The 121,896-nt window shown below is 39.9% G+C and overlaps 4 protein-coding genes and 1 pseudogene across 6 annotated transcripts; 2 read left to right on the plus strand and 3 right to left on the minus strand.

Annotated features, from left to right (window-relative positions):
• The first annotated feature begins 7,298 nt into the window (after nt 1-7,298).
• LOC117420931 (uncharacterized) lies at nt 7,299-14,967 on the plus strand. 2 transcript variants are annotated; one of them, XM_034034702.3, is made up of 7 exons: nt 7,299-7,429; nt 9,501-9,726; nt 11,421-11,480; nt 12,093-12,233; nt 12,724-12,870; nt 13,305-13,365; nt 13,778-14,967. In XM_034034702.3, exons 2-7 carry the CDS (start codon nt 9,562-9,564, stop codon nt 13,873-13,875), a joined length of 672 nt encoding a protein of 223 aa, XP_033890593.1. In that variant the 5' UTR covers nt 7,299-7,429; nt 9,501-9,561; the 3' UTR covers nt 13,876-14,967. The 2 variants fall into 2 exon arrangements, with proteins under 2 accessions (XP_033890593.1, XP_033890594.1); XM_034034703.3 differs by having other exon boundaries at nt 13,781-14,967.
• Nucleotides 14,968-16,785: 1,818 nt separating this feature from the next.
• On the minus strand, nt 16,786-21,712 carry LOC131737007 (uncharacterized; annotated as a pseudogene).
• A 1,934-nt stretch (nt 21,713-23,646) lies between these two features.
• LOC117421223 (ras-related protein Rab-33B-like) lies at nt 23,647-31,563 on the minus strand. 2 transcript variants are annotated; one of them, XR_009330559.1, is made up of 3 exons: nt 31,151-31,563; nt 28,542-29,126; nt 23,647-23,970 (listed from the first exon to the last, which is right to left on the minus strand). XR_009330559.1 is itself a non-coding variant. In XM_059033616.1 (2 exons), exons 1-2 carry the CDS (start codon nt 31,178-31,180, stop codon nt 28,680-28,682), a joined length of 477 nt encoding a protein of 158 aa, XP_058889599.1. In that variant the 5' UTR covers nt 31,181-31,563; the 3' UTR covers nt 23,647-28,679. The 2 variants fall into 2 exon arrangements, 1 of the variants encoding a protein (XP_058889599.1); XM_059033616.1 differs by having other exon boundaries at nt 23,647-29,126.
• Nucleotides 31,564-39,709: 8,146 nt separating this feature from the next.
• Nucleotides 39,710-65,668, plus strand: ugl (ureidoglycolate lyase). The gene is made up of 15 exons (XM_034034691.3): nt 39,710-39,765; nt 53,110-53,238; nt 53,652-53,870; nt 54,378-54,468; nt 55,080-55,156; nt 55,251-55,361; nt 55,457-55,516; nt 55,805-55,961; nt 56,756-56,954; nt 57,662-57,740; nt 58,583-58,675; nt 62,376-62,448; nt 63,736-63,803; nt 64,320-64,450; nt 65,474-65,668. The coding sequence occupies exons 1-15, from the start codon at nt 39,760-39,762 to the stop codon at nt 65,595-65,597; spliced, it is 1,617 nt and encodes a 538-aa protein (XP_033890582.1). The 5' UTR covers nt 39,710-39,759; the 3' UTR covers nt 65,598-65,668.
• A 1,518-nt stretch (nt 65,669-67,186) lies between these two features.
• On the minus strand, nt 67,187-118,471 carry LOC117420926 (N-alpha-acetyltransferase 15, NatA auxiliary subunit-like). The gene is made up of 20 exons (XM_034034688.3): nt 118,171-118,471; nt 108,129-108,213; nt 100,875-100,979; nt 97,970-98,127; nt 97,340-97,474; nt 92,154-92,307; nt 89,961-90,080; nt 86,008-86,103; nt 85,262-85,368; nt 83,524-83,596; nt 83,149-83,315; nt 81,864-82,016; nt 81,608-81,736; nt 80,508-80,721; nt 77,727-77,920; nt 77,054-77,162; nt 76,287-76,385; nt 76,051-76,194; nt 75,474-75,571; nt 67,187-67,527 (listed from the first exon to the last, which is right to left on the minus strand). Exons 1-20 carry the CDS (start codon nt 118,222-118,224, stop codon nt 67,327-67,329), a joined length of 2,595 nt encoding a protein of 864 aa, XP_033890579.1. The 5' UTR covers nt 118,225-118,471; the 3' UTR covers nt 67,187-67,326.
• Between the last annotated feature and the right edge of the window lie 3,425 nt (nt 118,472-121,896).

Raw genomic sequence — 121,896 nt, forward strand, 5'->3', positions numbered from 1 at the left:
GTAACCCCATTGCTGGATCACTACAGTAGTCATGTATCTCAAATTAAAGAAACCCACAAAAACAAAAAAATAAATAAAAGAACAAAAATAAAGTTAAAAAAAGAGCAAGGGGTCTGAGTGCATTGTGTGACACCCAAGATCAGTAACTTACAGTGCCTTGCGAAAGTATTCGGCCCCCTTGAACTTTGCGACCTTTTGCCACATTTCAGGCTTCAAACATAAAGATATGAAACTGTAATTTTTTGTGAAGAATCAACAACAAGTGGGACACAATCATGAAGTGGAACGAAATTTATTGGATATTTCAAACTTTTTTAACAAATAAAAAACTGAAAAATTGGGCGTGCAAAATTATTCAGCCCCCTTAAGTTAATACTTTGTAGCGCCACCTTTTGCTGCGATTACAGCTGTAAGTCGCTTGGGGTATGTCTCTATCAGTTTTGCACATCGAGAGACTGAAATTTTTGCCCATTCCTCCTTGCAAAACAACTCGAGCTCAGTGAGGTTGGATGGAGAGCATTTGTGAACAGCAGTTTTCAGTTCTTTCCACAGATTCTCGATTGGATTCAGGTCTGGACTTTGACTTGACCATTCTAACACCTGGATATGTTTATTTGTGAACCATTCCATTGTAGATATTGCTTTATGTTTTGGATCATTGTCTTGTTGGAAGACAAATCTCCGTCCCAGTCTCAGGTCTTTAGCAGACTCCATCAGGATTTCTTCCAGAATGGTCCTGTATTTGGCTCCATCCATTTTCCCATCAATTTTAACCATCTTCCCTGTCCCTGCTGAAGAAAAGCAGGCCCAAACCATGATGCTGCCACCACCATGTTTGACAGTGGGGATGGTGTGTTCAGGGTGATGAGCTGTGTTGCTTTTACGCCAAACATAACGTTTTGCATTGTTGCCAAAAAGTTCGATTTTGGTTTCATCTGACCAGAGCACCTTCTTCCACATGTTTGGTGTGTGTCCCAGGTGGCTTGTGGCAAACTGTAAACGACACTTTTTATGGATATCTTTAAGAAATGGCTTTCTTCTTGCCACTCTTCCATAAAGGCCAGATTTGTGCAGTATACGACTGATTGTTGTCCTATGGACAGAGTCTCCCACCTCAGCTGTAGATCTCTGCAGTTCATCCAGAGTGATCATGGGCCTCTTGGCTGCATCTCTGATCAGTCTTCTCCTTGTATGAGCTGAAAGTTTAGAGGGACGGCCAGGTCTTGGTAGATTTGCAGTGGTCTGATACTCCTTCCATTTCAATATTATCGCTTGCACAGTGCTCCTTGGGATGTTTAAAGCTTGGGAAATCTTTTTGTATCCAAATCCGGCTTTAAACTTCTCCACAACAGTATTTCGGACCTGCCTGGTGTGTTCCTTGTTCTTCATGATGCTCTCTGCGCTTTAAACGGACCTCTGAGACTATCACAGTGCAGGTGCATTTATACGGAGACTTGATTACACACAGGTGGATTCTATTTATCATCATTAGTCATTTAGGTCAACATTGGATCATTCAGAGATCCTCACTGAACTTCTGGAGAGAGTTTGCTGCACTGAAAGTAAAGGGGCTGAATAATTTTGCACGCCCAATTTTTCAGTTTTTTATTTGTTAAAAAAGTTTGAAATATCCAATAAATTTCGTTCCACTTCATGATTGTGTCCCACTTGTTGTTGATTCTTCACAAAAAATTACAGTTTCATATCTTTATGTTTGAAGCCTGAAATGTGGCAAAAGGTCGCAAAGTTCAAGGGGGCCGAATACTTTCGCAAGGCACTGTATAGGAAACCATAAGGCTACCGGTCCCCAATTTGTCATGTATGAAATACTGAAATATTGAATTTCCCCGGGCAATGCCGGGTACTTCAGGTTCGAGAGATACTCTGGACCTGTGTGAGGAAGGGCCTTGTAGGCAAGCAGGAGAATTTCTAAAGTAATCCTGAACTTTACAGGTATGTGATCATGTTTTTTACATCTGGTAAGGATCCTAGCAGCGGCATTTTGAACCAGCTGCAATCGGTTTAAGCCCATCTATTATATATACTGTATATATATATATATATATATATATATATATATATATATATATATATATATATACAGCTCTGGAAAAAATTAAGAGACCACTGCAACATTATCAGTTTCTCTAGTTTTACTATTTATAGGTATGTGTTTGGGTAAAATGAACATTTTTGTTTTATTCTATAAACTACTGACAACATTTCTCCCAAATTCCAAATAAAAATATTGTCATTTAGAGCATTTATTTGCAGAAAATGACAACTGGTCAAAATAACAAAAAAGATGCAGTGTTGTCAGACCTCGAATAATGCAAAGAAAATAAGTTCATATTCATTTTTAAACAACACAATACTAATGTTTTAACTTAGGAAGAGTTCAGAAATCAATATTTGGTGGAATAACCCTGATTTTCAAACACAGCTTTCATGCGTCTTGGTATGCTCTCCACCAGTCTTTCACATTGATGTTGGGTGACTTTATGCCACTCCTGGTGCAAAAATTCAAGCAGCTCGGCTTTGTTTGATGGCTTGTGACCATCCATCTTCCTCTTGATCACATTCCAGAGGTTTTCAATGGGGTTCAGGTCTGGAGATTGGGCTGGCCATGACAGGGTCTTGATCTGGTGGTCCTCAATCCACACCTTGATTGACCTGGCTGTGTGGCATGGAGCATTGTCCTGCTGGAAAAAACAATCCTCAGAGTTGGGGAACATTGTCAGAGCAGAAGGAAGCAAGTTTTCTTCCAGGACAACTTTGTACTTGGCTATTAATGACTATTAAACGTGGAGTTTGTACAAAAAAATTCACCACTCATGAAGCCGGTATTTGTTTGACCCAATTGCCGTAGTAACCAAATGCACGGCATTGATGCCGGACGGTGAACAGCTACTGTAGCGCTGCTGAAGTGAACAGGGGAGGTGAAGAGTAATGTAAAATACTGTAAGGAAAATAAAATGCATACGTTTCATGGTAGGCAGTCAAATATACGATTTTTGTGAAATTCATAATATTGTGAATTTTCCGGGGCTACATATATACTCTCTTCCTGATTCCTCTTCTCGCTGTCCTGTGCAGGTGCTGGTTTTGTGACGCCGCCTAGTTTCAGTAAGCGGTACATTTAACACACACTGAGGCACCTAAGTTAGCGCCCTTAAGTGAATATTTGCATATCAAATACTGTACCTCCATTGTGGTATTTTGTGACGTAATTTGCATATGTAGCCAGGCAACCAGAGGAAAATGCATCACCTCCTGTCTGGCCCTATAAAACTGCGGTGACCTCTCCCATTCGCGTCACAGTACAGAGACGTGAAGCACAGCTGTAATATACAGAGATCACCGCATACCTGTGTGTTATTTATGTTTTTGTTGTTCAATAACAGGAGGAGTGAAATAAAAGAGTTGGCTCATTGAGAAATGGAAAGAAACCTGGTCTAGGTTAATTATTAGGCTATAATACAAATCACACAACACAAAATACACAATGTAAATACTGTATATACATAATTCATATAATTATTACTACTTATATTACCTGATTTTAATTGCATTAATTCACCGGAGTGCTACAGTTGTGTCAGTAGAGGGCACAGCGAGTCCGTCCATTGTTAAAAAGTACTGGTTATATTTTTTTTACTGTAGCCCTGAGAAACGGTAAGCTTTCGGGTTGTGAGGGAGGATCGTTGATTTCAGGTGGTCTCCAGCGCGTGAGTTTACAGTTACTTTAATTCCAAGAGCAGAGTAGGGGGGGTTACACATGTCCACACATTAACATTATTCATTATATTTAAATGACTCGAATGCGGTACTTTTTTCCCCCCACGAGCTAGGTTGCCTGCCACTGGTTAGTGAATACAGCAGGTGTACAAAGCATGCAGTAAAAAGGGGCTTACTGCGTGCAAAACACATTACCGCTGTTTAGTGAATGAGGCCTTAGGTTGTTAGAGTTCCACTATATAAATATGAGCAAAAACTCAAACATAAAAACATAAAAAGGGGAATTATTGAAACACAGTGGTTCTTGCTCTTTAAAAAAAAAAAAAAAAAAAAAAAAAAAAAAAGGTGCTCCGGAACAAAGTTATTGCACTTGCACTTTGATCTCTCTTAGTTATCTTTTAGCAAAGCTGGGTGTTAATGTTAAAACTGCAAGTCTGAATGCATAGTTTTTACATACTGCAAGTCATTATAGGATACAAGGAAGTGATTTTCAGCTAGCTTAGCCCTTATAAAAGTTTACCACAATAAAAGCATACCCAAGTGTAATTTGTTTTATTTATGAACACATTCAATAAAACACATTTTTTAAGTCAGTTAGGATTTATAGTGTAGACGTGTTTCTAGTATTATTTAAATCAGGGGTGCCCAATCCTGGTCCTGGAGGACCAGTGTCCCTCCTGGCTTTTATTCCAACTGTCCCCTAAATTACTTTAATTGGATCAATCAAGCACTTATTAGAAGCTTAATTGGTCAAATTAAGCAATTTAGTGTACAGTTGGAACAACAACCAGGAGGGACACTGGCCCTCCAGGACCAGGATTGGGCAACCCTGATTTAAATGAATATAACCTGCATTTAAAGTCAGTATTTATTTATTTTTATAATTTTACTCCTGCATCAGGTTTTGTCTGAATGAAACATATTTACTATGACTGGATTTTGCAGTGGTGTTTTAGCCTATTAAAAACTGTCATTAAATTAAAGTTGCCTGTTGCTATACAGACATTGCAGTATTAGGAAGGCTTCTTCAATTAGAATGACATATCAAGCACAATATTCAATTGAAGAACGTAACCTTGGATACATATGACACAATTAGAACACCATGTGCTGTGTACACTGAATGTGTGTGCTTTAAAAACCTGTTAGGATCTTTGAAAGGATAACAAAGCAATTAGAGCCCGAAGCTTCAAGTCTTTACCCCTAGCTTGTGATGTTGTTGCACTTTGTTGGGTTTTTTAGATCACCTAACCTATTTTTAATACCTGTAATTTAACGTAACACATTTGTACAGTATATAAGACACACAGGCTGTAAAATACTCAAAATTATCACATGATTTATCAAGTAACAGTAGCTAGAAGGGTGCCACAATACAGATCTCTTTATTCTACAGACCTGTGGTTTATTACCAGTCATACATTTTGTAGCCATGGACTTTGTATTTCTATTGTTAAGAAGGCAAGCTAATATTACTCACTTTTTGAAAAATATATAGTGTATGCACAGAACTGAGCTTTGAAAATCAAAGCAGTTTCTTGTCTGAGTCTTTATTATTACCCAGTACTGAGAGCTGGTTATTGTGTGTGTGATAGTGAAGATGCATTTTTGTGCATTTAAACCATAGCAGTAATGTGGATCACAAACCTAATTGAAGCTACTTTCCAGATATGCTAAGACTACTTGGAGCAAGTGAGAGTCTCGAGAAGGATGACACAACTAGCTGAAGGTACATGCGTACAGCTGTCTAACTGAACAGTCATTTTCTAAAAGCCATAATATTTCATACAGGGATTCATAGTCTGGTTGTCCCAGAGGGCCACATTGTCTCTTATCATTATACATAAAAATAAACCTTGAAATTACCAGTAATGTAATCAGGTATAGTAATGGATTCAACTTCAATACAAAAGTGTAGTATTCATCGACTTAGTGAGAAATCAGTTGATGAATGCCTGTCATCATAGCAGCCATATTCATCAGAAAACTTATTCAAAGTTGATTGCAGCCATTGTTTTAGGTATTAAAGTGCCCTGAAATGGTTGCCGTAGATACAGTATGTGACATAATGTTGGCATCAGATGAGCCTCTTTGGAGAATGCTTACAAAAAGCTGTTTGCAGAGTATGTTGCTTATAGCAGGGGAAGGCAACCCCAGTCCGGGTGGGTCACGGCACTCCTTGGTTTGTTAGATATAATACAATTACTATGTACCATACTTTAGGATCAGAAGGTTTTGTTACAGGGTTGAAGCAAAAACCTGGACTGGAGGGGCTGGTTGCCTGCGGATGTGTTTTTTTGTGTGTGTGCTGTTGTGCATCTGAAACAATTGTTGAAAATATGAAAATGTCAACAGCAAGCCTTTAAAAATCAGTGAATACCAAGAGGCTTCTCTTGTACTGAACACAGAGTAATAATGAATATATGCAACTTTGACATACCGTTGTTGTTTTCTGTGTGCATAAAGAAACGGAAATCTGATTAAATTCACAAAACATAAAGTGCTAAATATGTGTATCATTTTGCAGTCTGATGAATTATTAATACTTCCCTCTTTTTTTTTTTTTTTTTTTTAAAAAAAAGGTATTTCAGAAGGTACTAAATCTGGACCTCATCTTCAAATGACAAATTGGATGCAATACCATTATGTTTACCTGGTCAGAAGACTGGCCCAAACCTGTAAAGATTTAAAAATAAAACCATAAAATAAAAATAAGAACCTAATTAACGGTTACTGCTGTTTCCTGATACCCAATCACTTCCTGTGTTCTTGAGTCAGTATCTCATTTTAACGTGATACACATTCATTAACATATTTCTTTATTTACCGGTAGTTACAAAAATGTTTAAAATCAAACAGCAAAATACCGTAACAATTACTTAATACTAATGCTACTAATATTTTGTTACTTGTTAATAACAGTATTGTATTTGGGAAAAGCAACTAAACATGGAGTGCAGTCACCAGCAGATCATAAGGAGGCAGTGTGGTCCAGTGGTTAAAGTCCAGGGCTTGGTCACTGGTTCAAATCCAACCTCTACCACTGACTAACGCACTGTGTGACCCTAAGCAAGTCACCCAACTTCCTTGTGGTCCATCCTGTGGATGAGATGTTAAATCAATGTTCTATTATAAGTGACTGTGCGTATAATGCACAGTTCATAACCTCTAATCTCTGCAAAGCACTTTGTGATGGCGGTCCACTATTAAAGGCGCTATATATACCTTTTTTTTTTAGCGTACAGGTGCACACTGTTGGTCGCAGAGTATAGTACCACGCAAATACGTACATAAAACCAAGTTAATAGTTTTTTTCGGAAACTGATACGTGCCGCTGTGTTATCAGAGACGGCGCTACCTGGACCAGTGAAATCTGTCTCTGCTATTTTGAATGCTATGTATAATTATATTTCCCCGTGTTTGACACCTTCAACGTGGTCCCAATGGCTCCAACGTGGTGATTAATACGCCTCCTTGTATTTCCCCGATCTCTTAAAAAAAAAAAAAGTTTGTGTACACTAAACGTTGTTGAGGACCTCTCTGGCACATGAAGAGTTAAAATCAGTTTGGCCCCCGTGCGTTTCACCTGCAGGCACTGATTAATAGACGCAGAGATCACTCGAGCTTAACTATCGCCGGGAGGAAGTGAGGTGACGTCCACCACAGAAAACACTTGCTAAGAATAACAAAGGTACGTTTTCAATGTATTGCGCTTAAAAATAATTATTCAAACGGCAATGTATTTCTAGATTGAGCTGGCAGGTTTCCTTAGTCGAAGTTAAATTGTTAATGTTTGAAAATGTCATTCGTCTTCCTTTTCAAACAAAGCGTTGTATTCCAGTTTAAAACAATGCTTCAGGTCGTAACACAATTTAAAAGATCATTAGAAAAACTATAAATCCATATTGTAAATTTATTTAAATGTGGCTATTAAAGATATTTACAAGATACATCAGTTGATGGGGAATCTCTGTTGTTTTTCAGTTTACGGGGAAGTTGAGAACTTATTTAGATAGTTTCGATATTGGAATTGTTGGCTTGTGTGTGAATTTAGCTGATATACATCAAGGATAACAACAGACTCACATGATTTGGTGCCCAAAAATACAGACATGTACAAAGTATTCTAAACTTCCGTGTATTGACGCGCAAATATGTCGCAGATGTTTCTGTTAACATCTACGTTACAAACAAAGAATCTCAGGTGAAATGCTAAACTCGTCCTTTTTCTGTTCGTGAAATTGCATGGTCATAGCGAGAGTCTTTAATGGCTATAAGTGAACAAATTAATGAACGTTCATCACGTTTTAAAAGAAAAAAATGATCACTTTTTATCGATTGTTTTAATTTTATATTTTAAAAGCGACACCTGTATTTAGGCTATATATTAATTTTTGTGGCTTTCTTTAATACTGTACTCGCTATACTGGATTTTAGGAAGCATTTGATGCACGCAGAATTGCTTATTAAATTATAGTTCGGTAAGGAAGTTTAAAGTCTAATTATTTTGAGATGGTCACATATATCCTCGAGGGATGATGTATTGCGCTGTAATTAAGCTGCATGGTCTCAATAAACATGCCCTTTCTTTAAGTATAGTTACCACCTCAAAGGAACATGACGCTTTGAGGTATTTGCATTGGTATTACAAAGTTCAAGTTTAAGACCTTCTAAAACGTTGCAAGCCTGTGCTTGAGGAAATAAAAGCAAACCCCAGCCATTAGAACAAAAACAAAGCACAGTGCCTGGTATGGTGATTAAAAGAGTAGAAAACGACGCCTTGCACTTTTCTGGTCCTCAACACAGCAGAATAAAATCATAATTTACATAGAATATATAAATGTATTAGTGTTCAGAATATACTGTATTGGTAACTTTAATGCTGCACATGTAGATACAGGTTAATTGTGGAGGATTTGTCTAAATTTGCATTTGTACCTAACAATGTGATGAAGGGAGAGAGACTTATTTGACCGCAATTACTTTGCCTATTTAAATGAACACAACTTTAAAATCTAGAATGACTCTAGATGCTTTTTACGGGCACTTTTCCCATCAATCAGGTTCTTGTGTGTGCAAATTTCAATTAAAGCCAAGCTGTTGGAACGCTCTTCAACCTCAGCCTTTGTCTATGTGTAAATAAGAGATGCATCCAGCCTCAACGGCCACACTGCCTGTCGGTAGAGCCAAGTAAGAGTACAATGTGGAGCCACATTGGTTTCCCAGGACAGGAGCGCCACACTGAACACTGATTTCAGTCTTTAAAAAATGGAAACAATCTCTTCACTATCTGATCATCACAGATCTTTTCATACAGTACATACAAAAAAAGCCTTTTATTTTAGCCAGATTTAACATTATCTTTAGAAGCTCCTCCTTTTGAACAAATTGAGTATGTAATGAGAAAACAGTTCAAATGAGCAATTCATGAATTGCTGATAAAACATGGCTAATCTTAAGGATAAAAAAATTCTGCTGTTTGCATAAATTGCAATAGACTAGACAAACATATGGGGAGAGGGGTGTTCATGTCGTAAAACATTAAGTTAAACGTGATATTTCAATAAACCCACTGTAAACCCCCCTGTCAAACTGTGTAATGCTCTACCCTCCCTAAAAATGGCAAGGCATCTGAATGATTTATCAGCCTGTGATTATGTAAGTGCTAATCCCTAACACTCCCCCAACAGATACTTGTGTGATGAATATGTATTTAAACAAGATTACATGCTATACTGTTTGTTCTCTTGGGCTTCTTGTAGGGTGCTGATCTCTCCTGTTCATACCACCACAAGCTGGTCTTTGCTGTCTAACAGAGGAGCCATGGACCGCTACAGATATTTCATATTTAACCAGAGGAGTATGGTGGTGGTGGGGATCCTGCAGATCGCCTGTGCTGGGCTGTGTGTAGTCTGTGGCTTCATTGATGCTGCCTTCAGGAAGGACACTACTCTGAGCAACACCAGGGTTCCACTCTGGGCTGGAGTGGTAAAAACACATTCATTTATTCAGCATTTGGTTTTGTTACTTTTGAAATACAGCAGCAATACGTCCAGCTGTGTCAATCGTGAGGGTTAGCGGACGTTTAGTTATAGTCCCAGCTTTTAACAGTACTTAAATCCCAGAACGAAATTTGCAGAAAATGGAACGTAATTTGAATGTGCAGCAACAGTTGTGGACTCCCATTTGGTGACAGGTTCATTTTTATGTTTCATTTTATTAACGCTAATGGTGCTTGGTGGGATTTGGAAAACAAAATCTTAAGTATGAAAGAAAAGAGGAACTTGATAAACCAACATTCATTTTGTATTGCATGCCACACATGAAAATTGTTTGAAAACTGTTACCACAAAACCATTTTCAATCTACCCTTGTAATCCTTTGAAACTCTGGGTTTGTACAGTGTTCCATGTTACAAACACAGTACAATACAGAGACGTATGCAGTGGCGGCTGGTAGCATAAAAAACTAGAGGGGGCTGGGCTATTAAAACCAATATTTACTAATATTGTACTCAGTTAAAAGGTGTGTTGTACATAACATCATAAGCATTTTAAATAAAAGCCTACCTTTTATTTGTAGAGGAACTGGCCTCATTTTTTTTGAGAAGCAAACACTTCTATGACTTGATGGTTAAAGTCAGGAACACTGCGGATAAGCCCCTTTTTGATCAACAGTACACCAAGTGTTTTAAGTCTGTCTTGGGTCATTGTATTGCGCAGGAAAGTCTTTATATGTTTCAGTGTGCTTTAAATATTTCTGTTTTTTTCTGCTGTTGTTACTGGGGAGCAATAGTAACGTTTCCAGTCATTTTCAGTTTAACACGGTTCCTGATATGAGAAGCACTGCACTTATGTTTTTTTTTTTTCTTTTCTTTTCTTTTTTTTTTTAAACTGACAGGTGTTTTTAAATCATTGATTCTGGTTTTGGTGCAAGCTATATCCACTCCAAACAAGATACATGGAAAACAAAACAACGTTTTTTTTTTTTTTCACTCACCGTCTGCCAGTCCTTCCAGTCAAACCATGACACACAAAAGCTTCGGTTTTTGTTTCTTGTAATTGTGTAACTTTAATATCAATAGGCTGGTGTACACCCAGCCTTTTAACCTTTTAAACTTTTCTTCTATTGACATAGCAAAGAAGCAAATTGTCGACTTAATTCGTTGTACTCTACTAGCTGTTTACCCTCATCACTCACCGAATAACTGGGAAACTGGCGGGTTTAAAGGTTACATTGGTAGTTTCCGTAAATACTTGAATCAATCTTGGGCTGTCGGAGATTAGACACATTTTATTCCCGGCGTGAACTGTAGGGAATCGACTGATGAAGTGATGAACACCTAGCAACTCGAACAAAGCCGAGGGCTAACGAAATTTATCCCTGTCCGGACTGATAACAACAGAAAAATATGCAAATTAGCAGGGACAGTACCTGTCTTTCTGCTGGACTGGGGTAAATATGAGGCACTTAAATTACTGCAGTATGAAAATGGTACTGTTTTGGGATCCATTGAGAAGTGTTGCTCCTAAGTAACTCGCTAGGGTCTAGTTTTAAAGATCTAAATGCTGACATCCTAAAACTTTTAGGCCTACTATATCGCAGACTGTTTGAGAATTCAAGGCAGTGATCGTGTTCACAATGTAGTAATCTCTAGTATCTTTGTGTGCTTAATTATGCAGATAATGGGCATTCCAGGAGTCCTAGCTTTGTTTTCATCGCAGAAGAAGAACCCATTGCTGGTGAGCCCTCATTTATAATACTGCTATCCTTCTGAAACTAATGGCCATATGCTTAGTGTGTGTTAATGCTACTACAGGGATGGAAATAAGCAGTTTCACTTATTGGAGGTTTTATGAGTTTAATTTGTAACAATCTTAAATTGGTAACAAACTGTTGTGTCTTAATAAACTCGTAAGACCAGGAATGGATCAAATTGTCATGCAGTGGGAATCTTATTTTCATCCCTGTACTGGTTTTCAGAACTTAATTTTCTTTATGCATATTGTTGAAACCCATAACCCGTGTGTTTGAACAATTAGACCCCTGATCAATCTTCTCGGAACTGATCACACTTACCACGGCATAAAAGAATTGCACCCGAGTCTACAGGATTACTAATAATTGTTTATGTAGCTCCTGGCTCCCGATTTTATTAAATATACTTCAGTGAAGTTCTGAAACCCAGGACTGGATGCTGGGCTGTGATAACCCCCCCCCCCCCCCCCCCCCCCCCTCCCCCATCCATTCTGTAGTATCTCAAGTGAAGGGTTAATTGTGAAGTCCTTTTTCTACAGTGTTAAGCAGGTTGTGGATGCGCACAGTAAGTCTTTCTATGTGTCTTCTCCCTGCAGGTGAACATCATGATTGCTGCCTCTCTGTTCTCTTGTTTCACTACCGTGATTATAATTGTCTATTCCTCCCTGACGTTAAGCTACGGAGAGGAGGATGATGAGCTCTTTCACCCTTATTCACATATTCAGACACAGCATGCAGTAAGAAGTTTTGTTTTTAGTTTTTTTGTATTTATTTACTGCTGCCTCAGTGTCCCTTCTCCTTCAAGCAGCAAGCAAATGCATGCTTTAGATTTTTCCAAGGATCCTAGGTATGAATGATGTCATTGCCTTGTGTGCTTGCAGTTATCTGCTTGCTGTAAGACAGGAAGAAGCGGGTACTAAAGACATCATCATTTACTACACCTGAATAACCCACGGCAATGTCATTACTTAAAATTGAGTTTATATCAGCTGATCCAAGCCCAGCTCAGGAATGCTGTAACTGGAGATCTTTTACTGTCTTGTGTAGTAAATTATTGTGTAGCATCATCAGGCCAGAGACCCCTTTAAAGGTCTAATAACTAAGATTTTTAAGACTGCACAAAATGCTGATTTCACATGGAACAGTCTCAAAAGGGATGACTGAGACTGTTCACAAATTGCATTGTAACTTATTTTCCTTTTTTTTTTTTTTTGTTGCTTCATGAAGAAGTTCGTTCTCACTAAGCTTATTAAAGGAGCCAATTTGACCATGCTGGTTGCCTGTACCTTTGGCATACTACTAGCTCTGGTCATTGCCTTCACTGGCTACAGGAGCGTCCCGCACTGTGCCTGTTACGACAGCGTCACTGGACTGGTGAGACATCTTTTTACTATGAATAAACACATGTTGTAACTGGGAACTGATATGTTGTGATGCTCTTAGGGAGAGAAAGTATTAGTGTTAAGCTCCAGCAAAAGATAACTATGATCTAGGAGACATTTATAATGTCCATAGGGGTACCAAGGTGCAAGTTTTGGTTAAAATATCTGACTTGGGAGATAGGAACAGTAGGTATGGTCAGCTGAATGTAGATTCATTAATATATTTTTTTTTTAAAGTGTAAAATCGATTGGTCATTTGATGCTAATTGCTCTTTAAAATTAGAGTAATGTTTGGACTCAGGCTTCTCCTTGTATCATTACAAACTTTTTTTGGTGTATCTTATCGATGTGTGTTTGGATGAAGAAAACCCATTTGAAAGATAGTAAGTCTAATAAGTGGTGTTTTTTGTGTGTGTGTGGTGTCAGGAATCCCTGGATCCAGATGATGACCAGAATCTACAGACCGAGTTGGTTTGTACCCGGCAGGGTAAGAAAGCTGTACTCCTTGACCTCTGGGAAATGAATACAGACTATGCTTAATTGTCAAAGTTCATCAGTGTTTTTACTTCAGGCCTATACAGGTGTTGTACTTAATTCCCTAAATATGTTAGAACTATTTGGCTAATATAGGAATTTATACATTTGTTACAATTTACAAATATATGCACCATCATACATGACAATCTGGATTGTTTAAAAAATATATGTGTGTGTATATATATATAATATATATATATATATATATATATATATAAACAAACTCAACACAGGCAAGGAGAGATCTTTGCATTCCATTCAAAACTAGACTGCTTTTGTTGTGTAGGAAAGATTACTCTACTCAAAACAGCCTATCGGTGAACTAATGATACTTATTTCCTGACTATACTCTTGATCCCCAGCAGGTGGCGACAGCAGGCTGTTCAATGCTCCTGTGCAGCTCAATGAACAAGAGGAGGAGGTGTCCTCTAAACCTCCTCCCTATATCAGACTGGTCTGAAATGCAACCAGGCACACACACTTTGAATATGCTATGTGCACAAATGTAACATTTTTTTAAGTGTATTTTAGCCTTTTTTGTTTTATTTTAAATCAATCATGTCTACACCATGCACTCCATAAAGAAATCTAATTTCTGATGTCATTTGAACCAGAATTTACCTGAAAGAAGCATGAATATTTTTAATCAAAATAAAGCCAGAATATATTTTACCAACCCCAACAAAAGTACAAAACCACTTCTGTAGCATTACCTATTAAAAGCAAAACATAGGCCAATGCTGCTTTGTTTAAGGAGAACAACAATAATGGTAATGTAGTCCAACTCCTACCTATTTTGTAATTCATTTATTGTGATATGAAGTCCTTTTAAATAGTATTACATAGTATGGATATTCAGTTGAGAAATTAATTTATTTGGACACTTCACCATTTATTTATTTTTTCTATCAATAATCTATTTGTACTACAGGCTACTAGGGTTGTCAAAGTAGTGGAATGAAATGGTGATTGGTACTTCATGTGGTGTGGCACACGTTCTACATATAAAGGTGTTTTGGGAGGTAAATATTTGATTAGTGTTTACACATCAGTCTTAAATATTAGTGTCAGCGTAGGTCACTGTATACAAAAACAGAAATACACAATAGAACACTGATGGGAATAATGTCATTTGTATTTGGAATTTTCTACCTTCTTGCTGAAGGACAAGTATACTGTCTGATGGATTTTAGGACTGCGTGAACCAATGGGAAGATTTATTTTATTTAACTTATTTTGTATGATATTCTGTATAAAATTCTTCTGGCAAGAAATTACTTGCAATTTGGAGTAAAGTGTTTGGAGCCAATTGTTATAGACAGAGTGCCAACACCCATAAGGCTACTGATTGGCCCTTGATGTGAAAGAGGTACAGCTACATAGCAATGCAATACAACACAGTGCTTCACTACAGTGAGCTTATACTTAAAGTGAATCTGGCTTTGTAATTCCTCTGGTATCCAGAGTATGTTATGGTGGTTTGATCAGTTTTGTAATCATGTTTTACTTGTTCAGGAATATATGGCTAATAAAGATTAAAAAAAAACACAAACAGCTTGTCTTATTTTTATATATATATATATATATATATTATATATTGTGATGTATTTTGACCTTTTCAGCCGGAGTCTGTGTTCTTCTTTCAAATAGGGATCTGTCACTTTAATCACACACGATACAATGGAAGTGCTCTTTAAACACCATGGCGTACGTTTATTAGCAAACTGATATTTCAAACAAACAAAAACACAAAACAAAACCTAGCCCTTCTTCAGGCGCTAACTAAACTGGTTAACAGTAGTGCTATCTAATGCAGGGCAGGGTAAGCCTGTTCCCCTGTTTAAACTAATTCCACAAATCACCTAATCCAAATCACCGTCCAGAACTTCGTTGTCAAAAACCCGTACCTTTGTTTCGTTATCAGAAAATATTTCTTTGTCCAACACACTTTACCACTGTTCAGTTTTTTCCCCTCTCACCACTTCAACCCTTCTCCTTGACCACACAAACTGAAACCTTTTTAACCCCAACTTGATCACTTGCATCTGATCAGCATTTGCCCATTAATTATACAATTAAGCAATTGTTACATTTGTTACCATACAATGTGTGTGGCTATCCCCAGGGTCCTAAAGCCTCCAAATTACTGCTTGGTACATACACATCATCACTATATATATAAATATATATATATATATATATATATATAATCTTTTGTTTTGTAAAATATTTACATATAATGTTGACAGTTCTAGATCTAATATAACCTCACAAGTTCTAGAAAGGAAAAGGGTAAAAAGATGGGAAGATTGCCAACAATGGAAGTTTGTTCACATTTGATGTAAATACTATAGGGTAGAATTAATTCTCTCTGCAGATTTCTCCCCATTATTATTTATTTCTTAGCAGATCGATGCAAGTTCTAATAAAGGTGACATAACCTCTATGGTAAATTCATTTTTTGGCTGTCACTGATAATTGGCATAAATTGAGGTGATCAGATTCTGAAAACCGACGAATGTGTCTGTGTATCATACTTACACTTTTGCATATCTGGAAACTTGCTTATCAAATGTTGAACATTTAATCGCCAATTCTTCTATACTGTTCTGTACATATCATATGTCGTGGTCATCAACTCTCATCATCGTGATGGCTCTAATTTTGAATTTACAGCTCGATCTATGCTGCTGACATGTATCAGAAAGCACTGCATGCAGAAAAGTCAGTAAAGGATATTGCAATGTATATCACTTATATTGACTGACATGGCTATATTCATCATATAACAATACTATTATGAAATGCTGACCGATGTATTGCACGTTAAAACCTGAGCATGTGTTGTGATTTGTAAGCTCACTACGTTAAAAAAATGGAAAACAAAAAAGTAAAAGGACTGTAAAATGATAAGCAATAGTCCATTTAGGCATTAATATTCCTGCTTAAAAATATGCACCACAATCTCAATAGGTTTTGACACTTTCAATAGCCCTTGCTGTGTTAAAAATCAAACATTTCAGAAAAAAGCAAATACTTCCAGCAACTGAGTTCCTTTTTGAATGCCTTTATTTAATTATACTTTTCTTGACAGGGGGTCCACCAGTACATTAAGCTGATACTTCTTTGTAATTGTTTATTAAAAGTAAAATTGTCTGAATAGTCAATACTGAGAAAAACAAACAAACAGAAGAAACACTTGGATAAACTGACTTTGGTGCATACTCAGACTAACTGGTAAATAGCATGTCCTTATTTTTTTAAAAAACATTTAAAAACACGGTAAAGAAACATGAGAAAGTGTTGAAGATTACTACTTTAATGTTTAAGGAAGCACCTCTGAAGATTTTATCTTCATCTACTGTTCAGAGTGTTTGATTGATTTGTAACACTTCAAGCATCTCGGTCATAAAAAAAAAACAAAAAAAAAACACACAGCTGCTTGTAATCCATTCTTAATTAGAAAAAAAAAACAACATTACCCCACAAATATTACAATGTACTTTCCCTTTCCATGTGCCTCCCAGCATGACTTCATTATCTACTGATCAGCAGTGCGGAGATGACTGACAAAGTTAGCCCTCACATGCCAAGGGGTTCACATCCTTTACATCCCTTGTATCCCTAGCCTGGTTTCCATGATTCACAGATTGGTCCATACACTCGTCATAAATATTCAGGTGATTCAGAGTACAAAAAAAAAAACTCTAAAATTTCGGTGCAAGCCCAGAATTCCCGCAGACGTGTTGTCGAGAGTGACAACTGTTTGAGACATCACAGTGAAAAGCTCTCGGCTATTTACAGAACAGAAACAGAAATTTGAAGTCACGACAAAGGACACTCATTGCCTGTGTAGAAACACTAGCTTACTACCTTTCCCACGGTTTAACACACATGTTCCCTACCTGGGTTCAGGCCATTCCTCTCACATGTGATTACAGTGCTCCCTCGCAACGCGGGTCTCGGGGGACACACAATATGAGCGTTATAAACGTGGGATGAGAAATGTGCGGGACACATAACACACATCTGACTAAAATACAAAATAAAATAACTTGCTTTCTATAATGCACATATAGTGAAGCAAAACGTTAGGTTACCTACCGTAACCCTGGTTCCCTGAAAGAGAAGATGACCACCAACATTAAGTATGGGATATTCCCTGCCCTTGAGGTAGGTAATGTGGAGCAGTGTGGAGCAGTGTGGTTAGGGCTCTGGACTCTTGACCGGAGGGTTGTGGGTTCAATCCCCAGTGGAGGACACTGCTGTTGTACCCTTGAGCAAGGTACTTTACCTAGACTGCTCCAGTAAAAACCCAACTGTATAAATGGGTAATTGTATGTAAAAATAATGTGATATCTGAATAATGTATAATGTGATATCTTGTAACAATTGTAAGACGCCCTGAATAAGGGCGTCTGCTAAGAAATAAATAATAATAATAATAATACTGAGCTCTCTATATCAGAGCTGCCGAAGGCCCCTTCCTGTGATGACGCACTCGGTCCCGCCTACCGAGGGTATAAAACCGTCACTCACCGGAAGATCGCCCTCTTTTTCCGCCAAACCCGTGAGGGCGACCGGAGCGACCTCATGGTTGGTGGTCGTCTTCTCTTCTCTTTCAGGGAACCAGGGTTACGGTAGGTAACCTAACGTTCCCTTTCAAGTCGAAGATGACCACCAACATTAAGTATGGGATAATGTATACCAGAGCGGTCTCGAGGGAGAAGGAACGGCAGCATATGAGGGACGCACAAGCGCTGTCTAACCTAGAGGTTAGCGGTGTGAACTTACACCCTCAAGGACCCTTGTGCCCACAGATGGCACAGCAGGATCTACCACATTAATGCGGTAGAATCTGGTGAAAGTATGCGGCGTAGCCCAGCTAAAAAGGGCTCACGATGTAGCTAACCCTCTTGTCGAATGCGCAGCTACTCTACCAGGTGGGGGTAACCCAGCACCACCATATGCAGTCGACACCGTGTCCGCAATCCAGTGTGACAGACGCTGCTTAGAGAGGGGCTGTCCCAAGGTCCGTGTACCATAACAAACAAAAAGTTGATTCGATTTACGCAAAGCTTTCGTCTTAAGTACATAAAACCTCAATGCCCGCACTGGGCAGAGGAAATTTAGTTTCTCATCCTCCTGCGAAGTAAACGGAGGCGGGTGAAAAGACTCTAGTTCCACAGTTTGGTTTATGTGAAAAGCTGTAATCACTTTGGGGAGGAAAGCAGGATTGGTGCGCAGCGAAACTCTGCTTCCATCCTCCCACACACGCATGCAGGAGCTATACACAGACAGCGCCTGCAGCTCACTGACCCATTTAGCAGAGGTGATAGCTAAAAGGAAGGCTGTCTTCATAGACAGATACTTCAGTTCTATGGAGTCTAAAGGCTCAAATGGGGCCTTTGTAAGAGCCTCCAGTACAATGTTAAGGCTCCACTCAGGAAGAACAGTCCTTCTCGGAGGATGTAATCTCCATGCGCCTTTAAGAAAGCGCGTAGCCAAAAAATGCGCACCCGGAGACTTAGAATCTACAGGGGTATGACAAGCAGATATAGCTGCCAGATACACTTTCAGCGTGGAAGGGGACCTTCCAGCATCAAACAGTTCCTACAGAAACTGCAATATAACTGGCATTGGGCAAGCAACGGGGTCATGGCTCCTAGCCAGACACCAGGCTTGAAAACGCTTCCACTTGCGAGTATAAACTGACCTAGTGGAGTCTGCCCTAGCATTCTGCATAGTGCTCACAACCGCGTCCGACAGCCCCAGGGCTAGCCAGCGATCCCTTTCAGGGGCCAGGCCCACAACTGGAACCTGCCAGGATCCGGGTGCCAAAGGGAGCCCTGTGCCTGAGTGAGGAGATCCAGGCGAAGCGGGATCTCCCAAGGCTGGCTGTCCAGCATCTGGCACAGGGTCGCAAACCATATCCTCCTGGGCCACCTGGGGGCCACTAGAAGAACTGACGCTTTCTCCGACCTGACTTTCTCCAGGAAAGCCAGGAGCAATGGTATAGGAGGAAAAGCGTACAAAAATGCTTTGGGCCAAACGTGTGCTAGGGCGTCTACGCCTAGTGGACCGCCTGAGCGATGGAGGGTGTACCACAGGGGGCAATGTGTCGTCTCTGCTGAAGCAAACAGATCGACCTGCGCCTTCCCGAACCGTTCCCAAATACGCTCCACCGTCTGGGGGTGGAGACGCCACTCTGACGGATGCGGACCTCCCCTGGAGAGGAGATCCTCTTCACCACTCTCGGAATGTACGTCGCCCGCAGGGACAGCAGGTTGGCTTGGGCCCATATCAATAGCCTGAAGGCTATGCGATGTAACCCCGGAGACCGAAGGCCCTGGTGGTTGATATATGCCACTACTGTTGTGCTGTCTGTTCGGATCAGCACATGCGCACCGCTCAGCACTGGATGGAAGTGCTGGAGAGCCAGGAACACCGCCCGCAATTCCAGCATGTTCAGGGATGCCCAGCGGTCCGGCCAAGATCCGCTGACTCCCCTGCCCTGCCAGACTGCTCCCCAGCCCTGGCTGGAGGCATCTGTTGTCACCACTTGGCGATTCAATATTACTCCCATTTTCACACCCTTGCGCAGGTGAGAGGGAACCCTCCACCAGCGTAGGGCCGCCGAGCATGTGCGAGACACAGTCAACCTGCGGTGTTTGTCGCGTCTGGCATTGAGGTGAAACACATTGAGCCACGCTTGCAGTGGGCGCATGAGAAGCAGACCCAGCTGGATCGCTACCGTAGCTGCGGCCATCAGACCCAGCAGTTTCTGGCACAACCTGAGGGTTACCTTCGATCCCTGTCAAAACAGGGAGAGGCAATCCTGAATAGCTGCTATCCTGTCGTCCGACAGGTATACGCGCATTGCATTGGAGTCCAGCCGGAGCCCCAAATATGTGGTGCATTGCACTGGTGCAAGCCGACTCTTTGCATCGTTCAAGGCTAAACCCAGCCTGACTAGATGCTCCGTCACAATTGCCGTGTGGGCTAGAGCTCCCTCTCGAGACTGGGAACAAATCAACCAGTCGTCGAGATAGTTTAAAACCCTGATCCCTTGCAGCCGCAGGGGAGCCAGTACAGCGTCTACGCACTTTGAAAACGTACGCGGAGCTAGGGAGAGCCCGAACGGCACCACAGCAAACTCGTACGCGCTTCCTTGAAAGGAAAACTGCAGGTATCTCCTGTGCTCTGGACCAATGGGAATATGAAAGTATGCGTCCTGCAAGTTCACAGTTGTGAACCAGTCGTCCGGCCGGACTGACTGGAGGATGTGACGGTGTGTCAGCATTTGGAACCTCCTTTCTTTCAGAAACCCATTCAAGAGCCTCAGATCTAAGATGGGGCGAACCCCGCCATCTCTTTTGGGTACCAGAAAGTATCTCGAGTAGTACCCCTCCTCCTGGGAGACGGGGTCTACTCGACAAATGGCCTGCTTGCGCAGCAAGGCGGCCACTTCTTCTTGAAGTACCGAGGCTTGCAAGGGGTCTGTCACGGAGGTGTTTATAACTCCCCGAAAGGGAGGAGGTCCCGAGTGAAACTGAAGCGCATAGCCGGTTTGCACGGTGTCGAGCACCCAGGTATCCGTGGTGCAAGCGCACCAGTATTGCAGCTGTTGTGCCGAAAAGGGGGTCTGAGGCCGCCAGCCTTCAGGGGCCTTGCTGGGGCTCAGTTGTTTGGGGTGAGCGCGTAACGCGCTGGCCCTGAGGGCGACCCCTGAGACACTGGTATGTGGATCGACCACGGCCTGCGTTTCCTTTACCTGCTGGCTGGGCCCTGTTACCCTGAAGGCGATGCCTTAGGTCACCCCTTGGGGCTGTGGGAACTGGAACCGTTCTGGTGACAGTTTGTGTCCTGGGAACTCGCCAATGGCTCAACCTATTCCACGCCGGAGCGCGGGGAGGGAGCAGCGCAGCCACCTGACGGGAAGCCTCCCGGTCTCGAAGAGATTTCTGCAGAATCTCTTCCACAGCTGGCCCAAACGTATGCCCCAGGGATATGGGCGCATCCAGCAGCGCAGCTTTATCTGCGTCAGGGACCCTGGCCTGTGACAGCCACAGCTGTCTACGCGCCACAACTAAGCCCGCCAGGTTTTGGCCCAGGGCTTGTCCCTGCAGGCCGGAGATCTGCAGCAGTGTATCTGCCAGGAGACGCAGCTCCGAAGCCACCGGCTCCGGGAGCGGGGCCTCGCGCAATACTCCATCCAGATACGCAGTCAGCACACTCGCTGTGTTAGCCAAGCGGGTTGCCTGTGCCCCTGCTGCGTACGCTCGCTTTAAATGCATCTCAGTCACCCTGCACTGAGGGTTAGGACACATTGGGTCTCTAGCGAGCCCCCCCCACAGGCGGGGCCCTAACCAGGGCTGCGATAGTGGAGTCCACTGGCGGAAACCCTGCCAGGCCAAGCTTATCCGTGCTCTCCAAGAAGGAGAGCGGTGTAGCCTGCTTGGAGACACTAGGGGCTGAAGCTGGTCTATCCCAGGAGGAGCGCACTTCCTCCAAAAAGTCTGGGAAGGCTGGGAAACACTGCGGGCGGGGAGCCAGCACAACGGGGAGGAATTGGTTTCCTACACACACTCAGAGCCGGGCTCTTCCTCTGTAAGGGTGTCCCCCACCTGCATATCAGGAGAACGAAGCTACATCACCGGAGGCGGCAATGGACAGCGCGTCCTCCTGTGCCAGTTGGGGCGAGCCTTCCCACCCTCTATGGTGCTTGGGGCTGCAACGGAGCCTGAGCAGGGGCCGATGCTGAGGTCTGCTTAGACAATAGCTCCAGTACCTGGGCCATCTGGGCCTTCAGGTCCATTATATCCCTTGCCTGCTTGGAGCGTTTTACGCGCTTTGCGGCTGGAGACGGGAAGCGGTTACGCTGCGCACTCGGGATGTCAGGCAGGGAGTCCAGGGGCGCGTCGTCGGGGGACCCAAAGGCTGCCAACGACCTCGCCGCGTAGGACGCGGAGCTCTCCTTTCTGGCTCTCTCCAGACGAGCCTCTTTCACTTTAGGCTGAAAAGCCTCGCAGACACTGCAAGCCACGTCCCTCTCGAGGGCCATGGTGGCATGCGGGACACCCAAGCACCGCACACAGAGGGTATGGTTATCCTCTTGTGGGATACTGGCGTTACAAGCCGTACAGGCATGGAACCCCGGCATGGGTCTGTTCATATTCAGCATCGTTTTTTTTTTTTTTTTTTTAAACGATGCACAACAGACTAGGCCTGCACTATACCGTGCGGCACCACGAGGTATGCGTCAGCAGCTCAGTGCCTACTCAATGTGAGCAACGTGCACAGCACTGCTCGTCCTCGAATGTTCCAGATGCCTTGCGCAGCAGGAGCGTAATTGCGTACACTGCGCTCTGTGCGCTGTGAATACTATTATGCGTACACTGCGTACTGTAACCAAGTACCGTGTGCGTAAAGCTCCTACGCTGGCGTCGGATAATACGCAGCCTGTGCCAAGAGAATCAGGCTATGCGTGCGCCGCAGTGCCGCAGCACCGGAGAGGACGCTATGCAAAGTGCGTACCCAGACCGTGTGGTCAACACACACACCTGGTCAGCACAAAGCGTGTACCAGGGGGGGAGAGGCTGAAGCCGCGGTGGGTAAAGTTTTTGTAAGCAAAAATTACAGTTTACAAGAAGGAAGAAAAGGAGAGAGAGCGCACACTGAACGCACATGAACCAAAACACCGCAGCGGTCAGGTTCGGCCGGCGACTCCGCTCGTACGGGGATACGGTAGTACCCAGCCCCGAGGGAGGGAGAGCGGCTAGGTCACTCGACAGCGGGGATACGGCAGGCCTAGCCCCGAGGAGGATACTTGTGTAGCTCTCTATAGGAAAAGACAACTCACTCGCGGGTGGCTGCACAGACAGCCGCTCACATACAACAGACAGCAAAGAGAGAGAGCGGCCCGCCCAGGGGGGGCCGCTGAAAGACAGAAAGACAGATTCCGGGAAAGCGGCAAGCCAGCTTTCAGCACGAATGCTAGGAACTACAACAGACCCGAATCGACTTGAGGGCTCTTCTTATCAACACGCTCAGTTCTAGACACAGAGATCCTACCTTACCGTCTTAAGGAAAAAGAGGGAGATCTTCCGGTGAGTGACGGTTTTATACCCTCTGTAGGCGGGACCGAGTGCGTCATCACAGGAAGGGGCCTTCGGCAGCTCTGATATAGAGAGCTCAGTATTACCTACCTCAAGGGCAGGGAATATCCCATACTTAATGTTGGTGGTCGTCTTCGACTTGAAAGGGAAATGTAACTTTCCGTGTATTAACCATGCATAAAGCACCATGTAATCAACGCTAAAAAAAAAAAAATCCCCACTTGTGGATAATTTTAATTAGTGGTTTTTAAACTATAAATAGCCTGGCTAAACGGCAGTCAGGAGTTCAGTTCAAAGTGACAGATAAGCAAACCAAATGCGAGAAGGAGAGCGGGTCGGGAGAGGGGGAGAGGGGAAGAGGGAATGGGCTCGCCCCAGGTTCGGCTGCCGGAGCAGGGCTGTAGCGTCTCGGCTCCCGGAGAAAGCAGCTCCTGTCGCTGCAAGAAAAGGAAACACATTAGGAAAAATGTCTGTGTTATAAAGTGCCAGCGCAGCTTTTCTTCAGTTCAGATGCTGTATCAAAAGGGAGAGACAAACATCAGTTAGACTGAGAAGTTGTTTACAGTTTGAACAGCGGTACTGTATTTACTGTAGATATATTGCATGCATCACTAGTAGGGAATTGGGGGACATGCTGTAGGAGCGTTATATCAGAGGCGCGTTGTAACCGAGAGACTTATAGCGAGGGAGCACTGTATACCTCATTAGATATGGCTTAAGATTCCTGGCTTTTCTACATTCCTAATCCTACGTGGCACAAAACCTTGCAAATGCAGCTTCTACTTTAGTTTAGACACCATAGTACTAAGACAGAGGCCAAACAAGGGCAGACAAGTGATGTCCAGCAACTATTGCAGAACAAATCAAAGCATTGCAATTATCTGTAAGAGTTTCAAACATGCATATAAGATGTGTGGCTCATGATATTGGTTATATCCGAGATTCCATGGCTTAAGACCAGGCGTGGGGGGCAGTTACAACTGTAATTGTGCAATTCCTAATTAATTTGAACCTTGGTACACCTGCATAATTGTAATTATACCACATAATTAACCAATTAGTTCAATTACACATTTATTTGTCATCCGATCACTATGTATTCTCAACCACTTTTTTTAGTGACCCTGCTTGTTTGAAAAAATAAGTTACATACTATGTTCCTGTATTTGTACCTGTGATTATTGCTTTGTTACTTTGAATAAATAGAGTAGACATGTTAGTGTGTAGTTTGTTACTTTTTTGTAGAATTGTAATTACTATAGCGTAATTGTAACTGTAACTGGAATTGTAATTGAACAGGGCTTTCCAGCACACACTGCTTAACTGGTACAGTAGGTGGGTTCACTTCAGACAGCATAGGTAGTCACCACCACTGGGCAGGTCAGGGGGTTGCTGACGATTCAAAAGTTATCTGAAACAGCCTAATATGCCTTCGATCAGTGGATCTCAATCCTGGTCCTGGAGACCCCCCTGTGTCTGCTGTTACTTTTTTTCCAACTCAATTTATTTATTGAACACTCAATTAATCTAACAATTGGCCTAATGAAACCTGTTGAATGATTTGAAAGAGATGGAGATTTCAAGATTTGTATAAAATTGAATACAACTTGAAATATGCAACTTCTTATAAGGTGAAGAATAGTTTAAAAATGTTATTAACCAAATTGTCAGTTGAATTGTTCATTTAAGTAACTGAGAGCTCAGTTGAAACAAAAACCAGCAGACACAAGGGGTCCCCATGACCAGGGTTGTGAATCACTGGTTTAGAAGTTAACAAAAATATATAAAATACTTGTGTTTAATATGCCGGAAAATAAATTTGATGTATTATTATTATTATTATTATTATTATTATTATTATTATTATTATTATTATTATTATTATTATTATTATTATTATTTATTTCTTAGCAGACGCCCTTATTCAGGGCGATTTACAATTGTTACGAGAGATCACATTATACATTATTTCACATTATACAGATATCACATTATTTTTTTTACATACAATTACACATTTATACAGTTGGGTTTTTACTGTAGCAATCTAGGTAAAGTAACTTGTTCTACTATGTGTGGCATAGTAATGAGATCATTGAAAGGAGATAAAATAGTGTCAGTCTCATGGGGTTTATTTTGTTGATTTTTAACTGAAAAGATTAATGTTTACAGTAGGGTTTTTTGTTGGTTTAGCAGAATTGGACACACCTTGAACATGTATGTAGGTTGTAACAGAGTGGTCACCTTTGGATTGGAAATTACACATAGTTGTGTAATGTTGTTCATAATGAACAGTACACAGTTTCACTGGAATACTTACAAAAATTAAGAGATTAAACAAATGTCACAGTCAGCAGTCGTTACTACAGTTGTTTTGGTTTTAATCACAAAGGACAGTGGCTCTTCAAAACTTCTAAAGGATATCTACTGTATTGGGCTGTTTCAGAGAACTTTTGAATCCTCAGCAACCCACTGACCTGCCCAGTGGCGAGGACTACCTATGTTGTCTGAAGTGAACCAACCTACTGCACCAGTTAAGCAGTATGTGCTGGAAAGCCTGGTCAGAACATGGGTGAAGTAAGAGCACAGTGGTGGTCTTACTTGACAATTCTTTGACAAATCTTTTTCGGCTTTGTCAGCTCTTACTGTCACTTAAAACGTAGTTTTTTGTATTTAATTTCCATTGTTTTTTCACTGGAAGGCTGATTTAAAAACATATTTGTATATGCAATGGAAAGTATGATTGTAGACCTCTATGTGTATCTTGTATCTTTACTTAACCAGAAATGGACTTTTGTTCTTTTAGTTTACCGCCCTTTGCAACAAATGAGATTTCGACTTTACATCGCCATCTTATCTCCCAGAACAGCAAAACAGGAAATAACTTCCTGTCACAAAACTAAACCATAGAGTATCTTTGACTAAACTCTACTTTACATAGTGAGGCCGACCTGCAAAATCCTAAGGCTTCTACTGTAGTACAGTATTACTAGCATACGATATACGAGTAAAACGAAAAAAAGCGGTTCATCTATTAACATAATAATCACACTGCTCTTGTTCAGCATTAAATTTCTGCTATAGACTTATATTAAACAATTGATAAATCTATTATTATCATTACATGTTTGTTTGTAGTTATTATTTTGTTTGTTTGGAGTATTTATTGATAAATCTATTATTATCATTACATGTTTGTAGTTATTATTTTGTTTGTTTGTTTGGAGTATTTATTGAAGCTTGGTACTGCGTAGCTTTACAGTTGACGGTGTGATCACTTCTCGGCTCGGCTATAGATCAATGGGCTCGGCTCATCCACAACTAGCAACAAGGGCGACTGAACATTCTGACATTTGACCGAAGTGTGCAGGCGTATTTTACAATCGGGTTTAAACACGAAACTGTCAGCCACTCTTACTATAAACCTAATAGCAGGGGCAGTTAACATTAGCTTTGAGTGGTTGTTTGCTCATGCTTAGAATATGTGTGCATAGCGGCAATCGAGATAGTGTTTTAGAATGTATCCTTGATCATCTCTATCAAGTGAAAGGGAAGTATGATTCTGCTGCAGAGGATACTCTATACGTCCCAGAAAAGGGCCTCCAGTTGCTTATTGGTACAGGAACACATACAGACCAATTGGCAGGAAGGATCTAAAGAAACTTGGCTGATTCTAGGTTGTATCAATTTATTTTTTTTTAACCTAACCACCAAACAACTCTTCTTAAAACCTACAAGGTGGCCACATCAGTGAAGTCTGGTTTACTTCCCTACAACTGGGACTGTGCTCTTTAAAACTGTGCAAACATGGCCCTGAAGCAGATGCATGCTGGGTCTTTTAAGGTTAGAGTGTTAACACTAGAAGCCCCGCGGCACTCATTTTGGCAGTTTTTGGTTTTAAAATGTAATTTTCTCCAGTCGTGTAACACATATGGGGCTGTGCGTTCATGTACCTTTCTGTCCATATGTATTAAATATTCTCACAAAGCATGAAACGCGGGAGTGCAGAAATAAAGGAGATATATTACATTATACCTAAAAGCCCCGGGAGCAGTCACATTGACAGCCACACAGAAAACAATTGCATTTTGCTTATACAGAACGGTATTCTACTTTATTATTTTTATTTACCAGTCCGCAATGTGTTTAGCTGTAATTAGATTAGTCTCTACTTTCTGCCTGAGTGAATGACTGTCTATTCTTTTTCAATCAGCCTTTTGAAAGGCTGGCGCCTGCTTGCCAGCTGCGCTGCTTTGGTCAGTCAATTAGCATCAGGACTAGTGAAAATAAATACCACAGGGAAACTGCCAAGCGAGTACCCACAGCTCAAGCTGGCAACCCCGCTGAGAGCCTCAAGAGACGCCAATGCCAGGTTGGCAAGTGCAATACAAATAAAACTTCGTACAGCTGTGCCCTGTGCAGAAAGGTGGCGTGGAGAAGCACATTATCAGTGATGACTGTGAACAGCCTTAGACTCAAGGTAAAGGAATACCTGTTTGTCGAGAAAAATAAATTAGACTTTTTTTATAACTTCTTGTGCAGTACGCTTCTGTAAAATGTTTTCTTCTAAGTTTATTTATCTACGTTCAGTTGCTTTTGCTCATCTGATAATAAACCGATTGCTGTTGAAAAGTTAAAAATGTATTGCTATCGTTTCAGTTTTATAAATATGTATGTTGTAAACCGATGTCTGTTCAGATGTTTATTTACATTTTCTTGTTTTGATTTGTAAAATAAATGTATATATATATATATATATATATATGCATGCTTCAGTTGTTCAGATGTTTATGTGACATACTCAATAAAAAAATAAAAATTTTAAAAAATGTATTACATCCGACTGTTTCTTCTTTCGTTATAGTATTTACAGTGTTTTGAATACAGCCGTCAGAAAGACTGCTGCGGGGCTTGTAGGTGTGAGTATATCTCCGGTTCTTCTAGTGTTAAAACAGTCCAAGCATTTGGGTGGCTTGATTAAGTTAACCGTTAGTCTAGCAACACTTACTGGAGTGCCACTATACAGTACAGGAACCCCTGTACCCCAGTACAAGAACCTCAGGATGCCCCCCTTTGTCATCAGTAAAGACCAAGGAGGCATCCAGCCATGTGCTTCCGCTTAAAGATGGAGCCTCAGTAACCAGGCTCAGCACCAACAAACCCCAGGTAGCTTTTGTTCTGGCTTGAGCTGCACACTGTTCTCCCTGCCTGTAGGCTGGCTCAGCATTAGTGGCTTCTGGCTCTTGAGTTTGTGGGCCAGGGTCATGAAGATAGCTTCTACGTGGTCGTTGTCATCTGGGTTCTTGGCCGAGGTCTCAAAGAGCGGCATGCTTTGAGAGTCAGCGAACTTCTGCACCTGGTCTGTGCTCACCCGGACCGACTCTCGCAGGTCACACTTGTTGCCCACCAGAAGTCGGGGCACCTCGCTGCCCAGGGAGTGCTGCCGGCACTCCTCGATCCAGGATGGCAGGCTCTGGAAGCTGGCAGGGTTGGTGACGTCGTACACGAAGACAACGGCGTGCACGTTGCGGTAATAGTGCTGCACCATGCTCTTCCTGAAGCGCTCCTGCCCAGCCGTGTCCCACAGCTGGACCTGAAACAAAACACCAACAGAGCTGGTTTAATATCAAGCATAAACATATCAAATCATTCCAAGTTTACCTAATCTTTACAGGCTTGCGATTATTCCTCAGAGGAAACATAAGGTTTGGGAAAAACTGAAATGATGCCAATTGCATATTCACATGCCTACCATTAACTGGGACAAGATTCTGAATAAAAACTTACAGATTTTGGATTTGTTCAAAAGCTTTCATATACAGTACATGGTGCCCTTACCAACCTGTTTGTGTTTGAGAAAAAATGAATTTGAAACTCTTTTACAACAAAAAAATAAGGTACAGGCATGATATGATTCTCTCCTTCCCAGCAAACACTGTGTCATGGCTTAAATACCGTTTCTATATTGTACAGTATGTCATACCTTGAGGGCTCAGATTTGAAGACAATAAGGCAGTATCACACAGGTTGTTTTTATTTATTGCATGTATATAGCACTTTTTATAGAGCAGTAAAAAGGAACATACATGTGTACAGCATGCCACAATCAAACCATGTCAATAACAGATTTAAATAACAGTATACACATAATAATACAAAAGCAGCCATTTTAAAGTTACATTAAAACCCACTAAGATAAAATTATTTTATAAAAGTGTGTTTTTAGTCTTGACTTGAAAACTGCAACAGTCCAGCTTCCCTGACAAATGAAGGCAGAGCATTCCAGAATTTCGGAGATCTACAAGACAAAGCCCTGCCTCCCGTGCTGTTTTTGTTGACCCTAGGAATAACCAGCAGCCCTGCATCTTGTGATCTCTGAGTGTGGTTTGGAAGACAGAGGGTCAGTAACTCCTGCAAATAACTTGTAAGTTAACAGCAAAATCTTAAAATTAATTCTATACTGCTCTGGGAGCCAGTGTAAAGAGGCCAAAACAGGGGTAATATGTTCACTTTTCCTGGTTTTAGTCAGAATTCTAGCGGGGGTATTCTGAACAAGCTGCAAGCGGGATACCAGAAAAAGTGCATTACAATAATCAATTCTAGATGAAACAAAGGCATGCATTAGTCTCTCGGCATCAGATACGGAAATAATTGGTGTAAGTTTGGCTATATTTCTCAAATGGTAAAAAGATACTTTAGTAACTTCCCTAATACGAGACTCAAATGAGAGATAAGGACCCCCAAACTCTTAACTTCTAGTTTAAGTTTTGATGAGAGACTGCAAGGGTCGAGCTCATGTAATCCTACATTTCCTTTTAGTTGGTTCTGTGATCCCGCTAGCATAACCTCTGTTTTATCTGAATTCAACATTAGAACATTCTGTGACATCCAATGCTTGATATCTGTAAGGCAAGTTGCTAATAACACCCATGCAGAAGAAATTTTGGCCAGACTTTTTAATAAGAAAAAAGAAAGTGGCAGAACCTGGAGAAAGTTTTATTTGGTCAATACTTTAAGCCTGGCCACAAGTTATACTATACATTACACATTAGGAGGAGGAATTTATTTGTTTAAGTAATTAATTGTGTTCTATTTAAAGGTCTTGGTTGTGAGAAGGCGAACCAGTTTTTATGGAATGTGTTTTTACTGTTTCTAGCGTAAATTAAAATATGATAGGAACAAGGGTTTAAAAAATAAACGCATGTTACGTTTTTGGGCTCTTTTATGTAAATGCATAATAAATAAAACTCTTGATTCATAGATTCCTTATCACTGTGTATGTACAAAAGAATAATAATAATAATAATAATAATAATAATAATAATAATAATAATAATAATAATAATAATATTAAGGGTTATTATGACGCATTGGCAATATGATTTCTCTTGTCTCTGAGGAATGTTTAACACTGCAGCAATATGACCTAATCCAAATTCACCAGTTTGCCTACAGCTAGAAGTTACAGTAGCCTGCCTGAATCCTTGCACATTACATGAAACGTGGACACCTTGTACAGTGCAAAGTAACTACTGTATTTGTTCACCTATTGATATGATATTGTATCTGAAGCGCAAAACTTTTTTTTTTTTATAACCCCCACACTAATGTCCTCACCTTGATTTTCTCTCCGTCGATTTCGATCATTTTTTCCCTAAAGTCCACCCCAATTGTGGCATCGGTCTTGTCCGGGAACCTGCCCGCACAGAACCGATAGGTCAGACACGTCTTGCCTACCGCGGAGTCTCCAATCACGATGATTTTAAAGATACGAGAGCGGGGCGGTGGGAGAGACGAGCCAGCGATTGCTGACACCCTGCAGCCTAGAGGCACAGTCCTCACTGATCTCAGATCTTGTCATCCACAGGTCGTCTAGTAACTTTCCAATTAAATAAAATGTTTTATTTCAAAGTAAATACACCCCCACAAAAGACTCCCACCTCCAACCCGAAACTCGAAATTACGCCCAGCCAGCTGTACAGTAAGCTGTGCTATGTTTGTTTAGTCGCCACTTACTGACACCATGCTGTGGGTACTCGCGAGAGTAAGTTCCAGACTGAAGTGGTTACAAAAGTAAACACTAGAGGGACACACTTACAATACGCACTTTGTTCGTTTTTCTGTGTTTCAATGTGGTTTTGCATATAGTTTTATTTCTTCGTTTTAAGAACGTGGGGAAACACGAACGGAGACCACATATAGACAATGTGGGGAAGCTATAAAAAAGGCCAACAAGATGCTCGGATATATTGTGAGAAGTGTTGAATTTAAATGAAGGGAAGTAATGTTAAAACTTTACAATGCATTAGTAAGACCTCACCTAGAATATTGTGTTCAGTTCTGGTCACCTCGTTACAAAAAGGATATTGCTGCTCTAGAAAGAGTGCAAAGAAGAGCAACCAGAATTATCCTGGGTTTAAAAGGCATGTCGTATGCAGACAGGCTAAAATAATTGAATCTATTCAGTCTTGAACAAAGAAGACTACGCGGTGATCTGATTCATGCATTCAAAATCCTAAAAGGTATATAGACAATGTCGACCCCAAGGGACTTTTTTTACCTGAAAAAAGAAACAAGGACCAGGGGTCACAAATGGAGATTAGATAAAGGGGCATTCAGAACAGAAAATAGGAGGCACTTTTTTACACAGAGAATTGTGAGGGTCTGGAACCAGCTCCCCAGTAATGTTGTGGGGATCCTTCAAGAAGCTGCTTGATGAGATTCTGGGATCAATAAGCTACTAATAACCAAAATATTAAATCACAGAGAAGTAACTATTACAGTACTACTTACAAACTATGCTCTTATAATGCCGATGTAGCATGAGAAACAGCACCCCATAGTCTGGGCCTGTACAGTCACGTGACAAACGCGTCATTGAACAACAGAGCATGATGTACTGCATCCCCTTTATCAACGGAAAGGTATCAACGAAACTTCGTGTTTAAAATCAAAATATCTCAATAACGTATTATGTACTATTAACGTATTAAATAGTAATTCATCCCCTTTATTTTGATGTTATGCATGTCCCGATCTGACACAAGAAAATGAAAAATAGAATATGATACATGAGTACAGCGATGCACATGTTTCCGCTGTTGATGTCTAACGGTTATATTTGTGTGAAATTGATAATGCTTTTTCCATTCTAGCATGCATAAAAAATAAAAACGGGCACCATGTGTACATGTAGAAATTAATATACTTCATAATGTGTAGTCGATTTCAATTTTAGGGACAAGCACACTGTGTCAGTGTAAAGAGTGCGTGTTCAATGAGGCACGGGCCTCGGTAAAAATCATAGTAATAATTAGATTAGGCTCTCTTACACGTTCCTTTGCCACAAAATAAAGTGCATTTCATCCCTCGTTGCGTGCATACATCAATTCCCATGTCCCGCTGATATCGTTAGGCTCTGCTTTTCAACATGTTTACTGTCAATATGTCGAGTAATTGATGTGTGAGTAGGCTACTGTCTGTATTTCAATTGAATATCGCTAAATATATCTAGGTTTTTTTTTCTGACAAATGTACCTGCCTTACATATGTTTTATGACGACTTTGTTTTTATTTAAAATTAAAACGACCTGATTAACTTTTAAGACTTCTTTCTAGACCAGCAAATAACTTAACGTGCAGAATAAAGACGGCGGAATCAAATGAATTGCTCTGCATTTTAAGTTGTGCTCTTATAATGCAAGCACATAATTAATCATGGCAGTCATTATTTATTTTATTTGACGAGTTTAACGAGGGTGAAATCTTTGTTTTATGAAACAGTTATTGTTGTAGCTACAACCTCCAAGCAGCGAGGGTAAAGCGAGCATCACTGTCGTTTTAGGAATGTATAAGTAAAAAGATAGTTGAGCTTAATTTGTCATTATCATGTTTCCATGATTAACGTAAGAAACTGAGATGATTTAATGACGTTAATTACAACATTAAAGACAAGCGGACCGCTCAGAAAGAAAACCCAACAACCAGAAACCATATCTGTTCTGGTGTATTTTGAAGAATTTGACATTTGCATTTGAAGTAACTGGGATACTTCAGGCTTATTTAGACAGTGCATGCTCTAATAATATCTTATTCAGAAAAAAAAACTGTACTATGGACATATATAGGAGGCAGTGTGGTCCAGTGGTTAAAGTTCAGGGCTTGTAACCAGAAGGTCACCTGTTCAAATCCCACCTCTGCCACTGACTGACTCACTGTGTGACCCTGAGCAAGACATTTAACCTCCTTGTGCTCCATCCTGCAGATGAGATATTAAATCAATGTCCTATTGTAAGTGACTCTGCATATAATGAACAGTTCACAGCCTACCTCTGTAAAGTGCTTTGTCATTGTGGTCTGCTATATAAAGATATTATTATTATATTATTGTTTCCTTTATAAAAACTTGGGGGGGAGGGGGATGGTCACGTGTCTCTGTGGTTTTTCATGGCTGGCCACTGCCCTGGTGTTCTTATGAGTGTGAACGTTGTTTTATGTAGTTATACTTCGGAAACATGAACATCTTCAGGCTCGGGTGTCATGAAGATGGACATTTATTGGAACACTGAGATCGAGCACAACGCAGTGGATTTTGTTACAAGCGCCCGTATCTGCATCTCTTCATCCCTCCTCTTCTCACGTCAAAACTTCATAGCAACCTAACAACAGTAGCAAACAATGCAAATGTGGAACCATAATGGTAAACAAAACGCTGCATTACATTAGACTGCTAATGCAGTAATGGTGATTGAAAAATGTGTATTTCCCTGTCATTCTACATTTATCACAAAACAACAAGTTTGAGTGCAGTTTACATCATTGTTTGTATTTATTTCATATTTGTTATCATGACTATTCACTGGTTGCCTATGAGGGCTTGAGAGGAGGCGAAATTGGGAGTGAGATATTAAGAATGAGACAAGATGAGAGGATTTCTCCGGTTGCTTAGGAGGCTTGAGAGGGGTGAGACATTTGAGAGTTTAAGAGTGAGACGAGTTTGAGGGATGGCGAGATTGAGGGCTGGAGTTTGGGAATGGTGCTTAGTAACATTGAGGTTAGATACTGATAGCAGGACGAGATAGGGGGTGAAGAGTTTTCCCTTCTCGTCGGGTCAGGCAGCATCCTCTGGCTGCTGGGCGACGTAGAGAGGGAGACACGAGAAGAGCAAAGGATTAGATATAAACACTTTCCGCCGGGTCAGACAGCATCCTCTGACTGCTGGGTGACGTAAAAGTGAGAGAGAGAGCAAAGTTCAGACATATAACATACAACAAACTGACTCTCGCTCCCGACGGGTCAGGCAGCATCCTCTGGCTGCTGGGCGTTTAGTGGAGCAAGAGACAGGAAGGGGATGAACAGGACAAAAGGACAGATCCTTCGCAACTCAGGACAGCATCCTCAGGCAGCTAAGCTGGCAGCTAGGCGGCGTGGAGAGCTTAGGAAAAAGTGTCTCGGGTCCGTTTAGGAGAGACGAAAACAGAGAACCCCCCCCCCCCCCCCCGGTCGGGGCCTGCTCGGCAGGTGGAGGCAAGGCCTACTGCATGAGGGGGCTGAAATGGTCCTGGACCTGAAATAGAAGAGAGGAGATGGGACAGCAAGGTTGAGGCCTGGAAGGCTTCGCGCATAAGCAGCAGAAGAATAGGATGTGGCCGGGGGTCCCCTCAGGCCGGCGAGGAACAGCCGGGCGGCAGTGGTTGAGACGAGAGGCCGACCCGGACAGCCGGGGGAGTGAGACTCACTTCCCCCCCTGAGGGAGCCCTGTGCGGACAGTGCGATATAGAATGGAGCAGAGGTGGGGAGGAGGAGGAACAAAAAACAAACACAGACAAGGAAGTGGAAATAGTGCTGGGTTAAAGTAGAAAAAGAGAGCGAGATAGACAGGAGGGGTAGCCAATAACACATACGTGGAGCAGCGCTGGCTATGCCCTAATAATTGACGAGGCGAGCGCTGCATTGTGTGATTGGCAGGAAATACTAAATGAGGCTGAACTGGGATCAGCTTCCACCCGGAAGAGATCGCGGACGCTACCGGGCAGGATGCCACGGAGGGAAGGTTAGACAGGCTAAAGAAAAGGAAATAGGATAAGAAAAGAAAAGCAGCGCAAAGCAGGAGAGAGCCCTCTACGGCATCCCCCGAATTACGCCTAAAGGCTAACATTTAAAACACCTTTTCTAAGGGGGTGCAGTATCTCATAGCTATTTAAACCAGGGAGGACTCCGGACTGAGGCGGGGGGTGGCTGGCGGGCCCGAGGATCAGCAGGAGCGGGAAGAACCCAGGAGGGGCCCGCTATCGGAGCCAAAGCAAGGCTTGGGACCAGGGAAGCACAGGGGAGACGTGGCCGCAAGACTCCCCATCCGACCGGCTCCCACAGCTGGACAATACAACCCCGGGAGATCCAGGAGGAGCTGTCCCTTGCGGGAACCAAGTGGGGGGGGGGGGGGGGGGGGGGCGCTGTATCAGACCCGTTACCCCACGCACCACAGTGGCGCAGTGGGCAGGCTCCCCAACCCCCCCAGAGACTCACAGACTATGATCAGAACTGAGACAGTGACTAGGATGGTTTACTGCGTTGTGGGGCAATGTGTGGGAGGGTGGGGGTCCCTCAGGGGTTAACTTGTGTGAGTGTGTGAGTGGTTGATAGGTAGGGGAAACACAGTTGGGGTGACGGTGAGTGCATGCTAGTAGCGGGAGGCGGGGTGTAGGGAGGAATGGATGCGGGTGATTGGATGGGAACAGGGCATAAATAGGGGGGATGCATTGCCCTCGACCCCTGTTCTTGGTGTGAATGGTAGAAGTGAAAGGATAGAGTGAGTGTGGAAAAGGAAAGAAAGAACAAAAGGAAAGAAAGTAAATCACCACTTTATTTTGTGTTTGTTCCCAGTACCCTTCCCTTGCTTATATTTAGGGCTTCTGTTTTTCAGGTTTTATTAATTGTATTTTTCGGGTGCTTATTTTTAGCTATTCGTTTTTGATATACTGTATGAAATTAATGTTTTCGGTTACTTTCCAAAATGCTTGAGCGTTTTTTTTCTGTCAAAATATGTATAGTAACTCGAGAGTACTTGCACACTTAAGTTGTACCTTCTTTCCTTTGCTGTCTTCCACAACGAGATCCCTATGGTCACGGGCACATTCTTTTGGGGGGTTTGTGTGTAGGCATTTTTGTACATTTCGCCACAATTCTATTTAAAATCCTCTGTATGTAGGAATGTGCTGTCATTCAGTAGTTGGGGCAGGTTTATTGAGAACGAATCACTGATAGATGCAAGTCAGGAGGACGGGACATTGCCCAGCAGCACTGAGAAATGTATTTATTATTATTTTTGTAGTTATTTTTTAATGGGAAAGGGTAAAGTCAACGTGAATAGATTAACCATTTCCACAGTTTTTCTGGTGTTTTCCGGTGTTTATTGGCTGTCCACCGATTTCATTTTTTTTGTATCGTGTGTTTTATGGAGTTCTATCGATTAAAACTGAAAATCAGAAGCCCTACTTATATTTATTTCGTTGTTTAAATAAATACGGGCTCAAGCCTAAAATACCTACCTTGTTTGACTCCATTCATCCTGGAATCCAGAAACATTACAATATACAGTGGTTTGCAGAAGCATTTACCCCCTACCAGTAATGTCACATTTTGTTGAATTACAAATAATGTATGCACAGTTTTTCAAATTAACTTTTTTTTATTCAAACCTGTAGTGGTTAAACTGAACACTGTTATATGAGGAGAAGGTTAAATGTCAGCAAAACTTGCAAAGAAAATGTACAAAATGAAATTTACTGGTTGCATAAGTGTTCAGCCCCTTAAGTCAGTACTTGGTAGAAGTAACCTTTTGCAGCAATTACTACTATGAGTCTTTTTGGATAGGTCTCTACTAGCTTTGCACAGTAGGATGGTGAAATGTTTGCCCATTCTTCACTGGAAAATTGCTCCAGTTCTGAGAAGTTTGTTGGGGATCGTCGATGGACTGCAATCTTCAAGTCTCGCCATAAATTTTCTGTTGGATTCAAGTCAGGACTTTGACTGGACCACTCAAGAACATTAATTCTCTTCATGTTAAACCACTCCAGTGTAGCTTTGACTTTGTGCTTCGGGTCATTGTCCTGCTGAAATGTGAATTTTCTCCCCAGTTTCAGAGTCTTGGCTGACTCAAACAAGTTTTCCTCAAGGATTTGCCTGTACTTTGCACCATCCATTCTCCCCTCTATCCTGACAAGCTTCCCAGTCCCTGCTGAAGAGAAGCATCCTCATAACATGATGCTACCACCACCATGCTTGACAGTTGGGATGGTGTTGACTAGGTGATGTGCAGTGTTGGGCTTGCGCCAGACGTAATGCTTGGAATTTAGACAGAAAAGTTCAATTTTTGTCTTGTCTGACCACAAAACCTTGTTCCCGGGAAGTGTTACAGAGTTTCTATGGATCAGGCCATAGGAGGATTGGCAAACTCTGTTTAAAGTAAAGCCTTCTAATTGCCAATTATTTTTATTATTTTCTCCCAATTTAGAATGTCCAATTATTTTTTAAGCTCAGCTCACCACTACCACCCCTGCGCTGACTCGGGAGGGGCAAAGACGAACATACGTTGTCCTCAGAAGCGTGTGCCGTTAGCCGCCCACACACACACTGCAGGCTCACCATGCAGCTACCCAGAGCTGCAGTGTCGGAGGACAACGTAGCTCTGGGCAGCTTACAGGCAAGCCCACAGGCGCCCGGACAGACTACAGGGGTCGCTGGTGCGCGGTGAGCCGAGGACACCCTGGCTGACCTAAGCCCTTCCCCTCCCCCGGGCGACGCTCGTCCAATTGTGCGCCGCCCCCCTGGGAGCTCCTGTCCACGGTCGGCAATGGAATAGCCTGGACTCAAACCGACGACATCCAGGCTATAGAGCGCATCCTGCATCCACACGGAGCGCCTTTACTGGATGTGCCACTTGGGAGCCCCCCAAAATACACTTTTATTACAGGAACAACACAAAAACAAATGAATTGCAAGCCCATGAATCAAGCTAAGTATGATAATATAACCAATATATATGTAGTAGTATTTACAATTAAGGAGAATATAACCGATACTCAAGGAATGCTTTGTTTTATTTAGACAATTTTAAGTTTAAGTTAAAAGAGAATATTTTTTTTAAACAGCAATGAAAAACATCAGTAAACGATACCCTTTTAAAGGAAACTGATAAGAAAATACACAGTATCATTTGAAATGTATTAAGGTAAGTAATAAACTGACTGTTGTGATTTAGCAGTTGGTTCAAACAATTTAACAGCAAATGCAGTTTTTCTGTATAATTCTGTGTAAATAAATATAAAACTATAAACTATATTGTCCAGAAATAGGACAACATTTTTTGTTTTTATGCTGTGTTGTTTTTTGGATGATAATAATAATAATAATAGTAATAATAATACAACGACAATACAGTACAAATTTCACTGATATAGCACTCTTTATGCAAGCATTCCAGGGCGGTTTACAAAAAGAAATAATAACTGCACGAAATGCTTTTTACAGGTACAAATCTTTTTTTTTTTTTACAAGAGTACAAATTTATTTTACAGGTAGGTACATTTGTTTTTTATGCACACAAATATTTTTGCTAGTTATTTCACTCCATATATTTGTTTCGCTGCAAGGTTATGGGTTTTGGAAAGCAGATTTTAAAGAGAGTTCAAGTGAACCTTTTCAGTGAATTCAAGTTGAAGGAAACATGTAGAACTATCTCCATTTACTAAAACTGGCTAAAGTGCGCTTTCTCCACAGACAACCCCTAGGTCAATTTCTGTCTGTCATATGTACATGTTGCCAAATTAAAGACAATATGTTATTAAAGTGTTTTATATGGTACAAATTATACAAAACACAAAGTCTAACCACATTTTTATATACATGATTTAAATAAGTGAATGTAAAAAGAAAACAGTAAAATTAGCACCTCACATTTTTTATCTTTTAAAAAACAAATTTTATTTGAATTCCTTTATTTTATATAAAATATATAGTGATCCAACACCCCAAAAATATTCTAAATAGTAGTAAATATTAATAATAGAGTAAAATAAATACAGTAAAGTTTGTGTTATGATTTGCCCCTTTCACATGTTTTAAAGCCTGACCTTGTCCTCTCAGTAAATATACTGTTCAAACACAAAGACGAATGAAAAAGCAGCTTCCAAAGTCCATTAGCAGCCAGACTGAGCAGAACAGCAGACATGACTGTGAGTATATTTTTAACTTTGAATTATAACGTTGACAAAAACATGTATGAATTACATTTCTTTGAACAGTAGTTCCATATTTATTTTATTTTATATTAACTGAAAATTCACACACATGTATGTTACTTGGCAATTACCCGTGTAACTGCTGTAACGTTGTTTTAGGAATTTCGTTCATGGGAGTTGTTCCCCATTGTGGTGCAGATAATTATATTAAAATTGTGGTTTCTGTATATATATCTCTACATTAAGTGGAACAATTTGATCACGGCTTGCATTCAGTGTCTGGTATCTGCCCTGGTTTCTTCAGATAAAGGCAAATGCAAACCTTTTCAGATTCCCACTGATACTCAGGTTTACAATGTGAAGTTATGTTGCTGTCATTTTATTCAGTGATTTTAGAATATAGTTCTTACCAACTTCTTCCATTTCCAGAAGCTTCTCAGATTAGTACAACATTGCCTATTTTGTTTTCCCACATAATACAATATATTAAATTAGGATTGGCTGAGTAAGTATCAAAATGCATAACCCTGAAAGATCTCTTATTTATGTGAGAGGATAGGGTTATCCTGTCAGGAAAAAGCCCAGACTTAAGAAAAAAATCGGGATATTAAATATGTTGCTATACAAGTGTTGTTGTGCTGTTGACTTTCTGTGTATTTTATACCAGTATACGTTTTCAGCTGATTCTATTATTAAAACAAAAAAAAGTTGTCAATGTTTTATGTGTTCCAGCGTGGCGAATACAGTACAATTCAAGAGCCTAAATACAGGGTTGATTTTAGCTACTGGTATGTTATGTGATTATTAATGTCTACCTAATCTAAAGTCCCTCACTATTGCAATGTATATTAGAGGTAGGGCTTCTGATTTTCTTGTTTAACCGATAAAACACCCTGATACAAAAAAAAAAAAAAAAAAAAAAAAAAGAAATCTGTGTATATCTGTATATATCTAATAAAGAGCAGTAAAACACTGGAAATGGTAACCCAATTCACGTTGACTTGACCCCTTTCCCTGTGAAAAATAAAAATAAAAAATACAGTACCTACAACAAAACAAAACAACAAAAAAAAGAATCCCACTGCAGTTGGGCATGTCCCTCCTTCCTCACTTGTAACTTGCATTGATACGTTCTGAATAATTTAAACCCACCCCAACTACTGAGTGGCAGCAAATTCCTACATTTCTATTGGAGGATTGTAACACCTTGCGAGATTTAAACAGGATGTTCTTGCTCACAAGATTTAAAAGCTATATTACAGTAATGTAGGTAGTATTTACACACTCGTGGAATTTAAAACAGAACAGCAAATTGCGGAGAAATGTAAACAAATGCCTAAACACACAAAACCCCAGAAGAATAGTCCCGTGATTTCGTTGTGGAAGACAGCAAAGGAAAGGCGGTACAATTGAAGTGTGCAAGACAGAAAAAATAACGAAAGTAACCGAAAGCAATCAATATATAAAAAGCGAAAGCCGAGAAAAACAAACAAACAAACAAACAAAAAAAACGATTTGCATATAACTCGAACACAGCTAGAAATAAGCACCAAAAAACTGAATTAATAAAAACCGAAAAATAGAAGCCCTAATTATAGGTTACAAAATCTAAGGATGCTGCATTATGGCAGGCATAAATAAAATTAATACATACATAAATAAATGCCCGAGCAAGGTTGCATAAGTACATGTTTTATAAATGTGGAGGCTGTGTGGTCCAGTGGTTAAAGAAAAGGGCTTATAACCAGGAGGTCCCCGGTTCAAATCCCACCTTAACCACTAACTCATTGTGTGACCCTGAGCAAGTCACTTAACCTCCTTGTGCTCCGACTGTGAGATGTAATTGTAAGTGACTCTGCAGCTGATGCATAGTTCACACACTCTAGTCTCTGTAAGTCGCCTTGGATAAAGGCGTCTGCTAAATAAACAAATAATAAATGTATGTACACACTGTATGCAAATACATTTATGCAGGTACTGTATTACGTTCTTGTGCATATTGTGAGATATATTTTATGATTTCATTTTAGTTGTCTAGAGGGGATTTAAGTAACCCTACAGTTATAAGTATTTCAATTAATTATATCTTAATAAAAGCATGATCGAAGGTTCCCAATTCAGTGCAAACAAATCCAATTAAAATACACAGATTAACGTTTCACTCAATTATATATTTAATGTACCTTTTTGGTTCAAAGATGCTAATATCAGAGCTTTAGGTATCAGACAAAAACAAACAGACACCTTTTGAAAAGTAAAAATAAATTACTTTGTTTATTCAGAAGTTTCAAAAATTCAATAATATTAATGAGCATTACCAGAACTGGAATTCAAAGTATAAGCATATTCAAACATGTTTTAATAACACATTTCATTAGAACCATTTAAACAAAATGAATTCCCTATTATACAGACGTGCTCAAATTTGTTGGTACCCCTCCACAAAAAACGAAGAATGCACAATTTTCTCTGAAATAACTTGAAACTGATAAAAGTAATTGGCATCCACCATTGTTTATTCCATATTTAATAGAAATCAGACTTTGCTTTTGATTTTTTATTCAACATAATATTGTAAATAATAAAACAAATGAAAATGGCATGGACAAAAATGATGGGACCGCTAACCTAATATTTTGTTGCACAATCTTTAAAGGCAATCACTGCAATCAAACGTTTTCTGTAGCTCTCAATGAGACTTCTGCACCTGTTAACAGGTAGTTTGGCCCACTCTTCCTGAGCAAACTGCTCCAGCTGTCTCAGGTTTGATGGGTGCCTTCTCCAGACTGCAAGTTTCAGCTCTTTCCATAGATGTTCGATAGGATTCAGATCAGGACTCATAGAAGGCCACTTCAGAATAGTCCAATGTTTTGTTCTTTTCCATTCTTGGGTGCTTTTAGCTGTGTGTTTTGGGTCATTATCCTTTTGGAGAACCCATGACCTGCGACTGAGACAGAGCTTTCTGACACTGGGCAGTACGTTTCGCTCCAGAATGCCTTGATAGTCTTGAGATTTCATTGTGCCCTGCACAGATTCAAGGCACCCTGTGCCAGGCGCAGCAAAGCAACCCCAAAACATAACCGAGCCTCCTCCATGTTTCACTGTAGGTATGGTGTTCTTTTCTTTGAAAGCTTCATTTTTTCATCTGTGAACATAGAGCTGATGTGACTTGCCAAAAAGCTCCAGTTTTGACTCATCTGTCCAAAGGACATTCTCCGAGAAGGATTGTGGCTTGTCAATATGCATTTTAGCAAATTCCAGTCTGGCTTTTTTATGTTTTTCTTTCAAAAGTGGAGTCCTCCTGGGTCTTCTTCCATGGAGCCCACTTTCGCTCAAAAAGCGACGGATGGTGCGATCAGAAACTGACGTACCTTCACCTTGGAGTTCAGCTTGTATCTCTTTGGCAGTTATCCTTGGTTCTTTTTCTACCATTCGCACTATCCTTCTGTTCAATCTGGCGTTGATTTTCCTCTTGCTGCCGCGCCCAGGGAGGTTGGCTACAGTTCCATGGACCTTAAACTTCTTAATAATATTTGCAACTGTTGTCACAGGAACATCAAGCTGCTTGGAGATGGTCTTGTAGCCTTTACCTTTACCATGCTTGTCTATTATTTTCTTTCTGATCTCCTCAGACAACTCTCTCCTTTGCTTTCTCTGGTCCATGTTCAGTGTGGTGCACACAATGATACCAAACAGCACAGTGACTACTTTTCTCCATTTAAATAGGCTGAATGACTGATTACAAGATTGGAGACATGTGTGATACTAATTAAAGAAACTAATTAGTTTGAAATATCACTATAATCCAATTATTTATTATCTTTTCTAAGGGGTACCAACAAATGTGTCCAGGCCATTTTAGAATATCTTTGTAGAATAAGCATTAATTCATCTCTTTTCACAGCTTCTTTGCTTTATTCTATGACATACCAAAGGCATGCAAGTATGCATGATAAAATAGCTTTTAATTTCATCACTTTTCAGGAGGAATGAAGCATTATTTCAATGAGCTGTAAGGGTACCAACAAATTTGAGCACGTCTGTATGAACTGTTAAATTCAATAATATACTAATATTTATAGCAAGGCCTTACAATGACCTTTTTTATTACCTCAGACCTGCTATTAAACATAGTTGAAATTAGCACAAGTTTCAGTAAAACTAGTCCTTGGTTTGTTTGTAGAAAACTTTTTTTTTTCTAGGAATGTTCTTAATGAAGTAGCTTACAATTAGAGATTCAGAGTTTTTCTAATATAGCATTTTAGTAATCTTCAGCGATCTTCACAGGATACAGTGGTGGTTCTTAGGAGTGTCGATTCCAGTATTTGTTTTAGGCTGCAACTAGTTTATAGCCAATGACCAATCACATAAGTAACAATTAATTTCCAATGAACAACCACAGTATTGTTTACATGTCACTATGATAGGTCTATTTTAATACAGGGCTCATGGCTTGCTCATCACCATATTCTCAAATGATTTGGTAGTCCCAAAGGCAGGCGTGGCAACTCAATTGTCCTTTCGGCAGCCCGGTCTGAAAAGACAGAATCACCATTTAGCCCTCATACGGTAAAGTGGGGTCCTTGCGGACCACACGGTGCTTTAGTGTCAGTTATTATGTGGATCTAGTGACTTGATTTTTGTTGCCTTTTAGGTAGTTGTCAAGCACCCATCCTGTTACACTATGTAAAGGATACTCCTAGTCCAGGTAGTCTGGTTGAATTTCCCAAATTGTTTTAGGTTTGGGGTCCGTGTGGATCCCAGGCGTAGTGTATCGGCGAGCCCGATCTTTTCTCATGAATATCTCAGGCACTTCCTGGTTCAAGGCTTGTTTGAAAGTACAGCGTGACAGGATGACAGAGGTTGAGACTCAGAGACAGTGAAAGTTCAAAAATAAAGCTTTTAATATACAAAAATACCAGAACAAACCGGCACGAGGGCCAAACAAAAAGGTTTCAAAACACAGACAATAAACACAAAACAAAACTTACAAAAATAAGCCTTCAAGCCTCGGCGTTGCCTTCACTGGATTCAAAAAATGAACAAAAAAACCAGCACACACAAAAAAAACACTCTTACTTCCTCAGCTACTCTCCTCTTTCTAGAACTCTCCCTACTGGGAGGCTGAGGCCTCCTTTTATGCCAGGTGGCTGGGAGATAATTGGATAATTGATTGCTCCCTCCTGATGCAATCAACCTGGGCAGGGAGGAGAATTTAACCCCATCCCTGCCAGTATTTCCAAAGGCAGAGCCCTGCTCTGCTACACACCTCCCCCCACGTACAAAGTACGCAGGCCGCAATCGGCCAAACTCCCCCCCCCGTTTGAACCAAAGCCCTCCCCCCACGAGTCCCCTTATGTCCCTTGGGTGGGCTATTTCGGTGGGCGGTGGTGGGCGGGGTTGATGTCGGATCCCCCAAGCTTTCTTCAATAGCGGGGGCCCCGAACTTTCCAAGCACACGAACGCTGGCAGGAAACGTGGACCCTCCAGCACGAGCAGCGCTGGTGGCACCTCTGGTGGCAGAGGCGGGAACGGTGGCCCGTTTCCCTCTGGTGGCGGAGGCGGGAACGGCGGCCCGTCTCCCTCTGGTGGCGGAGGCGGGAACGGCGGCCCGTCTCCCTCTGGTGGCGGAGGCGGGAACGGCGGCCCGTCTCCCTCTGGTGGTGGAGGCGGGAACGGCGGCCCGTCTCCCTCTGGTGGCGGAGGCAGGAATGGCAGTCCGTCTCCCTCTGGTGGCGGAGGCGGGAACAGCAGCTCGTCTCTCTCTGGTGGACGAGGCAGGAACGGCGACCCCTCACGAACAGCAGGCGGAGACGGCGGACCCTCAGGAACAGCAGGCGGACCCTCTGGAACAACAGGCGGAGACGGTGGCCACTCCGGCAACGGCAGTTCCAGCTCTTCCAATGGCAACGGTTCCAGACACTCCGGCATTGGCGGTGGTGGCTGTGGCCATTCTAGCGGCCTCTGAAGTCGGGCTGGCACCTCCTGCTGTCGCAGTCGGGTGTGCCTCCCCTGAGCTCCTCTCAGCAGCATGTGCAAAGGCTGCTGAGGGGCTTCAGCCTTCTCCCCTTCTGGCTCTCGGGTCCGTGGCTCCTCCCCTTCTGGCTCTTGTGTCCGTGGCTCCTCCCCTTCTTGCTCTCGGGACGGCAGCTCCACCCCATTTGGCTCTCGGGACGGCAGCTCCACCCCCTCTGACTCTCGGAACGGCAGCTCCACCCCCTCTGACTCTTGGAACGGCAGCTCCACCCCCTCTGGCTCTCGGGACGGCAGCTCCACCCCCTCTGGCTCTCGGGACGGCAGCAGCAGTGGAACCAGCAGGCATGCTTCCTCTGCTGGTGGCGGCGATGGAGGCAAAACCAGTAGGTACTCTCCCTCTGCTGGTGGAGGTGGGAGTGACACACAGTCCTCCCACAGCGGTGGAGGCGGAACCAGCAGGAACTCTCCCTCTGCTGGCGGATACCTGGACTGTGGACGTTCGGCCTTCCCCCTCTTGGGCTCTGGACACACCGACTCCCCCCACTTGGGCTCTGGACGCACCGACTCCCCCCTCTTGGGCTCTGGACGCACCGACTCCCCCCTCTTGGGCTCTGGACGCACCGACTCCCCCCTCTTGGGCTCTGGACGTTCTTGCTCCTCCCACTCAGGCGCAGGACGTTCGGGCTCCTCCCACTCAGGCGCAGGACGTTCAGGCTCCTCCCACTCAGGCGCAGGATGTTCGGGCTCCTCCCACTCCAGGTCTGTGTCCTGTAACACCTCCAGGCAGTGGTGCTCCTCATGCCCGTACTGCATGCATTCCTCCCATGTCTTCCTTCCTCTCGGCCTCCTTCTCCTCCCCTCTGTTTGGGTGGGGCAGATGGCCACTGTGTGCCCATATGCCCCACAGCCGGGGCACAACTCTGCCGCCTCCTGGGCCAGGGCGTAGGAGCATCCTGCCCAGTTGTGGCTGTAGACCTCGCAGCGCCCACACCAGTCCACTGGTGGCACCTCTGGGCAGGATCTCCAGCGGTGGTCCCCCTTCCCACACCAGGAACACCAGGGGAAAAGGCTGGCTGGGTCCTCCAGCTGGGGTGGCAGCAGCTTTTGATGCTGCTGTCACTGCTGCCGCTGCCTGCTTCTTCTGCCCCCTTTTTTTTTCTAAAGTTTTTAATATACAAAAATACCAAAACAAACCGGCACGAGGGCCAAACAAAAAGGTTTCAAAACACAGACAATAAACACAAAACAAAACTTACAAAAATAAGCCTTCAAGCCTCGGCGTTGCCTTCACTGGATTAAAAAATGAACAAAAAAACCAGCACACACAAAAAAAACCACTCTTACTTCCTCAGCTACTCTCCTCTTTCTAGAACTCTCCCTACTGGGAGGCTGAGGCCTCCTTTTATGCCAGGTGGCTGGGTGATAATTGGATAATTGATTGCTCCCACCTGATGCAATCAACCTGGGCAGGGAGGAGAATTTAACCCCATCCCTGCCAGTATTTCCAAAGGCAGAGCCCTGCTCTGCCACATACAGAATTACAGCTTTCCAATGATGTATCGTATGTCCTGAACACACTAAGGCTTGAGTCATGTGACATGAGTCAGCTCCTAAGTTTTGTTTGTTGCCTATTACTCGGTCGCTTCAACAGATAGCATTCTGGTTTCAATGTAATTTAAAAGCACAGGCTTTGCGCTTTTCATTGATGTCAGGCATGCCCGTATGTATACTTTCTACCTCCCTCTCATTCAGTGCTCCACTGCTGCGACGTGCAGCAAATAAAAAAAAATGAAATGGAATATAACTCTCTCCAAATATTTTATTATGTGTTGAGAATGTTAGTTAAGTTTTCCTAAAGAAATGTCCTATCTTTACTGTGGTACGATGGCTGAGTGTGCATGCACAGTAACCAGATCGGAGACTTCTTTTTAGAGTTCCAAAACACAGTTTCGTTTATTTTTATTCTTTTAAACAGAAATGGTCAAACACACAAAAACCTAACTCCTCATGGAGTGCCTCACTAAACAATAATAGTTTTCCCTACCTAAAGTCAGGACAGGTAAGCTGTTTGCCCAACAAACCAAATATAAGCACCTTTGTTAATTCACACAGATAATCTTTGTTTTCTTACCCAAGTTACACAAATAAGACACTCTTGTTTGTTCACCCACTCCTTACTCTCCAACTAGAGTTGTAAACAACAGGCTCTGTATACAGCTGGTTAATTAGTTAACCACCAGGGAACTATCATACAATTGTTATTTTGACATATTTTGCTAAACAGTGACCTCTAGTGTACAGATTTAGTATTTTTACCATCCACTGATAGGAATGATAGGCCTTGATCGTCTTAAACTTATGTACCTGTTCTCTGTGACCGTGCCACATATCCCTCCCCTCAGCTTCAACCTCTGGGTTGGAGCGTCCATGGCCGAGAGGCAGTGTACCCTTGACAAACCTTGACAAGGTTGCAGGGGCACAGTGTAAGCCGAATGGCATGGTACTGGTACAAACCTTCAGGAGTTACAAAGGCTGTTTTCTCCTTAGCTCCCTCAGCCAATGGTATCTGCCAGTATCCCTTAGTCAAATCAACTGTGGACAAATACTTTGCTTTCCCCAGTTTTTCAATGAGCTCGTCCACCCATGGCATGGGATAAGCGTCAAACTTTGACACTTCATTGAGCTTCCTAAAATCATTACCTCAGCCCTTTTTGCTTCAAGTACCCGGTATGGTTGGTTTTTCCCCTCCATTTCTACTTTTGTAACTGGAGCGGCCAATTCCCCCTGCATTTTCACAAGGTTATTAAACCCTGTATAATCCCTCCCCAGAATTACTGTGTGTGGTAATTTTGGTATCACCCCAACCCTTACTTCAGTAACTTCCTCCTCGAAACTACATTTTTACTTTAGTGGTGGGATAATAATTGACATCACCGTGCACACAAGTAACCCTAGTCCCTTCACAGTTGTCAACCACTCTTCGGTGACCCCTTTGTACCTCTTTTCATGCTTACCCGAGTTCTGGTCATTCCGGGCGGTTAGGTAATGGGGTTGCCAGTTGATCCTTCTCGAAACCGGGCCTGGCCAATGAGACATCTCCTCTGCGGCTATTTGCCACTCCACCAATGCCACAAAGTCATCTAGTGTATTAGGGTCCCCCTGTCTGACCCATTTTCTGAGCGGAGCAGGCATGGATTGCAAAAAGAGATCCATTACGAGTATTTCAGCAACTTGTATGGCTGGGTTAACCTCGGGCTGCAGCCACCGTCTGGCCAAGTGAACAAGGTCAAACATGGTGGCTAGGTCTTATGTGGCCAACAGCTGGACAGGCTTTTTTTTTTGGGTGCTGATATGCTGGAGGTTGGGGTTATTTCCTCAACTTCTGCACTGTAATTATAAAATAAAACAAAAATAAATACATAATAGCTTATGCTATACACAATATTATATATGTTACCATCTTGTGTAAAGAAAGGGCATGCCAATAGATAAGACACACCTGCTGTAACCTGAAGCTTTGTAAACAAAATGCTTCTCAGGAGTGTCATCAGTTGCCTGTAACTCTACACCAAGCTCAGCTTACAAGTGCAGCAGAGAAGGGTGTCTGTTCAGTAAACAAGCAAGGCACGAAATAAAAATACTTTTCACACACACACTTATTCATACTCAATATTTATTTTATAACCTGGAAACAAACAAAGCAAAAAATAAATTGTAACACCATGAATTGTAACACAATTGCACCACTCAGGGTTCGTTGCCCCTTTAAAACAGACCCAGGACACAGGAAATTTAGGTGCTTACGACACAGGAAATTTAAGCGCTTACGTGCTATATTTTTTTTTTAGTAATACACAAACACAAAAACAAAACAAACAAAACAAACACCTAGGTCTTTGCTTGAGCACTCAACTAAAACGCCAAACAGGAACCTAAACTATAAACAGGACAACTAAGCTGTTTACCTGTTGCCAAAGACAACAAACACAAAAGGTTTCACACTACCTTTCTCTTTGTACACCTGCACGCACTCACAAGCAGGCTCACACAGCAGCCTTGTGCAGGCTGACTGCACCTCTTAATACCCTCCACCTGGTCCTAATTTATAATTACTACCAGGTGCAGGGGATAATTAACAATAAAACAATTACCAAATCTAATTAAACAATTAAACAAAACAATTAAACTATTAACAAAATGTGCAAACGCACATGTTTTATGCAGGGAGGATTTTAACCCCCTCCCTGCTGTGTTACAATATATATCAATATACAATATATTGAGCGTACGCAGTTCCTCTCCAATTCAAGTCTGTACTGAAACTTCAGCGCAGACTTGTGAACGCCAGAAATGCCGGAAATAAACAAATTATGCATCATTTAAAGAAGCCCCAAGACTCCTCCTTCCAGAAATCTTGCAAGAGTGTCCATAATACTGCCTAATTAAATCGCCTTTAAAGCTATGACCACCGCAGGTCATTTTCCCTTTATATTTATATTATACCCTTTATTAGGCGGACCTTAAAGAGTTAAGATTTAGCAGTTTTATTGTAGGTAAGTTTGTTTTAATTGTTGGTGAATATACAGTGGTTTTAAATTAAGTTCAAAAGAATATTCTTGATTTTAATGCATTTTAAATCACTGCATTCTCGATTCAATATTAACTCTCTGTCATGGATAACTTGTGGTGACATCAGACCAGGAAGGAGACACACAAAGTACTGCAAGGTATGAATTGCTGATGCGCATGTTTATTAAATAAAAGATTTAAACAAAACACAAAACAAAACATTTTCCAAAAGAAACTGCACGATGGCCAAAACAAACAGACAAACACAGTAAATAAGTATCGTGCTGGTGTGAAGCCAGCACGAGAAGCAATTGTTATTTTATTTGTACTGTGATGATGGCTTGCCGTGGGTTCAGTGGAAAGAGAGGAAACACTTCTAAAGATTTCTTTGGCACTGGAAAGGCAGTTTATTGCTGAATTGGATTGGCGCTTATAAGTGCTGTTGTTTTAGCTCACAAATGATCTTTAGCTCTTGCTGCTGTCACTCTCTCAGCATACAGGCTGCAGCTTATATAGTCATCAGGCGGGAAATAGCGGACCTGGTTGGGACCAGGCAGACAGACAGACAGACAGACAGTGAACATCATATACACTATTAACCCGACGCTACACTACTTTTAATTTACGTTCCTCCTCAAAACAAAACCCAACCCCAAGTGAGAGATCCCTGCCTCTTTTATGCAGCTGTGACTGGGCACGATTACTTGTTAATCATTCAATCGGGCCCAAGGACATTCTGTGCGTGAACTGTTTTGGCAGGAAAGGCAATTAATCCTTCCCTGCCGACCTAAAACACCTGTGCACCCATACAATTTAAACAATAATAACCCAACACAAAACACAAAACACGCACAGGGGCGGGGTGTACCCCACCACACACTCTTTCAGTATTTCATCGCTTTTACACTGGCACACCCGACCCGTGAGGGCCTGGGACCCTCACAGGTCGGGTGCTTTTACACTGGCACACGCGACCCGTGAGGGGGGGTTTTTACACTGGCAATATACCCGACCCGAGCGGACCGGTACTGTGGGAATCTGGAACCAACTCCCCAGTAATGTTGTTGAAGCTGACAGCCTGGGATCCTTCAAGAAGCTGCTTGATGAGATTCTGGGCTCACTAAGCTACTAACAACCAAACGAGCAAGATGGGCCGAATGGCCTCCTCTCGTTTGTAAACTTTCTTATGTTCTTATGGCTGAATCTGGCTCAGGCCGGAGCAGGCCGTGGTTATTGACTTTCGTCATGACGTCATGATGCATGTTGACTGTTGCATCTTACTGCTTTTGCCTTTATTTTATATGTTTAAGTTTCTTTTTTCAATGTATACTGTTGTTGAAGTTGTCTTTTCACAGATTAACAACAGTGAAACTAAAGTGTTAGTACGGATTTGTACTGTTTTTTTTTTTTTTGTCGATTTTTTTGTCGATTTCACTAAATGTGAATCTTCATACATAAGTGTGCCCCTCCACCCCTGTGCAATTTATTATTTTGTATTTGTTTTGTTGTATTATTTATTTATTTATTTATTTATTTATGAATGTGACGGCCAAGCCGTATGTTTTTGTTATTATTATTATTATTATTATTATTATTATTATTATTATTATTATTATTATTATTATTATTATTTTTGTTATTGCTTAATTAGACATTTTTACTTGTTTTCAGCTCTTAAATAGTTGCAGTTCAAGTTACTTATCAAATGTTATAGCTAGCTTGAAATATGCAACTGTTCAAGAGCTGAAAACAAGTAAAAAGGTCTAATTAAGCAAATTATCAGTTCAATTAAGGGTCTAGTTAAGTACTTGAGAGCTCGGTTGGAATGAAAACCAGCAGCCACAGGGGGTCCCCTGGACCGAGTTTGAGAAGCCCTGATTTAAATAAGCACCGCAGTATTTGTTTGTTTCCTTCCTGCAATCTGTCCTGACGTCACCATATCGGCTACCGTGTCACAGTTGGGAACTTAAGTATTAAACTGAAATAATGAAACTCCTTTAACTTATGTTAGATAAGACATGGCTTTAATGTCGCTTTATAAATAAGTTAATCGTAAATAAAATAACACCGAACACTGAGGACCATCTATGTATAGAGCTATAATAATCAACATATTCAAGCATGACTTTTATTATCATTATTACTAATTTTAGGCTAGAAAGTTCATACTGCATGCAAATGTTTGAACGACAAAGCATGAGGAACAAAAAAACACATTCCCTTTTTTGCCATACGCCTCCTCTCTGTTCTCTGTGACTCGGCACGTTCATCGCACGTGACGTCATTCGCTCGACTCGGCTCGGCTCGGCTCGGCTCTTCAGTGTAAAAGCAACTCAAGGCACCTGAGCCGTACCATGGCTGGGTTTGGCACCGGCTCAGCTCGGGTATGACAGTGTAAAAGGGCATCGTCTACTATAACACATGTTCCAATTTTTTTGTCTTAGAACAAAGGAATTACAAGGTTTAGCACTTCAGACCTTAATCAATGGTTCTATCACTGGCTACAGTAAGTGTTATCCACAGACAACCATCTGTATTTATGATTAGAAATCCTTAGCACCCCTCTATCCCGAAAGCTGTTGTCTCCAGAATATCTTTTGGAAGTCTGAAGTAGAATCTCTGGACTCACAGACTCCCACAGTCTATAAACAGTTTGTTCTTTGGCCTGTTAGAGAATAGACTTTGCAATAAACCAGTTGGTTTAAAAATAAAATATATTTTAACTTTATATAAGTCCTATTAGGAAGGACTTATATATTTAAACATATTATACATTCTTTTTCTTCTACACAGACGCTGGCTGCAGTGGAGCTTGAAAACGCCCCTCAGGGTCTGCAACATGAACATGAAACTCTGTTTACTGTAGATTCCGTTTGCTTCCTTGCAGAATTAATCTCAACTTTTGACAAACAGGTTGATGAGGTAATTTGTTTTCATCTTTATTGAAGGTCTGTAATTCGATTTCTTAGTGATCAATATACAGCAACCGAAACTAAAAGCTTTATGAAAAATTCCTTAGTTGTGTGTAAATAAATAAGCTATGAAAATAAAGAACAGTTTTATGCCCTTAACGGTTCTTTACATTTTATTATTATTTTTACATTGAGATTTATTTTTCACAGGATCGCTGCCAATTATAAATTAATTTAATAAATACAAAAAAGACCAGTTCCTTCTATCTCTATCTATTTTCCATTAAGAAAAGAATCATGAATGAGCTTACAGTAATGCACAATTGAGCAATTTCAACTAGTTCAACATGGTACTGAACAATATTGTGATCCACCCTCACTCTTGGCATACTGTACAGTACAAGTATTTAACATGTTGTACAGATTTTAAGGCACAGAGTTGCTAGGAAGATGGAGCTGGAGCAGACAGGAGGTCTCCCGGGGTTCTCCAGCCTCACATCTCGCCTCCGGGAGGACCGGACCTGGAGGGTGCTGCCTGTGCCAGAGAGGCTACAGAACAGGCATGTGGACATCGGAGACCTTGCGCCATCTGACACTGAGCGCTTCATTCAAGCTTTGAGGTCAAAGGCTCAGGGGATCCAGGTAAATCAATTCTGTATTAACCTCATCAAGTAATATTTTGGTAAGCACTTTAGTGCTGGGGAAAGCTAAAGGGGAAAGGAGATTGGACTGTCTGGGCTTAAACTCTTATATACAATTATTTTTCGTAAATAAGGTTATGGGGCCACACAGATCTCAACGATAGCCCTGTTTAACCAATCTGCCCTGGTTGGTTATTTTAATGGTTGTGAGACACAAATGTACAATAAATTAGTGCTTTCATGTGCCTTATATCTAATAAATCAAATCAGATTAGCAAAGATTTAAGGTAAGCGGGCAAGCTGCACTTCTAGGAAATGAATTGGCTTTTTGGTTAGAGTCCAAAGCAGTACATTTTGTTAATGCATCCATGATACACAAAGGTCTGGCTTGGTATGCATTTAAAAGAGTGAAACAACCCCCTTTTGTGTGGATTCTTTGAGTCTTGCTTTATTAACTGATCGGTCTGGCTGAACACGCAATTTAAGTTTTTAATCATTGCATCTGCAGGTTGATTTTGATGATGGAAACTGCCCTACTTACTCCAATCAGATCAAAGGCATTTTTAATGTTTGCAAGGCAGTTCGTAATCAGTTCCAAGGTAAGGTTAATTATGCCAAGTTGGTTATCCTGCATTGCTTGTCGTCCCTGTCCTTTATAAAACACAGGGTTTGAACCAAGTTATCAGGCCAATGCCCTGGTCATAAAGTGTCAGGACATTGGTTAAACACTGCTTATGTGGTTAAACTAGTTTAACTATAGTATTGTCTGCAACAAATGTTCCACAATTTAAAGTAAACATATGTACTAAAAGCTTGTACTAGCTATTAGTACAATTTTAGTACACTTTTTGTTATTTTAAAAGGAACAGCTGTACACTGTTCCAGTGGAAAGACCCATTAAATATTGGCCCATTATCAGTGAAGTTGAATTCTCTGAATTCCCATATATTTATACCACCTGTAAAACCTGGAAGTAAAAACAGCTATGTCGAAGGACACTTTCACCAGTCTTTGACTCATGAGTTATTTAAATAATCCCTGTTTTTCGAATAGTAATGTAGTTTGATATTTACTTGTTGGCTCATTTAACAAAAGTCTAGGAAAGTATAATACATTGTAATCAAATTGTATTCATAAAAACAGACTTTGAAGAAACATTCTTTAAACCACTATCGAGACGTGAATTATTTTTAAAAACATTTTTTCTCAGGTGTGCCACCCATTTCGAAAGCTCCTGTCTTAATGCTCAGACCCAGAGCGTGGAACATGGTGGAGCACAATATGATGGTACTGGCTTGTTACCCTTTTGAGTTTATCATTATAACTTTTTTTTTTTCTATGCAGGTCAGTAGTTGTGTATGAAACTTTTTTCTTTTTTTAGGTAAATGGAAAAGAGGTCCCGGGACCCCTGTTTGATTTTGGGTTGTTAATGTACCACAATGGAAAGCTGTTAGTAGAAAACAAAAGCGGGCCCTTTTTCTACCTCTCAAAGGTGGGTGGGATGTATAATGTTGCATAAAAGGGTGTGTAGGTCATTTAACAAGCATCCAATATTGTCTAAATATTGTTTATGTGTATATGTTTTAGGTTGAAAGTTACCTTGAAGCCAGACTCTGGAACAACATATTTATTTGGACAGAACAAAAGGTAAAACAATGTTTTATCTGCTGCAGTATAAGCACACAGAAGTAAAACTGTTATGAAACAGAGAATCTACATCATGAAGATATTTTACTCAAAGGAAGTAAACCACCTGACGTGTTGTATAGCTGACTATGTAGTATTTAAGAGCAGTTAGGCTGCAGCAGTTGAGTTAAAGTGTAAATGGCAGTGGTTTTACAAATGAAGGACCAGGTTGCTATCTTTAAGGAAAAGCAGGAGTCTCTGTTTGATACATTGTTATTAAGGTGTGATGATGTATGTTTCTTCCTGTAGCTGGGTTTGCCAGCCTGCAGTATTAAAGCCACCGTGTTAATTGAGAGCATTCTGGCCACGTTTGAGATGGACGAGATCCTGTTTGAGCTGCGCGACCACACTGCAGGGTTAAACTGCGGGATCTGGGATTACTCAGCATCCTTTGTCAACAAATTAGGTGAGAGAGCTCACAGCAAAATATATGTTTATTATTAACCTAACTGAACGCAAGCTTCTTTCCATTGGTACCAGTGGTTATTAACAACTCGGAAGGCACTGCCTTCTATTAACTAAACACAAGAATAAGGTATACTGAAAAATGGCTTAACACTTCCCTTACAATGAAAAAACAAACACCTTATTACTCAAAGGAGTGCTCACCAAGGTTTTAAAACACTACTTATTAGCATTTCCAGCATTGCTGGTCCCCCTTTCCTTTTGTTTAGGTTTTTAATAACTTCCTGTGTGGAAAGACACTTGGTTTGATTGCAACTTTTCCATTGGTGTGTATGCCAACCATAACATGTATGTACTTGTATAGCGTTGTTCTAAATCCAAAGTGAAGGGTAAAATAGAAGCATACAAACGATTTTCAAACAGAAGAAAATGGGCCTGGTAAGAAAATTGATTTGGAAAGTTCAACTGCACTATATGATAGGAGGCTGTGTGGTCGAGTGGTTAAAGAAACGGGCTTGTAACCAGAAGGTCCCCGGTTCAAATCCCACCTCAACCACTGACTCATTGTGTGACCCTGAGCAAGTCATTTCACCATCTTGTGCTCCTTGTCTTTCAGGTGAGACGTAATTGTAAGTGACTCTGCAGCTGATGCATAGTTTACACACCCTAGTCTCTGTAAGTCGCCTTGGATAAAGGCGTCTGCTAAATAAACAAATAATAATAATAATAATGATTAGGTTGGAGGTGAAAATGGTACTGAGACTAATAAACTAGTGGTGGGTTTGCTGTTCTCAGGCGATCGCTCAGCCTTCCTGCTGCCGGACCGCAGTAAGTATGTGAACATGGAGAAGCTGTTTCTGCAGAGCTACATGGACCTGCTGGTGCAGACCTGTCACAGACGGGGAGCCCTGGCGACAGGGGGCATGGCAGCACTGCTGCTCCCCAATGACACGCAGAGCGCCCACTACCACAGCGTCATGGCAACTGTAACCAGGCAAGGAGGAGGCACCGTTAACCGAAATAAAACAAATATGGGAGGAAAAAATGAACAGTTGTCAAGTGTATCTTGTTGAAGTGCTTGTAGCTAACTTGTTTTTCACTTCCCTTGGCCTACAATGTGCAGTGTTGATAGAAACATATGTTATAGGAAACGTTTTCATTTTAAAACAATCAGACCGTTCTCAGTTTCCATGCCTTATTCTCAGGGATATATGTTAAACTTGCACTTCCTAGGTCATTTCACCTCAGCAGTATCTTCAGGGTCCATTTTTTTGGCTGAAAAGCAACTGGTTGGTTAATGAAAGGAAATTAGCTGTTGAAGGGGTGGAGACCTTCTGGGTGAAAACCAAGGAAGTGTAACACTATCTGAAAGCACTATATGGAAACAGAGATGTCTTTAGTGTAGTACCAGATAACCTGTTTTAAAATAAAAATACATATCGAATGTGTCCGTATGCGCAACAGGTAAGATTTATGAAACGCTTGCTATAAACACTTGCACTCTTTGTCTACCACTGTCCAAGCTAAATCCCAGCGAGTTCAGTAGAATCTCTAAACGCTGTTTACAATAGATCAAGCTCCAGACAATGCATGGCACAAATAGGTACAAGTAGAAATGGCTGTACATAGACAATAGAAAGTGACCAATCTGTTTTCTGTCTCGGCTGAATTAAATTATTTTGTTTTGTCTCTTCCTCTAAGGTTAAAGATGCTAGAAATCAATGCTGGCGTGGATGGATTCATGGTGTACGATCTCAAGTTGATTGAGCCATTGCAAAAGGTAATGTGTTTGTACAAAGCTGCCCCAGTCTCAAGTAGGATTTCAGTGCTCCCAGTTCTTAGCTCTCTCAAACAAACGGACAGCATTGGAATGATTGTGCTTTCATATAGAGCTTCAGGTTTACCAGAAACACAGGTCCGAAACCACTTACAACCCTCTTTAAAACATCCAAAAAACTGTACAATCAAACCTGGGTTTGTTTGACAGCTTGTAATTTAACATTTCAAATGAAACACCTGGATTTTAAAGTCAAACAGGAGATTTTATCATCTGTTTGATCTTCTTTATTTTGTTTTATTTTATTTTAATCCATTGATCATGAGCATGTGAACAATCAATCAATCACATCTTGCCTATTCAGTATAGAAGTTATTTTACATAAAAATATCTAAAATTCTAGAACATTGATAATAATTGATATGTTTAAATAATAATTTAAGTATTGGATCACTATATACTGTACTCGCTTATATGTCATATTTAATGTACTTAATTTAATTAATCTATTAAAGCTCCTATCTGTGATTAATCTTTAAATAAGATTTTTTTTTTTCCTGTACTGCCAATATATCATTTTTAATTATTATTCTTATAACATTAAAGACATGACAGGCTATGGTGGCTTAACAATCACTCAGTATTCAAACTGCACACAGACAAGATGACCTCACTTTAAAAGGCAAAGATCCTTGGCCTCCGAGGCCTCAGAAATATAAAGCATAGTAAGTCATGGTGCTACTGGGGCCAGTTGATGCGTAGTTCATTTATACAGATGACTGTTCTTGGTATGTGATCTCTGTGTGTGGTGTGAAGTTATCAGCACTCATTTGTACTGGTTCCAGCTTTTCCAGAAACACACGCTAGGCCCGAATCAGCTTCATATTCTCCGGGAAGATGTGGTTGTGACTCCTGAGGACTTGCTGGCCATGCCTTCAGTCAGTATACAGTACCTGATATTTTCTTTTTGCAGCGATTATCTGAAATAGTTCAAATATGTATATGACTTGAGTTTGTGGAAGATAATAATTTTAATGCTTGTCATTCAGACTTGGTGTGGGATTCGACTAGCAGTTTTCTTGTTCCAGATTTTAAGGTAATTCACTTCTGTGCATTAAAAAAAAATCTTTGATTAAATGACTAGCCACTGAATGCTAGTGTGTAGTAGTGGTTAGGGCTCTGGACTTGACTGGAGGGTCATGGGTTCAATCCGCAGTGGGGGACACTGCTGTGTGTGGAGTAGTGGTTAGGGCTCTGGACTCTTGACCGGAGGGTCGTGGGTTCAACACCAAGTGAGGGACACTGCTGTGTGTGGAGTAGTGGTTAGGGCTCTGGACTCTTGACCAGAGGTTTGTGGGTTCAATCCCAGGTGGGGGACACAGCTGCTGTACCCTTGAGCAAGGTACTTTACCTAGATTGCTCCAGTAAAAACCCAACTGTATAAATGGGTAATTGTATGTAAAAAATAACATGTAAAAAATAATGTAATTGTATGTAAAAATAATGTGATATCTTATAACAATTGTAAGTCGCCCTGGATAAGGGTGTCTGCTAAGAAATAAATAATAATGAATATGCCCCTAACTCAGTTATGTTTCAAAACTATCGTCAGATACATGGCGACGGCCCATGGCCAAACCAAGTCTAAAGAACAATGCTACAAGAATCACATGATTATGAATGTTCACGCTTGTAAAAAGTGCTGCCTGTATTGATGTCACTGAATGGAAAATGTATCCACAGAATTGGCACAGGTCTGCCTGCACTAGCCTACCAATGTGCCTCGTCCCTGGCCAAGTTTTTTTTACTGTCCATTCTCATTCAATCATAGGCTTCTCTCGCAAGGAACTCTCGCTTAAGGCTTGGGTCAGAGTTAGGGTCAGTGGTGGCTCGTGGCTAAAAAAAAAAAAAAAACTGGAGAGAAGGCGGCAGAGGGTTACATTGTTAGATTAATATTTAAATACAGTATAGTTAACTGTTAAATGTGCAAATAATACTACTAAAATACAATGAGCTAGAATGCAACAAGTTAAGATTACAACAAGTTATATCTACAATGGCATATTAGTGGTGCAGTAGTGCAAGAATAGTGCATCAGCTGAGGATCCAGTAACATGGTGCTTAGGTCAGGTAAGTCCAGTGCATCACGGTAGATAAAGAGATCTACAAGTGTAGTTTAAGTGGAGGCTGTGTGGTCCAGTGCCTAAAGAAAAGGGCTTGTAACCAGGAGGTCCCCGGTTCAAATCCCACCTCAGCCACTGACTCGTTGTGTGACCCTGAGCAAGTCACTTAACCTCCTTGTGCTCCGTCTTTCGGGTGAGACGTAGTTTTAAGTGACTCTGCAGCTGATGCATAGTTCACACACCCTAGTCTCTGTAAGTCGCCTTGGATAAAGGCGACTGCTAAATAAACAAATAATAATAAACAGGTTTTACCCCAATCTGGCTGGTAAACATGTTAGATTTCAAGACCCCCTCACTAACACACTGTAGCATTCTGTGCCTGTGATTCCCGTACTATAATTCCTGCCTGTATTACCCGCTGTAATGGTGTTCCCCCGCTCTGTATTTCCTGCCACTGCATTGTTTACTTCTTGTCTGTCAGCCTGTGTGCGTGTTCTCTGTCTCCACTGTGATTGGTCCTAATGTGCGGCCGAGGGCCAATGGGATGTGCATACAATATTTTATAAACAAAGTTGCTAAAGCAGGAGAAAGGCAGAAAAAAAAAAAAACATACTATTGACTTAATTTGCTAAACCATAATAAAATGACCAACCAAATAATTATATACCGTACAGACAAAAAAAGAGAGAGTGAACAAATACTGCTGGGGAGATTGGCTCCAAGCACAGAGGAGAGCCAGGGCTGGGGCGGAGCTTGAAGACGAGGTCCAGTTGACGGCCCGCTGTGTGGGTGGGGTGGGGTGGGGTGGGACGGGACGAGGAGAGACAGTAGGCAAAGGAGTGAAGAAGGGGAAGAAATCCAGCAGTGGTTAGGGTTGGAGAGGAGGATGTTGAAGTCACCTAATAGAACAACAGGGGTGGAGGGAGGAGAGGAGGAAGTCAAGCTCATCAAGAAAGTGAGTAAGGGGTCCAGGGCCAGGAGGCCAGTAGAGAACAATGAGAAGAAGGCGACAAGGGGAGGTGATTTCAACAGCGTGAAACTCAAAAAGGTGCGAACAGAGAGAGAGGAGACAGGAGGGGGGACAGAAAAGAGCAGGGAGGGAGAGAGCAGAAGTCCTGTTCCCCCACCCCATCCAGAGGGGCAAGGAGACAGGGAGAGGACATAGAGAGAGGAAAGGGTGGCTGAAGTGGTAGTGTTATCAGGGGAGATCCAGGATCCACTGAGAGCTAGGAAGTCAAGAGAGAGGTGAAAGTGAAGGCAGAGATGAAGTCAGCTTTGTTGGAAGCCAATCGACAATTCCAGAGGGCGCCAGAAGAGGGGGGGGGGGGGGGGGGGGGGAAGGAGGGAGGATGAGGCTAGTGGAGTTAGATTTGTAGCGACAAGGCAAAGCCAGAGGATAGGAATGAGAGGAGAGGATAGGATTACAGGGATATTAACACTAGAACCGCCATGGTAGTCATTTTGACGGGTTTGGATTTAAAATGTAAATGAATCTGCGTTTGTTCATGCAATGCGGTTGTCTTTTTCTTTTCTTTTCTTTTTTTTTTTTTTTTACGGACAACCGCATTGCATTGACAGCACGCAGGTTTGTTTACATTTAAATCTCATTAATCCCGCGGCGGTTCTAGTGTTGAATTTAGTCACGGTAGGAAGTCGAGAGGGAGGTGAAAACCGACAGGTACAGGAGGAGAGCATTAATTAATAAAAAGAAAAATGTATGCAAACCTGGTCTGGAGTTGGAGCCTTCAGTTTAATGCTTGGATAAAAGATTTTGCAACCGGTCCTTGTTAGCCTGTCCTCGTTTTAATTACCACAGGCCCTTCGGTGCACTAGGTTGCTGTCAGTGCTTATATAATGCCCTGGAGGTCGAAAGCTGTTTGCTGCAGACAATTGCTTACAAATTACCCTAAATCGAGTCAGCTGCGTCCTGTTGCAAGATGCCAAGTTGTTGATTCAACACAACTTGCTCACGTTACAGCATCAGACTGGCAATAACTCACTTTACAATTACGACAAACCAACAGTTATTTATTTACTTACAAGAGCGATCTTAGAGCTAATGTTGAATCTAGGGTTTTGGTTAAAATGTCATCTTTTCTTGCATTTTAGACTTTTTGTTTTATTGAACATTATTATATTATAATGTTACACAACTATTATATATATATATATATATATATATATATATATATAATAATTTTAAGGACACTGCCTCCTCTAAGGAGCCTCCTCTGGTAAGGGTACATTTCACATGTACCCCAACCCGTTAGCAGCTAGCAGATCACATTCCATTCCTTTGACTGCCAAACATGACTTGAATTGAAATTGTGAGGTTAAAAGGTACATAGCCCACTGATAGACATTTAACCTGGTATACCAAACCTGTCCTTCCCTGAATTCCCTAGATTCACGCAGTTGGATAAGAATCGTTTGTTTTTTGTGATATGAAGTAGATAAATTGTGCTGCAACGTAGAAAGTTTTTCATTTGCCCTATCTTTGTATTCCTTCAACTAGGGTGGCGTCACCCTCCATGGCCTGAGATATAACATAGCGGTGGGAATTCTCTTTATAGAGGCATGGCTTACAGGTGAGAACAAAGCTCCACTCTCTCCCCTTTAAGGAACTGCATGACTGTTGTTAGCAACAAAGATGATTCTTCATTGAAAAAAATGTCTTGGAAGTACAGTACACCCTCGCTATAACAAACCTGTTAGGGTCCAAGCGTTTTGTTTGTTATATCGAGGGGTTTGTTATAGCGAAAAGACAATCAAAAGGCACAATAAACTGTTGAAGTGAATGAGATGAGAATTACATATACCTGCTTGTCTCATGTATGCAATATTCTGCTTTTGATTTATCCTATTCATTAAAGAATTAAAACGCAGTACAGCAAACACAAATCCCGAACTGAAAATGAACATTTATTCAAAATCAATCTGACACAAATCGTTTCAAAATGCACCAAATCTTGATCCAACATGCAAGAATCCCAAACTGAGCTTTTATTCCAAATCAACCAGACATGAAAAGTTCATCAGATCCTCAAGTATTTATTTATTTTTTTTCTTTAATCAATTTTGCTTTGCCGCATGTTGCTGAACAAGCCAAAGTGCCTTTTGACGACCTGTATTCACGACAAAGATATGCAGGCGTTACTCCTTTTTTCAAAAGATCAATATAGTTTCCAGCTTTGTTGCAACATAAAATGATTTTCGTTTTGGATGTATAGTTACACAGCGCACGCTTTTTATTAAGACAAGAGTTGACTTCACTGCGGAGGTGGCATCCCGTGCGTACAGACTGGGATGTTGACAGTGTGAGTTTATATGATCGTTTATTTTATTTTTTATTTGGGGTCCAGGGGCCAGGTTCCTTATAGCCGAAGGTTTGTTATAATGAAGGGCGTTCTAGCAAGGGTGTACTGTACTCTTAATTGCTTTGAAAGCCTGATGTTTAAAGCAGATACATTTTATGTGATTTAGTAACTTTTTTTTTTTTTTTTTACATTTTATTACTGGTGCTTTAAGTTTTTTCACCCTCATATTTCATTTTTAAAAACTAAATTACCACATGCAGGCTTTTTTGTAACTGGTGACTCTACAGTCATTTCAAATTAAATATAGGGTTAAATGTTGAACATTACTTTGAGACAGACAGCAGCTTTAAGGTTTTGTTCCTATCAGGGTACGACTTTATTCAAATGGCATATACAGTACAGTAAACAGATCCTGGTGGTTAAGTTCAGTTTTCATCTAATTGAGCATGTGCTTTTGGAATTTACATTTGGTCCATAGTCATGTCTTGGAACAGACTTGGAAACTACAGTTAGACACTGCAGAGTCCATCTTTATATGTTCTATTTCCCCCCTCCAAGGCAGAGGGCATTTCTTCTATCGTGGGCAGGTGGAAGATTCAGCCACTGCAGAAATCTCCAGGTCCCAGGTCTGTAAATACAATTATTTGATATAATTTGAGGATTACAACTTATAAGTACGGGACATTTAGAAAATGGGGAGTTATAAGGCTTTTAAATCAATTGTTGTGCTTCTTACTAGTGTGAGCAACATCACTGATCTCCTTTTAACAAACTGAGTACTAAGTATAATGCTACAGAAAAAAACAACCTTTCACCTTACCACCTACTGTATGCAATTCACATGTTCTGAAAATAGTTAGACCATTAGAGTAAAATTGACCTACAACACAGGCGGTAAATAGGCATTAGGAAGTTACAGTAACCTTGGGCCTGAAATATCTCCTTATCCCAAACTGAAGTTTAAAATAACTTAACATAAGAAACAGGGAGGGCAGTAATAATTTTGCTATTGCTAATAATTAAGACACTGGTTGTTATCACACCTTTAACAAAATTGCCTAACTACTGAAACTAAACACTAAACTTGAGAGGAAGGCATTAGATGTCTTTGCTGGCAAACTCATCAGCTTCTCATTCCATAGGTTTGGCAGTGGATTCGTCATCAGGTAAAATTAGAAGATGATGACAGGGCAATAAGCAGAAGTCTGGTGAAGAGTCTAGTGGAGGAGATCAGGAGGGAGCTGCAGGACTTTCTGCAGTGCAACACAGAGAAGTAAGAGCGCTGAACCGTTAGGTACAAAACACACTTGCGTGTCTCAAATCAGGTGAATTTAATTATGGTTTAATTTGATAGGATTTATGACTAACCACTTTGAAGCACACTATATAAGCTTCCCAAAAAGCAGCAGTCACTGAGCCTGCTGATTAACCTTCTCTTTCCAGCATGGTGCACACACACACATTTCCATATGATCTTGAAGTGTGTCTCCCAAAACCCTTATGGGAATTTAACTTGTTTAAACTTTGGAATGTTAGGTTCCCATACTGGGAAAGCAATTATGACAGAGGTGTCCAATCACAGTCCTGGAGGTCCACTCCACTCCAAGATTAACAGGTATAATGAACTACTTCAGGGTCTGGATGGCGGTTTAATTGGTTCAATTAAACAGTTTAGAACAGGGTTGGAACAAAAACCACCCCTGCATTATAAGAAGACCTACATCACTATTATTGAATATGACATACATTGGTTTATACTTACAACTATGTAAACACTAGGTTAACACCTTGGCTGACCTGCATATTTTTGAAGGGGCAATATTCTAGCACAAAAGGCAAAGTTCTGAATGTTTAACACTTGGCTGACGTTTCTCATCTCAAACTAAAACTATTCATATCCCCAATTAAGACAAGTATAGTTTCGTTTTTATTATTCAAATGCTGGTGTTTAGAAAATCTCCATTTGTATTTTACTAGTTCTAAACCTCTTGCGAGAACATATTACAAAGTAACTCGGACCGCTCCTGATTTCTGAAGACGCAAGCATGTTTAAAAGTCACTGGGGTTTGCAAGTTATTTTACTTAGGCCCTTGCAATGTTAAGTTTAATGAAGGCTTTGTCAAAACAGTCATCTGGCCCTCTGTAGATCAGACTGCCATCTGTGCAATGGTGTGCTGGTTTTGGCATGTGAAGTGACCAAACTATGTAGGCTTAGCCAAGAACACCCACATGTTATACATCTGATGTGAGCCACAGCCAACTACTGATTTATTGCCACTAACTTTGGTTTCCCCAGAGCCAAACAGAGACTAGCAACCGCCACTGCCATGTTCCTGGAAGTTGTACAGAAGCGTGATTTCCCAGAGTTCTTCACAACGTATCTAAATTTGGACCACACATTTCTCAGCTCCAGCACCTAAGCACAGTGGATGGATGTGAGCAAAGTGGAACTAAGGCTGCTACTCCTTAATAAAAGTCAATGCTGTGTAAACAGGTGGTTTGTTTATGTGACCAAAATGAGACGTCAGGAATCATAGTAAATATCAGACAGTATATTACGCCAAACAGGATGCTCTCAGTGCAATCATGCACCCACACATTAAAATAAAATCAGAATAAATTTGTCTTTGCTTAAAAAGGCATTTCACGTGTAATTCACATTAATGTTTGAGTATTTAAATAAACTGCACAATAGGGACTGGATGAAACCAAACCTTTTTAGCCTATCCTTGTATTGTACAGTATTATACTGATTGCAATGCACCTTGTGGGTGGCCCAGGGTCTAAATTACCAGCCTGTCATTCCTTTCATCACTAAACTGAACTGAAAGCCAGGGTCTGAATCGTGCTCTCCGCAATTCTAGCAGATATAAACTGATCAAGTAAAAATAAATGGCAGGTGGTGGGGGCCGGGAACACACATCCAAGAGATACTTTTTCAAAACAGTTTATTGCATTGTATATTTGGTACCTCCTGTGTTTGACAAGGGTATTAACTTTACAACTGAAAAAAGAAGCTAGTCTGGTTCTGAAAAAAAAAAAAAATTAAAAATTGGCCCCCATTCTGAAAAGGTACAAAGTCTGGGGCGTGCCTGAAACTGCTATAGTACTATTCTCTATAGAAACACAAGGCTTCAAGTATTACAAAAAAATATATTTAAAAAAAAAAAAAAAAAAAAAAAAATCAACCTTACACGGTGGAAAACATCCAGAGGGATCTCGATTGAAATGCAGCTTATTCTGCTGCATACATCTGACTAGCACAGCCTGCAAAGGGACATCACTGCTGATCCTTGTTCAAGAAAAATAAAGTTTTCTAGTCCTGAGCCGTTTAATCTAAAGGGCATTCTCATAGAATTGAGTATGGGGGGCAAATGCTTTTTAACTGAGATTAGGCTGATTATCATATGCAATAAATAATTCCGTTTATTTTATTATTGTTTCTGGAACAAAGGAAAAATTAAATAAACATTAATATACTGAATACTGAAATTATTCCCAAGATGCAGCTGTGTCACACACTGTGGTTTCTTTTCTTTTTTTGTTACCCTAAAAATAATGCAGACCAGTGCATTTGCCATCCTACTCTGGGTAACAACCATTTGTCTTTTTCCTATTGTCTTTTGTGCACACTTCAACTTGGCTGGCAATTAACAAACAAAACCCTGCTGTTTAGTTGTTTGTGCTATTCAGCATAGCCGAATAGCACAAACAATTTAGTTTAGTTGGAAGTACTTTTGGCACACAACTACTGTTATTTGTAACAGCCTCTAATATATATATTTTCTTTTATAAATTAGTTTAAAAACATGGGAAGCTGATATTAGGATAAGGTAGACTTAATATAACTAAATATTACGTCTTAGAATAACCTGTCACACACGTAATCGTTTCCAGAGAATATTTGTGGTGTGTTTTTATTTTTTATTATTATTTATTTTCATTTAGAAGAAAGTTGTCAGCAGGATTAAAAAAATGTAAAATGGAATTTCCTATTTTCTTTTTATACCCCCCCCCCCCCAAACACAATCAATCATACAGTCCTTATTGATATAAACTTCAAAACGCAGTACTGCAGGTGCATGACAAAAAAAAAAAAAAATATCGGTCGTGGTGAGAGAGAAGAGAGAGAACAGGAGACCGTCTCGTTCACATGTCGTTGCCGATCTCCTCGGGCTCGGCAGAGGCGTCTCCGTTCACAGTGATCTTCATGTTCTCCTCGTAGCCAGGGGGCATGAATGCCAGTGTGTGAGGGTACATCTTGTGACAGTCTGCTCTGTACATCTCTGCTGTTTCTTTATTGTCTCCCAGGCTTCCGTTACATAGGCCTTCCAGCACATCTGTGGAGATCTGACAAGAAAAGAACACATTTGATGTAAATTTGTTGACTCCCCAGAATCACTGGGCTTGAAAGTCTCACCTCATCCTACACCCAGTCCTGGGTTTCAGAACTTCCCTTGTTTAGGTAGAATATTGAAATGACAAGCTGCCAAGAGTTTGAACAGTCAGGCAAATCTGCCCTAAACTGATTGCACAAAGTAACATTTTAAAACTGCAAGATCACTGAAAAGAGTTGTCCATACAAACTATAAGGGAGGAAAAGTTAACATTAAACTCCTGGCTTCCGATCATTTAAATATACTTAATTTGACACAGTGGTCGATGCCTGGTAGATTATTGATCACGGTGACAGATCAATTATCTACAGGTGATGCTGACTATAGAGAGTATCAATGCCATTATATACACTGAACAAATGTTAAAAAGTGTGTTATATTTTGGACTGTTTCTTGAAGTGTATGTTGCAGTTTAAAGCGAGTCTCTAAAGTCCTGTTAAGTTTAACCCTTTGCGGTCCATTGTCGGACTGGGTCCGACATTGCAATTATTCCTCACAGGTCCTTTGTCGGACTGGGTCCGACATCATTATAGCAACGCAATAAACAGGTGTTTAGTCGTTTTTTCTCCGGAAAAAGCCGAGAAAACCATTCAATTGCCGAGTGGTAGCGACAGGAGCCGAGACAAGTCGGGGGGGGGAAAAAAAAAAAAAAAAAAAAAAAGGCGTATTTCATGAATAGTCATACATGGTATCAGGTATCAGATAATGGGCGTCCATAATAAACAAGCTGGCTAAGTGCGTCAGCGCACTGAGACTATCATGGACATTTGCAGAGTTTTTTTCAGATGTTATAGTAATAAAATAATGACTTGGATCGCATTATTGAGGAGTTTGGTGATAAAACGAGTGATCGGGAGATGATCGATCGGTATGTACGACTATTATTATTATTATTATTATTATTATTATTATTTATTTCTTACACAGCTGAACGCTATAGCAAACAAAAGGCTGGGGAGGGGCTGGAGATGCCTAGTGTGTGCTTTGTTGATATGCAGGGCCATTTAAACCCGTTTGACTGTGAAAAAAAATACTTTTAAACAGCGCGTATAAAAGTAACTGCGCGTGTGAAAATTAATTAGACCTGGCGTGCCTGACGCGCGATTAATAAATGGACCGCAAAGGGTTAAGAGGGCATCTACCACTCCACAGAATCTGACTGGCTGAGACAATCCAAGAAGTTTATAATAAACCATTAATAACCCTATGAGATTGATATTTGTTAAAAGTAACAAAACTATCACTTCTGTAGTGCTGGGATGAACACAGGATTTTCAAGTTTGGATAGTCGCTCAATTTAAATATTCGTTCGGATATTTGTTCGTTTTTCAAAAAGTAATCAAAGCCATTATATTGCTCTGAACGCAGGCAGAGACAGCATAGCAGCCTTTATTTTACCTTACAATACGTAGCACGTTAAAATAGAAAAATATCCCAGGAGTAAAGAATAAGTTGTGTAGGACTTACTTTACCCCAGTGAATTAACTACAAAACAAAGGATGCCAAATAGCAGTTAAAGTTAAACGTTGTTTTGTTTATTCCTGAAATAAATAGTACAGACACCATTTAATTTTTTTTATTCCTTGCCATTGCCATTTCTTCACAGTAAACACTGGCCATACACGTTTTCATAAACTAATAACACAAGGTTTACGTGTGCCTTTCTGTAGCTGAACAACCAAACTAAAACTGAAATTTAACTTAACACTTCACAGCGCTATTTCCACATTTGTTTTATTTGAAGGTGAAAAAAACTCACTGTTTTGCTTCTCGTTTATTACATTCCACATAACAGAAAGTCGCAACAAATATATAGTATCAGGGCTAGAAGTTAACTTTTTAAGGCAGTAGTGAGGATTTGCTACCTGTCTGGAAAGTAGGTAGCAAAATGGTCTTATTCCATAGCGGTTTATTCGACTAATAATTATATATACAGTGCCTATAGTAAGTATTCACCCCCCTTGAACGTTTTCACAGTTTGTTGTGTTACAACCTGAAATCTTGATGCATTTAAATGGGATTTTTTTTCCTTGGATTTACACAACCTACTCAACACTTTGAAGAGGCAAGAGAATTTTTATTGTGAAACCGTTAATGAAATAAAAAAAAACAGAAATGTCTTGGTTAGATAAGTATTCACCCCCCTGAGTCAATACTTGGTAGAATCACCTTTGGCAGCAATTACAGCTGTGAGTCATTTGGGGTAAATCTCTACCAGGTTTGCACATCTGAATCCTGCAATATTCGGCCATTCTTCTTGGCAAAATTGTTCAAGCTCTGTCAAGTTGGATGGGGATCGTTGGTGGACAGCAATCTTTAAGTCTTGTCACAGATTCTCAAACGGATTGAGGTCTGGGCTTTGACTGGGCCATTCTAAGACATTCACTTTCTTGTTAAGCCACTCCAGTGTCGCTTTGGCTGTGTGCTTGGGGTCACTGTCCTGCTAAAAGGTGAATCTCCGTTCCAGTCTTGGGTCTTTTGCAGACTGAAGCAGATTTTCCTCAAGGATTTGCCTGTATTTAGCTCTATCCATTTTGCCCTCTACCCTGACAAGCTTCCCAGTCCCTGCCGATGAAAAGCATCCCCATAGCATGATGCTGCCACCACCATGCTTCAGGGATGGTGTTACCTGGGTGATGTGCTGTGTTGTGTTGGGTTTGCGCCAGACATAACACATTGCATTTAGGCCAAATAGTTCAATTTTTGTTTCATCGGACCACAGAATCTTTTGCCACATCTTTTCAGAGTCTCCCACATGCCTTTTTGCAAATTCCCAGCGGGATACTACTTGGGCTTTTTTCAGAAATGGCTTCCTTCTTGCCACTCTTCCATACAGGCCAGATGTGTGGAGTACCTGAGCTATTGTTGACACATGGACAGTTTCTTCCATCTCAGCCATGGAACGCTGTAGGTCTTTCAGAGTTGTCATTGGCCTCTTGCTGGCTTCTCTGACCGATGCCCTTCTTACCCAGCTTTCCACAACTTTATCCTGGAGTTGTTTTGAAAGCTCCTTGGTCTTCATGGTAGTATCTTTGCTTTGAATGCACTACCCAACTGTGGGACCTTACAGAGACAGGTGTATTTAATCTGAAATCATGTGAACCACTTTTATTGCACACAGATGGACTCCATTTAACTTAGTGTGAATTCTGAAGGCAATTGGTTGCACCTGAGCTTAATTTAGGAGTGTCATAGCAAAGGGGGAGAATACTTATCTAATGAAGACTTTTCAGGTTTTTATTTTTAATTGATTTGTTTTTTCACCCCCCCATTTTTTTCACACATTGAAAGTGTTGAGTAGGTTGTGTTAAATCAAAAGGAAAAAAAATCCCATTTAAATTCATCAAGATTTCAGGTTGTAACACAAACTGTGAAAATGTCCAAGGGGGTGAATACTTAATATAGGCACTAATATATATATATATATATCTGCACACACTACCGGTCAAAAGTTTTAGAACACCCCCATTTTTCCAGTTTTTATTGAAATTTAAGCAGTTCAAGTCCAGTGAATAACCTGAAATGGTACAAAAGGTAAGCGGTAAACCGCCAGAGGTTAAAAAAAAAAGTTTGTTACCAAAAACTGAAAAATAATGTACATTTCAGAGTTATACAAAAAGGTCTTTCAGGGAACAAGTAATGGGTTAACAACTTACAGCTGTTCTGCAGCAATGGAAGTAAATTAAGCCTTGAAAGTTGATGCTAACAATTCCTACAGGTGTCCCAACTTTTGTTAATTACTTACAAACCCTCTGTCTGTATAAAAGCAGTGTTGGAACAGACTGTGTTACTACACCCTCTTAAGCATTATTTGGACAGTATTGTACTGCAGGAAGTAGTATATTGCTCTCAATGGCGAGAAAAAGGCAATTAACAAAGGAAGACAGACGGACCATTATAACCCTTAAAAGTGTAGGTCTTTCCTTTAGAGAAATTGCAAAGAAAGCCAAGGTGTCAGTGAGTACAGTTTCCTACACCATCAAAAGGCACTTGGAAACTGGAGGAAACTCTGACAGGAAGAGGTCTGGCAGACCCAAAGCCACAACAGAATCAGAAGACAATTTTCTGAGAGTCAACAGCTTGCGTTATAGGCGGCTCACAGGACAACAGCTTCAAGCATAGCTTAACACTGGTCGAAGTAAGCAAGTCTCAGTTTCAACTGTGAAGAGAAGACTTTGAGCTGCAGGTTTGACAGGTCGAGTGGCAGTAAGAAAGCCATTGCTAAGATGGCAAAATAAGAAAAAGAGGCTTGCCTGGGCCATGAAGCACCGCCAGTGGACTACTGAAGACTGGAAGGTCTTATGGACCGATGAATCAAAATTTGAAATCTTCGGTTCATCACGCAGGGTTTTTGTAGGACGTTGAGTAGGCGAAAGGATGGTTCCTTGGTGTGTGACACCAACTGTCAAACATGGAGGAGGAAGCGTGATGGTCTGGGGCTCTTTTGCTGGATCCAGAGTCGACGACTTGCACAGAGTGAGTGGCACCCTGAACCAAAACTGCTACCACAGCATTTTGCAGCGCCATGCAATACCCTCTGGTATACGCCTAGTTGGTCAGGGGTTCATCCTACAGCAAGATAATGACCCAAAACATACCTCCAGGCTATGTCAGAACTACCTTAGAAGAAAAGAACAAGACGGTAGGCTTCAAATCAGGGAATGGCCAGCAGAGTCTCCAGACTTAAACCCCATTGAGCTGGTTTGGGATGAACTGGACAGAAGGGTGAAAGCAAAGCAACCTACAAGTGCAACACATTTGTGGGAACTTCTGCAACAGTGTTCGGAAAGTTCTTCCCAACAATATTTGATTTCCATTGTAGAAAGAATGCCACGAGTGTGTTTGGCTGTTATATCTGCAAAAGGTGGCTACTTTGATGAGTCAAAAATTCAGATTACATTTTGTTAAACAAAACGATTCCATGATTTCTTTTTTATCTCCAATTGTTTATTTGTTCTATGCTTTAATTTCAGAGTACATTGAGACATTAAACTGCGTAAATTGCAATAAAAACTGGAAAAATTGAGGTGTTCTAAAACTTTTGACCGGTAGTGTGTGTGTGTGTGTGTGTATGTGTATATATACATATATATATATATATATATATATATATATATATATATATATATATACATATATATATATATATACATATATATATATATATACATATATATATATATATATATATATATATATATATATATATATATATATATATACATATATATACATATATATACATATATATACACATATATACACATATATATACACATATATACACATATATATATATATATACATATATATATATATACACATATATATACATATATATATATATATATACATATATATATATACACATATATATATATGTATATATATATTATATACACACACACACACACACAGTACCAGTCAAAAGTTTGAGTACACCTGCTTGAAACCAGATTTTTCATGATTATCTATGCTTTTAACTGTATAAACGTGTCTATAAAGACTTAATATTTCATTATATGATATGTGTACTTGTATAAGTTGATAATCATAAGTGAATTGCATTCAAAACATTTTTTAAATGAAAATGTAAATCTTGTCAATTTCAATGAAATGGTCACCCAAAGCAAGGGGATTTCAGTCTGAAGCCCAAGTCAGTTAAAAGTCTGAAATGTGTATAACACGGTGTTGGAACACTGGCCTAAGTATAAAAGTGTCTTTGTTAGATGTTCTCCGAGTTAACTAGCATGTTACCTAACTAACCTTTTATCACCAATTAACAGATGAGGGTCTATGATTACTATAAATATAGGCAGCATAGGCACAAGTTTGTCATTCCTGAATGTAAGGGAGCAGAAAATGGCAAAATACGCTCAGTTAAGCAAAGAAAAAAAGTCTGTAATTACTTTAAGAAATGAAGGTCAATCTTTAAGACAAATCGCAAGAACTTTGCAAGTGTCTGTAACTGCTGTGGTCAAGACCATCAAACAATTTGAAGAAACTGGCACTCATGAGGCCCGAACAAGGTAAGGCAGGCAAGGGTGACCTCAGAAATCAGAGAACAAGTTCATTCGAGTCACAAGTCTGCGAAACCGGCGATTAACTGCCCCTGAAATACAAGCTCAGCTAAATGCTACTAGAAGTACAGATGTTTCAACATCAACTGTTCAGAGGAGATTGCGTGAAGCTGGCCTAACTGGAAGAATTGCTGCAAAGAAACCATTGTTAAGAGTGCAGAATAAGAGGAAGAGACTTGCCTGGGCCAAAAAACACAGAAACTGGACATTTGAGGAGTGGAAATCGGTCTTATGGACCGATGAGTCAAAATTTGAAATATTTGGGTCCAACCGCGAAGTATTTGTAAGACGCAGAGAGGGTGAGCGCATGAGTTCTGCATGTGTGGTTCCCACTGTCAAGCATGGAGGAGGCAGTGTCGTGGTCTGGGGTTGCTTTGCTGGTGACAGAGTTGGTGATCTTTACCAAGTCCATGGCAAGCTCAACCAGCATGGCTATCATAGCATACTTCAGAGGCATGCCATTCCATCAGGATTACGGCTAGTTGGGCAGTCCTTCATTCTTCAGCAAGATAATGACCCGAAACACACCTCAAAGTTGTGCAAGAACTGTCTGGCGAAGAAGGAAAGTGAAGGACAACTCAATCTAATGACCTGGCCTGCCCAGTCTCCAGACCTCTCTGGGAACTGCTGCAGAAGAGCTGGGAAGACATGTCGGGTGATTTCCTGCTGAAACTTGTTAACCGAATGCCTCGTGTTTGTGAGGCTGTTATTAAGGCAAATGGTGGCTATTTTGAGGAATCCAAGATTTAGAGACAATTTTCTTGAACATTGCTTTGATACTCCTTATGTTTTGTTTTGTATATTGTAACATGTTTTCATTTTCAAGTATTTACAGAAACGTATACAACGTAAAACACTGTCAATTATGAAAAAAACCTAGTTTCCAGCAAGTGTACTCAAACTTTTGACTGGTACTGTACGTTCCCAGAAAATAGAACTGGTTACTGTGCCGAATATAAGAATATCTAAAATATTTAAGTAAAGGACTTCCTGACAGCGGAAAAAAAACACGTAACTTACACTATTTGCTTAACACAAGAAAAACTATTTGCACTCCAATAAGGACATGAAATCAAGTTTGCAAAAAAAACCAAAAAAAAAAAACACAGCACTTGCACAGGCATGCATGCGCAATTCAATGCAACAACCACAACAAACAATTCATTCAGAATGAATATTATTAACTGGTGAGAGTACATTTAAAACTTCATCCCCCATAAATTAAATGACCGTAAGATAATATATACAATCTATATAAAAATGACTATACAACATTTTCAGGAAGTTGGGTACTGTTTAAGCGAGGCATTTCAGAATGACATGCTTGCCTTTTTTTCTGTCCCATGAGATTCTGGCTCGCGCAGCACAACGCGTTTGTCCCAGATGGCTTTCCATAGAGATCACTAGGAGTGCGCGCCCATAATCTGGTTTGTTTACTCTTTGCTGTCTAAAACTTTAATAGAGGCAAATATAAACATACATGTACTTTCACATATCACACAGAGTGCTTTCATTTGCCATTTTTTTTGTTGTATTTTTTAATTATTATTATTTTTTTTTAAACTGTCACGCAAATTCTGGTGAAACGGTAAATAAGTGCAAGGTATTTTTGTCATTTGTAGTGAATACGAACATCTGATTTTTGTATCCAAATACATGTAAAAAAAATACTCGTTAGAATATTCTGATATATTTGTCCTAGCACTACAATTCTGTATGCATGTTGATTAATCTAACAGAAAAAGCAGGTCGGTCCATTGATGCAAAAATACATGGCTGTTGGTTGCAGCACTAGGATTCTGGCGATTCATTGCCTTACCACAACACTCCTATTGTTGAGGGACTCGTCAAGTGCAGTAGCTAGCTCTATAGCCTTCTTCTCTGTGGAGCTGTCCAAGTAGTACATCATTTTGGCAGCTGCAGGAACACATTGGTAAAGCATATAGAGACCCTTTGAAATTGATATATTATGACATTAATCTATATCTAGTAGGTATTTTACAAGTAAGGTGGTTATTTCTACAAGAAATGCATATACAATATTGAACATATTGAAGTGTAAAACCAAAGCAAGCTAAATCTGACATTAAAAAACGTTCCCTACAATAGCAAGCAGAATCACATTTTAGAACCATACTGTTTTTCAGTAGTAAAGTTACATATTACTAACATGTCCAGCAGAGGGTGCACATTTTTTCTGACTATTAGGAGAAGAAATACAGGTGCTCAAGCAGGTGTAGCAAAAAGCAGTGGGACAATGCATCATTTCTGGTTTTAGAGTATAGGTGTCTAGTTTAGAGCACACCTTGTATTATAACAGGTAGCCATTTGTAGATACTTCTTAGTTTGTGTTGCATGATTTTAGGTCATGTATAAAAAGCCCTAAAAGAATGTACCTGCTACTCTGTGAGGAATCGAAGTGGAGTGCTTTCTGAGGAAGGCTTCATTAAAGCTCTTTGCACAGGTTTCCCCAAACAGCCGCCTCATTTCCTGCTTCAGGACTGTGAGAACCGACTCCGGCAAGTCTTTGTTCTCCGATACTGTGAACACAAAAGCGCAAGTCAGTGATTCAGGAAAGCATCTTCACATCTGCCACGCATTTAAGATATTAAAATACTAAAGTGGACCGCACCTGCTTTAAAGAAACGAACTAAACACTGATGGAGCCAGGGGTGGTGGGGGTCAATAGCAAAAGCCCTCTTCATTGACTGCAGCATCAGAAGGAACTTCTCTGCGAAGGAAATACACAAACAATGTTCAATGCATCATTCACTCAGGACAGAACGTGTGTGCAACAGTTTTCACCAGGATTCTTACAAGCAATACATTAGCAGGAAACAAAGTTGGTTGACTTTGACACCAAGATGACCAAGGATTGCATCGTTTCATCAAAACCAGACAACAGCTTCCAAAGATGTAGCTCACACCATAATGTGCCAGATAGGAGAGGAAGTAGGTCACAGCCCACATTAACAGCACATATAAAATGTAAAAGATTAATGTCAATAAGGTTGATAATAAAATTCATGCTTGTCAATTTATAGCTGACCATATGCCATTCATAAAAAAATAACTGAATGCGTGTCTACAGCTCTCATGTAGCGCTGTACTTAAACCTTGGTCAGGCAACTTGACTCCGGCTCTAAGGGACACATCAGAACTTTGAGACAAGATTTGGAGTCCGGCATGGAAAAACAAAGTGATTTTTCTTTTTGTCAGCAAAAAATACATAAAATCAAATGGTTTTCTATCAAAGGCATATGGTCAACTTTCAGAAAGGTTAAATATGAACCACCACTCGCAGCCACAAAAAAAGCATAGCTCAGTGCTGCTTAGCTGATCTGTGTTTGCCACAGTACTTCTGCCCTGACAAGCAGGGCGCACAGTGAAACGACTCACCTTTTCTGAAGTAGATCTCAAACGCGAGGAGGTGAGTCTCGATTTTCTTTTTCACTAGGTTTTTCAACGGTGTCAAGAATTTAATGGCTTCTTCAAGTGGATTTTCTACCTACATAGAGAAATTAAAAAAAAGTTAAAATAAAAAATGAAACCAGAGCTGGATATCTCGTATGTATGATGCTATTTTAAGGCACCCATATCCCTGCTTCCAGAGATACTCATCCTCTGTACTTGGGCCTTGGGTTGATGTTATTCTCTGCTATAGGGGTATAAGTTAAAAAAAGGGTCTATTGTATCGTCTATTTAAACATTTGCTTTAGCAAACAGAATTGTCTTTAAATCGAAGCAAGCTAAAATGACATGGAATGTTTAAGAGTGAAAGAAATTCTAAAATATGTATGAGATTAAAATATATGCATTTGTTTTCTTACTGTACAACCAAAATCTTTGTGCCATGACTGTGGACAGACATTTTGTTTTGTACCTCTATAGCACAGAATGACTCATTGCTCAATAAAATCTTTTGCAGGTATTTATTTAAAAAGGAGACCATAATCTACTATGAGGTATATGATATTTAGTAAGCAAGAGTTCTGGCTGAGTATAGCATCCCCAGTTGTTCCGAATCTTCAGTCTCAATAGTTGTTATTTGCAGGTTGAGTCCCTAGTGTACCTTCGCTAGTTTGTCTGGTATGAGCTCTTCCTTGGGTCCTCCAATCTCCTCATCATCGTCCTCCTTCTTCTTCTTCTGGTTCTTCAGCTGCTTTTCCTTCTCCGCGTTCTTCTTCTCCTCCTCCAGCTGAGCCTTCTTCTGTGCTCTCCGCTGCTTGTTTCGCAGCTTCTTCAGCTCCTTGTCAGACAGGTTCGCTTTGAAGACGAGGCATACGTCACAACAGGGATACAGCATGACCCCACAGGGAACAAATTGGGGATGGTAAGCACCCACCAGGAATTCTTATACAAGTGGAAAAACTATCGATTCAGCTAAAAGCGTTGCCTTAAATCTGCATGGGAACAAATAAATGAAATACAAATCCCACTTCACTGTCACTTGCCAGCATTGCATACTTTTGTTTTACCACTACACCATGTCAGCAAATGATGGTCCATTTCAGATATAAGACATTAAGTCAAAAGGAATGCACATACAGTTAACCATAATGTGACAAACAGATTGTACATACATTTAGTAAGTGAATATAAATAATGAAACCAAAAACACTCTATAAAATAAAATAAAAACTGAACCAAGAGAACACAACCATGAATGTTTTGTAAGAACTGCTCTTAGGATCTCCTCAATTTCATTCAATATCTGACCTGAATGCTCTCAGTGTAAGCTTAGAGAGACGCGTCTCCACTGGCGTTTCATTTTTTTGGGAGTGTCTCTTTAAAACGCTGCATTGCAACCTACCATAAAAACACCATCATTTATCTTCTTAACATGCAGAGGTGACAAGTCAACAATGGCAAGAATTAAAATACGACATTAGAAAATTCTACTAGTGAGTGCAATACTACTAGAGTACAAGAATGAATGAAATGTTATGTATAGGCTTGCTACTATTCGATTTTTATTTTTTAGCCTCATCGATTAATATCGACGTTTATTTTTGAAAGAATTTACAGTTTTTTTCGATCTATTTTTCAATTCAAGCAGAGCATGGGTGAAATCGACCTTTATGCTTAAAAAAAAAAAAAGACTATGCCATTGAGAAACGTCTCATTTAGAGAAACCTCTATCATATTCGACATGCAACAAAACCATGGTTACCAACATTCTAATTGAAATAATGTTTGGTCACAGCGAAGTTATACCTAGATATAGATCCTACACAAGTTTTTTAAAAATGTCTCAAATAAACCATAGAAAATGCAGCATATAAAAGTGTATTACACAGACTTTTATAGCATACATTTACAAATAAAAACAATATGCAGACAGAACACCACATTAGAGAGTTGAACAGAACTAACTTGCACTTATTCCGAGCTCCGTCCCCTCCTTAAGCACAACTCGTCTCACTGGAGGCAAGGCAGACTGGCCCGCTTCGTCCTGCCGCGGAGACTTCTGCCGTCGATCAGGGTATTGTGCACAATATTCATTAAGTGTTTTCCTCTTGCGCCCCATTTTCAAATCAAACTAGTAACTGTCACCGTATACACCTATAATAGCAAACGCTTACTTACACCTTAATCTGCTAATTTCAAAGTAGTCGCTTTGAATGACAGGCTACAGCTGGCAAATGAAAGTGCACAGTCGGTCTGATGATTGTCATTTAAACGAATGAGAGCATTAGAGCGCTACTTCAGCCAACGGGATTATTATTATTATTTATTTCTTAGCAGACGCCCTTATCCAGGGCAATTGTTTTAAGACATCACATTATTTTTACATACAGTTACATTATTTTTTTTACCTACAATTACCCATTTATACAGCTGGGTTTTTACTGGAGCAATCTAGGTAAAGTACCTTGCTCAAGGGTACAGCAGCAATGTCCCACACCTGGGATTGAACCCACGACCCTCCGGTCAAGAGTCCAGAGCCCTAACCACTACTCCACACTGCTGCCCTCAGGACAGGATGAAATGGCTGACGGTGAAACTACACTAGCCTATTAAGGAACCACTGATTTGACTGACAGCGACCCCTAGCCATTCAGAGCGGAACGGAGACATGACAGACAACAAGTATAAAAACTACACAGACGAGATGATTTCTTAAATTATTTTTGGTAAAAAAAAAAAATAGTGAGTGGTTTTACCGACGTTTATCCTATATAAATTTATTTCAGTCACTCATTTTTTGGGAATTCAACGTTTAACGAGCTTTACAGATTACAATCGAAAAGTAGCAAGCCTAGTTATGTATTATTTTGTTTCTCTAGTTTAGGTCTAGATTGTATGAAATGGGTGTCTAGTGACATTAGGGGTTAAATATAGTCTTGTCTGAACTAACACCGTCATAACCCCACCGATAGATCTGTAGCCAAAAACGTTTCCTATGTAGCATAGTGATTATTATAGGAGTCAATGAAATGAACGAAATACAGCAAAATCCTACATTCTGTATACTGATACTATGCAATACATGTGCTAATAAAAAAAATAAAAAAATAAACTAATGGCAGGTATAAGAGTAACAACTTTTCTGTTTGGAGTACTTGAGTTGTATGGGACTGCTCGTGCACCCTGACCCAGTTATCCAGTAGGATTCTGGGAAGGAGAAGCCCGAGCCATCTGAGCATGACAGAATACAACACCCTGAAGTGTGCGGAAAGCGCTGACAATTGTGACAACCATAAACGGTATAGGATACCAAAACAATTTTTTATTTTAAGACATGCATACTCAATTAGGGTACATTTCAACGATTCTCATGAGACTTTTGCACAGGCTTGAAACAAAAATTTAGTTCAGAAAAAGGACAGCAGAGGGGGGTGGAGGTTACCTGTGTCCGCCTCCAGCTCCTTATGCTCGTCAGTCAGTGGGTTGTCATGGAGAGTCAGGTAGATCTCGATGGCAGTCCTGGCAGCCTTGAAGTAGAAAGGGTGCCTGCGCAGCACATCCTCCAGCTTCAGCAGGTCCACATACGAGCGCAGAGTCATCTTCCGCATGCAGTACGTGTGGAAGTCAAACTGGTCGTCTGTGATCTCCACAAAATGCTGAAAGGAGAAATAAATAAATAAATAAAAACTAAGTTAGTTCAACTCTTTCAGCACTACCGAGTAACCTCATAGAAAGCAACCTTAAAAGGGGTCCTATGCTGAAAGATAACAATGGTACAATCCATTCTCAAAATAGCACTGAAATGAGTTGAAAAAGCAGCAGGCACTAGGCAATCGTTTCCCACGGCAGTTAATATTTCTAGATCAGACATGTTTAAAAGATGTTATCTTTGCATAATTGGAGAGGGGAGGCGGGGCTATTTTTGGTTCTGGCAGTCCAGATATAACCGTCACAGGGCATAATCTCTTAACTGCCATCTGCTTTTAATGCTTTGTGCATTGATGTTATAAAAGCTCATTCAAAAGGATTTAGATTGTTCTGGGATTATCGGTTCTTTACAAATCAATGATATTTAAAAGAGCAGTGATTTCCCTCCAGCCCAACGGAGAACAAACATGAAAATAATTCATCCAGATGTAGAACACTATGGTATATGTTGTAATACTAAAATAAATGTATAAAATTCAAGACAAACATTTCAAATGAGATATTTAGTAAGCAAGGGTTCTGATTAAACTAAAACGAAACAAAACCCCCATCCCCATTCTTCAATACCTTCAATCGTCCGAGACAGACTTAGTCAAAACATTTGTCATTGAATTTGAAAAGTAGTATTACTACATAACTTAAATAAGCAATATTAAATTTGATAACTTTTATATACTTGTTTTCTTTTTTTTTTGCAATTCTATTGTGTGTGTAAAAAAAAAAAAATTAAAAAAAAAAAGCATTTTTAGATATGGGCCTAAAAAGGTACAGCCATTCTAATTTTCGCCGCAAATTATCCAAAAAAGTGTCAGTTTTAGGAAATGGACAACTTACTCTTTCAATCTCGTGGCACTTCTTCAGTGCGTCCCCGTACTTGTTCATGGACTTGTAGGCCAGCGCACACTCTGTCTGGAACCACATGCACTGCATCTCGTTGAGATTCTCCACTGCTGAGGCACCTTCCTAGAGAGAGGAGACACAAGACCCGTGTGAGAAAACACGCTTTACAAGGGCTTAGGCTCTCTAGTTTAATATTCCTTATGCACATCATGGTCAAACGAACACCAGAATTTCAATGGAAATGACTCACCCTGGTAAACTTGGAGCACATCTCCTCAGCCTCCTTGATCATGTTGGCCTTCAGCATGTACTTGGCGCACTTGGAGTTGATGAACCTGTCGGCTGTGTCCAGGGCCTGGGCCTCGTCCATCCACTTCACTGCCTCCTTGATGTTGCCAGCATGCTGTGGACAGGGAGAGACACACAGGCACAGTGGTACACCAGCAGAAAAACACAGACGAGATTATCAAACAAGCAGTCATGCCTTTAAGCCACTGTACCGTAACTGAATTTTAACTGATACTCTGGGCATGCTACAGAGGGAACAGTTTAACCTATTATGCAGTCTGCTAGTTTTCAGTTTTGTATTACCATGTATCTAGATAGCAATACCAAAAAACAAACAAACAAACAAACAAACAATAAAAAAACATGCTATATGGTGTTGGCTGTCCTAGCTCACTCAGAATATAGAATGACTGGGCAGATATTTGTTCCCCTCTGTCATGGTGGTTGCCAAAACTGGTACAACATTCAATGTGCAACACATGCACATTCCTGGGTTTGAGGGCAGTGTAAGGGTCAATATAGGATATAGGTTGTACAGTACATTCAAGTACATTTTATAAACCAGTTTTTATTGAAGGCCTGAAAATCTGCTTTGCAATCACAGAAGTCCTGTTAATTAACAGGCAATTAAACTGAATTATGAATTTCTGCAGAACTTTTTGTTTTTGTTAAATGAAGTTTTCCATGAGGGACTGTTGGTCACATACTTGCCCCTGGCATCTGATAATGGAGGCCATAAGGAAACAAGCTGGCTGTGACTGCATCAGCGCTCAGAGAATATCACAGACATTTGCAGAGCTTTTTTCAGATGTTATAGTAATAAAATAATGACTTGGATCGCATTATTGAGGCGTTTGGTGATAAAACGAGTGATCAGGAGATGATTGATCGGTATGTATGACTATTATTATTATTATTATTATTATTATTATTATTTATTTCTTAGCATATGTGAAAGCTATAGCGAACGAAAGGGTGAGGCAGGGCTGGAGATGCCTAGTGAGTGCTTTGTTGATATGCAGGGCCTTTTAAACCCGTTTGACTGTGGAAAAAAAACACTTAAACAGCGTGTCTAAAATTAACTGCGCGTGTGAAAATAAATTGGACCTGACGCGCCTGACATGCACTTAATAAATGGACTGCAAAGGGTTAATGCTATATTGAACCTCCCTGCCCTGACAGTACTGGAAGTTTGAACTCAGACACACAGTCAGGGCTATGGTGCAAAACCAAATCTACGCATTTACCTTGTATATTTTGGCTTTGACAAGGAACAGTTCTATGAGAGTGGGTGTACTTTCAATAGCAGCATTGATGTATTCTAGTGCCAAGGACTGCTGGCTGATCTGATCAAAATGTTGGGCCAAGAAGTACTGGACCCAAAGCAGAGTGGTAGGGGGCTCTTTACCGTCATCTGTGAAATGAAGACAACAGAACTGTGACTGGTTTCCTAAACAATGTCAAAACATTACAATAACACCAACACACACTCCAACATAAAAACCATGTAGAACATGGAAGGCATTAGCCAAAACGTATCTACTCAAAATTAATCTTACAGAATTCTGCGATTCAAACTGGAAATATACAAACATTGTACGTTTCTTAAAACTCTCACTTACCATTTGGATTAAACATTCGGCAGTTATTTAAACTAGTTTCGTAACCAACTACCAATTCCTCTATTATCGATACCTGTAAACCAAAAAAAAATAAAATGAATACATTTAGCAAATTTATATAAAATGCATATTACAATCAGGTTAAAATGAACTATCATGTGTATTATTTTAACATTCTAATATTCATCATCTATGAACAAGATATGAACTAAGCAAACTTAAGATGCGCACATAATGTGTGGAATAGTGGTTAGGGCTCTGGACTCTTGACCAGAGGGTTGTTGGTTCAATCCCAGGTGGGGGACACTGCTGCTGTACCCTTGAGCAAGGTACTTTACCTAGATTGCTCCAGTAAAAACCCAACTGTATAAATGCGTAATTGTATGTAAAAATGTGATATCTTGTAACAATTGTAAGTCGCCCTGGATAAGGGAATCTGCTAAGAAATAAATAATAATAATAATAATAATAACAACACATTAGCTATTAGTGCCATCTATTTCCTATAGGTAACACACAGACTTAGGATTTTCTGTAACTCAGTTACACTATTACAGGGCATTACACTTGTGCCTTGCTTTCATAAATTCAGTAAACTTCATAAGCAACCCTTAGTTAAAAATGCATATAGGTAAGGGTCTACTTAAATTGCAGTAAATTGACGTGTTTTTCACAGGTAGGTTATGGAATAAAATTAGGATTTTGCAGACATTTCACGGACCTGTTTAAACATTAAATAAACCCAAGTAGATAATATTTCAGAGCACTATAAAAGCATAAAAATAGTGGTACTTGCTTCCTTACTAAAACAGAGTGCTGTCATTTGTTAAAGGCAAGCATGCAACATCCCCCAGCAGTTGCTGCCGTCTGGTGTGGACAGCAGGTAAGCAGCAGCAGGTTGTTTGAACCGAGGCTGCTGTGCTTGATTGTACCTGTAGTATTTAACTTGGCTACAACCAACAGGAATACTTTTTGTCTGTGCTGACTTTGAAGTTTGTTTTCTGAAAGCTGTTTGTTTTATGTTCTGTTCAGCAGCCACTGTAGTAGCCTTTTGTTTAATGTGTGATTCTGAAGCTAAATAGCAATCGATTGTATTTTCTCCAAAGCCACATTACAAGATGTGCAAAACAACGACCTCCTTCTGCATGTACAGTTTCTTGGGAAATGTCTTGACACGATCCTCAGCCGAAATATACTTTGCTTTTTTTGCTTTGTCATCCATTTTTGGTATTTTTACTTCCAAAGCTGAAAACCAGATTTTTAGCAACCTAAATCAAAACAGTGGAGCACTGACTGTCCCACCCTCAGTACAGGTCACAGAAAAGCCAGTACAGACGCACTAATAGTCTTATTAAAGCATTGTTGTCATTTGAACAGTAAACAAGTAAGTTAACCACTTTGGACTATTTTTTTTTAAATGTTATTTATCTAAGGATGTTTTTTTTTTTTTTTGCCTAAGTGCAATGCACACAGGACGGCGAAGGAATACAAAAAAAAGCCTGTCTACAGAAGTTAGATACGTAGTTTGCATCGCTTGCATTTGCAGTAGTTCATTTAAACAAGGTTTCTTTTTTTTTTTTCCCCTCTCCGTACTAGTCTGGTATGCATTGGCCCCTAAAAGAGGTGAATTTCACGATGACCCCTCAATTTCCGCGAAATCGCGATTTAGGTAGACCCCTACATATAGGACAGACACTGTCTTATCCCTAATGCACAGCTTGTAATTGTACACACTTACCTTCTCTTTGTCATGGTACAAGGACTTCAACGTTGTAAAAACAGGAGGGCAACCTTTGCTGAAGTTCAATCTTAAATATTTATCCAAGCATTCCCTAAATTTTTCACCTAACCAAAAATAAATATAAAAATTACAGTGATCAAGAGCAACAGAAACCACTGAATTTACTTTTGTTCAAGTTTTAGTCAAAATGGACATACTGTAGGTCTTTATGGTGAACTGGCTTTGTGTACAACTCGCTGTGACAAAGTTAAATATCAACCTGATCTTAGTTATGTTATGTCACTAAACTGGTGTTTTCAATGCATATTTGTTCTTTATTCTTCCCAACAAACATCAGTGCTTTATCAACACATTTCTGAAACTAAATAAGCAGAAGGAAGATCCTGAAAGCCTTTTACATCAATTACATTCTATGTTGTTGCAGCATTCAGACTTTCCAAGTCCCTTATTCAATGACAGGATCTGTAGGGAATAGGGGTTATAGGGGCCTGTACTTGGATGCTGTGCTTTGTGCAAACAAAGGACAATGGCCTGTCTATAGTCAGACATGGAGCATTCACTCACAGCCCCCTGAACTCCTATCAAGCAGAGAGGACAAACAGATTCAAACCCAAGCCTCCAGAGTTGTGAGCATGGTAGGCTAGTGAATGAGCTTGCTGTGTCACCGGGCCTTCTGCTTCTCATTCACACTACACTACCTCATACTTGTATGTTGGAAGAGACAAATGTTAATATTAGTTTACCAGATAAAAAGTTTAGTGGCAGTCTCCTAGGCACCAGTCCTTTAGGATATTTAACCCAAGCTTCTTCGTAGATTTTTTGCTTCTCTTCCACATTAGCTAAAAAATAAAAATGAAGTCAAGCACACAAATGTTATGACAGACAGACAGACAGACAGACAGATAGATAAACCTCTGGTTCCTAATACTTAACAAGGACTTTCTGGGGAATGAGTTTTGTCCCTTGGAGAAGAATCTTCAAAACCAAATGCTCTTCTCATGCAACGAGTACTCATTAAGGCCACTAATACTCTGTAAGCAATTATCTTCAGAGCCAGGTGGCTCTTTAATCTCTTAATGCCCTATTAGCTACATCTTTCCCATCTATCTTAAGTTTAGCATGCTTTAAAAACAGAATGAAAACAAAGTTTTACAGTCTAAGGATTCCAAGTTCTACAGTCAAAGGATTCCAAGCCCTCTTTCCTACATTATCCCTACTCAGTACAGAATTAGCACTGGCAGCTGTTTTTCTTCATTGAATATCACCTGGTTCTTCATATGCATTTTATACTTTGATTGGGTACATGATAGGGATGGTTATTTCTGTATATTTTAATGATCGTATACACTTCCTAAACAATTACACTATTATACTTTATATCAACGCACCACTGGCTAAAAATAATGCTTACATAGAGTAATACCAAACTTCAATATGTCAGCAGCAATAGTGGTACCATTTGACACAGCTTCAATAAGTAGCTCTTTAACAGGAGGTAACAGTATAACACAAATGCAAGAAGCCCAACTTTTGCATAATTTCCAAACAGCAATTGAAGGCAACATAAGATAGATTACAGTGGATCAATTTTGTCTTCATTAGACAACTATAAAATATAAATAAATGTTAACATTAAGCAACACATCATTAAATATGGTGCATACCTCCTGGCCTTGGCCTGCTGCATGAAGTATTTTAAATAATGTAGCACAGGGTACAGTAAATCATTGAATGGCATGAACTAAAAGTGATCATTGTAATGGAACACATTAAGTACAAAACTTGCTTTGTTGATTTTATTATTAATTTAACCGTCCTTAAAACAGCATTGATACTCTGTATTTTTAGCAATCATTTCAGTTATTGGGTTGATTACACTATGTAACACAATTTTTGTTCCTGGGTAGTAAGTGCTATTTCCTAATTGCTTATGCCTCAAAAGTATAGAAAATGGCTATTATTCCCCACAAACTTTGCTTTTGTGACCAGGACAGTGATATTTTGAAATTTACCTATTTCCAATGAGAAAACGGGCAAATTTGTGTCTTTTCGTTCACATAAAGTCAGAAAAAAACAACATATGAATCCAAATTAACATGTATTTATACTAAAGTAATACAAAAATGACTACAAAAGATTTAGAAGTGAGTAGTTTTTCGAGATTTACGATTATACTGTAAATCACTTTCACGAATCAGCCCCCAAATGTAGTCTCCCATCATGTTCTTGTTATACTGTCCTTCAATGACAGCTCATCCAGGAGCCTCAAAGCCGTGCTGCTCAATAATGGTAACAAGTACCTGTCTCTTCCCCTGGCTCACTCGGTGCACCTCAAAGAGGATTACAACAGCATCAAGACCTTGCTGGACGCCATGAAGTATGATGAATACGGCTGGGACCCCCGGAAGGTGCTGATGCCACCACTACACATCAAATTGGGCCTTATGAAACAATTTGTCAGAGCTCTAGATAATGAGTCGGCAGCCTTCAAGTACCTTCAAGACTTCTTCCCTAAGCTGTCTGAGGCAAAGGTCAAAGCCGGTGTCTTCGTCGGACCACAGATAAAGAAGATCCTGGAGTGCAATGAATTCCCCAAGAAGCTCACTAGTAAGGAGAAAGCGGCTTGGAACAGCTTTGTTGCAGTGGTTCGGGGCTTCCTGGGCAATCACAAGGCTGAAAACTATGTGGAGCTGGTTGAGACTCTGGTGAAGAACTACGGCACAATGGACAGTAGGATGTCCCTCAAAGTCCATATCCTTGATGCTCATCTTGATAAATTCAAGGAGAACATGGGAGCGTACTCGGAGGAGCAAGGCGAGCGCTTCCACCAGGATATACTGGACTTTGAACGCCGCTACCAAGGACAGTATAATGAGAACATGATGGGAGACTACATTTGGGGGCTGATTCGTGAAAGTGATTTACAGTATAATCGTAAATCTCGAAAAACTACTCACATCTAAATCTTTTGTAGTCATTTTTGTATTACTTTAGTATAAATACATGTTAATTTGGATTCATATGTTGTTTTTTTCTGACTTTATGTGAACGAAAAGACACAAATTTGCCCGTTTTCTCATTGGAAATAGGTCAATTTCAAAATATCACTGTCCTGGTCACAAAAGCAAAGTTTGTGGGGAATAATAGCCATTTTCTATACTTCTGAGGCATAAGCAATTGGGAAATAACACTTACTACACAGTGTTATTCGCTCCTTTGTGGAGTGCAATGGTTCACTGTGATTTACCGTGGCTTGCAGCTGGGCCTCTAGACTGATGGTAGATGGATACATGCATATATATCGTAGGTGGTTTAACATTGTTTCTATGCTGTTCATGTAGCTCAGTCTTGTATTGCAGAGTGTGTCATTTGGTAAAATGTCTCCAACTCCATGTTCCATTTGGTGTCAGCTGGCTTATTAATATTAACCACAGCTTATAAATAATTAAATCTGCATTGCAAGATATATATGTTTTGTTAAATACCTCTTTGTAGTCTTGTATTAAATTGAATACATAAATATGGTTTTAATATGTGCAATGGTGCATTTCAACCACCTACAGCACTGGTTTCACCCTGCACTTTTAAGAACACTAGTTTAAATGTCAGGAGTGGAGTAATTTAGAGCCATAGATAGAAATAATGATTTAACGTCAAAAGGGGAAAGTCGTAAATGAATAGCGTCAGACTTTGAAACCGAGTCACAAGTCGTCCTGTATTTCTACAAACAGTAGATTTTTTTTTTATTTTAGAATATACTGTTCAAATCTTTACTTGACTAAATTGATGCACAGTATGGTGACCTACTACTGCACAGACGCGAGATGGTTAAGCAGGGGGAGAGTACTGCAACGATTCAGAGATCTTCTTAGAATCTAGAAAAGAACACTGACAACAACTTGGTGAAAAAGCTGTGGCTATTAGAGCTAGCTTTTCTGACTGACCTGACGGCAAAACTGAACTAAATAAAACACAGAACTTCAGGGAACTAAATTAAGGTCAGTGAAAATACACCTCTCTCTTGGAAAAAATTCTGGCAGAATTTGAAAGATGTTTCACTGATTTCAAACAGCTGGAGCCAGTCGCCACGTTCATATCCTTTGCATTCATGACAGTTGATGTTGGTGAAATTGAATTGCAGAAAAAAATGGGGTCACTGTTCAATCTTGACAAGGTGGATCTTAAATGAAACAACCATTAAAAATGACATCCTGGGCTCCCGAGTGGCGCATCCAGTAAAAGCACTCACTAGAGTGCAGGATGCGCTCTATAGCCTGGACGTCGCGAGTTCGAGTCCAGGCTATTCCACAGCCGACCGTGGACGGGAGCTCTCTTCTACAGTTACATGAATCATTTTTTGATTGCAGCTTATAGGTAGATCACAAGACTTTGGGTAAATCTAAGGTAGCTCCTCATCAGGAAAAGGTTGGGGACCCTTGGATTATACGATTAGTAATTTTCTAAACTATTAACAATCTTACCTAATAAACATTTACACGTGCCCATCCCTTGTACATGAAGATATTTAAAAGTTGTAGTTGCTCCTTGGTATGAAATAACTTACTGGTTTGTTTTCTTTCATCTACAGGTTAGGTGAATCTGTTCATACTGATTAAAGCAACCTGATCTGTAGCAGCTCGTTCAGACCCCTGTACCCTTGGGTAGAGCTGAAAGTCCTGCGATTTGAAGCTCATACCTGGTTTGAGGGCTTTCTCCAGGCCATGGTAGTAGGACCAGTTCTCGGGGTTTCTCTCCTGTAGTCTCTGGTACACTAAAGTAGCCTCCTCCATTCTGTCCAGCTTAAGCAGCACCTCACCTACAACACACAAGAGAAACAACCGATCTTACAACTCACTATTCATTTCATTTTTCGGTGCTTAATATGAGCTATTTGAGTTTTATGGAAATCTTTTTCGGGGCTTTTGCTTTTTATATACGGTATGAAATTATTGTTTTCAGCTACTTCCCAAAATGCTTGGCGGTTTTTTTCTGTCACAGTAGTAGTAGTAGTAGTAATTCGACAGCAGTTGCACACTTGGTTGTACCTTCTTTCCTTTGCTGTCTTCTGGGGTTTTTGTATGTCTAGGCATTTTTTTTTTAACATTTCACCACAATTTGCAATTCTGTTCTAAATTCTCACTAACTAATATAGCTTTAAATCCTGCAAATAAGCCTTCTGTAATTGTAACCATTTTAAATCTCGCAAACGGAGTCTCCAATAGAAATGTAGAATTTGCTACCGCTCAGTAGTTGGGTGGGTTTAAAGTATTAAAAAAGTATTTCGAATGACAGATACAAGTCAGGAAGCCCAACTGCACAGAACGGTAGTTTGTTTTTGTAGTAGTTTTTGTTTTTAAATAGGAAAGGGATGAAGTCAACGTGAATGGAGTAACCATTTCCTGTGTTTCAGTGTTTATAGGTTATACACGATGACTTCATTTTTTTGTGTATCGAGGGTGTTTTAATCGGTTAAAACCGAAAATCAGAAGCCCCAATTATAAATAGGGCTTCTGTTTTTGGTTTATACGTATAGTTTTTTCGGGGCTTTCGCTTTTTATATTCTGTATGAAAATATTGTTTTCAGTTACTTTAGGTTTTTTTTTCCCCCGTCATATGTATAGTAACGAGACAGTACACTGACACACTGTCAGTACTTGCTGTCTTCCACAATTAAATCCTTATGGTCACGGGTATATTCTGGGATTTTTGTGTGGTTATGCATTTTTTTATATTTCTCCACAATTTGCAATTCTGTTTTAAATTCCACGAGCGTGTAAATACTACATATCGAACTGGAATATAGCTTTAAAATCTCGCGAGCAAGAACAATCCTCTGTTCCTTGTAATCTCGTTTTAAATCTCACAAGCAAGTTACAATCCTCCAACAGAAATGTCGGAATCTTTGCTGCCACTCAGTAGTTGAGATGGGTTAAAGTATTCAGAACGAATCAATGCAAGATACAAAAATCAGGAAGGAGAGACATTGCCCGACTGCACAAAGTTTTTTTGCAGGTTAGTTATTTTTTCACAGGGAAAGGGGTCAAGTCAATGTGAACTGAGGAACCATTTCCAATGTTTTTCCAGTGTTTATTGGATAGAACAGTTCCCATTTCTTTTTTTTTGTATTGGGGATGCGTTATCCGTTAAAACCAAAAATCAGAAGCCTTAGAATGAATAAATACTGTATTCCTTCGAATTTACGACACCCTCTGATTTAAGGACAGCCCAAATTTCCCATGCTCAATTTGAGGAAAAAAAACCCCATCAAAATATGCATATAAGAAAATGATGTTTGGAGGCCATCTGCAGTCACACAGAGCGCTACAGTTACGCACCGCTTCTCCTGTCCAGTCGTGATTACTCGCACCTGTTTTTTTTCCCTTTTTGTGAACTGTGGTATTGCTTGGCATGTAAAAAAATACAGGAGTCTGATCAGCATTTCCAATCTGTCCAAGCTGGTACTGTTTGTTAGAACGGAGCTTAATAACAAAACACTAATTGTAAAAGCTTCTCTTCGAATTCAGGAAGCTAAAGATGCTTCTTTGAACATGGCTGCCTGTATGTTATGGATGATTCGAGATTGGGTAGTGACGTCTTTGTTAGTATTTTCTCAGCCAGTCAGCCACGTTGCTGTGTAGTCGGGCAGTCACATCTTTTGTTGGCGATTTTAATACACGCATCACTATACCTGAATTTAAGAAGCGCCCCATTTGAGAAGAAAATTGGTTTTAAATGTTTCTTAAATTTGAAGGAATACAGCAGGTGAAAACAGAAGAGAGGCCATATATTTAGTATATTTGTTTGAGTGCTGCACTAAACCCTCCCCAGCACTGTTATGTGTTTGATTTTGACCTGCTGCTGTTCATGTCAGTAGAACAGACCCCAATACCTTTAGTTTCCTCCACCGCCAGCTTGTCGCAGATCTGCTTCTCGTAGGTGGTGAGGTGCTCCATTGCTTCTTTGTACAGGCCTGCCTCTCTGAGGACTTGGTTCTGGTACAGCAGCAGCTCACTGTATTCATAATCTACTTTTTCAGGTGAAGTCTGCAACACACAACATTATTCACAACACTTAAAGAGTTGTTGAAACACCAAAGCCACTTCAAAAGTTTGTACTTATTATATTCCCCAAAAAACATTTTTTTAAAAAAAGAACATGTTTTTTATGCTAATGCATGTCTTCAATCTGCAATTTACTACTTTATGCATTTTTGCTTTGCTATTGTTTTAGAGTGTAACTTGGTAATTGAGTTTATTTTGGCTTTTAACTTTGCGAAGCGATACAGGTATGAAAAGCTATCTCAACCTAGATACTGTAGAATGTATATTGTGTCTAGTTAATTAATGTTCAACATAATACTTTATAATATTTGTTTATATATAAACAGAGTAAACTAATTGTAGCAACTCATATAGAAATAATATGTACAAATACAGCAGATTGAAAACAGATTTAGCTTCTGGAAATCTTCCAAATTATTTGCCTTGTTACAATTCAGATGGGACTTCAAGCAAAGAATCTTTGTAGTCCTACCCTGATCAAATTATTCTTTAAAATGTATGCTGAACTTAATTTTAAATTAGACATCTGTTTTGTGGAGTTACTCCATGCAGCATTTTGTCAACTACAAAACTGAGAACAGTTTGTAATTGGCTTTTAAGCATTAATTGCTTTCTGTTCAGACAACTTGGGCGTCATCCAGTCTTTCCTATCACCTCTCTGCTGATAGAATTTAAAGAGGATTTAAAACCCAAATACTGAAGATGAGAAATGCTGAGCTGCAGTGTTTGAAGAACACACAAAAGCATTTGAAACAGTTGATAATTCTCTTACCTCACTGCATCGGCTGGCTGGTTTGAATACCATTTTGCAAAAAATTACTTCCTTCAGTTTAAGTGTCCCGTTCTTATTATTGAAGAAAAAATATATACTGTTTCATTTTGAACACAAAAACAAATTTCACATGCTAATTTGGTATATCTATATGTACATTTACACTGGACGCACACAGAGATCGCTACGCGGTGTATTCAAAAAAAAAAAAAAAAAAGTTACGTTGGTGTGAAATGACCTTTAACACTAGAAATATAATTTTCTCCAGTCGTGTAACACATATGGGGCTGTCTGTTCGTGTACCTTTCTGTCCGTATGTATTAAATATTCTCACAAAGCATGAAACACGGGAGTGCAGAAACAGCTGAAGCTGGCAACCCCGCCGAGAGCCACAAGAGACACCAATGCCAGGTTGGCAAGTGCAATAAAAATAAAACTTCGGACAGCTGTGCCCTGTGCAGAAAGGTGGTGTGGAGAAGCACATTATCTGTGTTGATTGTGAACAGCCTTAGACTCAAGGTAAAGAAATAGCCTTTTGTCGCTTTACAGAAGCTGTGCGCTTCTGTAAAGTGTTTTTTTCTAAGTTTATTTATCTACGTTCAGTTGCTTTTGCTCATCTGATAATAAACTGATTGCTGTTGAAAAGTTAAAAATGTATTGTTATTGTTTCAGTTTTATAAATATGTATGTTGTAAACCAATGTCTGTTCAGATGTTTATTTACATTTTCTTGTTTTGTAAAATAAATATTCATATTATATATATATATATATATATATATATATATATATATATATGACGTGCTCAAATTTGTTGGTACCCCTCCACAAAAAACGAAGAATGCACAATTTTCTCTGAAATAACTTGAAACTGACAAAAGTAATTGGCATCAACCATTGTTTATTCCATATTTAATAGAAATCAGACTTTGCTTTTGATTTTTTATTCAACATAATATTGTAAATAAGAAAACAAATGAAAATGGCATGGACAAAAATGATGGGACCGCTAACCTAATATTTTGTTGTACAACCTTTAGAGGCAATCACTGCAATCAAACGTTTTCTGTAGCTCTCAATGAGACTTCTGCACCTGTTAACAGGTAGTTTGGCCCACTCTTCCTGAGCAAACTGCTCCAGCTGTCTCAGGTTTGATGGGTGCCTTCTCCAGACTGCAAGTTTCAGCTCTTTCCATAGATGTTCGATAGGATTCAGATCAGGACTCTTAGAAGGCCACTTCAGAATAGTCCAATGTTTTGTTCTTATCCATTCTTGGGTGCTTTTAGCTGTGTGTTTTGGGTCATTATCCTGTTGGAGGACCCATGACCTGCGACTGAGACAGAGCTTTCTGACACTGGGCAGTACGTTTCACTCCAGAATGCCTTGATAGTCTTGAGATTTCATTGTGCCCTGCACAGATTCAAGGCACCCTGTGCCAGGCGCAGCAAAGCAGCCCCAAAACATAACCGAGCCTCCTCCATGTTTCACTGTAGGTATGGTGTTCTTTTCATTGAAAGCTTCATTTTTTTGTCTTTGAACATAGAGCTGATGTGACTTGCCAAAAAGCTCTAGTTTTGACTCATCTGTCCAAAGGACATTCTCCCAGAAGGATTGTGGCTTGTCAATATGCATTTTAGCATATTCCAGTCTGGCTTTTTTATGTTTTTCTGTCAAAAGTGGAGACCTCCTGGGTCTTCTTCCATGGAGCCCACTTTCGCTCAAAAAGCGACGGTTGGTGCGATCAGAAACTGACGTACCTTCACCTTGGAGTTCAGCTTGTATCTCTTTGGCAGTTATCCTTGGTTCTTTTTCTACCATTCGCACTATCCTTCTGTTCAATCTGGGGTCGATTTTCCTCTTGCGGCCGCGCCCAGGGAGGTTGGCTACAGTTCCATGGACCTTAAACTTCTTAATAATATTTGAAACTGTTGTCACAGGAACATCAAGCTGCTTGGAGATGGTCTTGTAGCCTTTACCTTTACCATGCTTGTCTATTATTTTCTTTCTGATCTCCTCAGACAACTCTCTCCTTTGCTTTCTCTGGTCCATGTTCAGTGTGGTGCACACGATGATACCAAACAGCACAGTGACTACTTTTCTCCATTTAAATAGGCTAAATGACTGATTACAAGATTGGAGACGTGTGATACTAATTAAAGAAACTAATTAGTTTGAAATATCACTATAATCCAATTATTTATGATCTTTTCTAAGGGGTACCAACAAATGTGTCCAGGCCATTTTAGAATATCTTTGTAGAATAAGCAACAATTCATCTCTTTTCACAGCTTCTTTGCTTTATTCTATGACATACCAAAGGCATGCAAGTATACATGATAAAATAGCTTTTAATTTCATCACTTTTCAGGAGGAATGAAGCATTATTTCAATGAGCTGCAAGGGTACCAAGAAATTTGAGCACGTCTGTATATACACACTACCGGTCAAAAGTTTTAGATCACCCCCATTTTTCCAGTTTTTATTGAAATTTAAGCAGTTCAAGTCCAGTGAATAACCTGAAATGGTACAAAGGCAAGCGGTAAACCGCCAGAGGTTAAAAAAAAAAGTTTATGTTACCAAAAACTGAAAAATAATGTACATTTCAGAGTTATACAAAAAGGCCTTTTTCAGGAAACAAGTAATGGGTTAACAACTTACAGCTGTTCTGCAGCAATACAAGTAAATTAAGCCTTGAAAGTTGATGCTAACAATTCCTACAGGTGTCCCAACTTTTGTTGATTACTTACAAACCCTCTGTCTGTATAAAAGCAGTGTTGGAACAGACTGTGTTACTACACCCTCTTAAGCATTATTTGGACAGTATTGTACTGCAGGAAGTAGTATATTGCTCTCATAGTGGTGAGAAAAAGGCAATTACCAAAGGAAGACAGACAGACCATTGGTGGAATGACCTTCCTACAGATGTCAGGACTGCCCAGTCCCTGACCACATTCCGGCACCTCCTTAAGACTCACCTCTTCAGACAACACCTGTAGAACTCCTCTGTTTTTCCCCTGGGACACTTATCACACTTCCTTAAATGCGCTTTATTTGCTCTTATCTGCCCCCTATTTTACTGCATTTAATCCTGTACTTCAGAGTACTGTAATCTGCCAAGTGTTTAATCTGTAGTATTTTGTATTTAATCATATCCTGATGTAACTATCACTGTTATCTGCTGTAATATTGAATTGTATTTTGTCACACTTGTACTTGCTTGAACCAAAGTCATTGTATTTATCTTGCTCTTAATTGTATTAGTACTTGTACTGTAACACTTGAAATGTATTTGCTTACAATTGTAAGTCGCCCTGGATAAGGACATCTGCTAAGAAATAAATAATAATAATAATAAATAATAATAATAATAATAATAATAATAATAATAATAATAATAATAATAATAATAAATATATGAAGTACTTACAGGAATGACAAACAAGCAAGGGTATTTATGCACTACATTGCTGGAGGTAGAAAGAAGACAGCAAAAATAAAGGGTGCAAAAGTTCCAGTCAGTGATGTCAGATGGTTCAACCAATAGCACCGTCATAGACGAGGAGCTAGTATATGTATGATTCTGCCAGAAAGGGCTGTGCAGTGTGTGTGCATGCATGCAGTCTGTGGAGAGGGCAGATGCCCAACACATCTCAGAAGCTTTAGCTTCACTCATGAGGCAGATTGTTTCAGACTCTGTTGAGACTGCTCATAAATGTTTTTGCATTTTCTTTTGTCGTTGTCGGTGGCTAGTGCATGGAAAGGTTAATTCCAAGCGCTGCTGTCAACAACACTGTGGCACTAATGGAAACTTCCATAAGACATGAGGCATACAGTTAAAATATCCAGTGAAATACCACTGTTCCAAAAAGCTGCTCCATCATACTGCTCTACTAATGGCATTCTGCGTGTTAAACAATGGACTACACAAACTGAAAGACAGAGATGGGTCAATACTGCTAGAGGAATAAATCAGTAAGATGTGGCTCAGCTTTATTATAGAAGTAGGTACTTTCATAAACAGTAATTCATGGTCACGTAGGAGGTCATGTATTTAGTGTACAACTACAAATTGTTATACGGGTTTAAGCACCTCCAAAAATCACCCCATACAATTAAATGTTTTATGTTCAAATGTGCAGTTACAGTAGACCTGTAAATTAGATAACAATTGGTTTACCTAGAAACTACACCACTAGCATTAGGAAATTCAAACCCAAGACATTGTCAGACACAGTACGAGTTACCTGTTGTGTTTTCCTAAATTCTTCTAAAATTTTTGCAGCCATCTCGTAATCTTCCAACAGGTGATATGCAATTGCATAGCCGATCCATGAGGCCCGCTGGGCAGGTCGCAGCTGAAGCAACTGGTACCTGGTTTCCTGAAAAGAACACATTTTAATAAGGAATAGTCTTAGAACTAGTTCATCATTCAATGGAACTGCCAAACCAGGAAGAACACAGGAGAAGGATGTCTCTACTACTGCAAGGTATATCAAATGTAAAGCACCTAGCACCAGTTACAGTGTGGTACTACAAAAAAACAGTGCGTTAATCTGGTAGCAGCAAATAAACATGGGGCCACTTGATTTTGACAAGCAACATTTGTGATTTGGCACAGAATAGGCCAGATCACACAGATTATATATGGCAAACAATGGGTGGTCGCCCAGTTTATAGGAGACATGGAGATCAATGTCTAAGGTATAAATAACAGCAATACATTTAGAATTGTTTTTCTATTGCGGAAAATTAGGAAAAAAATAGAAGAGGAGAAATGAGGGAGCTAACTGATATAAAAGATTTGGGGCGTAAAATAATCCTTTGGGCCTGCAACATGTTTTTTTTTTTTTTTCTTTTCTTATCCGTCCACTTACCCTATAACCTTCAAGGTCCCTCATTTGAATCTGCAGCAGAGAGAGGTCCCTCAGAATCTGGAGATTGTCTTTGTCCCATTTCAGTGCATTTCTGTAACACTTGATGGCTTCGTCATACTTTTTGTCCGACCTCTGCAGCAAGCCATACACATGCCAACCTGGGAATTCACATTAAGGAATCTACACTTCCCTATGCCCCTCCACGCCAGACAGTTTAACACAAACATATATATATATATATATATACACACACACACACACACACACACACACACACACATATATATATATATATATATATATATATATATATATATATATATATATATATATATTTCCTACAAACAGCTCACGTTACTTCTATTTAACTACAATAAAAAACAAGGTGGAAATTAACATGATTAACATGTCACTTCTATAATAGCCAGGTTTTGTTTACAAGCTCCTGCTGTGAATCATGTAATAAAATCACAAACTGTAACTATGATATTGATGAATTATAAGTAGGGACCTACTTAAATCGCGAAATTGAGGGGTCACCGCGAAATTCACCTCTTAGGGGCCAATGCATACAAACAAGTACGGAGAGGAAAAAAAAAGAACTTGTTTAAATGAACTACTGCACAACGCAAGTGACGCAAACTACGTATCTTCCTTCTGCAGATAGCCCTTTTTTATTCCTTCGCCGTCCTGTGTGCATTGCACTTAAGCAAAAAACAAACAAACAAACAAAAAATGTCCACAAGTAACATTTACAAAATAAATTCTCCAAAGCAGTTCACGTTCTTATTTACTATTCAAATGACAACGTTTTCAGCCTATCAGTGCGTCCTTACTGCTTTTATGTGACCTGTACTGTGCAGGAGGGGGCGGGACAAAGTTGGTGCTGCATTGTTTTGATTTAGGTTGCTAAAATCTAGTTTTTAGCATTGGAGGGAAAATAGCAGAAATGGACGACAAAAAAAGCAAAGTATATTAGGGCTGATGACCGTTTTAAGATATTTCACAAAGAAACTACATACAGACTGAGGTAATTGTTTTCCATATCTTAATGTGTATTTGGAGAAAAAATGATCGATCGCTATTTAGCTTCAGAATCACGCATTAAACAAAAGGCTACCACAGGGGCTGCTGAACAGAACGTAAAATAAACAGCTTTCAGAAACCAAATTGGAAAGTCAGCGCAGACAAGAAGTATTCCTGTCTGCAAGTTAAATCAGTACTAAAACGATCCAGCACAGCCACCTCGCTTCAACCTGCTGCTTACAGTTGGAATTTTAGACCCGAATAGCCACGTCTTCTTTGTTTTGACTCGGTACTAATAAAATAAATGATTGGATGAGACAAATAACATGACAACGAACGTGCTGCATACATTGACTTTATTAAAGTATGCCAGATGCCCTTGTGTAACCGAGTTTTTGTTTTTAATCGATTTCCACATCTGTATAACTTGGCAAAGCTTTGCCTTAACTTCCAACCAATTCAGTGGATGTAGACGTGCAGTCTCAATGTACAGGCAAGTCAACTGCAGGGGGATGCTGCATACTCGCCTTTAACAAAGGCCAGCACTCTGTTTTAGTAAGGAAGCAAGTACCACTATTTTTAGGCTTTATAGTGTTCTGAAATACTGTCTACTTAGGTTTATTTAATGTTTAAACATGTCAGCGAAATCCTAATTTTATTCCACAACATACCCGTGAAAAATACGTAAATTTACCGCGATTTAAGTAGACCCCTAATTATAAGTGAATCATTCTAGTCCTTGGTGTGTATTCATAAACTAGTAAATTTTAACATAAATAAATACTTAGTGAATGTTAGGTTTGATATTCCTGAAACAGTTGATGGTTTCATTAACAAACTTTACTTAATTGATAAAAAGACTTTTAAAAACCACTTTAAAAACAACAACTCAAGCTGAAACTTTGTGAGTTGAGCTCATTGTCAGAGTATTAGCATGGATAGAATATAATGTGGACTTTGAGTGATCACTCTGCTAACAATATTTTATTTATTCTCTACTTGTAATAAAACCCTGCAGATTTTTCTTCCCGTCATTGATCAATTTTATGACAGACATCCCATAGCTTGCCTGGATTTCTAATGTAGGAATCAGGTCACAATAGGTGAGCTGCTGAAATCAGCAAATGTCAGAACTGCATGAAATAGCATAAAACTGACATTTCCATTCCGGTTGGACAGGATCGATTCTCTTTTTTCTTTGAAGCCCCCCCAAACTTCAACCGCTTAACACCGCTTAGTTGGAGGCACCACTAGTTTTTAAAGGGACCGGTGTGCTGGAAATAGTAGAAATACAGATCCAGATGTTAGACTAATTTAACTCCGTTTATCTAAAGTATCAGTAGCAGACGGTAATTAATCTCCTTTATAAAGGATTTGCAGTTCAGTGTCTTATTTTTTTTTAATAAAATACATTGAAGATGAGATACTGCTTCAGTTTGCAGCAAACTACTGTAAATATAACCCCCTAATACAGTATCAGTAATGTGAAAATCTAGGTTCTGAATTATGAGCTGCTGCCAGATTAATTTTTAACTAACACTTCATAAGATATACTGTGTATGTATTATACAGGGTATGCATCCTGAATGGTTCAAATGGAACCCTTTACCAAGTCATCCAAGATCACAGCCTAGCCTAGTCTGCAAATCAATAAATAAATCAATAGTGTAAACAAAAGGTCACTTTTTTTCCCCTGACACACTATCTACGTGTGCAGCACATAAAATGCTGTTGTTGCAAATAAACAAGTCATGTGTTATTTATTTTGCTCTTCAATTCATGCAGTGTGTTTTAGTATTTGATCTAGAAATTGAAGCTGTAATCCTGCAACCAGCTGTACACAGTGACTTGAACCAAACGTTTGGAGCTCGAAGGATACAGACGTGACTTTTGAGGTCGTTGCGCAGGCCTCGTCTCACTAAGTCGTAGGCTTCTTCCTTTTTGCCCAGGCAGTTCAGAGTTAGCCCCTTCATTGCAAGCGTCTCTAAAAAAGGAAACACCTTGAAATGTAATTGTCAAGCCATGATCTCCACAATCTGAGATTACACAATACCAGGTAGGGGTCTTGGTTTTAACCCTTAGCGGTCCATTTATTCAGCGTGTGTCAGGCGCGTCAGGTCCAATTTACTTTCACACGCGCAGTTTTTTAGACGCGCTGTTTAAAAGTATTTTTTTTCACAGTAAAACAGGTTTAAAAGGCACTGCATATCAACAGGACACTCAGTACTGCATCTCCAACCCCACCCCACCCCTTGTTCGCTATATTTTTCAAATGCCTCTTAATAGTACATACCGATAAATCATCTCTTGATCAGTCGTTTTATCACCAAACTCCTCAATAATGCGATCCAAGTCGTTATTTTATTACTATAACATCTTAAAAAAGCTCTGCAAATGTCTGTGATGTTCTTTGAGCGCTGGATGTAGAAGTAGCTATCTTGTTTGTTTATGTCTGTGTTAACTATGTGGTGTTGTGTCTATCTGTATTCATGATATGCCCTTTTTTTTTTCCGAAAATTGTGATGTCGGACCAGGTCCGACATAGGACCGCAAAGGGTTAAAATATTAACCTTTTTTTTTTTTTTTAATACAAAACATGTTAAGATTTATATTTTGGGTTCCACCAATCTAAGAAATGAGACCCATGCCAAACCTGACTTGATTAAAAGTAAACTGTTTTCCCTCAACGTCTGTAGCCCTTCCAACAGGCAATCACTTAAAAAGGGGAGACTTATAAATGTTAGGTTATTATCATAACCCTGGTTTCCTGAAACAGAAATGTAACCATTACCATATGGGTATTTACCTCCTAAAGACCCGTAACCTGAAGATATATCAAAGCTGCTCGTAGAGCCTGTGACAGTCATGGTCCGCCCCCGAGGGCACATAAAGCACTGAGATCACAGATCTCAACGTCATTTTTCCTCATGGTATGCCAAGGCATCTACTGCCAGCGGGTCCCCGCCTTCTATTATGGAGAACCAGAGGGGACAGTGGGTTGATTCCTAGGAGGCAAATGGGCGCAGCAACCTTGAAGGTTAATGGATACATTTTGATTTCAGGGAGCCAGGATTATGATAATAAGCGAACGTTCCCTTTCAAGTACGAAATGTAACTATACTATATGGGTGAGTGTACCCAAGCCGTCACAAGTGCAGTATTGCAGAACGAATGGAATGCTACAAGGCTGAGCCAAGAGGCTGCCTTGTGCGTTACCATACGGAACCCCAGTAACAAGTAGCTAGGGCTACAAAACTGAGGGAGAAACTCCCCTCCTATGCCTGTGTTGTAAGGGTCGACCGAGAAGCACGCCTTAACACTCTTGTTCCAAAACCAGGGTTTTGAGGATCCACAACATTAAGTCTGTAGAACCTAGTAAATTGTAAATGTCCTTGACAGATGCCTCCTGGAATAAAGCCCACAAAAGTTGCCATGCCCCTGGTGGAATGAGTAGCAAGCTTTTCTGGAGAAGGGCAAGTTGTAAGGTTGGAAAAATAAAAATCGATAAATCACAATCATTTTTTGCAGCGATAATTTTGTCACATTGAAAAATTGTTGATAATCATAATTTGCATCAAGTGACCCAATGAAGCAGGAAGCTGCTCTGCATTAAGCAGTAAGCGGCACTGAACTGTCTGTGTGAGGCATAAAGCATGATCTGTGTGAGCACTGCGTACATTGAGAAGTATTAATTTTAAACAATATGCTTTAAACTTTACGTCATGGTTTCATTTTGATAAATTGTACACTGGCAAAGCATTACTGGTTTTCTAACAAACACAAATACAGAACTTTTGATTATTAAACATTCTGACAAAGGATGTGCAAAACTCAGTATGTTCCTAATTAGTTTAAAAAATAAATAAAAAATAAAAAATAAAACTTTAATCTTAATGGCAGGATTGCCACAGAAGTAAAGAAAACAAATTATTCCAGGTAATGTTAGCAATTTTATTTTGTTACATTAATACATTTGGTGGCACTTTTATGAAAGCAAACATTCTCGAATTAACATGAATGTTTAAATAAGAATACATGTATTACTATATACAAATTACAATAGGTGTATTTTTATACTCATGTTTGTTCTGGACACCCACCAGAAATTAAAAAACTCACATACTGTCTTTTTTTTCCTTCTAAACTCAAGACTGGTGGTTGTCATGTTGTTCAAATATAAATTTGATAAAATGACAAGCATTTTAATTTATTTATTCAGATGATAATCACGATTAACATGATAATTTACAGATAATAGCAGTGTTTGCTCCAGGACTTACAGACTGAGGGTCAATGTGGCCCCCTCTCAATTTTAGGGGGACATTTTCTTCAGTGAGGGGGTCAATATGTTTGATTCAGAACCAACCACCATTTCTTATTTTGTTTGTTTTTAAATATGCCAGCAGAGTTTACGGACCTTTTGTTTCTGAATAAAAAAATAAAACTGTAAAGCTGTAGATACAACCAAGGTGTCTACAATACTCACTGTCACTTTTGGGGACAATATTGGGAAATGTGTCACAGTGATGTTGGTGTATCACTGAGTAGAGGATATTAATTGTACCAAATCACATTAGAACAGGGATTTTCAATCTTTTTAAGCTGCGTATCCCTTTCCAAACAATGTAGTCCACTGAGATAGTCATAAAATGAAGACAGAAAAAAGGTCTGTACAATAACATGATGCAACAAAACACACAAGCCTTGGAGTGTGTGATGGACACAATTATAAAAGTTACAGTATTATAAAAGAAAAAATATATATTATATTTAGTTTTGGCTAAAAATAGTCCCTCAGACAGGTTTCTAGTTGTTGGAAACATTATCATTTTATTGTAAGTATTAAATTAATTAAAATCAATGAAGCCTCCGTGCTAGCCTCAAATCACTGAGAAATAACATAGGACTATTCCATGATAGCAAACGGCAATCATGTATTTTTATTGATAATAAAACTACAGAAAAGGCGACAAAGAAAAGTTCACTATCCACGCATCTCTACAGCTGACCTCATTACGAAAACATATTATTGGCATTTTTAAATTCTTGGTGATTAAAACATACAGTACTGATGCTAATTAAAAAACAATAATAAAACGCTTACCTAGTATGTGATGGATGTCCCTGCTTGTTATCACACAAATCACTGGTGACGGCAGGGAAATTGGAGAGAGCTTCAGGTCGCAAGACATTTCTGGCGTTTTTAACCTCCAACGGTATTTCGTCTTGATCGCCCTTTGCTAGTAATGTTCTAGTATTGAGCCATCAATCCATATTTTTTCACTGGATTGAAAGCTAAAAACTCTTAACTCTCACACCAGACGTAACGCACGGCAATACTAGACCGCACGGCAATACTTTGGTTTCTGATTGGCCATACATTCTGTATTTTGAAATGTAGTACTTAAGTTACAATAAACTTTAATAGGGTCATTGAAAAAAATAAATATCGATTTGCAGGCACGAACGCACACAGGAAATAAAATGAGTTAAAGACTAGGCTTTTAGTTTTTTAAAATATGTATTTTTTTTATCCCAGACAGACCAACTATTTATATGACATTTAAACAGGGCTTATTTAAAACATACATATTTAATATGTAAATTAGCCATGTGTGCACTGAACGCTCTGTCACAGCAGTCTGGTGTTAGCGACTAAACGTTTATTACATGATAAAAGTTTGCAATAGATTGGCAAGTGGTACCAAATAAAATGCGTTGTCTGCCATTTCAGAATTTTCTCACATACCCCCAGTTTGAAAACTGCTAGAAGAAACCACATTACTATACAGTTTAATAGTAGTAGTATTTAAATGCCATTGTCCTGACTGGTAAATTCTTACCTTCCAGCTTCCCCTTTATTTTGACAATTTCCATATAAAAAATTGCATTTTTTTGTTAACATTTTTCATTCTTAGCCCCCAAGTAAATATTTGGGACAGTTTTCAAAACAATTGTTGCTTTATTTTTACAACACACGTTGGTGTTGATATGATAAACGCGTATATCTGCTTCAGGTATTGTATTTAATTTTTTTCAAGGTTAAACGATGGCCCGTGTTACACAGAACACTAAAAATAAAATGTCAAATATACAATATATTTCGTTGGTTTTGTGGATTTGCTATATTTAACCTATTTTAATACTGCACATAATGATATAGTTTTGAAAATGTTACTTACCAAAACCGTGACTGCACTGTATTACATAATACTGTAATTTCCTTTATTCCGATTCCAGTGGTGTTTTCTCAGTGCAAGATGTATATGTGCTGTATAAAATCACACACTAGATTATATATATATATATTTTTTTTTTACAAATTTCACATATTTTATAACGTTACCGTAGGCTACTTTTTTTTTTTTTTTTTTTTTAGTCAATGATGCGGTTTTCGTTTCACAAATCTACTGCACACAGTATTTTTAAGCACAAATATAATAGCCTGCATTTCAAAAGTCACTGCCGAAGCTGATTACTTATTCTTCCAGAAGTAATGGTCGGATGTAACAGGGATACAAGGTTATATTTGCGCCGGGCCATGTTGTTAACAAGCTTGATGACGTTGTCGTCCAGGCTTTACTGTGAAGCTGACTGTAACCAGGGAGGGTGTGAGCGCATTCTACTGGACTGGAGAATAAAAGCACAGGAGTTTAATTATGAAAACGCAAGTGTAAACAAACAAGTAAAAAAGATTAGCCTGTTGTCAGACATGTGATGGTAATACAAAATGCATTAATATACTGCGTATTGGTATTGGGTCTGGTCTGGGAAGGGGGACACAGAATTTCAGCGGGACATTTTTTATTTCAGGGGGGAATTGGCACAATGGTGCGGCCTAGCGCGAACACTAATAGGATAATTGAAAATGCCATTATCGTCCAACACTAGCATGTTGGCCAGCTCATAGGCAGTCGTGATCGTGTCTGCTATCCATTTGGATAGCCTCTGCTTTGACAGGTCTTGACCACGGGACTTAGCCGCATAAGACAAAAAATAGTTTGACCTGCCTTTAACTTTTCGTCCTGTCAACGCCAGGGCCCAAACTGGCAGAGCGAATGGATGGTGCTCTGGCATTCTACAGGGTGTCAATGACCCTATTAGAAAGTCAAAGACGGCTCAAATGCAGCGGTTCAGGGGCCAGACCCACAGCTGCAGGCTCAATGGGTTGGGATGCCATAGTTCCCCCTGCCTGACTGAGCAAGTCGCGGTGCTTGGGCAGACTCCATGGCTGGCCGCTCAGGAGCTGCATCAGGTTTGAAAACCAGTCACCTGGCCCATTAAGGTACTACTAGGAGCACCTTGGCCCGGTCCTGCCTGACTTTCTCCAGACACAGCGTGAGCAGGGCGAGCGATGGGAAGGCATTCATCTACACCAGCGGGTCTTTTCCCAGTCAGGCACGCGTGCCTGAGAAAGCCAAAGCTGCCTATGTGCAGCTACCAGTGCCTGCCCGTTGAGTTTAGACACCGAGAGCAGGTTCTTGTTAACCAGGTGCTGCTCATCCAACTGTTGTGGTGAGGGCCTGTGGTTCTCAGAAAGGGACCTCAGCAAAATGGCACTGGTAGGCTACCAAGATGCTACTACAATTGCCCAGCCTTGCGGCGAACACACTGGCTGAATAGGCACGCTTGAGGATCACCTCAGGAGACCTTTCACTGCTTGTTGGGGCAGGTAGCTTCCTTAGACAGGCGCGTTAAATTAGGCGTCTGGACCTAGGCGGCAATGGAAACCTCCACCAACAGAAATTGAGCCCTATATAGGGCGTCCATTGACCAGGAAACAGCAGGAGCTGTTGCCGGGTGATCCCAGGAAGACTGGATTTCAAAAACAAAATCTGGGTGCACTGGGGGAGGACACTGGAGAGATGGTAGGCACATCAAATATGGACTGCCTTGTTTCACCTCCTGTAGGCCAGGGCACTTCCAAACTTGCAGTGACCCTTTATCAGCAGCAAAGCTCTGCTGACATGGACAGCTTAACTGCAGGGGATGCGCTGTCAGACTCCACGTCCTCAGGACAGGAACGCCAGCTCCTGTTCGTCCACCTCCAGAGAGGCAGCAATGGACAGTATGTCCTCCTGTGGCCAATCTGCGCTCGCAGGCCCCAAGGGGACAGACGGCGCTTAACATTCCTGCAGTAATTCTGCGAGAACAGTTCCTTGGTGGGAAACAGCTGCCAGAGCTGTTCCATCTGCTTGGAGTCCGCTAATCGCTTGGAACTGCGGCGACTCCTCTTCTTCCTCGGGGTAGAAGGAGAAGCAGAGGAAGAGGAGGAAGACAGTGAAGACGGTTCCCTGTATGGGCTACTTTCCCGGGTGTTTAGGTGGTAAATACCCATGCAGTAATGGTTACATTTCGTACTTGTAAGAGAAATGGTTGGATAGCTACTGTAATAATCACACACATTCACAAGAGATTCAGAAAGTTCCAAACTGCTGGTACTCCAATTACTCAGGCAATAAGCCTCAAGCTACTGGAACAATTATTTTTAAAACATGCATGGGTACAGGGAAAACATCCTGCGTGTACCACATCAAGTATTGATTAATGGTGTACAGTTCTGGAAAATGTTGCTTTTTTCCTGCAAGCACAGTACTTTCAGTTACTGTGCTTAAATCAACCTTTTTTTGCTTTAGGACAAAGAATCTGGATTTTTACAGCACTTTGCTTTGCTTCTCATAGAAAGGGACACATTTTAAGATGGGTTGGGCTAGTTTCACTGCTAGGCTTTCACGTGTGTAGAATAAAAGAACGAACACATATGTCCTTTTCCATCTCCAAGATACCATTATCCAACAGTCTCCTCAAAAGCATCTGCTGATAGCAGCAAATTATCATTTTTATTCTCTCCCAACTGTTTAATTCACACTTCATCTGTTTAAAAACTATTGCCAACTAGTCCCAGGAGAGCTGTGTGCCCAGTAGAGGGTGGAATATTTGCTGAATGAGACACATTCTCGCACTAGGGAGTTTGTGCACCACATTATGAAGCTGCATGTAGATTGTAACACGACCTGCTAATTTAGTAAAGTAAAACCAAAGTTACACACAGGCTGGTGGATACATTCTCATCATGTTAAACGGACAAACTCCAAAACTCATTCTGTGTCCCAGGCTCTGCCCAAGTACTTACCTCCATGCTCAGCGAATCTGGGGTTGGAGAGGATCTGTTTACAGAATTTCAGACCATTTCTGTACTGTTTGCGTTCATAACATCTCTAAAAAAAAAAAAGACAGAAAAAGTTGCCATTAAAAGAAAGCATTAGCATACAGACTAACTCAAATGCCAGGACTTGCCCAAGTACTAAGGCCTTGATAATGAAATTGTTGAGCTGTTACAACACATCACCCAAACAAAGTTTGATTTAAAAACCCTACAATTTCCGATTTACACCAAACTCCTGTTCTAAGGGTTGTTTCAAGCAAAAGAAACATTTACATTTACTGGCACCTTCCCTAACGTTAATCAACCTTTTACTGAAAAACGGTTTGTGCTACAGACGTGGTAGGTGTCACTTTACTGGAAATAAGACAACCAAGCGAAGTTACACCTTAAATATTTGACCGATGACCTTGGGGGGGGGGGGGGGGGGGGGGTCAAAAGAAAGGTCAAGGTCTATGCTTCTTATGTGCAAAATTCCAGGAAGGGAATATTTTTGGTTTGCTGTGACAAAATCTAAACCTAACCTGCCCCCCTCCATTTCAAAGAAATCAGAAATATTTTCAGGTAACAATTCCTGTGAAATTTCTGCAACAAACATTTAATTTGAATCCGATAACATGACCCAAGGAACAACACATTATCGGTGGCAGACATGGTCCTTACAATACTTCCTGAAAGTTTTGTTGAAAAATATTTACGTTTATTTATAAGCAATAATGGACACTACTTGATTATTTTTTTCAAAATACATATTTATAAATAAAATAAGTTATTCATTCCATTATTATCAGTAATAAAGAAAAAAAAAACATACCACCACAATATGACCGTAATCTCAGGTCACATTTCTAACTAAATGTATTGCATAACATGTATCCAAAGTTTCTAAAACACTGAAAATATGAAATCTATAACTGAAAAGCTTGGAGTTAAAAAATGAACAGAAAGGTAGCGATTTGCTTTTATCAAATTATCCGTAAAAGGCCGATCACACACAAAATCAGACCTAAATCAGACAAATACTTCTGCTGATAAATCAATGCCTGAAGTAATAAATAGTATGGAGGGAGAGCACTGTCAAAAATATTTGTACGCATAAAAATAATTTGTACTTGTAATTACAGGTACAAATCAAAAATACAAGTACAAATCAAATACGAGTACAATCAGAAAAATACAAGTTAGAGTACGACTCAAGAAAAGCTACGGGTACAAATCACAGAGTTCCGACTATGAATCAAAAAATTACGAGTACAACTCACAAAATTACGAGTTGGATAGAGCGTGAAATAACTGTCAAAAATACGTCACAGAGGTCACAGGACAGGCTGTTGATTGGGAGAACAATCGATGAGTATTTAACAGCGCATGCGTCCAGCACCTTGCATTGCTGATAGAAGGGAAGGAGTGGCTGCATGTTGGTGAAATTTGTAGGAGGAATTTTCAAACTGGGAATATGGCACAAATTCGCCCAACAGATGGACAGTCTCAGTCATCTTCTATATACACACAAGATAGTCAACTCCTCTTTTTTCCATCCCCACCGATGTGGTGCATCTTGGGAATCCAAAGAGTTCCGGTGGTGACTTTTATCCTATCTCTAATGTAAAGTCTGCTTCATTTCCTATTCAAGCTTTCTCTTTTGAAAACAATTGAATTTCTTTTAGCAAGAGTCACCTGGATTTGTTTAAAGACACCCCTCCTTAACACATACGTGTTATTTCTACGATCGATGTATTCACTTGGCCTGACAAGAGCTCTTTATCGCCTAAGTGCAGTCCGAAATTGCCGGCTCATGAATATTCATGAGCATAAAAGACAGGGGCGTGGTTTGATCTTTGGCTTGGTTGTCGGGGATGGGATAGGCAGCGATCGGAGTGAAAAGTTCAATTTAATCCGATCGGACGTGCATTAAAAATGACATTGACCAATGGAAAACGACTCAGAAGTAGGGATGTCACGTTATACCGGTTTTACGGAAAACTGCCACGGTTTTGAAATTGCAACCATTTTTCTATACCATGATTACCGAGTTCACACGGTTTAAGGTGATACGGGCGCGTTTTTTTATTCACCGTTTGTCCATCGGTGAGCCACTGTGTTTATTAGAACTAATGAACACTGACAAAGTTCTGAAAACTGCCATGCATGAGATTATCCGATTAGGCTATTAAATAAGTGACGTAATATTTAATATAAACCGCCCTACTAAACAATGATTGCTAGAAAACATGACTGTCAGTAAATGAAACCCGAAGACTCAAATATCAGCAAGAACAAGGCACTGTAACTTTTCATCACCGCCTTCCTATTAATTTACCAAACCAAAGTAGTAACAGTAGCTATTATTTATCGTATCGGTCAAGAGAAACGCAGTAAGCACACACCAATGCAGAGAATCAAAAAGTCTGTTTACTATTATATAATGAAGTCTAAGATGCTACAGGCGTTTATTATTTTTTATTTTAAACAGTATTGTAAAGATGTTGCCGTCTCCTCGAGCTGATAGTGTTGTAGGGATTTGGGTTTTATCTATTCAAAAATGAACACAATTTTATTCCCATTTAAAAAAAAAAAATTAAATCCCCTAGATGCCGCCTAACTTTGCAACGGTGTCATACCCACCTCAACTTTTCTTCTTTCCTTTGTATTCGTTGCTGTTAACATGCACTCCAAAAAAAAAACACAACAATTTGCAGACGCCGTCTTCTCATCATTAAGTTTTGCACTCTGCTGAGAGATCAGTGGGCGGGCACTGCATGTCTTAAAAAACACACTCGATTGGCTATTGCTAGGTAACACTTTGCAATAAAAGGCAGTATAATCTGGTTAACACATTTCTTTTTTCTCCTGGTTATTTAATATATAATTTTACACAAGTCTGGGACTGACAAATTGCTGAGACAGAAAACCAAACAGTAGGCTTCATTCTTAAGACTTGGATGGTAAAAGGTAGTATTTAGGAATCTCGCTTTCTATTGGGAAAAGTCATTATAAATAATAATAAATAGTCTGCACTGTAAATGTTTATCACGTTATCATTTACTTCCCGCCTCAGCATAATTGTGTGCCGTTTAAGTTTCAAAAACATTAACCTCAAGATAAAACTATAATTAATTACAAACTAAAAATGATCCAAAGGGACTCTCTATAACTTTGTTGCTTTGCACTCTGACTTGTGTTTTCCTTCGTTTTTCTATTGCAAAGATTACCGTATCAAGCTGAAAAAAAAGTTATTTGTGAACTCCAATAAACCAATGTTATCTTTAGCCAGTCAAATCGAAGGGTGCCGAAATAAGGTTTCGACTCAAACAGATTTTTCTCGTCTGTTGCATCTTCTTTAGCAGCCGCAACTATCCCACATATAAATCGGTTACACTGTTTACTGCCTGGAGTTTAAGGATGTTTTAATTGTGCAGCAGGTTCCCTAGTTAAATGAAGAGCTGATAATAATCTCCAGCCAAAAAAGCAGGCATGGTAATTTAAGATGTTACCATGATGAAAAAACAGTAAAGCAGCATGAGTTTTGTACTAAAGCAGGATCAGCTGTTGCAGGGATTTCAAACTTGGTGGGAAACCATGCATTGAAATGATAATATTTCACAAAATTAGCAGCAAAAAAGCATTGTGGATAAGCTAGTAAATGTCTAAACTACTGTACTTAATTGTTTTAATAAATCTGCTTTTAAAATACATAATTCTTTATATAATATAAATTGCCAAGTTTTAGAAAATTCCTTTATAAAAGAGTAATATTGTAGCCTCAAGATATTTCACACGGATCACTGCTCGCTAATGCACATGCAGGGCTCCAGACAGTGTTTATTGGATATGCACGGATTTCATTTTTTTTTTGTATCCGGTGTTTTTTTTTTTTAAATAGTGAGTAGTTGTTTCTTGATGAAAGAAATGCACAGTCCTTTTCTTCAGATATTAATTTGGTTTATTCAGTATATACAGGTTTAATTCCAGAAACAAAAAGAATGCTCAAAGCAAAACAGTACAGACCCCCCACCCACGTCGTCCTTCTGGAGTCCTCTGAATGCCTTTTAATTTGTTTGTTTTTTAAACCATTTAAATGCAAAACCATAACAAAACATGTATACAGGCTTTTTTATTTTTAATTATTTGTCCTGCGATTTCTCTGTACGCACTACTACTTTGTATATGATGTAGAATACGTGGTTGTAAACAACTAACACAAGTACGTACAATGCTCTTTCAAATAAACATGTTTTGATTTTGAACATGCGCTTCTCAGGGTCAGTCTTTCTTTACAAATTAAGCATTGCGTGCATGTGTTGGGTCTTGTCAGTGTTTCAGATTGCACGAGAACAGTCTGTTGTTGCCATTAGAATAATCTGTTGATTGACAGGTTTGAAAGTTGTACTCGTGTGATCTCTTTGGCTGTGTGAAAGGGTTATGACGGTATTACACCAGCATAGATTGCACAATTTCATGCTGTGTGAAAGGGTATTTTACAGACTCGTTAAAACGTTTCAGAGACGGCACAGTAGCTACATTTCTGTGTGAAAATGGTGTTAGATATCCTGTAACAGGGGAGGTCTGTGCTGACTGTCTGGCGCATGTGTGGTACTGCAAGAAGGGGGCAGCAGCCTCGTAGATCTGCCTATCAGTCCTGGCAGTGACACGGTGAGCTGGGGAGGGTGGTGTGTTGGCTTTCCCTCTCTTCGAGTGGCTGAGAGGCGGGCATTGGGGGATTGCTCGGCCCACAAGTACTGCGCTTGGTTATGCATTCGGGTGGCCGCGATTGGGAATACACAGAGACGCTGGCTGAGAAGGCCAGTGTAAACATAGACCAGGCAAGAACGCCAGTGGTTGAAGCGAGCGACCAAAATTGGTAAGCACGGCTGAGGAAGCCAGTCTAGAGAAAGAAAATTATAGAAAGTAAATTGTTACATATCCGAGGGAACATGTATGAATAGAAGGGGAATCTTGGCCACCCCAGTGTATAGTGCATAACAGCGTAGAACGGCGACCCGAGCTGACCGGCTTAGCGGCAGCGGGGGCACTGTGTAAGTAGCACCTTTATTTTGTAGTTTTATTACTGTGTTTTATTTTCCCTTTTCTTTCGCCTTTTGTTATTTCAGAGCACCCGTGAGTGGGCCAGTATTAACTGTTTACCAATACTGGTATTTCTGTGGTCCTGTTTACCGTTGCCGGTATTCAGGCCACGGACAACAGTGCCCTCTGCGGGCTAACAGAAAATAAATAAAAATAATAAAACTGGGCACCAGTGCGGTGTTTTCAATTAAACCTTCTGTCTCCCGTGTGTGTCAGTGAATTGCCCACCACCCTTCCACATATCTATATTCACGTTTTTGATAACTTCTCTTATTTGAAATTGTTCTTATCCATTTATTGTACTTATGTGCTCTTAATGGACTTTATCCATATAAGCAAATATTTTTACTATAAGTTGACTGTTGTTTGTGGAACTCACTCTTAAATGTAACTATTTACTGTATTCTTTACTTTGCTCTTATTTGAGTTTGATCTTATTTTCTACTGATTTTATTGTACTTTTATAACTACTCTTAACTGTAATGTGATATTCTGTAATGTGATTGTCTGCCCTGTGATATTTTGTAAGGTGATACTTTGTACTGTGATATTTTGTAATAATTGTAAGTCGCCCTGGATAAGGGCATCTGCTAAGAAATAAATAATAACAATAATTACATGCAGGGCTTAAAATTGGTCTCTCATCTGAGCCTGTTTCATAAAAGCGATTTGCGAGGAATCGCGGTCGCAGACCCCTCGCAGGTTGCAATTTGTGTTTCATGAAACTTTTGCTGGGCTGCGACGCTGCAGGTTTTCCCCTGAAACTTGCGAGTGCTAGAGGCCAACTGCAAGTAGTAATTTTCATTGCAAATCGTTTTAGTTGGTATCATAGCTCTCATACTACTACTAGCTTGTCTTGAGAGGAATGAGAAGAGAAAGAGTATTTAAGGACCGGGCAAACCCTTTTGATGCGTATAGAGACTAGGAATTAGTATCAAAGTACCGATTGCCAAGAGCAGAGAATTAATTAATTTGTGTGACATATCAAGAAATTAGAAATAAAACACAACGAAAAGTCACTACACTGCAAAAAAAAAAATGTGTTGAAAACTATCATGGTACAAGTAAGGCCACTGTTTTTAGATGCGTATTCAAAGTTTCTACAGCTTTGTCTAACCGCATTGGTGACTACATACGCTTTCCTGAAGAACCCGACATAGACGATGACTGACTTCTTTAAACTATGTGGCTTGCTGAAAGTAGGCTACTTGGAGGCGTAGATGGAAAGCAGATACATATTATGTCGTGAGAATGAGCACCTGTATGTATGCAGAAGAGGTTTTCATTCCATTAGTATTCATATGATCTGGGATGCCAAAATGTTGGTATTAGACTAGATGCTGTCATTCGATACCCTGGGAGTACACACAACAGCTTCATTTGGGTGAAATGTGATATCACAGATCGCTTTAGTGACATTGTTGATAGATGGCTTTGAGAGACAGCGGGTAAGTTAATAACAATAATACAATTTGTTTACCTTATAAATATTGCTCTACTTAAGTTATATGGATAACAAAATAGGTGGTTACTTACTCAGAATCTATGTTAGATAACAGGAGGTGCTATGCTTTCGTTTCTTCTGTTTGTGTCCAATCCACCCTCAATACCTGTAACAGCTACTCACCAATAATATTTAGGAATCTTTTGGTTTTCCCACTGCCTGTATGTTATGCTTTCCTCCTTTTTGCCTCTTTTTTTATTTAGTTCTGCATGCTAAATCTATCCATTTCTTTCGTACTTCTGTTACCGTTCTCTCCCCAACCCCAAAACATTTATTTGATCCGTGATCGTTTGACACTTTCTTTTCTTCACTAGTTAGGGCTCCCAACAACTTGCCAAACAGAACCGATTTGTTTTGACCAATACGTTCTATAATTGTACTTATTTCTTCTTTAGAAAAACTGACTTTCAAATCGCAATTCTGTATGAAACAGGCTCCTGGTCATTTACTTTCTTATATTTACTGATGCAGATTCAAAGTCTGTTTTGATTTTTATTAATAAATGGCTAGATGAACATAAATCATAAATTAAAATGTTTTACTTTGATAAGAAAGTATTACTTACGTTTCGTTTTATGTTTCATTCATTCATTAATGCGAAGGGGGTGGAGCGGGCGGCAAACTGACTGTTTACAAACTGAATGCTGGCGGCACACAAAGCAAACTGTTTTCTTCTGCATGTTTGAAGGAAGAGGGAGTGTGGGGGAAATAATCTGATGGAGGAGGAAGAGATTTTGATCCTAGTGTAATATATATATATATATATATATATATAAAAAAAACTGTGAACAAGGCTAAAGGCTGCTACTCACCAGATGTGATGCAGCAAGCGAAACTGTGCAGCGATGTGACAAAATGAATAGAACCTATAATTGATAAGTATCTTTCACACCACAAGCAACACAACAGACAACGCAAGAATGGCACCGGAGCAATGCAATATAAATAGGATTGAATCCTATTTTTTTGTGATTTGTCGCATGTCAACTAGGGCATTGAGCAATCAGGGAACAGCTTCAATGCACGTGGTCCAGCTGGGTGAAGCAGTATCCAAAATGATGGAGGAAACAATAATACTTGCCGTTGAAAAAATACCCAGAGCTTTATGACAAAGGTCAACACAATTACAAAGATACAGATCTGAAAGACAATATATGGGAGTCCATTTCGAAGGAACTGGATAAGCCCGGTGTGCATGATTTATTGCCATATATGTTGAAATAGCATCAGAGAAGACACTCATAATTTCCACATCATGTTGATGAATATGTACCAGTCTTGATCATAGTTTTGTCAATAGCAATTTGTAATAGTTGTATATATCTGGCAGTTTTCAAACCTGCCGCATGGCCTTTGTGTCGATTCTGGCGTGTATGGTCATGTCGCGGCGGAAGTATCTCGTCGCCAATTCAAAAATAATAAATAAATAAAATAAAATAAAATAATCCACATGGGGTCTGGTGTGTGGAGACCTTAAAGCAGGCTCTACCTGCGACGAGGGACCGGGGCAGGCGATGAATTGATGATAAAAATTATTCATCGATGACGGCAAAATTTGTGATTAATCGATGAATCGATAATCGTTGCAGCACTATTACTCAGCATACTGTGAATGTAGGCTACTCGGTCAGGTAGACTTGTGATATTTAAATATATATATATATCATGAAGACTGCTTTTTCATGAAAAGCAGCACAGTCATTTTTACTGGAGTTTTAGCATTTACTCTCCAGTCATATTTGAAAATTAAAATCAGAGTACTATGGAGGTAAAGCATAAAATATTAATGTTTCCCCAATACCGGCTTTTCAAGTTTTTTCAAGAAATTGTGTTTTGCTACAAACTGCTAAATTAGTCTAGTTCAATAAAAATGAAACAGGTTTAATTTTGGTGATAAAAACTTAAGGGGCATCCCTCATGAACCTGGATTTTTATTTTGGGGGTATCCCGTGTATAGAAAGGAACTGACTGGGAAAGCCTTCAGTTCAAGTATCAAAACCTGTATTAGTCTATAAGAAAAGACAATAAATGTTTAAAAATATGACAAGCACGCAACCACTGTGAACAGTTCAGTAAAAACGTTTTATTATGGATTCTACTTCTAAGTAAAAGTGGAGGGTAAATTGAACAATTCTATAAAACGGGCAATAATGAATTTATACTGGATGAAACTTCAAATCACACTAGTTCCAGGGCCAAATTTGTAGGGAATTTGAAGGTTGCTAAGAAAATTACGGTAAATAAGCAACAATAAAAACATTTGACATTTTTACACACTTAAAACTTTAACATTTCCAAAGAAATGTGGAAATGAAAATAAAAAAGTACAACATGCACTACGATTACATCTTAATTCAGGTCTTGAGGCAAGATTAAGGTTTGTCATTCAAATCTGTTTGATTCAGGCTGCTTTTGTTTTAAAACAACAGAATTACATTTATTTTTAAAGCAATTATGACAACTCTGTTAGTACTTGCAAAAAAAAAAAAGAAAAAAGGGATAGGCCTACTCTCTCACACAGTCAAATATGGTCATGAATAACGACTTTTATATGGTATTATAAAAAAGCCATGCATCAATTTAAACTGGAAAGTCAAAATATATTTCAGGGCAATTCGATTTTATAAACTCGTTTAGAAACCAACAAATTAAAAAAGAAAAAAAAAATTCACCCAGTGCAAATGTGACATGTGTTGTAAAATAACCAGGCCCTACACAACCAACAGTCATTTTCTTGTTTTGTTTTTCAGACATATCAAAAACTGTTACAGTTAAAAGACAAAAACAGCGGTGGAAATTAAACGACCACAGGAGGTTTATAAAACATAGGACATTTTCTCAGAACACATATTACAAGCGGAGGCGTTGATAATAAAATGTATATCGTTGCATCTACTAGCACAAGTACGTGCTACCAGTACTCTAGTCTGACACTATGACAGCTTAGATTCCGCAGCACGCAACCAACCACACGGTATGTATCAAACACCTGACACAGCAACAAAACAAAATATGCAATGCACACAATTTTAATTCAAATGGAGGAATACTTGGTTGGACGGTACCAAAATCCTTAGACCACTCCAGCAAGGTCTGATAAGGGCAACATGATCAAACAATGCATCTGGCCTCAACCAACAGTAGTGCTTATCTCACGGGAACTGTACATGCATAACAACATATCCAGTCTGTCCGAAGGTAAGCGCACTAAGGGGTAAAATAGGTTAATATGACACGCCACTATGATTTCGAAGAGTTTGCTTCAGAATGTGACTCGCAGTCTCCGAGCAGCGCCCTGTTTATGTACCGCTGCAGCAGGCCGTTTTGCTGGAGGGTGACAGTCCTACTCATACAGCAGAGAAGAAGGTAGCGAATGTGTATGCCGGGAGATACATGATGCCAGCAGCAAATAAATATACTAACCAGAATCCTCTTAAAGAGAGCGTTCTCCTTAGGCGGCAGCGTGACTGTCGGCATTGTTCGGGATGGAATTCCTCGCTCTCAGCACATGTGAATGAGAACTGTGTTAATCTCTTTCTCTTCTCTTCTCTCCCCCTTTCTCCACAGGTACGCCGATTCTTGTCTATCTTTTTGGGCTCTATCTCCCTCCCTCTCTCTCACGTGGTGACTGAAAGCCCCCTTCAGCCAAAATGGCCACTTCACTTCTCCTCCGGGTCAAGCGCCACTCTGCGCCTGCGTATCGACCCCCTTCACAGTTTCACACAGCAACCTGGGAAGGAGGTGGAGCTGCGGGAGGGCCATAGTAGTCCTCCAAGCCGCCAGGGAGCGCTAAATAACGATAACATTCTGTAGCGACCTGAGGTACTGTAGAGGGCGCTGCACCCTGAAGGGATGTTGTTTGTTTGTCTGTTTGTTATTGAATAGGTGCATATATTGTCCGGGATGGGACCATGCTGGAGGGGGGGGGGTTTGAATAGGGGGAGCGAGGAAGTAGATAGGTGAGGGTTAGTGATGGGGGAAGGGAAGGGGTGGGGGTGGGTGTGTGTGTGTGTCTGTGTCTGTGTCTGTGTCTGTGTGTCTGTGTCTGTGTCTGTGTGTCTGTCTGTCTGTGGGGAAGGTTCGTGAGTTTATAGCAGTCCAGTCGGCTCACCCCCCGATGAGGAATGGTGCAGCTCCCACGGTTGCTAGGCAGCCGGGGAGCGTAATGTGCTGCAGTGGTTAGTGAGAGAGTGGGTCTGGGTGGGTTTATGAGGGGGGCGAGGTATAAGGCAGGGGCAGTAATTTAAAGCAGGCGAAGGAGGATTGAGAATGATTGAGACAGCAAAGTACAATTGCAGTAAATAAGCCTATGAGGGTTAGCCAGAACGAGAACTGGGATGTGGCTGTGAGAGCGACTGGAGTAGGAACGAGAATAGAGGAAGCAGGTACTGAGTCTATAGAGATAAATGATATAAGTAAGGGGATTTATTGTTTTGGTGTGGTCTCAGCCCATAGGGACCGAGTGTTAAAGAGAATAAAAAGTGGATATTCCGTTTCCATCTGCAATCCCTGAGTCTGTTTAAACAAAAACAAGAGACCCCGTGTCGCCACTAAAATAAAGTGTTTAGATTGAACAATGTTTGCAACAATATGAATTCAACCTGTCAAAATAGTCTTAATGTTTTTTTTTTGTTTTTGTTTTTGTTGTTTTCTTTTTACAGGTGGTCATTCCTGACAAATGGTATTTAGATTACAGGTTTGAAAGCCACTATTTTCTCTAATGAAAAATAAATCATGTTTGCACCAGCTTTTCAAAGTAAATGCATTTTGTATATCCTCTTATATTGAGCCACGTAGTATTCAGTAATAAAATGTTGTAGTGTAAGTGCTCACTAACATATAATGCCAACAGTCCCTAAATGATCGGGACAGTCCCGATTTCCTAGCAAATGTCCCGCGTCCCGATACATAGTAAGAAATTCCCGATATTTACCCATAGAATATATATATATATATATATATATATATATATATATATATATATATATATATATATATATATATTATATGAAAATCAGTGTTTTTTTGTGTAAGACCCTTCACCCCCCCACTTGGGTTTAAGGATTTGTTGCAACGAAGGGAAAACTGAACTACAACGGAAGTTTTATTCTATAGACTTTTGGTCTACAAGGAACCGTTTAGTATAATTTCATTATTTCCCTTGCGGAATCCATGTAATTAATTGTAATCGCCACACATAAAAGTTGGTAAAATAGTTTCTTAATCTGCGCTTTTAACGCGCGTCTGAAAAGCCTGAGAATTTGTTTAACTCATATTTTCATGTGAAGTGCTTGTTTGAAAGTATACTTGTGTAATTGTTATTAAACATATTAAACAATTATAGTCGAGAATTATTAGTAGAATAATTAGAAAAACTGTGATCGAACAAGGTTTGTTTTGCATGTAAATGATAAATGCTTGGGTTTAAATAGACTCGAGTTATATTGCCTGTGAGCGGTAGACGCGTCCACTTTCTGTGGATGAGCTGAGAGAACTGTCAGCAGAGTGACGTCATCACCTGCTAGCAGATCCGCGCAGTTCGGGCTGAGATTGAGACAGAGGAGTTATTGTACTGTGTTAGAATGAAACCTTGAACTTATATTGGATGTCAGCAAAGCAATAGGATTCTACATGTACTGTAGTTAAATTCATTACTGAGAAACGACATATATAGAAGCATATGCATTCAAGGGATAAGTGTTTACTTGTGCTGTATTGCTGTGTATGTGAACTGTTACCTCACGATGATTTTCTAAGTTTTTCCTTTCAGTACCATTAGTATTATTATCTAGTCAGCTGCTATGTTATTTTAACCTATCTTGTTGTGGTTGAGGGTGCTTTTGTGTGTTCATTGTAATTCCTCGATCTTATACACGTCATTAAATAAAATGATTATGATGAGGTCTTAATTAACGTGAACGAATATTCCGATTATTTACCAGATAAATAGTTTGTCTTTATTTAGTCGGTGATCTAATATGGTAATGGTCATATAGTATTAATTCAAGTTGGTTAACGCACATTCATTTGAACTATTGTAATTATTCAAATTAATTAATTGTTTAAATTAATTATCACCGTGTAACACTTTTTTTTTTTTTTTTTGGTTCCTGGGTAGTAAGTGTTATTTCCTAATTGCTTATGCCTCAAAAGTATAGAAAATGGCTATTATTCCCCACAAACTTTGCTTTTGTGACCAGGACAGTGATATTTGAAATTTACCTATTTTCCAGAACATTCCAGATAGATTCAGTGCTGAGTAAACTTGGAGTAACTTCTAGAACTTTCTAGAACTTTCCAGTAATACAAATAGTAGTATAAATACAGGGGCCTTAAGCCCACCAGTTCAGTTTAGTTCCAGCTGCCTAAGTGGATACATATCTGCATTTTTCTGAGATGGCATCAAGAGGCTGCAAGCATCCGGCAGACGTATTTTGCTATGTCTGCGGCCAATTTATCAAGACAAGAGCGAAAAAGTACTCTGTGGAAGCATCTGCTAAGATGTGTGAGGCTTACAAGGCGTATTTCGGCATGCCTGTCGGGGATCAAGACAAACCTCTGGAAGGTAAGATGGACAATTGTTGCTCGGAATTTTATGTTATAAAATTTGTTAAAAATTTTAAAATTGTAAAAGTTTTTAATTTTAAAATGTTTTACAATTTTCAATGTTATTGAAAAAATATATATGAAAAATGTTGTGAGAATCTCTTACACATTAGTCATGGGTGAAATAAATGTATTTTTGTAGGATGGTACAGAGGGGAAAAGAGAGCCATGAAGTTCGCTATCCCAAGAATTTGGCGGGAACCCACTGACCACTCAAGCAACTGCTACTTCTGCATGGTGGACCCTTCCAAGCGGACCGAGTTCTCTGTGGGGAGGAACAACGTCAAGTGGGAGCCACTGGTGGACCCCCGGAAGGTGCTGATGCCACCACTGCACATCAAATTGGGCCTTATGAAACAATTTGTCAGAGCTCTAGATAAGGAGTCGGCAGCCTTCAAGTACCTTCAAGACTTCTTCCCTAAGCTGTCTGAGGCAAAGGTCAAAGCCGGTGTCTTCGTCGGACCACAGATAAAGAAGATCCTGGAGTGCAATGAATCCCCCAACAAGCTCACTAGTAAGGAGAAAGCGGCTTGGAACAGCTTT

The sequence above is a fragment of the Acipenser ruthenus genome, chromosome 1, assembly GCF_902713425.1.
Source record: "Acipenser ruthenus chromosome 1, fAciRut3.2 maternal haplotype, whole genome shotgun sequence".
Lineage (NCBI taxonomy): Eukaryota > Metazoa > Chordata > Actinopteri > Acipenseriformes > Acipenseridae > Acipenser > Acipenser ruthenus.

What these genes read in the sequence shown, in the direction of transcription:
- LOC117420931 (XM_034034702.3), top strand. Translation starts at nt 9,562, where the DNA reads ATGGACCGCTACAGATATTTCATATTTAACCAGAGGAGTATGGTGGTG. An exon ending in TTCCACTCTGGGCTGGAGTG is followed by an intron (nt 9,727 to 11,420) that starts GTAAAAACACAT and finishes TTAATTATGCAG; the next exon opens with ATAATGGGCATTCCAGGAGT. An exon ending in AGAAGAAGAACCCATTGCTG is followed by an intron (nt 11,481 to 12,092) that starts GTGAGCCCTCAT and finishes TTCTCCCTGCAG; the next exon opens with GTGAACATCATGATTGCTGC.
- LOC117421223 (XM_059033616.1), bottom strand. Translation starts at nt 31,180, where the DNA reads ATGATCGAAATCGACGGAGAGAAAATCAAG. An exon ending in TCGACGGAGAGAAAATCAAG is followed by an intron (nt 29,127 to 31,150) that starts GTGAGGACATTA and finishes GTTTTGTTTCAG; the next exon opens with GTCCAGCTGTGGGACACGGC.
- LOC117420926 (XM_034034688.3), bottom strand. Translation starts at nt 118,224, where the DNA reads ATGCCGACAGTCACGCTGCCGCCTAAGGAGAACGCTCTCTTTAAGAGG. An exon ending in GGCGGTGGAGGAAACTAAAG is followed by an intron (nt 90,081 to 92,153) that starts GTATTGGGGTCT and finishes TGTGTGTTGTAG; the next exon opens with GTGAGGTGCTGCTTAAGCTG. An exon ending in TCAACAATAGGAGTGTTGTG is followed by an intron (nt 67,528 to 75,473) that starts GTAAGGCAATGA and finishes TTTTCTTGTCAG; the next exon opens with ATCTCCACAGATGTGCTGGA.
- ugl (XM_034034691.3), top strand. An exon ending in TTGACAAACAGGTTGATGAG is followed by an intron (nt 53,239 to 53,651) that starts GTAATTTGTTTT and finishes CATGTTGTACAG; the next exon opens with ATTTTAAGGCACAGAGTTGC. An exon ending in TGGTGGAGCACAATATGATG is followed by an intron (nt 55,157 to 55,250) that starts GTACTGGCTTGT and finishes TTCTTTTTTTAG; the next exon opens with GTAAATGGAAAAGAGGTCCC.